Source organism: Etheostoma spectabile, chromosome 12 (genome assembly GCF_008692095.1).
Source record: "Etheostoma spectabile isolate EspeVRDwgs_2016 chromosome 12, UIUC_Espe_1.0, whole genome shotgun sequence".
Taxonomy (NCBI): domain Eukaryota; kingdom Metazoa; phylum Chordata; class Actinopteri; order Perciformes; family Percidae; genus Etheostoma; species Etheostoma spectabile.
The window spans coordinates 13,673,574-13,817,752 of NC_045744.1; the positions used below are offsets into that span (position 1 = coordinate 13,673,574).

General features: G+C 39.0%; 2 protein-coding genes and 3 long non-coding RNA genes across 8 annotated transcripts; 1 reads left to right on the forward strand and 4 right to left on the reverse strand.

Annotated features, from left to right (window-relative positions):
• Positions 1–7,379: 7,379 nt before the first annotated feature.
• Positions 7,380–71,087, reverse strand: LOC116698497 (netrin-G1). Of its 4 annotated transcripts, none has more exons than XM_032530438.1 (7): positions 70,900–71,087; positions 64,023–64,667; positions 42,112–42,755; positions 20,272–20,444; positions 15,977–16,003; positions 14,939–14,983; positions 7,380–10,103 (listed from the first exon to the last, which is right to left on the reverse strand). In XM_032530438.1, the coding sequence occupies exons 2-7, from the start codon at positions 64,266–64,268 to the stop codon at positions 9,868–9,870; spliced, it is 1,371 nt and encodes a 456-aa protein (XP_032386329.1). In that variant the 5' UTR covers positions 64,269–64,667; positions 70,900–71,087; the 3' UTR covers positions 7,380–9,867. The 4 variants fall into 4 exon arrangements, with proteins under 4 accessions (XP_032386329.1, XP_032386330.1, XP_032386328.1 ...); XM_032530439.1 differs by lacking the exon at positions 70,900–71,087 and adding an exon at positions 69,438–69,962; XM_032530437.1 differs by lacking the exon at positions 70,900–71,087 and adding an exon at positions 69,427–69,962.
• LOC116698500 (uncharacterized) lies at positions 24,771–31,393 on the reverse strand. The gene is made up of 3 exons (XR_004334224.1): positions 31,383–31,393; positions 27,920–27,922; positions 24,771–24,865 (listed from the first exon to the last, which is right to left on the reverse strand). It is a non-coding gene; the product is annotated as an uncharacterized LOC116698500 (long non-coding RNA).
• Positions 27,918–36,604, forward strand: LOC116698502 (uncharacterized). The gene is made up of 3 exons (XR_004334226.1): positions 27,918–28,416; positions 34,852–34,920; positions 35,912–36,604. It is a non-coding gene; the product is annotated as an uncharacterized LOC116698502 (long non-coding RNA).
• A 13,685-nt stretch (positions 71,088–84,772) lies between the features above and the next one.
• On the reverse strand, positions 84,773–102,384 carry LOC116699719 (uncharacterized). The gene is made up of 3 exons (XR_004334491.1): positions 102,315–102,384; positions 95,204–95,210; positions 84,773–84,782 (listed from the first exon to the last, which is right to left on the reverse strand). It is a non-coding gene; the product is annotated as an uncharacterized LOC116699719 (long non-coding RNA).
• A 29,652-nt stretch (positions 102,385–132,036) lies between these two features.
• amy2a (amylase alpha 2A) lies at positions 132,037–137,367 on the reverse strand. Its single transcript, XM_032532122.1, has 10 exons — positions 137,230–137,367; positions 136,797–136,971; positions 136,121–136,267; positions 135,524–135,721; positions 134,477–134,707; positions 133,990–134,123; positions 133,570–133,792; positions 133,351–133,472; positions 133,100–133,225; positions 132,037–132,275 (listed from the first exon to the last, which is right to left on the reverse strand). Exons 2-10 carry the CDS (start codon positions 136,962–136,964, stop codon positions 132,086–132,088), a joined length of 1,539 nt encoding a protein of 512 aa, XP_032388013.1. The 5' UTR covers positions 136,965–136,971; positions 137,230–137,367; the 3' UTR covers positions 132,037–132,085.
• Positions 137,368–144,179: the final 6,812 nt, after the last annotated feature.

The following is a 144,179-nucleotide window of genomic DNA, read 5'->3' on the forward strand; positions in this document are numbered from 1 at the left end:
GTTGTAGTTGTCATTTACTATGCAATGTCCACTTGATGCTATAAAATCAAGATTTGACTTTGTGAAGGGGGACTCAACCAAATACTACTTCTATGCTATTATCTATACCATTAATGGAAAATTGTATTGATTAAAATCTGCAGAACCCTTGTGATTCTTCTCACCTTTGTAGTACATATTTATGACCTGCTCCTAACAATAATTTATTTCAACCATGCAAGCAGTCTTGTTATAACCATTACCATAACCAGTGTTTATCCAATCCTAAAGCATTTTGAGGAGGGGAGGAGAGATCGTCTAGAAATATATTAATATATATATATATATATATATATATATAAAATATATATATATATATATATATATACAGTATTTCATGAGATGGCAGCAGGACATGTTTTTGGTGATTTAGGCTTCATCAATGTGAAGAACCCTTCCTAAAATGCAGACCCATAAAGATCCCTGAAGAGTGGACACTGGCTGTGGTGGTGGGGGCGATGTGGGTTGAGCAAAGCATCACAAAGATATTTTAAGAGCAGCATCCAATGGTTCATGGAATTTGGGAAGAATGATAATTGGTCAGGTTCAATGATGTAAGAATGTATTAATGAGAGGAGCTCTGAAAAAGCTGGGACATAAGGTTGAGCTGGCAGGAAAAAGCAGAAATTCAATAAAAGAAAAGAGCTTCCTCACTGACCTTCAAAGACTCATTACCTGCCAAATTATAAATGTATCTCAAAAATATGGTCGGTGGCTCAAAAAACATTCATGGGGTGTTTTTCCGGTAGTATAAGTCTCAAAGCTCAAACAATAAACTAAGATGGCTAAACATTACCTGCTAAATATCAACATTTTAGCATGCTAATGTTAGTGTTTTATTCAAAGCACCACTGTGCCAAAATAACTTCCTACAGCTTCCAAAGTGGATGTATACATTTATTCTTCCTAACCTTTAATAAAAATACAATAAAATAAAAATTTGCAGGAATGGAGATGAGTTTATCCAGAGAAAAAAAAGGATTAGGAAAGCAAAGGTATGGAGAAGACCACCCTTCTCCCTCCACCCTTTGCAGATAGTATTGCTAAGTCGCTGTGATGACTCCATCAGTGTTACCCAGCAATTAACATCTCACAGATCAAAGCAGTCTAAATGAGCTAATCCTCAAATAACCGCTGCTCTCTCTTTTTCCATCTATCTCTCTTTCCCTTTCTATCACTCCCTCACCCTGGTTACTTTCTCATGACTCATGGCTTCATGTGCTGACTGGGTTTAGAGTCTTGACAGCGACTGGGTCTGCTTAATGTAAAATAGTGAATTAATTGATAACACTTTCATATCCTTAGTGCCAATTTGCACAGGCTCGGGAGCATGTTTTTAAGGCTCTCAAGACATAATTGGTGATCATGAATCTGTATATCAGCTGCCCACATGCAGTGCAGCTGAGCGCAGAAGCCTAACACAGTCTTGTGAGGACCGTTTTTGCAGTAAGGCATTTTGCACAATGTTTAATAACAATCAATATTCATTCACGCCAAACCTGCATGGTGCAACAACAAGCCCCTTGTGAGTGTGGTGAGTTGGAACCAGTGCTGACGTGAAACCGAGTGACAGCTTTGAGGTCAATAGTTGTTCAAAGGAGCGTGACGCCACTAGCTGCTTAGCAGCTCGGCCATTACCATAGAAAAAGCAGAGCATCTGCCTGTGACTCCTGCGGACAGGTTTAACGAGGTGGCGATGCTCATCATGGGGGCCACTTTGGCAGGGCCTGTCTGTCCCTCTACCCCCTCCTGCTCCTTCTCTCTCCTCCATCTTCCTCCTTTCCTCCAATCCCTTCCTCCAGGTCTGCCAAACGGGTGTTCGTGTTTATACTGCCTCTTTCCATTAGGGAACTATTGTTTCATGGCGGGCTTTTGTGATGAAGGCTTATATTTTCCCTCCTTTAGTTCTCCCCACAGTAACTTGAATCTTTTCTTGTGTCTGTCAGTCTGTCGCTCTGACTATCTTTCTGCATGTCTTTTTCTTCTCTATCTGCCTTTGTAGCAGCTCTTTGTTTTGGGATTTTCTGCCACGACCACCACCTGTGCCTCATTTTCTTCCAAATCGTAAGACAACAGTCCTAGGATTAACCAATACAATCGCCAACACTGGTTTGCAACAAATGTGGAACAAATACTTTTTGTTAAAATATAGACTTGTTAAAATAATAGTAGTGATTCTATAATGTTTTATAATTTTTTTTTTTTACATATATCCATTTCTACTTTCACCCTAAAATACAATGTAGGTGAGTCGTTTAAAAGAAATAGTCCCTGTGAAGACTGAGGTCTGTGACTTGTGAACTGGACATTTTTGCTTTTGAATTTTGTAAGCGTAAAGGGCAACACACTGCATGCGTGCAGTGCATCAAAATTCTGCATCCATTGTTGTAAGCCTGCACAGTGGCTAAATCTTGACCCGTGTGATTGGATGAATCAAGCCAACACAGGATATACCACTGTCCTATTTTCTAGCTCTGATGCATGTTGACTCCTCAGAAAAGCAGCACATTTGTCACATTTACTCCACCAATCCGTGCATTTGGTCTTCTGTACTTATAGCTTTTTTCCACTGCATGGTACCTACTCAACTCACATCAAATCTACTTGCCTTCTTTGGTTTTACCATTACAAAAAAAAGTCCCTGGTAGCTGCTACCAGCTAGTTTTTTTAGTACCACCTCAGTCAAGGTTCCAAGCGAGCTGAGGCGATACCAAAAGGTGACATGAAAACTGTCAGACTACTGATTGGTTGGAGAGAACGCCATTTCATAGCTTACATATATATAACAATGGGTTCAAGGAGGTTGATGTGTTTGGAGCCCTTTACACAATCATTTTATACTCCTGCTTGCAATTTGTGTAGTACTTATTTTTTTATTGTTGTTAGCCCCACTACTGAATTCCATGCATGGTTAGATATGACTAGATACTAGATTTGGTATTTGTTTAAACACACAAATAGTCGTTGAGGTGAGAGGTAAAAAGTTCCAAAAATGGCAAAATAAACACCTATAGTGCAAAATTTATTTAATCATCAGCACTGCATTTGCAAAATGCGCAGGCATTCCACAGCCAAGCTTACAGCTTAACAATGTGTGTATTCATTTTTATCTAGCATTTTTATTGTAGCTTGTAGCGTTAGCTATGTGTATGCCTGTTCCCGACTGTTAACATTTTACTGAAATAAATTACTAATTTGAGCCTAAACACATACTCAATTTATACACTGTTGTTTCTGGAACTCATTGTGCAATCCTGTCAGGAAAACCTAACCTATCTGTTGCCCACTTTTAAGAATGGTAGAGCAAAATACTAGATGTTAAAATTGGCCTAGTTTGATTTTCAGGACTCATTATGGAGAGAACTTGATATCAGTCCTTGTGTGCAATGTGCTTTGGAACAGGTGATAATCTTTTATTCCACAGGTATGTTATTTTTTTGTTTTCCCAGTCAAAGGTGTTTATGATGCAACCCAGGGAGCAAGGCAAACCACACATCCTTTTCAGCACGTGAAAAAAACAAGGATAAAGAGTTTTCTTTCAAGCTCTGGGAACTCTGGAACAGACTGTGAATGGTATCTTTTATTTATGGACGGCGTCGGTGTGATACATAAATAATTTCTTCAGGGTGTCGGGGGCTTCCGGTGCCAACCCCAGCTGTGGCTGATTTGCAATTTAGGTGTGGTACTGAAGGCCAGAAGTGCTGGACTTGGCATTGAGAAAAAAATAGACAAGAATTGTGATCTTGTGTGACACTGAATAGGATTACCATCTGTATCCGAAGAGCCGATTGCTGCCCTAGATTGTATTGAAATGAGGGGACATCAGATTGGTTTGTCGCCGTGACAAGAAAACCGATTTCTTTTATAGCTTTAGCTTGGTGCCCCTTAACACTCCTGCATAAAGCTGCCTATGCATAAAAATCATTCACATTTTTAAATTGTTTGCAATAATTGGTGTGCAGTTTATTAGACACCAACATTAACTCCATCCCATCAAAGCTTAACGTACAAGTCCTCAGCGACACATGATAGTTTAAAAAAAAAATAAGTTACCTGTACCTCATGATAAAAAAAATTGCTTTTTTCATACATCTTTCTTGAGCTAATGGATGGTGGCAGAGTGGAAGCACTGTTTTCTGTTGGTAATTTCTAAGAACTCTGAATGAGCAGTAGGGAGAAAGGTATTTCCATCATGTTCCAGCAGAGGCAGTTTAACTTGCTTTTTGTTCTGTCGGTTGATTCTAGTGTACTCTGGCTCTGTGTGCCAAGCCAGCGAACCACCCACCAGCTGTCCTCGCAATGTCCTGGATGTGAATAAGAGTTTGATAAATCAACAGATGGCATGCTGCTCCTACCCCCCATAACTGCCGTTCCTGATGTGTTGCCACATACTGTAAATGGAGTCAATACAATTTCAAATGCTAGAGCTGACACATTAGTTAGGATGTAGAAAGCGGAAGGTCCTCTAGATGTTGGTGAGTTAGTGTGCCTGTACTGTACACAAAGAAGCACATGAGGAGCACTTTTACGTGCGTGTGTGCTTCAGGCTCTCGTATGATGTTAAACCTTTTTTACTGGTCCAAAGAACACTTGATACAATCTTATAAAATAAGCTGGATCTGCACAAAGGCATCATCATTGCCATTATTTATAGTTCTGTCCTTGTAAATTTGTTTTTAGTTAATGCTTTTAACAAATCATAGTGCATTTAGAACATGATAGATGTGTTTATATGTATAAATGTATAAAATAAAATACATATATTTATATGTATAAAAGGTAAATAGGCCTGTATCATTGATTTCTCCTTGTGGTGGTTCTTTGCCCTTTGCTGCACCTTTTTCATATAAAACCTAAATGACAGGGGAGATTAAACAAACTAGCACAGAGAAAATTAAATGAAAAAGAAGCTTGGAGAGCTATTGTAACTGACTAGCTCTAATATGTACCCGACTGGCTAGCATGCTGAAATTTAACTTGATTGCCACAGCCCTGCAAGTATCTGCAACCAAACCTTTGCAAAGATGAGCAGTTTCATTTTGCAGGCAAGCTGAAGGAGTTCATGTTGCATATACATATAGATTAGAGATTGTTGCATGCATTTTAGCCCAATGGTTAGTGCTGTGGCCTCACAGCAAGAAGGTTTGGGATTCGAATCCAGGGTAGTTATGGGCCTTTCTCTGTAGAGTTTGTATGTTCTCCCCATGATTCCTCTGGGTGCTCCAGCTTCCCTCACCATCTCACTGCCCTCAAAAAACATTCACTAGGTTGGCCCCTGGGTGCTGTAAATGGCTGCCCACTGCTCCCTTGAGGGATTTCATTTTTACCTTTTACAATAGGAAAATGAAAATACAAAGATTTCAATCCAGCATCTCAATCATTTCCGAACTGTCTTAAGTATGTACTGTACAGTAATTAGTTTTGATTTTGTTCATGTAATATTTTTTTTAAGAATAAATGCAACTTTTCTTCAAATGGATACCGTTTGCAACAAAACTTTCTAAACAAACAAACTGAACTGACAATATAAATAAATAAAGTAACTTCCATTGTCAGGCAGCAGACAGCTTTCGCTCTATGAAAATAGCACTGCCGCTCAAAGGAGGAAAAGGTCTTTGTGGAAACTGCAACTCTTCATATGGAGCCACTCGTGTAGTTTCATTTTTTTCTTATTGTTACCGTGACAGTTGGGCCAGCAGTTACAGCTTGCTAAGTGACGGGTCAAGGACGACTTATTGTTAGAAACACAGTACTATAGCCTACTTGAGAAGTATAGGTACGTGAAAACTCTTGGATTCTGTCTATATATTCTAAACATGATAAAACAGAAGCTGTACTCTGTATATAACCCTTTGATTTGAAAGCCATGGGAAGAAATATGAATCAGGCTTTGGGTTCCCATTTTTAGCACAAGCTTCAGTTATACTAAAATGGTTTGGAAAAATGCATGCATTAGTATTGTTTAAATTGGCAGAAAAGTTTAGCTTTCTGTCCCTGAGCAGCACCAGTTTTTGCTTTGAGGTACTGTTGGGCATTTCAAAGACTGTCATTGATGAGTTCAATATGGATATTGGATTGCTATTACGCTGAGCGCTCCAGTGATGTTGCTGAGACACTTCTTTCCTAGATACTGAATACCCCATGTCTTATGTTATGTAACTTTCAGTTGGTGCCACCAATGCTGACAGTGGCAGAACACAAGGACTGTTCACGTCTAAAAATGTCCTCCTTATACCCCCTCCTGAGTCTTAGAAGTGAAAGAAGGAAGGACAAGGTGTTGCTGTGACAAAGAACAGTGGGGAACGTAACTAAATCCTCAGGTCTTTTTATGTGCACTAAATTCTGGCCCCTGGAAAAAAACTCATGCTACACCAAATTGTACCAAAAATCATTAACATAAAATGTTTCAAGGCTGCCAGGTTTGAATATCAGCATTTTTATTAAGCTATTTATGAAAGTATTAGAAGACATATGCATGCACACTGTGTTCAAAAGCAAGTTGGAGTTGACACAACTCTTAATAGCAGTCTCTTAATCTGGTGTAAAAGAATGGATTGCTTTAAATACCTTCATGCCGATACTCCAGCGCAGTAAGTGGGCTATGTAGAAGAATTACAACTCTCATTTTCCCTCCATGGCTAAGAATGCCTATGTTGGCAATGTGTTGAACTTGCTCTAGAAGCAAAGAAATGGTTGTTCAATCAATCTTTTTTGCCATAATCTGCTTTTAATTGCAAGACACTTGGGTTTAACCTTAAAACTTGTTTGTGCCAATAGCTAAATACAGCCCAAAGCCAGGAGCAAGTGTCATAAAACACCAACTTTATTGCACTAACATGTCATTAAGGTAATTGTCTTACGCACGCACACACGCACACACACACGCACACACACACACACACACACACACACACACACACACACACACACACACACACACACACACACACACACCACAGCTCTAAAACTCCCTTTCCTCCAAATGTCACCACAAACCGTCTTAAGAGTGCCACTACACATTCTGCAAAGCCAGTTCAGAGACAGGAACCTTGAACAAAACTATGAAATCATGGGTGGCAATATAGCCTATGTGTAATGGTTTGTATATGTTGTTACTGTATTTGGGGTAAGAACATAGTTATTTGTCAGTTTTAGTCACATCTACAAGCTTAAAAAAGCAATTGACCTTTCACAAATTCCTTGCCCCCCTTTGTTACTGTTAAGGCTATCAAGTTTCCTGCTCTGGCACGTATGCAGTTTACATAATAACCAAGAAAGATTTACCATTGTAATTGTTGGTAATCCTTGAAACAATTGTTCAGTCAGGAACACTATCGTCATAGATTTAACCATTTATTACAACAAATGGAGAAACAGTTATGCTTTGCGCTAATGTCTCTGCTCTTAATAATGCTCGCTGGATTAGCCAAGCAGCATGCTAAACTAAAACAGGGAGCACAATTCAGAAAACCCCAATTGGTGTACAAGAGTGGGCCCAAAAAAAGACATTGGAAATCATTTAACCTTTAGGTCATGTTAGGACTCTAAACTAGGAAGGTGGAGGCTGGGGTGGTGGAGGCAAAGAACAGGACAGAGGCCCATAAGCCCATACTCTGATATAGTATTTGGGACTGGCTTCCACATAGTGAATGTGTTATTGTAAACATATCTTTTGCTTTCCTTTTAAATGCAATATGTATCCCCACAAAGTCTTTTTGGCTTTGGAGCAATGCTAGCCGGACATGCTAATGTTTGCAGCTTAGGTTAGAGCAGAAAAACACAATGTTTAACCCATTTCTTTGACTTTTACTCTTGTATTTTTGGTTTGGAAAGGCTAAATCACTCTTAATACAGCCCATTGCTCACCACTTCAACATGTGGAGAAATTAAAAACACCTGACAGTGCCTATTAGTTACCGTTGCTAACCTATGATTGAACAATCACTGTTTTGGGGAGATGTTTTGCAAATGGTCAATTCTTTAAGGATGATTTTCTTTCTTTGATTTCATGCATCGGCATAATTGATTCTTGTTTTTGGATGACCATGACCTTTCTTCTTCCAAAAATGTCATAATTGCTCTGGTAAATAAATACCATCTATTCTTTTCCAATTATGCACTGTATTAACCCATCTAAAGTACCTCATTTTAGTTTCCAAAAGTTGCTTTATCTGTCAAAAAATGCATTTGCAACTCTTTTCATCGACAGTGTCATTTAATGAGAGGCACTTACAGTAGACTCAAACACAATTAGGTGTTTCATAACGACCTCGGTAAAGAAATTAATCTCTCAAATGAAATTGGTCTCAGTGCTCAGTATGTCACCCAGTGGGATGCGACTTCATTTCTATTCATTGACCCTCCATGAATTAAAGCTCATTTCCGTAGTGTGTCGCTTCTCGGAGGCTCCCGCAGCAGGATGCAGGCTCTTAACCGTACCAGTTCAGAAAACCTTCATCCCCTTCCATTTGATTCAAGGATTAAAATTTGATTACAGATTTGAGAGGGACAACCTCTGTGACTGCCATGCACAGTCTTCTTGTTAAATTTACACATAGCAGATGACATTTTGGCTTGAGATATTTGATGTTTCATGAGCACAACGAGGATGGTTACAACAAACTGGAAAGTTATAGAACTAGAAATTCATTTGTTCTTGATTGTTGATATATTCCTACTAGCAACTGTTGCTTCAGTAAATAGGTCAACGATTGGCATTGATAGCTTTAAAAAATCCTTTAAAATGACATTCAGCTATTGTCATTGGCTTGTACCTATCTACAATCAATACACTGTTTTATTCTACACATGTCTCAAATGTTATGTTACTACTAATAAGATTACTACTGTTTAACAACAAGACAAAGACATGTTTTTTTCTTTTTCCCTTTGGTGGAAGTGTATTGTGTGCATGTAAACATAGTTTTGACAGCAGCTCTCAAATAAAGAGAACCATGTGCCACATACAAACAATAATACAACCAAACTCTGCGCACTCATAGTCCATATCTAGGACAGGTTGGCAGCAATAGAAAACAAGAAATACATCTTTTTGTTTTGCGTAGTCATGAAAATATCTGTTTTATACAAAAATTAAATACAGTTACAGTATGTTACAACCTTTTTCCCCACAAACAGGTGAGCTTAAGCATGACTAGAAAGCCTCTGAAAAAGTAGGTTAAAGGAAATACTAGGAGTACTACATTGGTACTTGTCAAAGGGCTTGATGATAATAATACAACAGACGGGCAAAACAGCAGACAACCTTCAGCAAATTAAAATCACCAGAGTCAACAAAGCGCAGGGAGGAGAAGGTGAAGGAAAAAGGGAAGAGTTAGGAAAGGAGATGAAGAAGGTAGCAAGTAAGGAAAGAGGCAGTGAGGCAAGGTGTTTTAAGATGTCCCCATCCACATAATCATTTTTAATAACTTCAGATGATATAAATCATGTGTCTAGTTTTGTACAGTACAGTCTCTCAGTGTGGGTAGCTCTATCTGAGTCTCCAGTCTGCCTTTAATGAAGTTTCAGCCAAAGACATAATCACAAAGTGAGGGCTCCAACCCCTTCCTCTGTGACAGTATAAGACAATAGTGACTCCAACAAACCTTTCACAAATCCATCTAGCATTCAGTATAAGATCAGTGCACAACCTGCTGCAACAACACTGTCACTCACCACTGTGGCCTTTGATATACAAAAGAGTTGCTTGTATTGTATGCTGAGCACATTGTCACAGCTTTTGTCCTTGATTTCCTTAAGGTTGAGAGTTCCGTCTCAACACATGTGTACTTAGGGTTTTGTTTGAGGATGGGAGGCAGTTCAGGTCTCTCAGCAAAGGGAAACTATCAATAGCAGGAGTACTACAAGGGTGAAAGCGAGCTGGCTGATGGGGGGATGATGGAAGGAGGCCCGTCCAGATAATTGGTCATCACACTCCTCGGGGCCCTGGCAGCGAGCTCTCTCGCACAGGACGCCGGTGAAGCCAGGGGAACAATGGCACCGCTGATGGTGGTGGCAAGTGCCACCGTTCTGACAGCGCAGCATCGCGTTGTCACACACCCGAGCTGCGGAGACAAAGCAAAAAGGGCAGGGGAGACAGGAAGGGGTGATTAATAGATCACTCAGTGATAGGGCGGCACAGAACATCAACAGGCAAGTTCACAGGGCACAAGCTGCCTCTTCTTGTCCTGTCTGTATCACTCTGTGTCCTTAGAGAACAGCTGACACATTAGGGAGGGTGAAGCCAAGGACTTTTGTGGAGAAGTGTGGTGGAGAAAGAGGAGACAGAAAACCAGGGCACATACTGCACCAAAGGAACTTTAGAGCAAGTAATCCTGGCAAAACAAAAGACCAAAGAAACCATGGCAGTGATGAGGTGAAATTAATTATTAGTGAATCAAAGGACGCCAGAGTATGTGAAACAGCCCCCCTGAGCAGGACAGGGAGAATTAAATTTTGCCTCCCTCTGGCACAATGACACTCAACAAACAGAAAGAGCAGAAGACACGGGATGGATACCTGGCTCCACCTGCACCACGACTACCTTTGAAATGCAAATAAGCATTTCTAGTGATTCAGCAATTGCTGTTATTTTCTTCTCTGCCTGCGGTTAACGTTACAACAAACAATACAAACCAGTAAAAGGAAAATAATGTAACATCCAGGACTGCATTGTTCTAGTGGCCACTAAACATTTCTTTGTTTTGATATAGATTGATTAGGACTACGTAAGCTAATATTCACAATTGTAGACAAAAACTCAAGAAGGAATTATCCTAGGAAGCCTCTCTGCTGGCAGAAGTGAAATCTTGGAAGAGGTAATATTTGCCAAGCGATTTCAGTGTAATTGGATATCTCTCCTTGCATAAATAGAAATCACATTTTTGGATTTCTGTAATGTGGCTCATGCATCCAAATAAACTCAACAAATAGCAATTGCTACTGCCAAAACTGATTAGAATGGCATACGTATTGCATTAAACTTAATAGTATTCCCATCCCCGTCACACAGACCCCACTGCTGTTTTATGTTTTATATGTATGATGAACTCTATTGTACCCTCAGCTCTATAGACATTTTTGTGACTTTGCAGCTTATTGTTTTGGTTTTCTGGGCTGCAACTTTTCTGTTTTGGTTCACTTTTACCGCTCTCATGGCGTTTTCGGCAGCGGCAGGCTTTTTTTTTTAAGGCTGTATTTCTTTTTTTTTAACTGTTTTTTTAGCAAAAAGCACTCAAAAAACAAGACAAACATTTCCCTCAGAAGTTGGTGGAGACCAAACACGGAGCTAAAAGAAGAGTGAGTATTGAACACCAAATAAATGCCAACCTTGATTTGTGTCTGCTGGATTTGTAAATACAGTAAACAACTGTTTAATAACTAGTTAGCAATATCAACTTAAAGTGTTATGATATGTCAGCATTGTGTTAACAGCTTGTTTTCACTTTTTTGTTGCAGGTTTGACCATAGTTTAATTGTAATATTCATAACCAAGCCTAACCCTAACCAAAAACTGCCCCACATCACTGCATGCAAAATAAACTTAAGCCCAGCTGAAATATGACTCTGACAGTCTTTCTTCAAGTCTGACAGTCCCACTCATCAATCCACTCATACCCAACTAACACCTTACTGGTGTAAAAGTGTCTTGAACTTTGCTTACTTATGTCTTGAACTTTGTGTCTTGAACTTTGCATGCATGAAAAGAATTATGGAGTGCTGTCCTGTCCTCAGTGGGTTCAAGCATTAATGGCCTTCTGGCTACAACCTAATCAGTCATGTCAAAGCAGCTCATTTTACAGCTAATGGAAAACACCTGCTCTGTGTGTTTTGGTTAAAATTACCGTGGGATCAGCTGAGTCTCCATTGTCTAGTCTACACATTAACTTTGTTTCCTGTGGCCGAAGGATAATCTCTGCGTCTTTCAGCAGACCCTTAGGACCATTGTCTTTCTAAAAGCATCTGTAGCCCAATTAGTTTTCTGATGCCGAGGCTTAAGCTTACGGTGTCTTTGTGGAGCAACAGGGCCCTTCTGTCATGACAAAATTCAGAGAAAAACAAGTCAACTATTCTGTGTTGTTTAAAAAAAAATCTAACATAGGAAGAGGGTATGTGGGGAAAAAATCAAAAGTTGTTATTTTCAGTTAATATCTATTATAGTGATGAACAGGTCGGTAACAGTTTGTGTGTGTGTTGAAACAACACGTTAAACAACTGAGATTGTAGGCTATATTTTGGACTTTGCTCAACAATGTGCATTTACACATGCATAGTAATCTTTAATATAACTAATTCAAAATAATAAAATGTAAACTATCAAATAGAGATATGAAATATTAAATGTTATTATCTCATGAAAACTGTTTTTTATTTGTCATTGTTATGAAATTGTACGGGGTACAATTCCAGTACAAAGCTTCTTCAATTTGTGCATGATTCATCATTAAGCAGAGTGTGGGGGTGATAAAGAGGAAAAAAAAAAAGCTGAATTCAATGTCACATTACCGTGTGTGACTGGAGGCATGATGCAATTGAATGGTGTGTTTTCTAAATATGCTTTTGTCTTGTCGTACTGTACCACATTCTGTAACACACAGCTGATTGGATTGTTTTGTCAATTAGGACACAGTTAATCTACTATGACACTGAAATACTGGATATATTGTTCCTTCTATCGTGACTTTCTTCAGAGAATCTGGCAGTCTATTTATATCCTAAACATACTCAGGCAGTTCTCTAATCCTCTCATCTCAGTGAACTCTTGATGTCCTCAGATACTCTGCGACTGAAGTTTATAAAAAACAACTTTTTGTGAAATTGTATACGACAACCATTTGAATATTACTTTGTGGCAGTAGTAGTAGTAGAGGACACTCGGCCCGGCCTCAAGACACAAATTCAGACAGGCTTCTCAGAGGTTAATGAACATGCTTTATTATGCCTCAATGGTACAAAAATAACTTATGTAATAAAATAAAATCTGTAACAACTTGTAACAAAATAAAAGCCCCCTTTCAAATAAATTTGACATAATATTCTTAATATGACCTCTTCTGTGTCAGCTTCAAAATCCAGCTTCAACTAAATATTTCTTAAAACCTTTTCAATGTTATAAGATAAATATCCAAAAATGTGTGTTGCAATTATCGCCTGTAAATGCAATACATTTTTCAGACAAAATGTTTTTTTTGCCAGTGTCTTAATGAGATATTTTGCAATGGATTGTGCTGTCTCATTAGGTGTGTCTTTAACCTCAATCAATTTTGTTTGCACACCACCCTTCTTCCAGTCAAAATACTGGATTATGATTGGGAAAATTTTCCCTACTCTGTGATTATCCCTGTCTGTAGAAACACCACTGTAGCCCAATGTATTTCTTTGAGTGCTTTATGAGCAAATTCAAAAGAATGGGGCACCACAACACCATTGACAATGGCTTCGGTCTTAGTGCGAGCACTACTAAACCTTTTATGTCAGAGTCTAGAAATGAAAGGTACTGGTGCAATCCATGGACGTATAGCTGTTGTGGTGTTTCACAGTATGAAATGCCATTGCACTTTCCGCAGCATTTACAGCATCCTCCCAGTTTTCCCAGGTCTATTAAATAACTCAGTCAACTTTGCGGAAGAACTCTCACCTCGTATAGCTTTTTTAAATTTTCGGTTTCCATGTGAGCTTTGAGATCTCCAGCTTATTTATCAGACATTGAAACATATGTGCCAGCTTTGCACATGGTGCACTCCGCCTCCTACTTGTCCCAACCGGGATGGTATGTGGAAAAATCGTTTGCAGTTCAACTGTGAAGCTGCACTCACGCTTTGCCATTTTTTGTGCAATGCTGCTCTGCTGTTTGATCTGCTCATAGAGAGTTAAAAAAAATGGACCAACAGATCCCACTGCTCTGGACGGAGACCAGCGAAGGAAATTAGAAGCACGTTTCTGGAGAACTGAGCTTGCCAACGTAGGCGTGACGTGAGCAACCTGTCTGAAAGTTGTAAGTCTTCTGGTAGTTGTGCCAAGAGAAATCTCAATAATTCATAATCAGCAGAGACCGAGAGTGTAGGTATATGTTAGGAAATAACAGGCTATGTATTGCTAACCAAAAAAATAAATGCCAATTTTAAGATTTACTGTATTCTTGTTTTCGGTCAAATGGGCTTTTAAATGAGAGTGCTAAGGGTACTACTATGATCACATCAAAATCACTATTTTTAAAACAGTAGGAAGGCTCGACACAACATAAAACTATTATCACCACCACTAGTATCACCAGGGGCTCTACACATGACCTCATTGAGCATTGAGAACATTGTTTGCAAGCAACTTGTTTGCAGCTTTGTGGGTCCAAAAAGAGAAGGGAAATCATTCTCTTGATCGTGGAAATCCTGAAAGTCCTCTTTCAATTTATTTTCTCTTCTGACTGGGAGAGCAGAGGTGCAGATGCAACTTAACACTCACTACACAGGATATCTGGGCCTGAGGATTATCTGGAGACAGCTGGAGATCTACATAACCCCCCCTCTTATTTCCTTCGATCTCATTCTCCTCATTCCTTTTTTCCTTGTCAATATGGCCGAAAGAGTGCACCCCCAGAGAGCATTCTGGGTAATTTAAAAGAGGGCATGATCAAATGGGTTAGGAGGCTGTGGACTCGGTGATCATGAGACATGTGCTCCATTCCCTACAGTGTTCTCACAACAAAGGGTCTGTCTTGTAAGGACCAGCGTGTTTTTTTTATGCATGCAGGATGGAAGTATCTGGGCTTTGGGAAAACAACCTACTGCATACCTCTATTTGCATATTCTACATTACACTTTTTTCAATTTGCCAATCAATTAACAATCAGTTCTTTCTAGGTTTTGTTAATGTCATGCTGAAGTTACAAAGCCTATAAGCCTACCTTGGTTACGATTTGCAACACCAAGAGATGAAGCATTTGCTCGATCTGTGTAAAAATGGGAAAGGTTATATATTACTCTGAGTTGTCTTATAATTATTAGTTATGTAGTTAAAGCACAGGGACAACATGCACAGGTTTTTTTTTTTAATAAAAACATTTTTACAATAATCTGGGACTTATCTGGGCTGATATGCCTCAGAACTATTAGTGTTTTGGAGTTATAATAATAATAATAATAATAATAATAATAATGGACTGATGTAGAATAGTGTGCATGCAGTTTAATGAGTGAATCTTCCACAAGACGTTGGCAGATACATGTACATATGGAAGCTGCTTTTGTTATCCAGTATGAGGAGTCACCTTCAGGCATCAACATGCTTAAGGATGCATGGTGGGAGCCATGTCTTCATAAAAAATGTTTTTCTATTCTTTGGCTTTGGGCAAATATCTGTCTGTGTGCTTAGAACAAATATTCTAGTTTGGAAGGGATATGATGATTCTCAATAGTGCCTGCTGATGCAATGGCTCAAACATGCAGGACTCCTACAATATTTTATGAACTAGCAAATTATTTAATTTTAAACCATACTAGTGTTTTTACAAGTTTTAGCTTATCTACAAACTTAACAGTAATTGTACTAGAGACCATTTTGCAGTAGGTATTTCCTACCTCATGACAATGGATGCCTGGGAACATAACAAAGACATGTCCGGCTTCCATTGTTTTTAATTGGTGCATTACATTCATTTCTGTGCAACATGAAAATAAGCCATTGGTTTCCAATTATTTCCAAGAAAGGCAAAACAACATTTCCAAATTATGAAACAAGACAGCATGGTTTTCAAAACTGTTTGCAGGATTGTGAAGTATATATGGTTTGTAATAAAACATAGCCCTTACAAAAAGATATACATTTTTACAATGGGATGAGAAAATTGTACTTGTTTTAACGGCAGTGTCAGACGAGAGTTTGTTAACACTGAGGGAAGAATCAGTTAGTCAGCATGCCAATTTAAAAGGGTTGATCAACTTACGCACTGGTCCGTGATTACTGGGGATACCTGTGGAAAGAGCAAAGACAATGTTTTCATAAAAGCATGGACTCATGTCATTTTACCAACAAGTTACCACACAACCACATAAGAGCATTTTCCGTCCTCATCCCAAAAGTTAGGGTTTTAAACACATTTTTAAAGTTGTGAAGTGGTTCCAGTTTGGTTAGGTTTAGTCACAAAAAGTACTATGGTCAGGTTTAGAAAGAGATTGTGGTTTGGGTTAAAATCAATACATTCTCAAACAGGACACAAACACAGCTCTCGTGGGTGAAAGTCATGTGTTTGTTTGAACCATCCACCACCCCAACTTTCCTTCTTATGTGGAGTTTTCTATTACTTTGTCATCTTACTTCCTGCTTTGTTTCCATCATAATTACTATAGCTATAAGAGGAGGTCACCGCCACAATAAAGATAAACATCCTCAGTTTATTAGTACTTGCTGCTTGTACAAAGGATGAGAGCGCTTTTCAAGGAAATACAGTTTCCAATTTACTCTTGAAACTTTACTCATGAAACTGCAAGAGAAAACATGATTGTTTGCCTTGAATAATTCCAACCACATCAGCACTTTCAAGTTGGTCTCCACTGTGTCCACTGATTAACAGCGGCCATGGCTCTGCAGAGAACCTAGCCACCGCATAGGCCAACACCCGCCTACTTCTGATGATAATAACAGGTCTGCCAATGACAAAATGTCAACAGAATCAAAACTTTAAAAACATAAACAGAAAAAAGTATTTTCATCAGCGTTTTAATTTATGTTTCAAATAACATGTTGTCGACAGTCTGCTTTCCTTATCTACTATTTGCCTTGAAAGGTAAGTTTTTTTCTATCATTGTTGAATCTCTCAAATCTCTGAATCAAACCAGTCAAACATCATCTTCAAATAATTCATAGTTTATTGTAATGTCCGATTGTCAAAATGGTTGCCAATCAAAGAAACCAAATAATAAGAAAAATGCTTTCAAACATACCTATGATTGATCATAAAGACAAAGACAAAGACTAAGACAAACAAAAACTGAAACAGAGAGTAAAACTCGGCTTGTCTGTGAGCTGGAGCTGACTTTGGCAACCCTGTTGCAGCCTTTATCTGAAATTTGTGTTGTCAGTATCTAGCTGTGGATTCACCCTCTTTGTGTAATCAGCGGGAGAATTTCTACCCCACAATTAGTGTAATTTCTGATAATTTTTTGTCCTAGCAATTTATTCTTCTGTGATTATGTTTCAGTGGGTTTTTCACATTTGTTTGCACCCCATTCCTCACTTCATTACCAGTTTGGAGCTGTCACAACAAGTGCTGGGAAGTGCACAACATTGCAGCAGCAGGGAAAGTACAGATTTTATGCTCCAATTTGCCAAAAAGCAACAAGCCGCAACTCCTACCCAGTAGTTGTTCTGTGTGCAAAATGGAGGGCTAGCAATATTGCCCTTTGAAGCCAAAGTACATTCTACAGTCTGATCAAACTCTCAGCCCCAACCCCACTTAACCTGTGAACCTGCTTTGGAACACAAGATGAGTTGACACGCTCTGCAAAGTGGACTGTCAACATAATTCTCAAAGTAATTCCTCTTCTGCACTGCAGGCAACTAACAACTTACTTTTCTCCTTATTTTAGGGAAGTATTGGATTTGAATCACTCTCAGTCCCTCTCTGCTGCTGACAGCTATGGCACAGAGCAATGCAGGGCTCCATTTCAGGCTTTAATTTATTGGATGAAGGGTCACGTATGTTCATATATCTGCACATGCAGGGATTTGAATATGTAATAGACCTCGCCTTGTTCCTACCTGCAAGATAAATGACTTCTATAATTAAAGAGGAAGACTTGATGACAGATGAAAGCTATTAAACCATAATTACGCTTTGTACGTTCAGCATATTTGTCTTGATACGAGGTCTGTATATTTAAAATCCTCATTGGAAATATGAGCGTCACATCATGTACAGTATTAAGGCATGTTATATGACCTGGGCTATACTTATGAGAGAAATAAGAATAATTCAAGACAAAAGAGTATTCATTCAACACCTAGGGACCAATACGTTTACGTCACTTCCATGTGCTACATTATTGCATGTTATGCCACTGCCAAACAAGTGCTAATATTGCTTTTGATATAACAAGAACTTGGTTTCATCAGTTCAGTGCAGATGCGGCCAAGTGTTGGATTTTTTAATAACGGCCTGTCAATCTGACAATGAGCACCACATTGCAGGGAGACTCATAACACAGAAGAGGTGCAGGGGTAAATCCAGCAATATCTCCTTAGAGTCCACAGACGTTCCAAAAAACGAACTCCCACTCACAATCAAATGTCTTGCGTGTGCATGCAACAAAGACTCATAACACAAATAAGACTTACACAAATGACTGTGTAATCCTTCAATTCATCATCAACAAATAGCCCAAAGAAGAGCAATCAAAAGCACTGTTACTGCACAGATGTACTCACACCAAATCAGTAGCTCAATAGCAATAGCACATCTCTGTACAAATCTAATCAGAGCACAATATCTGAGAATTTAAGTCAGACAATCAAACTAAGCATCTGAAAAACCTGCTGTCAATCCCAGCAGACTGCTGTCATGCTAGTTTCTGACTGCAAGGCTGAATCAGTGTGAATGGAGGACCAGAGGGCTAGATCTTCCACCATCTGGCCTCGCCAGGCCGTCGACCACACATCCCTGTGTGGCTGTATTAGATTTATCGAGGCAATGAGCCCCCTGCCTCAGGCATGGGATTTGATGAATGTGACTCAACTCCCATCCAAGATTATAATGGGGATAATGCAAAAGAGCACCTTCTGCCTCTGAGATACCATGTGAACAGGCAAGAAAATATCCAGCATTGGTTCACATGGAGTTGAGGTAGGAATACTAAATTCATTGTTAAAGTATTGGACAGAAGTATGTTTACTTAATAATGAATGAATGAAACACATCATGACTTCATCATGAATGATCAGTTATAAAATCCCAATAAAACAAACCTAACATGCTCAACAAGTGTGCCTATCTAAACAATAAAACAAAATAGCCCACCAATGTAACTGTTCTAAAAAAGACTTTTTAAAAGGAGTTTTCTGATTGGCCACCACTATGGGTCAAGATTAGGTTATGTTTAGAATACTAAAACTAGTAAAAAATATTCTTAGGTCAATGTCCGCTTGCAAGCCTTTTGAGGAGCTTTCAACTGTACCTTACTGTCTTCTTGAGCAGATGGATGTTGCTTACTTGTCACAGAGATGGCTTGGTTAGCATTATGTGACCTAACCATGGAACTTTAGTCACGCAATAACAGCTGTTCCCATATGGGGAGGGGTGGGGGAAGGACCCTAGGTGTGAAAGTGGCTGTACTTTTCACACAACACAACTTGCTGTGTTGTTTTCACACTACCTGACTGACCGGCACTCACACACACACTACTAGCTCTTTCACCAGGAGGAATCCCAGAATTTCGGTCCCCAAACTCATGTAAACACGCAACAAGTGACATGGGACTGGCGTAATACCAGTCACAAGACAGAATTTTTGTGTGTCCACCAGAAACAAGCACTCTGAGTTGGTGGTGGCTGATTTGCAGCAATATAACAAAAAAGAAAAAGAAAGATGCTTTCAGGGGGTGTTGAAGTTGGCATATCTACGGTACATGTACACGTACGTAAAGTACAGACGACGGAGCCCCAAAAACTATTGATCAGCAAAAATGGCACTTGCCATAACTGGACACGGCAGATGTTTCGTTACACGGAACAGTTTATAATTTCATAAACAATCAACGTAAAGACACAATTATACGCACATTCACAAAGCAAAAATGATTACACTTATCCCAGAGCTTTATGAATCTGCTTCAGTAAAGTACAAAGACAAAAGGAAAAAGGAGAGAAACTAAAGGGAAATGACTGAAAGAAGTGGAGTGGTGAGTGTGAGTTTGGTCAGAGACTAAGCCTTACACACACATACATACATTACTGACACACTCGGGTGCCCAGATAGCTCAGTTGGTAGAGCAGGCGCCCATAGAAGTTTACTCCTCGACGCAGTGGGCCCGGGTTTGACTCTGACCTGTTGCCCTTTGATGCATGTCATTCCCTTCTCTCTACCCTTTCATGTCTTCAGCCGTCCTATATAAATAAAGGCCTAAAATGCCCACACTGACACACTTCAACAGACACAAAATGTTGTGTTACTACCAGCACCATCATACTAGTAAAGCTGCATGGATACTATATCTACTGAACATTATAAATACTGATATACTTACATATATTTGCTGTTCCTTTGGGTATGGGGAGGTAGGAGCCCACACTCCAGGCTCTTCCGTGGTAGTGCCTCTTACAGCGGCTGCAGTCTGGTCCTGTGGTGTTGTGTTCACACTCACAGCCCAGCTTCCCCTTGTCAAACACACAGCTGTTGGCATGCAGGTTACACTTGCACCTGAGACAGAAAGATAACAACAAAAGACGGACACAAGAATAGGCATTATTCTGCAGCCATGGAATCAATACCCACTGGAGGGAACAAAGTCTGCCCTTGCTGCGACTTGATTTGTGGGTTTAAAATTTTTTGACTGGGTTAAATTGAAATCCTGGTGGGTTATCTGACTTGGATCGTGCCGCCACAAAGCTTCATTATACTCTCCTTTAAAAAAAAACAAGGCCTCATTTGTCGCTGCCTCTGTGGAGAGAACAGCAATGCAAATAAGGTCACTTTTGCCACTCTGCGAGCTAAATGAAAGGCACTTTGTAAGATTCACTAATTGAGGACAAAACAGGGATCTGATAGAGAGATGACAGCATAAAGAGAAGCCGTGTAGCTTGAGAATTCTCTTTTTACTTACTCTTCAAAGTTACTGTGTAATTTGCCGAAGGAGCCTTCAGGCAGGAAACCCTACTGGTCCACTGAGCTAGTTTATTAGACAGGACTCTAGTAGAGCTGGCAGACAATCGTGAACGGAGAGGAGAGAAGGCCTGACGGCTTTCAACACTCAATCAAATCCTTCTTTTGACCACATGGAACAAGCGAGCTTGTTTTTTCAAGCTTGTGAAAAAAACAAAAACAGGTGAGTTTCAGTCTCACTTTTGTGTTTCTATCACCTTGAATGAGTATTATAAATTATGTATTATGTTCTCAGAATATAACCTTTTTTATTGTAGTGAGACTGTTGTTTACTCTCAGTGAAGAGCCCCATCAGAGGCAGACCAGGCTGTTTGTTGTCTCAAAGGATTTTACAGTTTCATATTCCACGTGTGTTCCAAATATAATACTCTGTTTGATTTTACTCCTTAGAGGGTAAAAGGTTACAACTAGTGACCTCAGCTTCTTGGGAGACCAGGGAGTGATACAGAAACAGTGGGGGGGAGGAAGAACATTGGGTGGATCGGACATACTACCCGTCTACAGGGGTTTGGGCGGCTCATGGTTTCACATCATGACTGTTTGTTTTTACGAAGTGCTTCCGAGGGAAGATTTCTCCTGTTTGAGACTGAGGAACCGGGTAACCGTTGCCTACTATCAGCAGTGAATATGAGACAGAGAAATGACAACAGCAGTCAGAAATACATCCATTCTAATTGACTTCCTGGCCTTACTATGACAACATTAATGATAGATAACTGCAGGAAAGCCTGTAGCCTGTTCTGTATAGCTGATAAGCATCAGTAAACCGTCAGTGAATATAGTCTAAAGTAAGATGGATATCTGGTAACATCTACCATGGGTGACACTTTATTGTAACACTATTTAGCATTTAGAAGCATAATCATACAAACAAATACTAGATATTAATAAAATTACAACATGACTATTGTATTGTAAAAGTGTATGCATAAAAAGAAATGTATTTAAATAAATGATATCCTTATAACAGCTCACTGCAATTTGATGGTGTGTAATCATCATTTACTAAGTTAGTATGCACACGTATTTTTATGTAAACAGTGTTTTATAAAAAGAGTAACAATATATTCAGATACAGTACATTACAATGTTTTAAAGCATGTATTACCTGTTTGTGTACATACAACTGTAAATGTATTTAATGTACAACATTATATATGTATATGTTAAATGTTAAACTGTTATTCAATAATTGCTCAGTTATATAAAATCCTTCTGTTTACAACTATGTAACATAGTGCATTACAAAAATACATTACCTGTCAAATACTGATTAGGAATGCTAGGTAGGGGGGTTTAAAAGGTGTTTCTCCAAAAGGCAAAATTTGGATAATTAAAGTTAATTGAGTAAATTAAGTAAAAAATGTTTGTTTTAATTACTCAAAGTACACACTCACTAAAATCTTCCGCGACCGTGCAGGAATTTCCATAAACCTTAGATGACCATGCAAACCTTTCAGTTCAAACCATTTTGCAGTTTGCACCATCATTTGCAGTTACATGGATTTCCACAGCTACAACAACATCAATGTTGAAAACAACTTCTATCTGTAAAAGAATATCACCATACTGTGTTTCCTTGGGTTAAATGCTGTCTGACAACAGCCATAATGGATGCGACTGAACACCAGCTCGTAGTCACAGAAACTAAATGCTAGTGCCTCTCACCCCGCATTCCCTATAGTCCTTATCTTTTTAATCAATTAAAGTCCCTCCTTCATAAAATTAATGACTGGGTGTAGCTCTTCTGCCATGCAGACAGCAGCAGCTCCCCGAAGTCAAGAGCATTGCAATTTGACCTTCCACTTAATTAAAAACCAGCAAAATCTGGATCATCGAGTCCAACCGGTGCGCGTAGCACGCTGATAGAGTAGAAGATGTGCACTCAGTGGAGCTCTGGGATGTGATGCTTTTGCCGCTGGCATTGTCATATTGAAATCAGAGAGTTTTTATGTCCCCAGTTTGGGCCACATGAGGAAAGAGATCCCCTGTACTTCCAGCCTTTTCAACCAGCACCATTATGAATACTCATGAACTTTTATCCATTGTACAGCCCAATAAAAAATGTTGTTATCCATTATACAAACAAGTGACCCTCCCTTAGGAGACATTAGAGATCATCAAGCGTCTTTGTCCCTCCTTCATCAATTGTATTTTTTCAGCTGGGGGGGTCAAATTATCTCAGAAAGGATGCAAAGAACACTGTTATGAATGAATTTTTTTTTTAGTGTATGTGTGATGTGTGTGCAAGAAATGGGTAGTAGGAATCATCACTAGACACAATTCAAAGGTTCAGCTCGTTAAATCACAAAAAGCACATTTTCATATCGCTATAGCTAACTATAAAAACACTTTAGATTTTAACAATATCTTCGTCCAAAGAAAAATCCCAACTATTATCAATGTGTTGTCAACAGTTGTTATTGGGGCAATAGAAACAAGGACATCAACCAATCAATCAATTTTTATTTGTCAAATGAAATCTTACGAGGTACAAATCCAGTGAAATGTAATCCCATTGGCACCTTAAACCATGATTCATCATAAAGCAGAATGTGGCCATGAGATCAGCACACAGAAAAAGAGTCACCCGGTTGAATGGCACATCTAGGATCCAGCCAAGTCTCGGCAGAAGGACACCACTGATCCTGACATCTCGCTGGAAACGAATGCAGGCACGGAGGCTTAACCACATTGCCTCTGATAAATTGTATACATTAAATCTCTCAATGCTGTGAACACTACAAATGAAATTCCCTTTTCCTTCTTTTAACTGGTGTGGAGGTACCTTCAAACATGGCCAAATAAAATCTGAACTATCTGCAACGATTAATCCCATTTCAGTAAGTAAGAAAATAAAAATTACATAAATAATCATTTTTGTTTTGTATTTTTTATGGACCATAGCTTTTACATTTAACAGGGTAGACTTGAAGCTTTAATGAATGTTGTCACGACCGTCTTAGTTCTAAATTACCTTCTTTAATCCTCACATTAAAAAAAGTAGACACTATAATGTTCTGCATTTTATTCATGCTGCACTTGGAGAATAATGTGATACTAAATTGTGGCCTGCGAATGGGCACGCTAAATGCAACAAAGGACAAATCTCTACAGTAAGGTGAAGGTGAGGCGAGGGGCTAGTTTATGTTGATATTCTGGAGTAGACAGCAGCAGTGCCGTGTGTCCTGCCCAACCTTGACTTTTCCTGGCTGCTTGACACTTTGTTGACAAACTCACTATGTCTAACATAGCTTTTCTTCCTTATGACAGCTTCTACTGTAGCATCTCAGATTCAAGACTAGAGAGGAGAACATAACTCATTAAATAGGAGAAGAAGAACAGCCTCATTTGACAAATTACGACAACTTCGGACCCTATTTTAACGATCCAAGCGCACGGTGTGAAGCGCCTGGTGCAGATGCGTTTAGGGGGTGTACGAATCCCCTTTCGCTAGTTTGACGGTAGAAAAAAGGTCCGTGCGTTTGAAAGAGTTGTACTCAGTGTCTTAATGAAACATAGGTGTCTTTTGGGCGTAACATACTGTAAACCAATCAGTGTCATCTCCCATTACTTTCAAAAGCCTGGCGGGTTTGTACCATGGCACATTGCCATTATGATGGTGGATTTGCTGAGAAGGAAGGAGAGATTTTTAGGAAAAGAAACTGATCTGCTCGTGCGTGATAAACCATTAGCAATCCATATGCACAACTATGGCACCAAACTCACTGCCACCAAAATCTCGACTGACGGTGAAGCCACTTGCTGTAAACATAAAATTCCTGTTCTGTATGACCAGCACGCCCATGGGTGCACAGAAGGACGCACAGATGGGCGCAGGTGCATTCACTGTTCAAACAAATCAAGCCCTGGACGGAAAATTGACAACTGCGTTGGTCTTTAACTAGCAAAGACGCTTGTGTTGGGCTTTGCGCTGCACCGGGTACAAGATAGGACCCCTAATTTTTTGCTAATTTTTAAAGTTAAACCCTACAGGGACTTCCAAGAATAATCACACTGTTTCATAAAGTGTACGTTTTGCTCATTCCTGTAAAATATGTGTTCTGGTCTTGGCCACATTTACAGTTATCAAACTTTTAATGGAATAAACTGCAATTTTTGCCAAAGTATACTAATCTTTGTCATACAGGTAAAGGATACAGCCCCGAGGTAATTGTTGATGACCAAGGATGTGATGGACTTCCATTTGTCGCATTACCTGTCAGACAAATTAACAGCTGATACATTAAACTAAACTCAGTGTCAGGCCATACAAATGTTTGAAAAGGGAGAAATAAAAGTTATGAAAGCCATAATACGAGTCTAATAGTCTAAAAAAGAACATTAAGAATGTGGCAGAATTAAATTTAGAAGATATACGTTATGTCCTGTTACTTGGTGCCTTCAAGTAGACATCATTGTTAAATATGCATACAAAATATACTGATTAATATGGATTTGAACCCTGTATCAAGGTGGGCTGATTTTAGCCGATATCTTCCTTTTTCTTACATGTCCTATTAGTCCATCCACACAAATGTTAGTATTAGTATAAGTAACATAATTATTTTCTTAGCTAAACCTCTAAAGGTCCTGTAGTAGGCCTACCTGTAAAGGTTTGTATTTGTACAGGACTTTTTCACAGAAGACATTTTTGACATGTAACAATAGGAAAAGCACAGGTGCAAATAGCAAACTGTGCTGAATATTATTTTGCTGTGTTGGTTTGAATGTCCTTGTATTATAAGACAAATGAATAGAAAAGAGCCATAATTGATGTCATTAGCAACACCTGGGCTTTTCCTACTTTAACAAGATAAAGTAACTGCTGTAAAAAAGGCCTGTTTGTGGATTAAGTTTGGTGACCTTTTATAATTCCTAGCATAGCTCTGCCAACGTAGGCCTGAGGTCCAATTAATAACTGAAAATACCTGTGTGTTGTTATTAATACATGTGTGCAGACCATTGGAACTAAAGAAGAATATAAGCATTGATTGATGTTTTGATTATAACTGGGATACGTTTAAATAAGAAGTTGCTTGACACCTTGGTTTTTGTAACCATCGCTTCAACAGCATTTCAGTGTTGGTCCTAACTCCACATAGATATTATGTTTATAGATATGCTTATAGTAATAAAGTCTACACTCTCTATTTTTCACAATTAAATTCATGGCTTCCTTTCTGCCATAAATCTGAGAATATGATTTAATTTGTTTAGGCATTTTAGGCCTTTATTTGTGACAGGACAGCTTAGACATGAGAAAGGAGAGAGAAGGGCAATGACATGCAGCAAAGAGCTGCAGGTCAGAATCAAACCCACGGCCGCTGCGTCAAGGACTGAGCCTCTGTATATGGATGCATGCTCTACAGGTAAGCTACCCAGGCGCCCAATCTGAGAATATTTTATGTGAATAGTTGCTGACAGACAACTAACTATCAATACTATACGTGCCTGGTATTTCGTCCAATAGTTCAACTTGGATTCTCTTTCACTTTGTGGAGGCAATGGTGTGGGTGACCTTATAGATTGTTTGCACCTGTGATAGGGTATACATCCGAAGGCTCACAAGGCCAGGTAACAAATTGACAAAGGGCTGATAGTTAAATGTCTTTTCATACATTGTTCTCCACTGCTATGAAGATAAGGAAAATAAAGACAATAAGAATTGCATATTATTAGCATATTATCAGTATCATCCTACAAAATGTTTTCTCAAAAACAAATTCTCCTAAACCATTGCTTAAAGCCTGCAAATGTGTACTGCATGCAGACATTAGTTATTGAGAATTTTCAAAAATGTCTAGGAAGAATCTTAGACTGGAAAACCCCTTTTCCATTCTATTTCCATCCCATGACCGCTACTCGGACTGTTAAGACTGATTGAGCAAGACCAGCTCTATATCTCACCTGTTCCCTCATACAATTTGCCCATGGTCAGAACCTGTAATGTGCCTCCATGCTGTATAAATACATACTGAGGTTTCATGAAACTTTACTCGACAAGACACGTTGAGAGTCTCACCTGTGCTGACCACCGATAGCTCTTAGATGTGGAGTTGCTGAAAGTTTTAGAGAATACTCTGCCAACATCTAACATGAAAAAGAGGCGGTTTGATGTATTTAAGATGAGAGGAATGAACACTGTGATACATTTGAGTAACACAAGGACCAAGATAGGAGAATTTATTTAAAGGTCCTATGGCATGAACGTTTCACTTTATGAGGTTTTTTAACATTAATATACATTCCTCTGACTAGTTACACGGTACGTTAGTATACAAGGTGAGAGACCACAACGACGCTGCATCATTATGAATCCCACTGCTTTTCTTAAGCACATCAACAGTGTTTGTGTAATTACTCTCCCTACCAAAGATGGAAGACAAAAGTTCCACACTCCTGATTAAAGGTACAATATGTAACATTTCTGCATTAAAATGTCTAAAAATTACTGTACCTATGGTTTACATTTCAATGAGTTGTGTACTTAAACTATCCCAAATGTTTTCAACAATTTTCCAACCCAAAGAAATCTTTAGTTTTATTTCTGACACGGGACGTTTTGTTTAGTTGCTTGTTGCGTCGTATAACTTTTGACCCCTCTAGTTACCCTAACTTCTGAAATTAAAAATTATTCTCAGTAACTGTTATACTGTTATATATGCCACACAGCATCATTTTGTCATTGATTACATGTGTAACCAGGTTAAAAATACCAGGCATTGTCCATGATGTTGATCTAAAGGTATTTGATAAAATATGTGATAGTCAAAAACCAACATTACACTAGGTATACATATGGTTAAAAAAAGTTATTTCATGAAAGGGTTAAAAAGTACAGTGTAATAAATAAGTTTAAAAGACACAGATGTGTAGTTACATACATCTTGTCTCATTCTGAAGAGTTCATGGTTGTAAGAGATAGTGGCATTTGTGAATTAGAGTAATACTGCTCGTCCATTGGTTAAGGCGGGTGGGATCCCGGGCATAGAGGAAGTGAATGTGACAACTAGCTAAGTTTGACGGACAACGTCGGAACAAGAGATGTAAAAGTTTGCACAAAAAAGTATGTAGTTGTTGTCTGAGACTATCTATTCGACAGTCTTCGCCCAGACATTCAGTATACATATCTTCTGCGAGCAACTAGAGATATTTCTACTCGAAGTTTATCGGACAGTTATTCACGTGTGTTGCTAGCTCATTAGCCACTGAGTGTATGTTGTTAGCGTTAGCAACGGAAATGGACCTTTAGCCACCATTGCTAACCCACCTAACGCTCAAGTCCAGTGCAGCGTTTTCAAGAGGAAACTTAAAGATTCATCAGATACGTTTTTCCTGCGAGCTGCAACATCGATGGTTAAAGACGTTGGAATAGAGAGAGCACACCAGCTTATCCCATTCTTCACCAGAGACCGGGAGACGGGTAAAAAGCTTCTGACAACTTCTTGCCATCCCATTCTTCACCAGAGAGTACAAGTGCAGACTGGACTCTGACCTTTTAACCAAGGTAGGCCTACCATATTATTTTAGTTGCCTTTTTTGATTAAGGTGAACGAAAATACAGTGAACTTCTCTATTCATTCTAAGCATCGCATCAGGCCTGCAACGGTTTGTTATTTTCACCCTCATGTTGTCCTTGGATCAAATTGACCCGTTTTCCTATATCAATGTTCTTTTAATTACCCAAAATAACATGATTGATTTCACACAACACTCTTTGGCAAGTATAAATCTCTACTTTCATTAATCTTGTGGTGTCTTACTCAATTTTATAGCATTTGAAAAAAACTGTTGAAGTGGTTTTGAAATAGTGAGTAAAAGTTGACATATTCCAGTCTGTGATTATCCATCAACATACATTGTTTTAAGTTTAGTCTAAATACTTCCTAATTTCTGCTTTTCTAACTCAAACATTAGGTATAATTTCCTATAAATGAGGTTTATTGACCATAAATTCCCAAAATAACTTTAAAACTAAAGTTAGTGTTATGTAGTGTTGAAAACGTCAAAAAAAGTGTTAACAAAAGTGTTGATTTTTTTGGGAAGACAACACCCGGGTTAAACCATACTGTTTAAACCCCACCCACTGTCACCTGCGAGAGAAACACCTACTTCATATGTCTTATTTAATTTCCCTAGATCAATACAGTGTAGAGACTTACTTTTTTTTCCATCCAGAAGCTTTTTTTTTAATCCATCATGGAATTAGTGTCTTCGTATCAAATAAATCTAAATTATGAATCCAAAAATCAAATCACAAATCTGTTTCGCTCCAAAATCCTTTTAACCCAGTGTTACTTCTTGTTTTTAGCTGTGTGATGTTTTTTTGTTTGGTGTCTTTGAAGCCCTTCCAGAAGCTCAGTAATCTGGCTTGGAAGACAATGTTTTTCTGGAGACTTTGCTCAAGTATTTAACTTAACAAGTGTATATATAACTTGACTGTCCATAACAGGGTTGAGATTACACAAGCATTATTACACAAGGAGACCAGGCAAACCAAATATGAGAAAAATTTGCTTAGACCTCTATGGGTTTAGTACATGATTTTGTGTGTATGTGTGTGCGTGTGTGTTTGGAGTTTAGTGTGAACTTGAACTTAAGGTAACCTGATTTAAGGTGTGTGTTTACAGTTAAAGGGAATATCTATTGTGATTATACAGTAATTGTGTTTCCAATGAAGGGACTTATTTTTTTGTGCTGTACCTCAAGTTCTTGAAGGGAAAGAGAAAAACAGTTTAAAGGAGACTAATGTAATTTCATTATATTTATTTTGTCATTTTCAAAAGTAAATTTTGGACTATTAACTATCTCTAAAAGTGAATGAAGTGTGATGTTTGGTCATTTCCTTTACTAGAGGTTTTTAAACTAAGGTGCTAAAGGTTAGTGAATGTGTTATTTCAGCTATATCTCATTGCCATATGCTAATTCTTTAAAAGCCATTTCAGTGCATTCATTTAAGTGTGTTAAGTAAACTAAGTCTAATAGTTTTTACAGATGATTTAAGATGGTTAAAGGAACTCAAGATATTTCAAATGTAAATAGGTAAAAGAGAAATAGTACAACATTGCTTTATTGTGAACTACGTTAACTGATACGAACTCAGGGCCCTCCAGTGACTACACTGGGGATAGGTGGGTTACACATGCCACTTTGCAAAACAGGAATACAGCAGAAACCTAACAATACAACAGTGTGCTGGTTGAGAAGCCCACGAATATGTTCACCAGTAACATTCACCGTATAGATTGGTCTGCGTCAGTGAGACTTATATAATGCTAATTAAGCCAGCTAGCATGCCCTGGTCTGTCTGCCTCACTCCGCTGAGACTTGTCAGGATGAGAGCAGATGACAGCCCCGGGGACACATCCACAGTCAGCCCCCAGCCAGCTAGCAGCTGGCCACTATCATTACAGCAATCCAGGCCTGGCCAGCACTCAACTCCACGCTAACGGCAGTTTAATGAACCTGGGTCGGGTTCTGACCCAGGCACCCAAGTCAGAACAGCGGCCATCCGTAACGTTCCGTCTCCGTTAACGTTACTGGTGTTCATGCCGAAAATCTCCTCTCTGCCAATTTCTGACTCCCTTTGCGTTTAGCTGTCTTCACATTTAAATTTCCCAACAACAGGTGGGTGAGGCACCAAACCAACTAGTTAAGATTACAAAAGAAGTCAAGGTAGAGAATTCCAGGCAGGTGCATCTCCTGCACATCAACGTCCGTCGGACGTCCTCACCGCCCCGGAGATTACGCCAGCCAGCCCCACCCACACCTGTTTCTCAGCGTCGTTGAGTAACGTTACAACAAACCCCTTTCACCCCTGTGTTGAAAACATCCAAAAGGTGGCAATGACATGTGAAATATATTGGGATTATAGTGGTTTTAGCTGCTTGCTAATGTTAGCTAGCTTGCTCACTAACTGGTCAGCCACTAATATATAAATCGAATCATGAAAAATGTACTTATGTTGGGGAAACTGTAACTATTTTATTAGAATGACATGAATAAACGTTACTAAACGTAACTTGAAAAACCTTGAATGGGTAATGTTAAACTCACCCGTGAACAGATGCACTCTTTTTGGCAATGGTGTTTAACAATAAAAACTACAACTCCCAGAATTCCACGCATCAACTTCCAGAATTCCACGCATCAAAAGTCTGTGTTTACCATTCATTGTTTTGACTGAGAGTCCCAGACAGAAAATGACATATTGTACGTTTAAGTTTGGATATGGTTTAGAAACAACATTTATCCCTTTTTATAAAATATTTACAGGCAAATACAATATAACAATTAACTGAATAAATAAAATATGAAAATGGGATGGAATTTGACTCATGACCTCAGTATTTCTAAAATCCTGTGGTCGATTTATGTTATCTGGTTTACTAAAATGTATTTACACAATTCCTGTGCATTCAAAGAAATAATACAGCTTGCATAATATGATTTGAAAATACATTTGGAGATAACACCGTATATAAAAATGTCCCTAAAGGTAAAAGGTTCAAAACAGTAAATTAAATACAATATTCATCTTAGTTTCATTAACTAGCATAAGGCAAAGCCTTTACAGTAAATTCCATAACACATAGTTGCAGGAATAAGGAAAGAAAAGACTTAAGGCCCTAACATCAACAACAATAATTTGAGCAGGCACAAGGCATATCCAGCTAACATAATGAATTTGATGTGTTACTTTACATAGACTCTTTTTTCATTTCGGATGGCATCGAACTCTTTCTTGAGGGGAGGAGGGGAGTCACAGAGTTACCTCATTACACCAGGCTATGTCACCGTGAAATTGAAGAGTCCGATTAGGCTTGTTTTCATCGCTTTGTGCTGTGGCCAATTTTGTCATTCTTCAGGGTGTAATGTTATACATCTCAAGCAAATTGTTTGCGTCCTCCATCCAAATATTAAGTAGCCACGCCAGGGCTGCCCAAATTGTTGGAGAAATATTAGGAACGGATCACAAGTTAATTCCCCCTGCTCCAATTTTCTGCCGAGGCGAAATGAAATTTAAATTTACGTGGCTTGGGCCATTGCCACTAAAAGACTGTGATTTGTTAAAATGACAGGGTCTATTACAGTATTGAGGTTGTGCATTGATGTAGGCATACAGTATGGTAATGTCTACCCACCCAAGCCCTAGTGTGTGTGGTGTGTTGTGTGTGTGTGTGGTGTGTGTGTGTGTGTGGTGTGTGTGTGTGTGGTGTGTGTGTGTGTGTGTGGTGTGTGTGTGTGTGTGTGTGGTGTGTGGGTGTGTGTGTGTGTGTGTGTGTGTGTGTGTGTGTGTTGTGTGTGTGTTGTGTGTGGTGTGTGTACTCATTGCTTAACCTATTACTGTGTAAAGGGTGAAAGTACACATTAACGGGTATACACCATTTGAACTCATGAAGCCACTGCTACCTTGTCTGTAGCACTGCTTGTAAAGCTTGATCATACAATAAGTGTAGCAAAAGGACATGATGATTTTACTATTCATGGCTTCCAGCCCACCAGAGACAGCTTATGTTGATGTACTTTCTCTCTATATATTATTTACAAAGAAAGCCTGGGCCTTAATGAGCACTAATTAAACGCTGGAGACTAGGAGATGACTGGCAGAAAACATGGCAGCATGTGACAGACATCTGGTGGAAGATAAGTTAGAAGGCGTTGGCAGAGCCGGAGAGAGCCTTACGGTGGTAGTGGAGTAACGCTGGGGGTCGTGTGAACCTGCACTTGGAACCTGACTTTCAAACTCTGTCAATCAAGCTGGCTACAGCTGTCATGGTTCAAAGGGCACGGACTTGGAGGATAGGAGGCATGTACGTGTGAGTATATACTATGTGAGAGGCTGGATAACAGCCAGTGAGTTTTTGTGTGCATGTGTGAGTGTGTGCAGTTTGTGTTGGCTGATTATGTTATGTTACGTTATGTTACGTGAAAGGGCGACCGCAATGTAGCCATTTCAAGGTAGATTCCAGTCCAGTACTAAAAACTGTGTTTATTCCGGCTGTCAGCTATATAAATTCATCTCATCCCAACTAGTCTTATTTTTATTTTTTGAAATAATGAACAATGCAAGATATCCTCTTTAGTAAACAATTTCGATAGCCATATTTAAAAATGCAAATGTCATGAACCGCACCCATAAAGGAAACACCAAAAAGTTTGTATTATTTGTATTACTGTATGTAATTTTGTTTTTTTCTTCACATTGTTTACAATTGCATTTTCCATTAATCATGTTGCACTAAATGGTCTAAATACTGTTCACAACTTCAGCCAGGGCCATGTTCAGCCCCTACAAAACGTAGCAACACGTTTAAAAAAAAAAAAAAAAAAAAAAACTGAAGCGGGGGTGCGTTGAACACCCTGTTGTATCACCTGTGACACAGCCAGTAAACAAAAAAACACCCACCAAACGAGAAAAACGTTTCATACCTTTCTGAGGAAACATGCCGTTCAACTTGGATACTGTAGCAAAACGTTGCACATTGTTTTGCAATTGAACGTGCTCCAGAATTTAGGTTTTCACTGTCTGTTTCCTGTTTTTGCCACGCGTCATTTCAATCTCTTGTCCCGTCCCAACCCCATACTCACCTGCTCCTCATCAGCTAACTATGTTTGCTATGAAGATTGACCACCTGGGTTGACCTTGTTTTTTGTGTCATGCTATTGGGTTCTTGCCCGCCTCTTGTGAAACCTGAGGCCTGTACTAAAAGGCAGGTTAACAAGGTAACTACAGCTTCAACCCAGGGTTTTGTGTATCACGACGTTGGATCACTTGTTACCAGGCTAAATTGCCGTGGAAACTTATGCTGAACACAACATGGTTGGGAGCAGGTTATTTTGGAGATTAGAAATCAACCATTGTAAAGCACCGCACTGCCAGGATTGCAACTGAAAATAATAGGCCAAAGCAATGGCAGTATATGGAAAGCACAAGTGTAATTATGGTCAGATCTTGTGCCTGACTGATTTACGCATTCTAGTTGTTAACCAGCGTCGTGACACAGCTTATGCGGGACCGCCTTTGTTAGGTTAGGTGAAGCCGGGTAACTGAAATTAAAACTTGACCCTTATTTGTACAGCTGTTTTAAATACCAAAATTCTTGTGGGAAAACACAAAATCCTTTTTTAAAGGTAAATTACAGAAATTTTTATTTTAAAATTTAGAGAGATCAAAGCAGCCTTAAAATTGTTAGTTCGTATTTGTAAATGTATTAAATTGCTAAATGTAAACTCCTTTGGCCTTTTAAAACCCCCACATTTCCATAAACTGCCTTAATAATTGCTACGACTTGCTCTTCAGCTATTTAAAAGTCTGTGAAATTCAAAACTTGTACTGCTTACTGTTCTGCTCGACCTAACCATGAAATCAATATGGTAACTGTCAGGGAATGATTTAAAATGCAAATAGTGGATCAACAATTTAACATAAACAGCAGGCTTTAACACAGTGTTCACCAGGCATCAAAACAAAAAGAATCCATCTGAGGCAGCAAAGGGACACAGAAACCGCTCAAAGATGAGGGTGAATCTATTGGTCCTTTGTCGTGTCTTTGTGTGTCTGCTGTTTTGTCTCCCTCCCGGCTTTCCTCTCTGTTTTTTTGGCTCTGGGACGTGTTCCATGTCTCAGTGTATTGTTTGTATCTGTTAATTTATGAATATGTAAAAAAAATTTTGATCACAAAAAAAGATGAGCGTGAATCTGGGTTCAAAAACATTTTGAATGTGAAAATACTAAGGGAGGAAAAACATGAAACATGGCTGGGTTAAAACCCAGCTACACGCTGTGCAACTGTGGGCGCTCTGCAATATTTGCCGTAGTCTACTTTGCAAAAGTAAAGAAGAAAAGAAATTTCCACCCACTGAGCTAAATATCAACAACAAATTTCATCAAGCTACTCAACAACATCCTTTATGGCGAAATATCAATTTATTTCCTCAGGCTGTGTCCTGTCGTGCCATTCATAAGTGGTAAGCTCAAGAAAGAAAGAAGGAGAGAGACACACAAATGGTAAGGAAGGCTACTTTTTCAGAATACAAGTGTATTTAAATGTCAGTTTAAATGAGCGAGGACAATGTCCTGGAACATGATACAGTCCATCATATGGTGTAATATCATTACACTTCTTTACTTGAATTTTCATTTGCAACAGTTGAAAGGCAAATTGTAGATATCTTCAGGGATTAAAGTGATCATATTATGCTAGTTTTCAGGTTCTTAATTGTATTTAGAGGTTATATCAGAAGAGGTTTACATGGTTTGCTGCTGCTCCTCTTTTCACCCTGTGTGTTGAGCTCTCTGTTTTAGCTACAGAGTGAGGCATCTCACTTCTGTACCCTCTTTGTTGGGAATCGCACATGGGCAGTAAGGGCTACTAGCCATTTAGAAGCAGAGTATGAGGGAGTGCCATGCTAGCAGCTAGGCGAGCATTATTAAGCATGTTACAAAGAGACGCACGTTTGTCATGGAAGAAAGGCTGAACTACAATAGAGTTGTTTGGAGCAGTTTGTGAACAGTGTTTTCTGTTGGCGATGGTAAGTCCCTTTGGGGTGGACTTTGGGCCTTTTCACTTTGTAAACTTATAACGTGCACAAAAAAGACATACAGTATAACACAATAAAGGAAATGGAAAAGCCCAAAAGCATAATATGAGTACTTTAAGATCTTTTAAATGTGGTCCAGCACATCCTATGCACTGTGCAGGAGCTACATTTACATTGTAGATAGACTGTAAGATACAGTTGAAGTGTGTGAGATGGTACTTTTATGAGCTCAGGATTCCCATCGGGAGAGGGGGATGCAGAGTTTATAGCTCAAGAGGAACATTGGGGGGGAGTAGGGCATATAATATTAGTAAAAAATATATCATATCTTTTCTAAAACTATTTGGTATCTAAATTGCCTTTGAATATCTCTAATGTATACCTCAGCGGAAAGATTCAGGATATTTGGAGAAAAATAGCACATTAGCACTTATGGATTAACTGCCTCTCATTCCCAGGCCCCACTGCAGACCTGCAGATGTGCAGCTCTGACCGCACAGCCAGCCGGCAGCGGTCATGTCTTAATTAACCAGCAGACATCTGATCAATAATTGAGGAACGATGGAGAGGGAGACGTGAAAGGTGGGACAGCCTGCACGGTTCAAGGGTTTTGTTTTCCGTTGATGTGGAATAACATTAGAGATCTATAGCACGACTTGCCCCACAACAAACGACTCCCTACTCAGGAGAGGTGGAAAAAATAACCCCCCTTTCTTTCTTTTCTTCATGTCTTCCTTTACTCAAATCTTTTCTATCATAAAGGATCATTGTGCAGGAAGGTTTTTACCCAGTTGTTTCAGTGCAATGTGATTTTAAGCCTTGTAAAGCCAGTTTTATAAGCTTGTGCTCTGTAATACTTATTAGCTTATTTAAGGAGACATCTACTAAGGTCTGTTGTGGTCATGCGTGGCATCTAAAGCTTCCCAGGATTTATTTCTGCATGAAATGTTTACTTTTATTGGTGTGCGTACTTTGATTTGTACCTGCCTTGGGCACTTAAGTCTAAGGTTTAATTACGTTTTTCTCAATGGCTTCTCAGAGTCCGCAGGTTATGAGCCTCATTCTTTAAGAGACAGAGGAGGGGGGAAGAGTAAGTTGTGTCTACATGCGTGTTGACTAGCAGGGATATCACTAAATGAGAAAAGTTTATCTTCAGGACAATAAATATTTAAATGCAATAGATATTTTAAATTGTCACCTAGTGCCCTTTTTGTTTTTCCTTAGATGTTTCCATAAATTGAAGCAGAAAAGGCACAAATTAGTGCATAAAAGCTCCGTGTTCAAGTGGTTAATGCTCAAAATTTCCTAAGGGAGGTAAGAACTTTGCTTGAGGAAAAGTTCTCTATTTTGACCATGCCATATGAATTTTTCTCTGAATTGCTTATTTCTCAGTATCTTGTCCCTGGTCTTGTCTTTCCCCTGTGTGTTAATATCTCCCTCAATGATTTGAGTTGCAATTCTTATCAGAATGCACAGATTAATTGGCTTTGTAGTGTGACGTGAAATGATTTACAATGCACGCAATTGATCTGCGAGTTTCCTTGGTTGCTAAACCTGTGCCATAAAGACTAGAATAAAACTAAGCCTGTTCAAATAGAAATGTTAATAATTCTGTGTTTTATCGGTCATAAATCCAGGTCAGGACGGTTTCTGGGTTCGAAAGGGATGGATTCTGGTAATTTTGCTACCTGTAATGGCATCCCCGCCCCCTCAAATTGCCTAAGTTTTTATTGTTCAGGGTCGGCTTTCTACACTAGATGGATGTAACGTGATCAATCATTGCTTCATTCACTGTGAAAGAGAGTGGGGGGTCGCAGCAAGCAGAAAGTTTGCAGTGGAAATGGCTTAGATGTGTCTTACTGAAAAGGAGAAGAAAAAGGTATGGCTTTTTGGCTGCAACTCTTCCATGAAAACCACTTCTGGCCAGACTTCTCCAGACAGTAGATGGGTGCAATACCTGGTTCCCACTGGTTTCTGCCAGTTCTGAGCTGATGTCACTGCTGGACATCTTCCGATTTCGAAGGGAAATAAGCTTGATGTGTTTTTCATCGGCTGCCCTAAGTTTCCTTGGACGACCACTGCGTATTCAATCCTCAACGTTGCCCGACATTTTGCAAGTCTGCCTATGAGAACTGAGGCTGTTTGAAGATAAGGATACACCAAAAATTGATGTGATTTAGATTTTTCTTTTGTTTGTTCACTTTGCATTTTATAAGCTGCCTAAGACTTTTGCACAGTACTGTATATTTGCAGTTTGAAGTTTCTCATGAACCTTACACAAACAAATTCTATTTTGTCATTTCTGAAATATATAAATATATAGATAAGATGAAGTATAAGTGTAAAATGAGGCAAAACCATTCACAGATTGTGGAAATATAATTTGATGTTTCTACAGCATGCCAGTCTCCATCCATTCAGAGCTGTGACATTCAAGAACATATCCGCAGGTTACCTGACACTACAAATGTTCAGCATATGAGTGAAAGTTAATCAGTGTTTGTGGAGTATTCTGGGAATTCTCGGACAGGATGGTCATTCTGTGATAAGGCTTTCACATTTGGTTGTAGCCAGAAGGCTGCTGAGGCTGGTGGGAACTCTAATCAGTCTCTCCCCACCCGTCTCCATCACCCTCTTTCAAGTGAGTTACTGATCCACCTCTGGACAAAAATTGCATGTTTATTTTCTTTTCTTTCTCACTGCAAACTTTTGGTGGAAAATTGAATTTGATGCCCAGGGGCAGGATGGGAAATTGAGCAAAATAGCTTATTTTCCTCCCACCCAACCTGTTCCCACTTTTTTTCTAATGAATGGTAAAATAAGATATCTGTGAGAGATGCTATTCTGTTCTGGGTAGCAAGCATTGCAATTTACAACTCATCAATTCATGTTTACAGTATGAGTGTGAATATTGGAAGAGTGTGTTTGACTGCAGAACGTGTATCTCTCTGATAGGTCTCAATTGCAAATATTACTTGCTACCACTATGAATGGCATGTGTTCATGGCATGTGATCAAAGACATCTAACATCATTCCCATATTCAGTGACTTGCAACAAGCAGTCAAGGATTATTAAAACATACTAGAGATGCATGAAAGTGTGTGTTGTTTAAAGCATAAATTGTAGCATAAATAGCTTGCTCAAAAAAGGAAACTTCATAGATTAAACCATCAATCTACTTACTATTAAACAGGGCAAGGCTATATTTGGAACCATGGCCTGGCAATTCTGAATGTCTCCACGTTTCACTGATGTGTCTCTGATGATTACCATTTAATCAGCTGCAAATGCTCTTAATTACAAGATTAGTCTCCTACCAATTAGCCAACATGCTAATGGTTCTAATCTGCCATTGAAGTCGACTGAATTCTAATTAGGGACTAACTGTTTCAATTCACCGAGGGCCCATCTGATGGGTCATTACCAACCAAGTTATCCTCATATAAACCAACTGCAGCAAGCAGCACAGGTCCCATTTGGAGAGCAGCTGTAGAGGCTTTATGACTACCATGTGGGCCATTTCCATGCATCATGAAACGACAATGTTTCCATTCCCTGAAAATCACAGAGGCATTTTGATGACTCACTGATGAATATATTAGACGCTGCAAAATTGCAAGCTGTGTTAATCACATCGTTCGCAAAGGAAGTCTTCTTAATCTGAAAATGTAGGTTTTTAAATTGGAAAATTAGGAAAACTTTTACCTTAAGTGGAGATGGAGTATCCAAATTCAAAGAGATTATACCTTTAATTAAAGCTGCACTAATATTTATCTTATATATTACCACTGAATCAAATTAGAATGTGTAATGTGAAAGAGCAGTAACAAACCAACAGAAATCACCTACCACTGCAGTCCCCATCAGCTCTACAATGCAGTTTGGGATTTTTTTTTCTGACCTGCAAATGCATGATTCCATCATCCTCATTTACCAGCTATGAAATCTGATACACTGTACTCACTCAACATGAAATAGCCAACAGACAAAATATAAACTAGTTGAACATATTAGAACAATTAGCAACAAAAAAGTTGGATTTTCCCTCTAGCTAAAAGGAGAGTGCAAATTTGACTAAATTAATAAGAAACATGAATTTTGCTACGTGTCTGGAATACAACTGTTAGCTCTAAATTTACTACATACAGTACACATAAGCTTATCCATGCTGTGCTTGTACTGCTGCCCCCAAGTGGCCAAAAATCACTTAGCTACTTAGCTTGGGTGCAGACAATTGTTTTTTTTTTTAGGCATTGAGGAACACTTATATACGGGCACGTGAGCTACCCAGGTGCCCCCCCACTTAGTGCAGCTTTAATAAAGTTGAAGCAATATCATGTGCTTTCAGTTAATCATACAGTTATTAATGTGTTTATTTTTACGTGAGCATAACTTTACAATGAACATAACATTTGCAAAAAAACCTTACCCTCCTTACCCAGGCTATGGAAATAAATTAGGCACATAAAAGGTTCCCTTCTTATCGCACAGCTCACGTTTCTTATAATCATTCATCCAGAAGAACTAAAAAATAAGGACATTTCTCTAAAAAGAGCCCTTAAATCATCATAATGAGCAATACAAGTTCAAAATGACTTTTTCAGTCTCACCTAAATCAAGTCTCTTGTCTTCAGGGAGACCGTTAAACGTGTGTGCGTGTGTGCTGTGTGCGTGTGTGTGTGTGTGTGTGTGTGTGTGTGTGTGTGTGTGTGTGTGTGTGTGTGTGTGGTGTGTCGATACTGTATACACACCTATGCCCAAAGACTAAAACTTTGCTTCACATAAGGTTACACGCTAGTTGTTTTAAATCCGAAAAAATAAAAACTATAAAAACACTTTAAATTTATTTTATTTTATGCCCATGCATTGTGTTCTTATAGCTTTTTTTCTCTGCTGTCTTGTGTCCCCCATGTCCCCTGTATTGTTTGAAGGCAAATAAACTAAACTGAACTGGTTCCATTGGACTACACATTATTAAACATTGTATCACATATGATTCTGTTAATCTTAGCAGCTGACTTCTGCTTGTGATTTAGGGGGCCACTGTTTTAATGCAGAAATGTGTGTTTTGAATTGTGGATTGTGATATCTGTGGGTGTAATACATTTTGAAAGAGTTAATTACAATAACAATCTTTGTGCAATTATACAAAATTTAGTAGTGATGTAAACATATTCATCAAAAGTCAAAGTAATCAAAAGAAAACATTTTTATTTAAACTGAAAATGTAACAAAAGTTACCTGACCCAATAATCATATATTATGGAATTATGAATTGTCTCTTAAATCTTAATGTGTGTCTGAAATAAAAAATGCAAAGCGACATGTATTAAAACTCTTCTCTTCACCACACCTCACAGGAGGCCATCTCAGCCCTCTGTCCTTGTCAAGTTAGGGTTATAATAAGTAATTTAGGAGAGTAGTAGTTCAGTATCTGCTCAGGCTGCTCCTTTTTCGCCTGATTCAGGCTAATTTTAAAAACAGAATTTTGAGCTGTGTTGAACTTACTCTTGGTCTTAAACACTTGCTGATTTTCTTAGGAATTCTCCTTATCAAAATGCATTTCTAGAATTCCATTCACGTTTCGACTGTGACAGTTTTCTGGTCAGTTGATGGCGCTTTCTAAAATCATATTCCTTAACATTTTTGATGTCCCTTTGTGGAAATGGGAAAACACATTTGTGCAAAAACTGGACCATTAGAACAACACCAAGAAAAGGCAACTTTTACTTAAGAGAAAGGATAGTTTGCTTTATACTAGAGGTGGTGACATGTACCACGGAGAAGCCCCTGTCTTCAGGTTTTATTTCCTGCCGATTACCTCAGCAGGTGATTGTAATTATCAGCTCTTCCCTGCTACTTGGAGTAGTGTAATTAGTGTGTGGTGTTTTTATTTGAAATGAAAACAACTGTTGGCACTCAATAGCACAAGGTTGGCCACCCTCCGTTAATACTGATATTATATATTATTCACGTCGGCCCTGATCACCCGTTGTATTTGCTGTAACAAGTGCTTCCCTACATTATCTACATTATCCTTACAGAAATTCTGTAATCCATCCATATCATCTGTCTGTATTGATAAACTTTATCTGATGCTGAGGACTACAGGAATCTGAGAAGTATTGATACAGATCTTCATCACATAATTCTTGCTATTTGAAAAAGTATTTTTCCCTAACAAAAGGACAAAATATTTGAGGCTCTTTTTAAAAGGAAAAAGGAAAAAAGAAAAAAAACGACCTACAATTAGGTGTTCAGGTTTTGTCAACAACTGTACATAAAAGTGCAGCATGCACCAGCAAAGGTAACAAAGATGGCAAACGGGTAAACATGGATATGATAACCGATGCACAATTTAAAGATTGAAATATCAGCTCTGTAAATGTTTCATGAGGAAGGATTTGAACTCATGTTCGTTTTTTCGACTTTAAGGATACACAGCGGTTTTTGGTGAGAAATTCTGCAAACATACAAACATCATTTTAGTTTGTTTACCAGCAAACTCAACAACTTTTAAATAGGTTACAAATGTATAGAAAGTAACTACAAACTGAAGCTGCTGTAAAATACAGCTTAAGCTTTTGAGGCAACCAAACTTCAAGACTTGATTTTATTCAATACAAAAAAACCGTAAGAAACATAAATAGATTTACCTGCCCTGGACCTTGATGTCAGAGATGGCATAGAAGTATCTGGACAGGTTATTCTCATCCACCATGGTGGCTCCAGTTGCTGGCTTCAGCAGCTTAATCCTCAGATCAGTGATGGTGAAGAAGTCCCTTAGGTTCTTGGTGGTATCCAGCTGGCCGTAAAGTGAGGCCATGTTGTGTAGCCGAGGCCCGGCAAAGAGGGCAAAGCGGTCCTTTATCTCAAAACGTACTGTCTTGTCATTCTTCCACACGTAGCCTCGGGAGTAGTCCTCAGTGCAGATGATATCCAGCAGGGTGCGCTGGGTGAGGTCGTTGACTGTCTTGGGTTCCATGGTGAAGGCGTCCAGGCAGTCGGTGGCATAGAACTGGTACGGGCTCCAGGTCCGGCCATAGTCGAGTGACTTTTCCAAGACCATCTGCTCCGGTCGGCCTGATTCAAAGGTCAGTATGATGTCGTCCGTCAGCTCGATGGTTTTGTTCCACGACAGCGTTATGTTAACTTGGAGGGGCTTTGGGTATTTCTTCCATGAGGTGGACTGCCAAAATGTTGTGGGATTGCGACCCTCAAAGTCAAACATCAACTCTGGAGGATGAGCCAGCTCCTCAGTGACAGCATCACATTCATTGTTGCACATATATGGATTCTCCTACAAAGAAACAAATAGATACGCCCATGTAAGTACACAAATATGTATGCTGCAACGCGGAGGTATTGTATAGTTACATTTGACTAATTTGAATGAGTTTTTAAAAGAGATAATTTCACACTGCCGTGCCCAAGATAAAAAAAATGCATCTGGGCTTAAATTCAGGGACACTAGCCTATACAATACAGAGAGAAATATGAAATCCAGTGAGTACATTTTTTCAACTTTATAACACTGCAATGCATTTTGATTTTATTTTTATTTTTATTTTTTTTCACGAAAAATGCAAAAACTTTCTTTTTCTCTCCTTTTGGTTGTATGAATGGCGGAAACTGTCAATTGTGGATTTAGTATTTATTTTATGCAGATTGTATGTGTATACTGTTATTTATGTCTGTGCTTTCAAAAGAAATGCAAAAACAAATAGGTTACATCTACAGTTATACCTGATAGCCAGGTCATAAAATGTATGTTTCCCTATTAGCTAACAAGTTGTGTAGGGCGTGATTTATTTGAATTTTGTGTTAGACTGTGGAGTAATTAAGTCTAAAACATCTGGAATTTTAAACAGTACACCATTATACAAAAAACTAGGAACAAACTAAGCTTTGTAGTTTAAGGAAAGGAAATTATGCAATTCAAATGTCAAAAAGGTATTTAGTTTTGCATAAAATATTTTGAGTGAAATGCTGGGAACACTTGGTTGGTTATAAAGCAACTTGCTGTAATAGCCCTCACCCTCACAATTACAAACCCTAAAGCATCTCCCAGGTCAGATCTTTCTCTTTTCCCTCAAAAGGTTATTTGCTTTTCCAGTGCCTCGTTGGCTCAACATCCAATCGTGATTCACCCACCGTACTCAATAGCACTACTATCACATTCAGGCAAACGTGTATTTTATAATCTGCGCAAGCAATGTTGGCCCTAGAGCTGCATGAGACAGTGACCCTCTCATTATCATGACGCTGTGGATCCCATATTATCGTTCAGTGCCATTCCTGCCTACACTGTCACCCAAATTGCCAGTGTAATTGATATTCCTGTGTGGTGTTTCAGCAGAGATGGGAATGGAATCCCAATGAGTGTTTCTTATGAAACACGCAAAGGGACATGCATTTTTCATGGGCCTGTGTCTGCTCTGTACCATTGACATGCACTGAGTCTGGATGTTTGTGTGAGCATGTTAGTTGGGGAGAAAGAGGAGCTCTTGATGTGTTTGTGTTTGTTTGTGAGAGGGATAGAGAGCTCTGAATGTATTTGCTTATGTGTGCACATGCAGTATGAATCTGTGTGTGTGGGTATGTGTGAGTGAACGGCAAAGAGGGAAAGAGAGTGAGAGAGAGCTGAAACAGAGCCAGAAAGCACAAGACACACTTCAATTGACATTCCTCTCACCTCTGCTCCAGGAACAATAAGGTTAAGTGCAGATGAGATTCAGATCAACTTTAAAGCGGTTCGATAATCAGCAATCATCTGACACTCGCACACTCAAAATTATCTAAAGGTGAGAACAGTGCTATCTGCAACATTACTCGCTCATCTCTCCCATATTGCAGTGCATTCATTGGAGACTACAACTTTGAGTGAGGATCACTGGCAGGAATACTGATAAGCAGACGCCATTATATTTTATTTGAAAAGACCAATGGCTGCTTTTAATCTTTGAGTAAGGACCCTAAATTTATCTCACCCAATGGAAAAATATATTTAATATTTTATCGTCTTCACAGTAAGACCTATGTATGACTACCCTGTTTTTAGATACTGATCTTGTCAGTCCATTTTATTTCCTTTAGGACTGTGACATGCTATCATATCCTCAGCCACAGTAGAAGCGATAACTACAGTATGGGATGAGGTAGAACAAGATTTAAGGAATTGTGGGTCACTAGGCCTAATCAGCTGACTCAAAGGAGCATTGCATGATCCAATTAGGAGGGTAATAAGGGTTATGCTGCTAAGACAGAGCATAAGAGAGAGTGGGAGGTAGAGAGAATGTAGAACAAGTACACCTTTTTTTGTTGCTGAAAGTATTCTCTCACGCCCCTGCACACCCACACATGCAAAGCCAACATGTAGCTTGAAAGGCCATACTGAAAGCAGAAATACAGAGAAAGAGAGACAGTAATCTGAAAGAGAGAGAGAGTTAAGGGGTAATAGGGAGAACGTTGGCTTCTTGAGTTTGACCACAGGGAAAATAAATTGTACTAGTCAACTGTTTGCCAATAACGTGTGCCAAGGCTTGTTATATTCCTTACGTCTGCTTGAACTGCCTTGGAGGTCTGTTCAGACCTTGATTGTACATGTAGAGTGAGGGAGGAAGAGTAACACAGACGTGTAAGAGAGTGTGATTTCTCTGTTGAAGAGCATGAATTTTCACTTATTTTTTTCTATTTGTTGTCACGATTAGGTTCGGGAGAGCAGTGGGGTGCCTGCCTGCATCTTCTGAAACAGGAGCCTTATTCACAGTTGATATAAAGAATTCAGACTGCAGCATCGGTGGCTAATGAGAAAAACAAATTTCCTGACTAAACAGTAACAAGCAGAATAGATATAAAAACAACTTTAAAAACAGAGAAATTAGCTTCACCATGCCAGCAAAGTGGTTAGAGACTAGTAGAAAGCAAATATAAATTCAATCCAATCCATCATTCTCTCAATGCCTGCCTCAACTTCAGGCCCTCAGGGAAGTGATCATTCTAACCATTCACATATTGGAGCTGGCTGTGGACAAACTTTTCATAAAAACCTTTTCCGTCATTAATAGCACTAAATAATGTGAAGGCACTTTTCCAATCTAACGAAAAGTGCATGTAAAGTATTTACTTTCTCCTATTAAGGCCCACCATATTGGAATGCCTTTATACAGCCCAGTGGAGGTGGAATGATAGAAGCTTAGACAAAGGTCAGGACCTTTCAATGGTTTGTTATTTAACAACAAAAACCGTGCGTTATGAACATCAATGCCTTCTGTGGTCATTTAAGACCCAGGGCTTCAGTACTCTGCTGCAGGGCAGCTATTGAAAAACAATAAACCCTCTAAGCTTGATCCTTTACCTGTGATCATGGCTGTGGGAGAGGGATATAGTCTGCAGAGAGTTAGAAAGAAACAAGAGTTTTGTACCAAAATGAGATATCGACCAACTGAAAAATGTTGCCCACCCTTACTAAAGAATAACTGCCATGAAAGTATAACTTAGCATGGATTACTATTGAAGTTAATGGTTATCGTAATGGCACTTTTAATCAAAATGTAATATTTTGATGATGTAATTAGATTATTGAAAAATACATTAATGCATTTGCAATACTATAAATGTGTTTTGGTGTTAGGATGAAAGCCACTTGCAGATATGCACACACTTATATATTATATTATAGTTGGTAATGATAGTTAATAGTAGAATATCATATCACATGCTGTATGGCATAATTATGTGATCCTTATGCAATTCTGCATTATTCAGTTATTATGTTAGTTATCCCCTACAGCATGTTTAAAATGTTACGCATTAAAACATATTTGTTCTAGGTTTGTAAGTTTTAAGGATCCTTATGAGGTCATGTCATAGAGGTCAGACAGTCTTCCTTAGTCCACACCTATAGACATTACATACAGCACTGCAAGGGCTTCTAATGGCCTGTCTCTTCTTTGTATTGCTGACATCTCTATTGCCACCATGGCTGCTGTGTAACTGAGCCCAGCTGGTTTCTATCAGTGCTATATGATCTGTCCGGGGGCAGTGGCTTAGTGCAGCAGGCCTGAGCAGCAAATCTGTGGCGGTCGCAGCTAATGATGTCCCGATCTCTGCAGCCTGTAAGGTTAATTCAATATCAGGGTGTCATACAGCAAAAGAACAAGGAAGAGCGAGAGAGAGACAGGGACTAGAGCTATTGCACATTCAAATATCATTGTCAATGGAATATAATAACAATAAATTGTTTTTATTATATTAGAGGAGTCAATGAACAGTGACAGATCAAACAACAGCACAGAATATATCTGTTGCAAGCTGATTATATCCTAAAAGGTTTTACATTTTGACACAAAAATGTACTAAAAGTACAGCAATTTGTTTTCTCTCCTAAATGGACTACACGGACAGGACCCACGCAGAAAACACCCAAGACAAATGCAATGCAATTGGAGTGCAAATGCACACATTATACAAAACTCCATGCAAACACTTAACACACTAACACAGACACACAATGATGTGATGTGAGGAAGATGTTCAAATGAGGGACATATAGCCTGTGAGACTGACAAAGCGTGACCCCTTGTTGATGTGATAAATGATAAATTATCTGGCCAACGACAGCTCCAGTTGAAAGATGGGTGCAGGCAATCCAACCAATCAGTTCGGTTGACAGATTTCTGGACTTGAAGCTAAGATCACAGATTGAATTCACCACAGTGTTTTACTCTAGCCATCTCCTTTTAAGCTTGTTATTTTACCATTGTGACATGTTTAAGTTTGATAAGAGCTCACTGTTTTGTTCCTCTATAAATCACTCAGGCAATTTTTGCTTAGTAAATGCTTTTTTAAATTAATTTGGCTTGACTTTTTTGACTGATGCAACCCTTTTCAGGAAAAAAAACAAACAGGAAATATTGTGCTATCAGTAACCAAACAGTCCTGGGGAAAATTTATTTTGGGCATAATCAGAAGCCCACGGCATATAAGAAGTTCTCTCAGTACATGAATTGAAAAGCAATTCAGTCAGAAGCCACATCACTGGAATGGTATAATAATGATAATATTTAACACAGTTGGTCAGCTATTATAACTTCAAATTGAAGGTCAATCCAATAAATACTGATTACATTTTTATTAGTTCTGTATTTGCAATTTTAGGAATCTGAAGTTGAGGATGATAAAAATGAAGTTGATCGAATGTACATCCTCTCTCCCTCTTCTTCCTCTGTTCATTCTTACATGACAAGGCATATACTGTACAACCCTGTAGCTTTGCATACATTGCATTTTCTTACTAACGTAATGCTCTTATAATATTTTTTTGATTAAAAAGCAGTACATTACTTTAACACAGTAGATGAGTAGATGGAAAATGAGAAGTACGATTTGAACTATTACAGACCTTATACTCCGAAGGATAATCCCCTTTTAGTACTTGAGTATGGTCATTTTGACACCGTACAGTATACTCTTTAGAACAATTGCTGAGCTAGAGGAACACATTGGTACATTTATACAACCAAGTTTGAAAGGGGCATCAAACACAATGTATGATTTGACGTAAAGATACAATGTGAAACATACGGTAATATAACAATAAGTCTTTATTTTCCTGGTTTGTTTCTGAGCCCTCTACTGTAACTTCCTCGCTACAGAGCCTCTGTGGCTGCGGGAGAAGTCTGTCCCACTGGACCTGAGGTGTTACTGGATTAATCAGCACATCCCGCTCGGCCTTACACCTCCTAACCTGTCGCATGCCACCTGCAGACCAGTCGCTGGCCCAAACCCCCTCTATCACACCTCTTGAAGCCCATCTTTATTCATGGGGTTCACCAGAATTTGACAAATGACAGCTTGGCGATATCACTTGTCTGTGGTTCAGTGTTTAGGAAGTTGATCCACATCAACAAAAATGGCGATTATTTGAGCTGAAACACCACTTGGCAAAATCACAATAAAATCTCAACTTTCAATCAGTGCATAAAGGCAAGCTCTCTATGCCCTGCACTAACATGGAACTTCAATATACAGTAATTGAGGATGATATGTTTGTAGTGATACACAGAAGCCAGACATGGGCGGCAGTTTGGTTTGAAATGTGCTAGGTACAATGACACATTCATTTTTTTTTTCTCTTTCGCGCAGGCCATGTTTTGAAAGACGCTGTCCTGTAGCTTACTAATGTAAATTAAAAAAAATGCATACAAAAATGTGATGTCTGACACGTTTTAGGAAAAAGGAAGCCTTAAGTTTGAAAAAGTATTAGACATATGACCCACTCAGTTATTTTTTATGTATCCATGTACCATGTTGACAATGTGACATGACGTAACATCAGACTTTTAGAGAGGAGCTACGAAAGGTGTTGTGAACAGAGAAGCATGTTGCCAGCACTGCAGCAGAACGGCTGTGCCTGTGCCTTTCCTGTGGGGATAGAATTTTTTTTGTGGATTTGTTGGCATCTGTTGCCCAATAATTATTCGTTCTGAACTTGATTTTTTTTAACCTGAGCTTGAGGTTTTCAAAAAAAAAGTGGTGGGTACAAAATGACTCATGACGAAATCTGATTGGTACCCACCGTTCCCACCAAAATCGACGCCTGAAGCCAAGCCAAAAAGGATGATATCAAGGTAGATTTCTGTGTTTTTTTTTTGCTCAAGTGTATGGCAAACACAGGGACTGGATGTTGATCCTTTCAGGGCTTGGTATAAGCCCTGACGGAAGAGACAGCTCAGATGAGCCATGGTGAGATATTGGGAGAGTCAGAGTTTTGGCAGAAACTCAATAGAGCTTTAATGACCTGCAGTCAGGGCCAGCAGTGGCTCACAACAGATCCAGGCTTTTCATTCTTCTGACCTTCAGAAGAATGAAGGACAGGAGGATTGCTCATCTGACCTGAGTGCACCATCCTATCACATCTAAGGTTGGATGGTTATGAACATCTGAGACCTGACAACAGATAATGGCCATTCAATATCATGCATGTACAGCACAAAAGCACTATTCCAGCCCACCATTGGCTTACATTCATTTTTGTGTAGAATGAAAATCAATTAGCCCAAACTTTATTAAGTGTTGTAATCCAGTGATGGCCAACCTATGGGTCTTAAGATAATTTTGAAGGGTCACAAGCAGGATTGTTCTTGTGAGATACTGTATTTGATACATTAAGCTCTTTAGGCCTTAAACAATTTAAACAATCAGAGAAGGAACAACTGTTCAACTGCTCATAAATGGCTGTAACCTGCGATGATGTTTCACATGAATCAAGAATGGTCAAAGTTGGTGCTATAGAGATTAGTTTATCTTGACTTTTATTTTCATGTATGAGGTTAAAGGTTGATCCTGTCGGGAAAGATCACAGTACCAATATTTATAGGGTTTTGTTGACTTAAATTAGGTTCCTCCAAGTGTCATGTGTGAGGCTGCACACAGCTAACAAAATGAAAACATATGCATCAGGTTGTTCAGTAAACAGCACATCAGAGGGTGCAGAAGTGATGGCTGTAACGGTGCCATTGTCTGATCAAAACAAAACACAAACTTCTACTGGTGCTCATGTTTCAATTTCTCATATGCCAAGCACTCGGCCCTTTGGAACATAGCCCTTGCCAAAGCAGTCCTTTTGAAAACTGCAATACAGCCAGTCTGGGCTTTTGAAGTAGACTGCTTGGCAAATAAACTGCACCCAGTGTTGATTGGAATTCACGGGGAGGCGGTAGACAAGGGGAAACGCACGCTACATTAATTAACACCTGGCCTCATTATCTGTCCCATGTGGCAGAGTCCCATTGGGATAAATTTAACACGGCCTTATTATCATGGGGGATGGTGGTGGGCTTTCATGTGTGCAAATCTGTCTACATACAGAGAAGTGAAGCAAAGTAATTTGGACATGTTTATTTGTTCTGTGTGTATTTTTTTTTTATCTGTATGAGGTTTCAGGTATCTTCCTATGTATTAGTTTGTGAGTAGCTACATGATTCTCCATGTTTAAGCTTGGTTGTGTGTAGGATTAGATTCCCTCTGATGTCAGAATTAAATAAAAAAGCTTTAACATTGCTATAATGAAAGGGTGTTTAAGTCTCTTTGCTGGATCTTTTCCTCTCTTTGCGGCGCTCTGTATTCTAAATTAGTTTTTGGATGGAACACTGCCTGCTTGTGTGGTAAAAATTGATATCACTCTTGTCAAGATACTTTAGAGGGAATACTTAACAAGTGCAGATATTCGTGTCGAAAATAAACACATCAGATGAGTTTTACAAGCCTCTTTTTTGATCCTGTAGAGATAGAGCATGGCACTCACATTCAGGGGCAATCTTTATCTTTGGATAAAACCCATTTGACAAGTTTCATGTTATAATACCTATAACAAATATAACTTCCTTTAGAACAATTGTTTACATTATGGTTTGTGCATGACCATATACACATGTTAATTAGCGCTTTAGAGCTGTTGGTAGGCATATAGCGAGAGCTCTGCTAGCTGGTGTCCTGCTTTTAGTGTTTAGCTAATTAAGGTAATCACCCCATCCAGCTCTAGCTCCATATGTGATGCACAGAGATGACGGTTGTAACAATCCTCTTCTAGGACTCTTGTTGTGAAAAAAGAAAATGTAAGTTAATGTACAGTAAATATAAAATGTTGAACACCTTTAAGCTCCATTAAGATGATTTGCAATTGGTCATCGCTCCAAATTTGTGTGTCAGTGTTTCAAACTATTTTAATCCCAGACAAAAGCACCATATTAAATTACCATTGTTGCCACAAGTGACTAAAGTGATAGTTGCAAGGTTAGCTGTCCTTTGCTAAGCTACCAGACTTCTGTGTATTTCAAATCTTAATTGTCATTCATCACATAATTAACAATTTACTTTGTAACCCAGAAGTGTTCACACAAACCCACATTTCGTGATCTGCTCTAATTCACTCCTATTCAGCCTTATAGTGTGATAAAATTTAAAACAAAATGGAAATGAAAGTATAATCCATTTGTTACCCCAGAACACCTCCGCCCTAACAATACACTGATATTCTAAAATCATTGCATTATTGATTTAGACTCTTGCTGGTTTCATATAAGCAGCTTTAAAAAACGCCAATCTGCCACAGAGGGATTCTGAGTGCTCTCTCATTGGGAAGAAAATCAGAGGACACAGACTCGGTTCTCAGCCTTTTACAATGAGAAGCAGGGGTCATAGCAGAGAAATTGATAGAAACTGGGATGAAATTGAGAGAGCGAAAAAAAAAAAAAAACAAGAGACAGTGAGAGTGAAATTGCTGCATTGTTCATCAGTGTGTTAGCTCATTGTGTGTCAACTCATCCTCCGTCTTTTCAATCTGCATAGTTATTAGAGGCTTTTATTAATTTGAAATGCCAACGCGACGAATAAAGCATTACTGAAATGTCAACCCTTTCACTGTTCATGATAAAATCACATCAGCCACTTTTGGAAACGGACATTATTCCATTCTGCACTTTTATCCTTATATCTCCCTCTCTACAGCACAGGGTCTTCCACTCTTCCTCAGAGATCGATATGGCCTGACAACATGATGGCTGGGTTTCCTAAGGGGTGCTGGGTCGCAACAGTCATCTCACCATTATTTCTCTCTTTCAAGTCTTACCTCTTACCTCGCAAACAAAATTACAAAAATATAAAATTCTGCCATGTGATGCTTGACCTTATCTAGGGGATGTTAGAGGGAACACAATGCAAAGTTAATGTGCTGCACGTATTAACAGCTGTAAGGTGTAGTTTGAAAATTTGGGAAATACACTTATTTGCTTTCTTTCCAAGAGTTGGATAAGAATATCAACATCAATGTCATGTACTGTATGTGTGTTTAAGTATAGAGCTGCAGCTTAGTTGTCTTTAGCCCAGCTTAGCATAAAGACTGGAAACAGTGAGAAATAGCTAACTTGTTTCTGTCTAAAGACATTTATCCATTGAGTATTTTTTTTCATAGGCCTTTCCAAAATAATTAGTTCATATATAATATATATATATATATATATATATATATATATATATATATATATATAATATAATATATATTTACTCTAATAGTAGAGTAAATATAAAACTACTTAAACTACTTACCTATAGATTCCTATATTTATAAAGTAAACCACACAACATGTTCCAAGGCTGGATTCCTACTGTAGTTATTTATTTATTTATTTATAATACCGGATATGTCAATGTGAATTTGAAGGAGTTTTTAGCATATCACCGAACATGTTGAATCTTTTTAAGCATTAAGCCATTGCAAAAGATACTACAAATTTGTGTTATCCTTCAATATCTTAATGATTATCACATTCTAGCTAATCTATTACATTCAGGAATAGGTTATCTGCTGTGTTTTCATGTTAAAAAGGCAAGAGTGGCCTTTTAAAAAAAAAAAAAAAAAGCTGTCTTGTAACACAGCTACATTCCCACCAACACAGACTTTTAAGGTTAGAGCTTTTAAAGAGTTCCTCTCCCATGAGATAAATGCTTGATTGCTTGACACTTCACAGTCTGGCCAAAATTAAAGACTGTCCTGAGGGAGGGGATGTCCTTTACATTCACATGCGCTTCACTGCTAAGAAGAAAAAACCTTTGGCAGATGGGTGAGCCAAGTTGGGTTTTTTGGGCAGCAACAGAGCTAGACTGCCAAAAAGCTTTGGAGTAATGCAATTACTGTATCGTTTACAGTATCCCATTCAGCTTGTCAGACATAAAATGATTCTGAATGTGTGTACAAGCACTGAAAGCTGGGAGAGCGCAAATAATTCAATTTAATGGTGAAGGGATTCTTTTATATTTCAAAATTACAGTGTGGACAGTCCTGTTACCCTGTTATTTCTTAAGTGAAAAGGTAGAGCTGAGGTGGACATGGCAAAACAGGAGGAACAGGAAACTCCCTGAGGGGTGTGAGTCAACATCAAGCTAGCAGAGGCCCAAGGGTCACCACAACACCGTCATCAATAGGAAAGTACTTCATTCAAAGCTCTGAATTACTCTTGCTCTCTGAGTACTGCTGTCTCCTTTGTTTTGACAGGCACCACACATGCTGAAATAACAAACTGTTGAGGTGTAAGAAAAACATGGTCATTTACCAGTGAAACTTTCATACTTGTATTACAGTATGTCTTTGCCAGGCAAGTGGAAAAGATGCTTTGGCATGTGAGTCTAAAGCAACTAGAGGTTGAACTACTGGAAGGAAGCTGAGTCATTGTGAAGTAAAAGAAGTTCCTCTGAATCATTTAAAAATACTATCTAATCTCCTGCTATGTGGGTCCCATAGAAGTAAATGCTAATGAGATTTGTCTTTGCCATTGTGCTTTAAAATTCAGACCTAAAAGGAATAGAAAATATTGAATCCCTTATGTCCGTTGAGCTAGAATAAGACTTAGTGATCCAGTCAATTCACTTTTAGTTGGCTGATTTTCTCATGTAAAATTAAAACTGCAATTGGCAAACTTGTGTAGAAATACACTGTCCAAATCACACAGAGGGTTCCAGTTTTGGCATTGTATGATTTAACCTAGAAGACTCCTCTAAAAACTAATAGTATATGACCTTTACTTTGGTATGAGCAATCCCAGACGGTGTGGTTTGGTGAACTGAGCACACTGTTTGTTTATTGATGACCAATGTTGGGGAGTAACGGAATACATGTACCGGCGTTACGTATTCAAAATACAAATTATGAGTAACTGTGTTCTGTTACAGTTACATTTAAATAGGTAGTATTTAGAATACAGTTACACTGCTGAAATCAATGGATTACATGACGATGCTTCTCTGTTTCACTAAATAACAGTTTACAGTATCTCTACTTTTCCCTACTTGTAAAAAATCAAGTTTTCGTGATTCCCGACTGCTGTTAAGAAAAGCACACAGTTGAACTACTGTAACAGTGGGCAAACAACATTGAAAGTCCATAATTCCTTGGCCATGCATCAGGGTTTCATCAATACTCAGTTTAAAGTCACAGAAAAAATTCTGAGACGTAAGTTGTTTCCAAAGCTTAATAAAAAATCAAAAAAAATGTTTATAAATTATAATTTATTTAAAGAACTTGAAGGAGACGAATGTAAAATTGGGAAAGTTATATTAGGGTTGGATGGTACCATTGGTAAAGAGTGAACCCGTGTACAGAGGTTCCTAAAGAACAGGCCGGTTGACCCGAGCTGCTTAGTAAGCCATCCACACTCTCTCCATTCAATCCGTGTGCAACAAAATAAAGCCATAAATATAGGCAATGTCCATCCAATAAAGATTGGTTTATCAAATCATCAGTTAATGAAGTTAAGTTAAACAGACGTAAACTGTGCATTCTTCAGATGTAGGAGCCAAAAACAATGTAATAAATAAATTATCTAACGGCTTGAATAAGTGAGAGAATGTATAAATCTGACAAAGTGTGATTAGCGGGTGTATGGATAGCTCAGTTGGTAGAGAGGGCACCCGTGTACAGAGGTTTACTCCTCAACACAGCAGGCCTGGGTTTGACTCCGAGCTGCGGCCCTTTGCTGCATGCCATTCCCCACTCTCTCTCCCTTCTCATGTCTTCAGCTGTTCTATCAAAATAAAGGCCTAAAATGGCCAATAAAATAATCTTTAAAATAAATGATTGTATTAGTAATAGTCTGATGTTAATGTAAGTTAAGTTCACGGCAACACGTAAACCTGCTATTATCCTTCGTGCTGAGAAAGCAAAAGTCCTGACACCTACAAAAAAATATTCTAACCTGGCTTTTCAAGTATTGTGTCTTCTTAAATATTTAGTTTTTAAAGAATAAATGGATATGGTTATAGGCCCTAATTTCAGCCAGCAAACATGCATTAAAATGTTAAACTGTTCAGACAGACTCTGTCAAGTTGAACCACAATGCCCATCACTTTCTTTTATATCTTCATGCATAATTCATCTGTTTGTATTTACAACTCTCTAAGAATTAACCTGTCACAGATCCCAGGGAATAATGCCGACATATCTCTATTTGTCAAGTGCTCATCTCATATGGAGCATCCAACCTCCACATGTTCAAACAAGGCATGGATATTATGCATAATCAGCTGACAGAAAACAAGGGACAGGGAAATTAAAAAGCCAGGAGACAAAAGAGGTGGCAGGCGAGAGAAAAAATAAATGATGAAACCCCCCTCTCATGGAGTCAGGGGACATGTTGCATGTCATCTTGGTGTCTTGGTACGCAGTGGTGCGATGATGATGTGCTGGGCAGGGCCAGTTCAGAACAGAGTCAAGGGCACGGGGTTGACAGGAAGCTAAACGCTCCAACTGTTTCCTGTCCCCAAACAAATAAATGGATGAATGACATGGGGCAAGCAATTACATATCCTCCACAATGTAACTGGCAAAGCAGGTTAGTAGTATATAAACATATTTTGTAGGAGAGTTGAGGTTTTAACCACTCTTCAGATTTATTACTCATGTCAACGACCTCACAGCCTATGTAGCAAAGGCTTTCCTTTCTCTTGTCCATAATCAATTTCTCATACTAACGTCTATTAAATCAATTCTTATGGGCATGTAAGACACAGATTGAAAGTTCACAATGACTCCTGTCATCTGCTGCATTGACTGTCAATAACGTGGCAGTCTCCGAGCAGCTTAGTGGGAGCTCTCATCTTGTCTTTCCTTCCTAAGCCTCCGAGGGGGCCGTGTGGTGAACTGGCAGCAGCAACTCCTTTTATCCATTCTGAGAACTGAATAAAGTTCAGAGGAATTACAAGAATCTTCCCAGTTAGATTCAGAAAAGCTGGAATACCAGTCAGTCACACCAATGTTTATACAATTGCCAACGTGACGCTGATGAATCAGCATGGCTGCAAATATTGTGGAGCATGTGGGCAACTGACACCTAACTCAAAGCTCATGTTCATTCATTTAGATCTACTGCCCGATCACTTTAGATGTTGTTGGAGAAAAGCGTGCCTCACAACTTCTTCCACCAAGATATTTCCCTGCCAGGTTTCAAACCACCAAACCACTGTGTGAAAGGTTCTCTAATCAGCAGGGTACTAATCCAAACACTTCTCCACCATGGCAGTCTCAGTTAGAAATGCTTAACGGGGTTGTCTATTTAACAAAACAGAATATATATACCCAGCAGATTCAGATTGGGAAAATTTTAAGACCATGTGGCAGCCATCTGCCAAACGTTTATTTTTGTTTTGTGTATAAACACTTCCATGCCCATTACATGGCAACTACAAATGATTCAGTTTTAACTCTGATTTGCATGAAAATAAAGCCTCCTCTCTAAACGAAGTCTACGTAATGGCCTGCCACTTTTGAGAATTGCCATTAAATCCACCAGAGCAAACTTGATTTAGACTTAAGAGAGAGAGAAAAGTGCTGTAATTAAAAATATTCTCATGTCTGTTAACCATATCCAAAATGATTATGAGAGGTTCTAGAGACAGATGACATTCAACAGGCGTTCTTCTGCATTAACAGCCATTGTACATTAGGGCCCATATGGTGCAATAGTGTAATAATTGTCTCGCCTAAGACAATTCAAATGGATCTAATTGGATAATTTGTATTAATCTATAAAAATGCTGAATATCAAAAATTTCTTTTTTGCTTTGAACAGAATGCATGACTTAGAAATAATAGACATACTTTGTATATTAGAAAAGTAATGGTAACTAATCCAACCTTCCTCTTAAATGACATGTTTTTTTTTTTTTTTTTTTTTTTTTTAATTGAAGGAATTGCACATACAGGTTATATGTCAAACAATACATTTCCCTTCGTTTGTTTTAATAAACAGAACAAACTCTCCCTCACCCACCCTGCCCATACCACTGTGGGCAGTGCGTTCACACCGCCACCAAAAGAAAAATAGATAAAAAAAAAAAAATAAATGTACAAAAAATAAAATAAAATAAATAGTATAAATTAAACAAAATAAAATAATGTACATACTCACAGCTCTGCATCAAACATCAAACACACTTACAAAACAAGTACAAGTAAAATAACAATAAAAACAATGTCTCATACTTCAGGCAGTACTTTAAGATTCTCAAAATATGTCACAAAGGGTTCCACTTTAGGTAAAATTTCTGGACCGAACCTTTCAGTGTGAATTGACTTTTTCTAGTTTAAGAAAAATAAACATCCTTAACCACAGGGTCACTGCTGGTGGGTAGCGGATGTCCAAACCAATAAAATCCTACGACGGGCAAGAAGTGATGTAAAGGCAACAATGTCCGATGGACCCGAGTTAAATTTAAGCTCTCATTTGAAATACCAAATATTGCAATCAACGGGCAAGGCTTAATTTGAATTTGTAGACTTCAGATAAAGTTTGGAAAACAGATGACCAAAATTGATTTTAGACGGGGGCACAACCAGAAGGTGTGTGTTAAATCGGCAGGAGAGAGGGAACATCTATTACAACTCCCGTCCGTTCCCGGATATATATCTGCCAACCTAGCCTTACTGAAATGAGCCCTATGCACTACTTTAAACTGAATGAGCCCCAAGCGTGCACATGATGAGGATGAGTTAATCCTTTGTAGCGCATCCTCCCAAAGTCTGCCCGACAACTCAACCAACAACTCCCCTTCCCACTCGATCTTAATTTTGAAAGGTCATGGTTTTCCGAGACAGTAATTGAAATATAACCTTGATATCAGTCCTTCTTTTGGATAGAGGAGGGTCCATTCCTTCCCATGCTACCTCAGTGGGGAGGACTGGAAAGAAGGGAACAGGCTTTAACACAGTGACGGATCTGGAGATATCTAAAAAAAGTTACTGTGTGAAAGATATATTTCTGGCATATATTATCAAAACTATCAAACCCTCCTTCACAGTACAAGTTTTTAAAACAGGAGAGCTGCTTTCTGCTCCACTGCGTAAATATCAAGTCAAGAGAGGAGCTGGAAATAAATGATTTTACAGATAGGCTTAGTGGGGAGGAGAGGTAATTTGTAATGATTTCGGAACTGGGCCCAGATTCTAAGAGTGGACAGTACTATGGATTGGAGGTAAACCTAGACCATTTAATGGGCAGGGAAGAGTAGACCAAAGCAGGGAGGGATGAAGAGTGGCAAGAGTGCGCCTCAAGTCTACACCAGTCAGTGTCTGGCACGTGGAGCCAAATAGATTTTCTGAAAGTTTGCTGCCCAATAGTAGTGGAAAAACTGGGGAGAGCTAGTCCCCCAACATCTGTCCCCTCTGAAGTAAGCCTCGTTTAACTCTTGGAACTTTATTCTTCCAGATGAAGGAGGTAATAGATGTTTAACCGATTTAAAAATGATTTAGTCAGGAATAATGGTAGACACTGAAACAGATACAAATACTTTGGAAGTACGTTCATCTTCACCGATTGTACCCTCCCTGCTATAGTCAGAGGTAGACTGCTCCACCTATGAAAGTCAGCTTTGGTTTGTTAACTAGAGGTGTAAAAATTAGCCCCAAGGAGAAGGTAAGGAACGCGTAATGTTTATTCCAAGATATTGTGAAACCGGAATGTGATAAGTTGAATGGGACTGCTTCTTGTTTAATTTGCATTGCCAAATAATTCATGGGAAGCATTCGCTTTTCTGATAATTAAGTTTGTAGCCAGAAAACAACCCAAATTGTCAATATTGAAACAATTACGGGGGCGCTAGTTTCTGGATTGCTTACATAAATCAAGAGATCGTCCGCATACAGAGAGACTCGATATTCCTCAGTCCCACGCCTAACCCCCCGCAATAACGACGACGACTTTAACGCGATCGAAAGAGGCTCGATTGCCACTGCAAACAGGAGGGGGGATAAAGGACAACCTTGACGTGTCCCACGTGATAGAGGGAAAAATTTTGAATGAGACTGATTAGTTTGAATACATGCTTGCGGGGACAATACAGGAGACGAATCCATGCGAGAAACGTGTCACCAAACCCAAACTCTCCAATACTGCAACAAATTTCCACTCCACCCGATCAAAGGCCTTCTCCGCGTCTAGAGAGATTACAGCTTCTGGAGTCAATGAGGGACCAGGGGAATAGATAACGTTAGTAAGTCGGCGAATATTTGAAAAAGAGTGGCGACCCTTTATAAAACCAGTCTGGTCTTCAGAGATAACTTTAGGGAGAACGGATTCTAAACGATGTGCCAACACCTTGGCTAAAATTTTTATATCAACATTTAGGAGGGAGATAGGACGATAAGAGCCACAGTAAGTAGGGTCCTTGTCCTTTTTGAGTAGTAGTATAATCTTAGCTTGTGTGAGGGTTGGGGGCAAATAACCATTTCCCAATGATTCGTTAAATACTTCCAGCATAATAGGCGCAAGTTTATCTTTAAATTTCTTAAAAAATTCAGGGGGGTAACCGTCAGGTCCTGGAGATTTACCAGTTCGCACATCTCCGATGGCTGCAACGATTTCTGACTGTGTAAGAGGTCGATCTAACCCTTCCCTGTCTCCTGGCTCAATAGTAGGTAACTCTAAACTATCCAAGAAACTGTTCATATTCGTAACATTGATGGGAATTCGAGCTGTAAAGTGTAGAGTAAAATGTTGCAAAAGTATATTGATTTCTTTGGGTTGGGACTATATTTTGATCCTGATCTCTCACTTGGGGTATGAGCCGTGAAGCAGCCTGACGTTTCAGCTGGTGAGCCAGCAATCGACTAGCTTTTTCTCCGTACTCATAGTAAGTGCTCCGGTCCGCATAGTAGTAAGTATTCAGCTTGGTTGGTTGTTAGAAGATTGAGCTTAGACTGCAAAGCTATCCGTTCTTATATAATTCTGGGGAGGGGCTTTCAGAGTATTTGCGGTCTAAATTAACAACTGATCTGTCAGGTCTTGTGCTTGTTTGCGGCGTTCCTTATTGTCATGTGCTACATAGGAGATAATTTGTCCTCTTAAGTATGCTTTAAGGTTTCCCAGAGCAGAGAATATGATATACCTTCCTTTTGTTACTTCCAGGAAAGTATCTATATTGGTTGCCACATGTTCACAAATTTCTCATTTGAAAGCACAGGGAATTAAGTCTCCAGAAGGATTGCTCGCTAACGTTTAAAGTGAAAGAAAGGTCTAAGATGAGTGGTGCATATCTGAAATTATGATGGCCAAGTATCAACTGATACCACTGGCGGGATGAAAGAGCTATCTATAAAAAATATCTATCCTTGAAAAAGAATGGTGGACATGAGAAAAGAAAGAGAATTGTTTGGAGTTTGGATTTTGAAACCTCCAGGGTTTACACAGCCATTTTGTCTCATAAAGTCTGAAAAGACCCTTGACATTGCGGAAGGTGAAACAAAATTTAGGCTAGATTTATCGAGCAATGGGTCAATTGTACAATTAAGATCTCCTGCAAGGATCAGTCTATGTGTATCTAAATTAGGGAGAGACGACAGAAGCTGTTGGCAAATTCAGTATCGTCCCAGTTAGGGAGCGTAGACATTCACCAAAAGAACGGGTGTTTGGAATAGGAGGCCCGAGACAATGACATATCGACCATTGGGATCTGCAATAATTGTATTTGGTGAAAACTGAATTCGTTTATTATCAAAATTGCCACCCCTCGAGATCTGTTATTAAATTTGGAATGGAAAATATTATTAACCCATGCTTTATGGAGTCTGGTGTGATCTTTTAGCCTTAAATGTGTCTCCTGCAAAACAAAACATCAGATTCAATCGTTTAAGATGGAAAAAATCCTAGAACGTTTCACAGGACCATTCATCCCCTTAACATTCGACATGTTTTTTAATGTATGAGTTTGCATACTGTGTCTGAGTTAAAAAAGACCTTAAACCGGTGTTGAATGCCACAGTGCACCACAGGAGAACAGCTTTAATACCAACACATTTTGAAGACACCCTGAAGGTCTGCAGCTAAAAATAAAAACAGGGCTAACTCCCTGATGTAGAACATCTGTCCTGGTTATCTTGGACTCTTTTATTACTTGTCCTAAACATTCAAGAGAAAGTAGGCTTAATATTTTAACCAAAACCAAAAGGGTATCTTTACCATTTCATCCAAAAAGTAAACAACCTCAAAACTTTACTTATAAAAGATCCACTCTTGAATGATTAATGCCCTTTTCATGAGCAAAGGCTGTCATAACTATATTCAGCAGAGCTTAGTTTGGACAAAAAAAACATCCTTGAGCGACAGAGATGGGAATCATAAGCACAAGAAAGAGTGAAGGGAGGGGTGACGAGCCATCCAAGATTCTTTGACCATCCGTGATGAAGGAAACCAACTCCTGGGGAAAGTGATTTGACTAGGCTTACCGCAGGCAACTTGGTGATTGGCTAAAAGAGCTAATTTGCATGCTGCTTTCATCTCGAACAAACTCCCAGGGAGCACCGGTGGATAAGGTCACCAGTGTCAGTCTGCCAGTGTGCCAGCCGAGAACGTAAATAGATCAAATGCACACGCCGTTTGAGCGAGTGCAGGAGGAACCGGTGTTCTTGATCATCTGGACAATGATGACCTCAAATTCATGTCAGAGGGGATCCTAGCAGCCTGACAATCAGGTGTAGGGACATCTGAACAATCCCATAACAAAATCTTTTAGTCAAGTCAAGGGACAGCTTGAATATACAGGTTAAGCTGTGTAGAATGTTATATTCTATCCATGAGGTGAACAGGATCTTTTAAGTCTAGTTCCTATTCGCGATGATACTAGTTGAAACTTTCAACTTCTTGCAACGAGCCGGTCTATAGCTTTCACACCAATGTGACTAGACGAGACAGGGTATCATCTCCATAGCAACCGCTTGTTGTAGTTCCGTTCTATCTTCCGTATATTAGTTTTTTTTTGTAGCTGGATATGTCATTTGTTTTGTCGAAATATGAATATGGATAATGTTAGTGATATTGACACGCTTGCTACAGTTGCTTTTCTAGTGGTTGATGACCATTTTATTTCTCTGATTGACCAGATGACGTTACCATCCTTTCAAGCAGTCGTTGAGGCTTCATCTAAAACTCTGCCATTTCAACCAGCTGTTTGAAACATAAAAATAAAACAGTGAACTGGGCTTTATCTATTATGTCAATAATCTTAGTTTTCATTGACCTGCAGTGTTTCCATCAACATCTAAAACACAAAAAGTGCATTAATTTAATATGGGGATTGAACCGTGTCTACTTATGATTGGAATTTGACATTTTAGTTGAAAATTAAATTTAAATATTAATAATGACCATTAAACTATATGAGTTAGTTAAGTGTTCTTTCATTCATGACTATTTTTATTTCATTGCCTCTCGTTAGAACTTACCTATAAAATTGTAACTTTTTTGTTTAGTGTTTTACAGTAGATTCAAAAACTCTATCTGGTCATATTTTGCTCTTTATACTCTCTGTTATGTTAATGTTGCATAAGGTAATCTAGTGGACTAATAAAGGTTTCACCGTTTGTTTTGATATAAAGCTTCACAGAACGTCACACACGACTGGCAACCGGCTCCTTTTCATCCTACAGCGGCATGAAATGTCTCAATGCCATCTGGAGCTGAGAAAAATAAAAACTCTTTTTTTTAAAGATGCCCATTTTAATTGGTAAATATTTACTTGCAGGAGCTCTCGGGGGGCACGCATGCACACGACTTCTAATAAAGCACTTTAAAGCCTATGGGCTCTTGCTGCTTTCTTTTAGTGTGATTCTAAACAAATGCAACCTGGGGTTGAACTGTGGATAATGGTTGATAAGGGCCCCAAATGAACCCAATGCAAAACATGTGGAGGCATGCAGAGATAATCGAGCCAGTAAAATTCCCTTTTCTGTGTTGGTGCTTTTGTGGGTTTTGTGAGTGAAATCATTTTTAAGGTTGTGTGTGCTAATAAATATGGGGGCTTTTTGGCAAAATCCATCACAAATTTTCCCCAAAATACTTTCAAATAAAAATTTTTGGGAAAAATAAAGTAACTTTTAATTCTACATTTTCAGCAAGGTGCAGAGGGGCACGACATATACTCCAATATATAAGTGAACCCAAAGAGATTGACATTAAGGTTTTTCTCCAATTGATAAAAGTGTCCCTTTTATGGCTTTTAAATTAAAAAATATATACACAAGACATTGGTCAACATCATAAGTGTCAGAAAACATTTAATACAACTTAGCTAGACCAGACAAATGAGCTCAGAAATGTTTGTAATTGCATTGTTATTCATGCTCCATGACTTATATGCTTGTGCATGTAAGTGTGAATGTGTACTTGTGCCTGTCCATATTATACGGTTTGTGTGTGTGAGTCCATAGATGCCTGTGTGTCCTGCCTTTAAGTGCAGTACATGTTTTAGTGTATATGCGTGTACTCATCTTCTGTATCTTTATATCTACGTCTCCAAGATTGTGTGTGTGTGTGTGTGTGTGTGTGTGTGTGTGTCTGTCTAGCTTGTGACTGATGCATGTTAGAACTTGTATTCTTACTTGCACACCGGGTCTTTGTGCACATTAATCTCTGCTGCAGCATGTTGCCTTGTATACACTGCTCTCTCTCCCTGACCCAGTATGCTGTGTGATCCTGTCTGCTACCTCATTTGTCTCCATCATAGGACAGGCAAGGTTTCCACTCACCAAAGCGCAGTATGTTTCTGGCGGATCTCCACACGTGATATTTGGGGGGTCGAGGGCCACTCGCAGGTACTTTGTCATGTCGGTGGCTTCTGGCTGACAGGCCATGTAGTCCCACGTCAGGCCCTCCTCTGTATAGATCTGGGACTTGCACACATCATAGTGTCCCCAGGCCGCTGGGTAATGTTGCATGGCATGTGCCACACTGGTGCACACAGCTTGCAGAGTGAACAATGCGGGCCAAATCATCTCTGATCTAGTTCTGTATGGTGTCTGTGGACCTTTTTTTGTCTTTACAGCTGATTCTTCGTCACAGAAATGACAATATTGCTGAGCATTTTCTAAATTAACTGCAGCTTTGAATGGTGCAATGGTGCTTTTGGGAACTGTGGTAGCATGTTGCTACTTTTGTTTGAGCAGCTCCAGGCAATGGTTAGCACTCATTCAGTTATTTTGTCTTCGATTGCTGCCACTTCTGACCCGGGGATGAGGTGTGTCCACAAGGAAGCTTCTTCACATGTGTTGGGCGTTGATGAAAGGGTCAACAAACGGTCAGATGTGATGTGCAGAGAGTAGTGATAAGTCAGGGGCTGCTAGATGTCTTAGCTAGATCTCCTGTCAATTGTGGTTTTAGCAGCAGTCAGCTTCCTAAAAGACAGAAGAACATGACAGTTTGGTGAATTAGACAGATGGCATAAACAGTTATCGCTGTTAATAGAGGTTCGACATGGTTTAAGGGAATGAGGTGGCTATGTAGTGCATCTTACACACACATACATAATATATACACAAACACAATGCAGGGCTCTGCTGATTATATTCATCCCTCTATAATAGCCTTGCCAAAATCACTGTATACATCTCAAATTGAGCTTGTTCTGCAAAGCCTAATCTCAATTTTTTGTATACAAAAACGCTTATTTTGATGTGTCAAGTTACTGCATTTAAGTCATTGCTTTTCCGATTTTCTTGTATGGCCGAATGCAGAGTTGCGTTTGTCCCAATGCCTTCAGAGGCATTTTGGAAATATTAAAGTAAAATTGGGAGACAGAAATGGTCTATTTGAGGGATTGCATGTTTCTCAGAGCTATCACAAGCCATCAGTCAGATGGCCTAACTCATCAAGTAATAGTGCCTGGCAGCAGTCAGAGGAGACCCACGCAATGTCTCAGGTTCAACGTGTGTGCAGTAGTGTAGAAAATATAACTGAGCAGCTATATACAGCTGCCTGCAACGGAGTAATGACAGAGTAAATAGGAGTTAAGTTACTGTTGACTGTCAGTGTGCTCAGGTGGCCTGAGGTTTTGCCATAGAGAAAGGAAGTCCATATTCCTGCGAGTGGCAAATTCACTTACATTTCAATTGGACCTCTGCCTACTTAGGGCACCTTTTCAACAAGCATGTATGGGCTATGCTCTTAAAAAGCCCATTACAAGTTTGCCGTGTCACGTCACATTTATTCGTACGCAGATTCAGACTTGAAAAATGCCTGACACAAGCAGCTGGTACATGCAGTTGAACCAGTAAGTTTCCGGTCAGCAGCTTTCCTCTCTACCCTTCAGGCTGCAGCCGCGTCCCTCTGACTGACAGATACTGGTGGAATAAAATGTTTCAGGTAAAATGGGGTTTGAAGCATTTGGAGAATATTTAATGTTCTAAGGAAAGAGCTGTGTCAAGAGATTAAAGTTTTTATCCAGAGATTACCAAGTCAATTCAAATTAATTAACAAAGGGATTTTAATAAAAAGGTTTGACTTGTGAAAGGAGAAAGACAGATCAGATTTGAGAAACAGCAACTTAATGAGTTGCTGTGGCTCGCATATGCAGGCTGGTTCCTGGGCTCCCTGCTTACACCTAGAGGCATTAGAATTCAGTATTTTAATTTGGCCAGCTTGTCTTGGAATAAAAATTGTGCAAATTCGAATGAGTTTTGATCACATCTAAAGTAATTACTGCTTTCCTTCTTCCAACCTAATGCCCCTTTAACAATTTGACTACAGGCTTGAATGCATTTCAACTGTAATGTCAGTTCATCTGAGGCAGAAAGATCAGCTACACTACAGACCCTTCAAAGTGAGCCATGTCAGGAGGTATAAATGCCAGACTTCTGGTGGGAAATTTTGGCTCTTTAAATATGTGCTCATGTCAATCAACAAGACTCCCAAGAAGAGGCCAATTACAAATTTGATAACACAGCTGGAACTCTCAGTTATAAATAAGCCATTTCTTTAAGGGGATGCATGCATCAAAATTCATGAATATAAATGTCAGTGATCAGAGATGCAGCACGGAATGGACCACTCTCAACTTACATGACCATGCACGCACGCACGCACGCTAGCACGCATGCACGCAATGCTAGCACGCACGCACGCACGCACGCACGCACAGGTTTACCACCTTTCATAATGAAGCAGAATTTCATTATAAAGAGAGTTAAGCAGCTGCTCAGTAGCCAGTGGATCAGACTGTGGTTGTAGTGGGCAGCTTCCAGGTATGAATATGTAACTGTTTAAATGTGATCAGGGTGTCCCTGAAAAAGAGAGGCTTCCTCTCACTGAACCTTCCCTGAATAAAGAAAGGTAAAAAAGGTTGCTTATTATTGTATTCAATAATTCAAAGCTAATAAGCAAATGGAGCTAACCACGGGAATACTGGATTTAATTCCTCGACACTTGGAGCAATGAAAACCATACAGATGAAAGGAAGGTCTCCGTAGACAGACACTATTCAATATTAGAGCACTACTAAGTGACAGGAAAGGGGATAAAACATACAATATCAAATGTTTAACATCTGTGTGATGCTGAATAAACATTTTCACTCAAAAATCTTTGCTATAGAGGTCCAAACATAAAAAAAGTCACAATCTTCAGTTAAAATATATATAGTAAAGAAATGAATACATTAAACCCCAACATAGAATGATCTACCTTTGTTTCCTCCACCTTTGCATTTATCAAAATGCAAGGAAAAGCTCAGGAATGTCATAATTTCACTGAGAAAAATATGAGGTCAGATTCTATATTAAAAGTCATCAATATTTGAGCATCTCTCCTACGCAGGGGGAGAGAGAGCTTAGGTTGACTCCCCCCCCACCCCCCCACCCTCTTTTCCTTTACTTGTTTTTGAAGCCTCTGAAACACCCCCTTGTGTCCGCTTGCATTTCATCCCCTGGGCAACTCAAGCATGGCAGAGTGTTTTAAAAGTCAGCAGGCAGCCATGCCCTGTGGCTTATATTGGTTACAAACTCCCAGCCAGACTCTTCAAAACCATGGCAGGATGTATTCCTTTCATTTTATAGTAATCTGGCTAAAGTGTGGGCATGCTCTCTGTTTCTAGTGTGTTATAAAGACGCATACTTGTTTTTTAGCATGTACTGTATATCAATGCCATTTGAGCTCCATTGACTAACATTACCTTGTGATTGCATGTGCGAGTACTATGAAAGGGGGAAAATCCGTGTAGGGAGGTTTGTCGGGGTGGTGGATGGGTAAAACACAAGACTTTTGTCCAAGAGACCGAGGATTGCGTCCTGCGTGTGACGTTTCCTTGTCCGGCTTTTGACACACCTCAACCATCGCGTTCTTCTTTCACTAAAGCCAAACACGTTTTTTATTTCCTAAACCCAACCCTGTTGTTCTTTTCCTAAACTCAACCAAAATGTTCTTCTTTTAATAAAAGCCAACCCCGTTCTTCTTTTCCTAAACTCTAAACCATAGCTTTCTTCTTGCAATAAGACGTTCTTATCGTGATAACATGGCAAATGGTGTGAATGTGTACGCCCAGTCTATACAGCGTAGACATACCTGTACATGCGGATAGCTAAAAAAAGGGTACAGATAACATGCCACTTGGCTCAAGGAAGTTGGCGTGTACATTTACGCGAAGTCATGATGCCATGTTGGACTGTGGCTTTCTGTTCACCTCTTGGCACCCCTACAGGGAAAAGTGATGGGGAGCTGTTTATGGCGCTGAAAAACAGGACATCATATCTGCTCCTGTGCTCCACAGTGTCTTTAACATTGACATCAGTATTTTCAAGATGACACCTTTATTGATTTTAGAATTAAAAACTAAAAAAATCTCCGACAGCCTAAACTGATGCTCACTCTGTGGTTCATCATGCAACATTTTGCTATTTTGTTGTTTTGATTTTTTGTATCGAGCACCTGCATGGTCAGGATTTTGGATGTTCACAGGTACAATACTGCCTTGTTGTGTGTATTGATTTTGCTGACTTCCAACCAATAACTTCTGATCCATTGCCAGTTTGAGCAGACTGATGCTTTGTGGCTGGCTGATGAGCGCAACAATAAACGGTTAATGCTTCCAACTTTTTCCGTGCCAAGAACAAACCCTTCCATATGAGTCACAGTGGGATCTACTGGCAAGCAAGAGCATGTGTGTACACATTTGTTTTCTTATTGTTTTTCACTCCACTCTCTGCTCCTTCAATTTCAGTCATGCTCTCTCTCTTCAAACCATTCTCCATGTTTTTGTCTCTCAACAGCATTCTTGCTGCACTATCCCCAAGCACATACAATATTACAATTAATGTCCAAGAGCTGCTCCTTTATCCTCTGTAATTAGAATGCCTTTTTATTTACAACAAGGACTGACTGTGCGTTTCTGCAAATAGTTTTCCTGAGAGGATGTGGTTGATGTGGTGACAATGTGAGGGTTCCTCACTGTGGAGCCCAGCTAGAGAACCAGCCTGCCTACACCACTGCCACACATGAAATATGATGCCATATATTATTCAAAGTTCCTCTCCTGAACCACTAACATGCAAAAACACAGAATATGTTGCTCACATATTAAATCCAGGACATGTAACATGCATGCAATAAGAAACAGAGGAAAAAGATCAAGAAAAAAGTCAAATAATTTTTATATTTTCACAGTTCATATACCCAGGTTAAATAAAGATGCAAAGAAAGCAACCATTTATCAGAACTTAGACGTAACATAAGCTGTGCTCGGTATGTTCTGGGTCAGATTTTGCGCAGAGGCGAGGCACACCTAGATCTGATTTTACTGACCTCCTGCGCAACAGGTTAAAGTCCATTTTATTGAATTTAGGCTGTTCGAATGAGGATAATGGGGGTACATTTAGACTAACAACAGCTTTAGATAAAGTAATGCAAATCTATTTTTATAAGCTCCCACATCTTGCAAAACAAAGACAATTTCCTTAATACAGTAAAACCTCTTAAAAAGGAAATTGAAGAAACGCTGTTGAATGTTTGTATTCTATTACATGTGCGCCGCTCATTCCTTTTTCATTTAACCCTCTTGAAACCTGATTACAGTTAATGTTCCGCCCATGAAACAGCCCACTATAATTACCCCATAATTGCCCATTTAGTTACGATTGTGTGACGGTATGCAAAAACAATACTCACTTTTAACTTACACTCCTGGGACGAGCTGCTCATTCAACAAGTTACTTACAGCCAAGACTACTTGCAGAAAGATTTCCATACGCCTTTTACTGATTCTTCTATAACCAATGTATTCAAATTTCACCCGATGGACCAATAAAAGCGATGTATGCGCAGAAGGCGCTCAACGTTTTCTCTTTCTCACAACTTTTCTTTAAACTTTTGCTCCTCATTAAAGCTGCCTTTCCTTCCAAATAGCATTCCAGGACTCGCTCACGTTTAGACCTTTTCTTTCGCGCTTAACGCCGCCGAATATTGACTGGTCTGGTGTCCACACAGGCTATTTGGCTTTGCGCAGCGCTGCTCTTGGCTCAGCGTTCATCGGAATGGTGCACGAAAGACACTTCAAGTATAGCCTTCAAGGGAATTCACAGTGGTCACAAATTAACTCCATAAACGCGTATTAAAACACATCCCAATGGAGAGCAACTCTTGGAGTCGTTTGGATAGATTTCTCTGTCCAGCCGAGTTGTGGACGGGAGATGAGGAAATAGATAAGCAATCTTTCTAAAATGGAGCCATTATGTCCAGTTACATATAGCGCTCCGCCGGGTCCTAAAGATAATACTGACTTGCTTGTAAATCTCAACTTCAACCGTTGTTTTTACGCGGTTGTTAATTTCGAGCAACTGCGCCAAGTATTCAGCCTTCCCTAGAGCAATTTATTGTGATAGGCGGTACAGTTGTTTGCCATAAGGGCTGATACTGTGTTTAAAATGCAACTCGTCGCTAAAATTCAACAAAGCCAGTGACTTTATCTCGCTGTGATGTTTGTAGAAAATCATGGAAAATGATATTCTCACTTTTATTCATATGAAGGAAATCCTAAACCCTTAACACGAATCGATTTGTAAACGTAAACATAGCTGCAGGGGCACTAGTGGAATCTTCTATATTAAGTGTTCCGATAATTACTCTGCCACGAGCTGCATCGCTTTCTACAGCTGCCCAAACAGCCCAAACAACTGCAAGCCTAAACGCACCGATGTCATTCGGAAAACACAACAGTTCAAACAGGTTGACTACAGTATACAGTAATAGGCATTGCAATCCTCACCTCTAATAAAGAATAGGCCTATCACACACACATATATATCTAAAGGCAAATCAAACCTAGAGTAAACTGACTGAGTTTTTATTATCACGTCTCAGGAGCATGACGGGGGATGCATGTGGAGAGTAAATCCACCGAAACTTAACAGAGGCAAGTCCTCAAGGCAGGCATTCAAAGTAGGTTGCAACGCAATCAGAATGCAGTCTAAGTTGCAAGAATTGGATCGCCGAAGGAAAAAAAAAAACTAAATCTTAAAATACAATATAATTCGTTTGTTTGTCTATAAACTGAGAACCAGAGGTCACAGACACAGACTATTACCAGATCAACACCGCTTCAGCCGCACTCGATGCTTCCGGAAAAACAAAAGAAGAGCTTACCTTCCATCTAAGAATGTTTGGGATTTGAGGCTTTGCTGCAAAAAAAATAAATAAATAAGGAAAAGGAGAAAAACTCCTCTGGCTGGACTTGTTGGTGTAATTATTTGGCGAATTTTGAAGGCAGAGCTGAAAGAATAACTACAGTTAGGTGCGTCTACCAGGCTCCCTTGGCGAGGAGTCATAGATGTCACCCCCTCCTCTACAGGGTGCCAAGCAGCACGGCAAACAGCCGCGGTGACAGGTCGTTTTGAACACGCATTTTAATTGTGCTGTATTGCCAACTGGCGGAGATTGCACGATAAGAACAACCGCGCCCATCTGAAGGTCACCACAGTAATTGAGTGGACCGTGTCGGTGCATAAAGGCTTAATGCTCCTGAGTTTTAGCATCAGGAACTCTAGCCCTCATATTCTCCATTCGCATTTTTAGAGGTGTGTAAAATGATTTTGTTCCTTCGAAGACACAGAGCTCAGTTCTGGTTTCTAAATCGTTTAACAAGAAATGCAAAGGTTCTGCTCTGGAAAGCTTTTCAGTTTTCTTACATTATGCTGTCTTTACTGTCTGCTAATCTACTTAACCCTGCATGTTCAGCACCCTGGACAGCTCCTGCGCCCTGTAGGAAACTTCACAGCATGCTGGAGTGGATTTTTAATGACGAAAGTGACATATTATCAATTGAAATTATGCTTGAAAGCTCTTTATAACCGTTTAGAAATAAATTTTTATGAATCCAGTTTATTATAGTAAGAAATTTAGGGCTCCCATTGGGTTACTTCCTCCCTCAATCTTTTTTTTCTAATCTTTAGTCATTCACTTGTCCTTCTCTCCTCCCCTCCTTAGATCTATTCATCAATTGTATTTTATTATTTAAGAATAAAACCATTGTAATGAACCATGTTGTTTTCAAGGTGTCCATTTAGCTGTTTTTGTTATTTTCATGTCATCTCTTTCTTTTAGATACAGTATCAGAAAGTACTAGTGTACATCAAAACGTTTTTGTCTTGCTCTTCAATACTCTTTATTTGGAGCATATACGCTAAGCAGTTAAGTGTTCAAAATGCCCCCTAAATAGAACCATAGCCCGTATTGATTAATATGCACTCGAAAAATGGAATGAAAGACCTGCAATCCCATTAAAAAGTGACAATGCCATTTCTGTTCTGATAAAGACAGATTTTGGTTGGGACCGGAGCTGAATGACAACAAGTGTCTCTTCCCCACTGAGGTAAAGTGGCTCACATTGTATCTGAGGGCTCAGCCTTTGCTTAGAGCGACTGCTGCTCTTGACATTTCCATTAAATCATTCCTCTAGGAAATGCTACCATCCCGCCCTGACAGTCACATTTCCATGACTGTGCTCTGTCATTTTGATTATAAGCAGTATGGATGGATGGATGGATGGATGGATGGATGGATGGATAGATAGAACAAGCTAAGATGTTCACAGTGAAAATGCTAACACGCTGAGTTTAAGTTTAGTGTTTTAGCATGCTAATATTTGTGTTATATTCATTCATTATGTTCAACACAAAGTACATTCAACACAAAGTACATCTAAGGCTGATAGGAGCGTATTTTTGGTTTAGATTTGTTTTCCAGTCATTTAATCATAAACCAAATATTTGACAAATAAAAACATTCTGACCTGATGATTCAATTTTCAATTCAATTTTATTTATAGTATCAAATCATAACAAGCGTTATCTTGAGACACTTTACAAAGACCCAACAATTCCACTAATTCACACAAGAGCAAGCATTTAGTGTGACAGTGGCGAGGAAACTAGGATGGCACTAGGTAAAAAGTCAGAGGATCACTAAAGTGATTACAACTACTCTGTACTAAATGTCATGGTAACTCCTCCACTCCTTCAAACAGTTTTCGATCATTTAACTCAAAATCAGAAATGTCACCCTCCTAGTGGTGCTAGAAGAAGAAGTCAGAGGATCACCAACATCATTAGGAGTCGTTCTCTGGGGACTATAATTGCCTGGAAAAAAGTGCATGGCAATCCATATATTAGTTGTTAAATTATTTCAGTCTTATCCAAAGTGGTGGACTGACTGACCGCCCTTGCCGTTGCTACAGCAATGCCACTAGATTGGCTAAAAAGATAAATGTCCAAAGCCACAATGTAAAAAAAATATTCCACAATCACAATCATTTTTGGGGTTTCTGTTTTTGCTTTACCAATTTTTATTCCATAAACAGTAGTAAAGGAACAACTATTAGACCACAGTTTATTGAATTTCAATGTTTGCACACTACAGTAGTTTGACGTAGTAGGAATACAAATTGCTGCAATATATGGCTCCCTCACAGCCCCCATGGGTCAAAGGCTGCAGGGTCATCTGAATGAATCAACAATGCCTGCTTGAAATCACATCATAGAGTAAGGAATTCCTCCGTAGCTGCTCCACGGTTTTTTCAGCAGCATGCTACGTTGTACAATGAGGATACAGAGGTGGAGTCTGCCCTCTCACCCTCTCACCCTCTGCATGTCCTCTCCCTCGGTGCCACCCAGAGCTTACGCTGACAGAGATGGAGGGTTTGCTGTTTGATTCAACTCTCAGGGGTCTATTGATAGTTTCAAAGTGGAGTCCACCTGCCACTGCTTTAATCATCCGTGACCCCAGCTGCATGTTGGAAGACTGCAGAGGGGGACGGGATCAGCAGCCCTTTACGTGTGTGTGTGGTGTGTGTGTGTGTGTGTGTGTGTGTGGTTTGTGTGGTGTGTGTGCAGTCAAGGGAGAGAAAAATAGAAGAAATATGCACAGATAAAGATAGAGAGAGGATGAAGAAACATTCAGACCTAAAGAGATATGATGAGGAGAATGAATGAGTCTGTCCAGCCATTCTTTTAACCTCGTCATTATGTGTGGGTTGAGAGTCTATGCAAGAGAGAATAACACTTGTTTTGATTCCACTCAGCTCCAAACTTCTGTTTTTTCTTCTCATGAAGCATTTCTTTCTGGTTTAAATGTATTATTAGTGTATCTAATCAGATTTTTTTCCAGAGTTGGAGCAGAGTAAATCAGCATGCAGGCACAACTTATGGCTGCCAATTAATTCAATTTATTCCTAAGCCTTTCTTAAGGCCAAGGTTATAATTATGGCATGCAATTAGAAGGGGTATAAATATTAGATAACTTCCAAATTCCCAATGAAAGTTAACCCAAAAGTTGTTTTTTCAGGTATTGGTGATTTACATAAAGAGCTCAGAGTGCTTCTGGCTTTAATTAAAGTAAAATTTACATACTGCTGACAAACATTGCTCATCTATTGTAGAGTTTGGGTGAGAAGGTTGTTATATCTGTTTACCTTTGCTGATTGCGTCACCAGAAGTCTACTGATAATTGGTGAAACTTTACCTTTAAAGTGACAAGTTGAGCAACCGTGTGGTGGCATATGATGTGACAGTGTAGCTTTTCACCAAGTAAAATTTGAGTAGGTTGTTGCCACACATAAAAGTGTCAGTGTACAAGAAATATGTGACTTTTCGGGAGATTATGCCAAAGCCACTGCAGTGCAGCTTAGAACAGGAAGTGATCATGGCAAGGAAGGAGATGGGAGAGTCAGAAACCTCTCTTTGGAATTAGTTCAAGCATTGCTGGTGTGTGTGTGTGTGTGTGTGTGTGTGTGTGTGTGTGTGTGTGTGTGTGTGTGTGTGTGTGTGTGTGCGTGTGTGCGTGTGCGTGTGCGTGCGCGTGTGCGTGCCAGGGAAAGTAATGCTGATTTGAGACACTAAGCATAAAATGTATTCATTAAGTTTGTAAACATCCTTATTACTTTTATGGTAAACATGTAAAAGATAAATCAAACTGCAATTACTTCTATGTCTTAATAACCTCTGTTAGTTACCAGTACAATTAGTTTACTAAGTTACCACAAGACAATGATCAAAAACAAATCAAACCATAGGGATTGTCTTGTCCCATTTCTGATTTGTCCATCGATTAAAATTTGTTGGGTGTTGCTCTCATTGATGGCAGTTTTCGCAGCTTGAAGAAGCAATTTACCCATTAGAGCTTTGTACATAACATTAAAAATTGTGACGCCACCTGCCTACAAAGCTAGCTGGCTCTCTATCTACTTCTGTAAAAAAATAGCAACAGAAAAATGGCCACAAAATAGGTAACAAGTATGAATGGGATTGACACAGCTGTACGGAAATAACAACTTTTAAATCAGCATGTTTCTTTCGACTTGACAACATTAAAGGGGATTGTTTTTCACACTTTTTCAATGTGTTCACACACATTTAGTTATCAGGAGTGCCTAACAATCCACACACTGTGAAATAACACAACCCAATCAGTTTAACTGGGCTTTCTAGATCAAAAAACAAGGGATTCAACACATTCAGATTTAGCTCCCCTTTCTATGTCACATGCAGGCTCATTAGAATATACTGCCCCCCCATCTGTATCTCCACCTACAGCTTCAGAACCACCTTGCATCCTATTTTTTCTTGCAAGCCAATGAGAGCAGGCTTAGCTTTTTGAGAGGGGAACTTACAGAGAGGTGCTAAAATGGAGCGTTTTAGACAAAGGTTAAATACAGGTATATTCAGAAAGACAGTATGAGAAAAATTTGTGTTTTTTGCATATCCATGTTCTAGTAGAAACCCAAAATATGAACCTGAAAATGACTTTATGTCACCTTTAAATTAACTCCTCCTAGCAGTTCCTGCCGCAAGTGATGACAGCAAGACAGATTCCTTACTTACTAATAATTGTTTGGGGCGAAACAAAGCAACATGTTTTTCTCAATTGTTCTCCCCAGTAAAATTGCTGCCATCATAACTTCTGTATCCAAAGATAAAAAGACCTAATTTGGCCACGAAACTTACTGGAAATTAAGGGTAGTGTGTGCCTCTATGGCTCACATAACTGGCCAAGAGAGTGAAGTCACACTCTCCATTTAAAATAATTTTCTTAACCTGTACAGCAATGCACTTGCAGTTTTGATATGAAAGCCCAGAAACATGAACAAAAGTACAATGCAATACATTTTTGATTATTGGGTTAACACAAGTGGTACTGTTGGAGCAACTGTTTCTCAAAGTATAGACCACATTACAGATGGCGAGCATGTCACTGTCCCCCCCCCCCCCTTTCATAACCATCATCATCATCCTTCTGGATTCTGTATCTTTTCAAAAGTGATTGTCGTTTCTAGTCTATGCACACCAAGCACCAATAGGATGCTCTGGCTGGAGCTGGACTTGGCGTTGTTGCAAAGAAGGAAAAGGAAAACATTTGATAGAACCAAATCCAATTTGAAGTTAAATAGAATATTAAGTAAGGTGTTCACTACTGAAACCTTTTAAATGACGCATTGGGTTGAATTGTTGGTAACCATCATAATTATCTATTACATGACAGACAGAAGGACAGACAGACAGACAGACTACTCTTTGCACTCTGGAATCAAAAGTTTTGTTGAGTGGGTGGCACACTTCCCTGCCAGGTATGAGAGGAAAGCGGGTGGCACCTCAGCTGCACCAGAACCAGGGCATATGAGCAGCTGGAGCCCAGATTCTCTGTGCTACATTTCACAACATGATAGATGGCACGAACAAACCAGTTCATTAACAGCCCTTCTTAATTTTTGAAAGGAGATAAAAGTGTTCTTTTAGGATGAAATTGATAATCTAATGAGGTGATAACTGTGAACTTTTCCCATCTGAACTATAGGCCCATTGACACATGCAGATTTTTTTCTGCCCTTTTGCTTCAATAGACAAATGAGATGATGCTATTAAGTGTTTAATTGTGGCTGTATGTACTTATGATGGCTTATACTGTACTTGCCACAGGCTTATTCAAATTTTCAAGATGATATCAAGCTATCAAGATGACTTTAAATTAAAAATTGATGAAATCAAAGTGCTTAACGTGTCATAAAACAATCACTGCTAGTTTTGGAGGTGAAAAAGAACATCCCATTAGGTAATAGGCTGCTGGTGGCTTTGTACGTTTTTTTCTTTCTTTTGCGGTACAGCGTTGATTCCAAAAGCTCTAAGTTTTGATTCACATGTCTACAAACCAAAGTGAGCCTCTTGACATTTATTAGGTGCGGCATGCCAAAAAGTCCACATATTCCCCGAGGTTCTTTTGATTTGTCTTGACAATGTTTAGACTTTTATGTGTTGCAGAGGAGAGTAGATATTTCCTTGCAAGATTTCTGGTGGATTGAGAGTACAGTGGTGTTATATTGCAGATAAGAAAAATGGAATAGTTGACCACAATGTTTTAATTGTTTTGCTCCTTGATCTTTGCTAATAAATTATTTGGTGGATTTTAAAGGCTCATTTACTGGGAAACTGGTGTCAGTTGTTGGAGCAAATTGTGAAGTTTATTAAATTTTGTCATAAGGAATAAAAAAACAAACATTAGAATCAGACCAAGACAGTATTTCTTGGCTCAACATTTTATGTCTTGTAGCTTTTTTAGTAGTTCAGTAGTTTGTTTCTACTTCAAGAAAGATGATGTTCACATCCATGTAGTTGCTGGTGCAGCACACATAAGTATTCAAAACAAGTGTAGTCTACACAACAACTGGATCATTGTGTGTGCCTTATTTGCACAATTAACGTATTTTTCCGGAGCATCCAGCTGTTGTGCGGACTTCACTCACCACTAGTCTGCTTCCCAGAAGGCAGCCTTAGATGAAATATATCCCAGAATCTATTATCTATAAATTGGATTATATTACAGATAACATAGGTCTGGTAGAGGCACTCAAAAGACAGTAATCAGAGTCTAACCAACCAACACTGGACGCATGGTAACACGGTTCAGCACAGACAAATGTTGCCATTGTCATTAATTAAAATTCCAAGCAGCCATTCATTTTTCTTTGTCGCTACTACATGCATCTCTCTATTCAACATGCAGTACCATCTTATCCTACAAACATGAAACTATTAATGGATTGGACTTTTCTTGGGTTCTGCCTTATTAATCACCTGACTATAAATTAAGCCTGCACAGCCTGTGCTGAGCTTGTTACTCTCATATATCACGCTATTTGCGTCTGTCATGTTCGGAGCAGTTCATTATTTCCAACATGGACCACTGGCACCCGACAAGGTAGTCATTGACCTCCATTGATGTGGAGACTGCCTGCTAATGTTTAGGTCCACTTAGAGAATATTGACTCAGAAGGTTAGAATATACAGCAAAATAAATATGTTGATTTGTTTGTCTGTAAGTGCTTGACTAAGAATCCACTCACACATGCTTTCATTGAGGTTAACCTGTTAGGATGTTTAAAAACCACAGGGACGTCAAAAAATAAACTCAACTGCTAAAGCTGCTGTAGTATCAGGAGGAAAGAGATCACATCTTCAAAAACTCTTGCGAGCTCAACAAATAACAACTGTGCTCCCACTGGCTCTCCTACACTGCACTGCATCTCACTTTGAAATTACAATAGTAATTATTAGTTATATTATTACCTGGCTTTTCTTTAGCCACTAAACATGCCTACTGCATGTTATATAATAGTTACAAATTACCCAGCATGGTGTATGTAGCCTGTGGGAGTCCAGACAACCTTAGTTGTCAAGTCAATTTTCAGACAAATCCAGTTGAGTTTGAGGTGAGACAAGGACCAGAAGTGATTAGTAGGCTTGCCACGGTAGTCGTTTTTACACATCGGGGGGGGTTGGACATACACCGATTACATTTCTGTTCAGAAAGAAAACCAATTCATTTAATTTTTTCCTATTAGCGGCCCCGTGAAACTGCTCTGCTCTGTACAGCGTCGCAGCACAGAGTACGAGTCAAATTTCACTCATCACCTGACAAAATACGTTAGCATCAACGGGCCGCTGACCAAACACCCCAATTAGTTCAAATATAAATATTTCAGGACATAAGATGAATACCTGGTCCATAATACTACCTTCAATTATTGGTAGTATAATATTTGGATGTGGAGTATACACATATGTTAAGTATAATCACAATTTAAAGGATAAGTTCACTTTTTTTTTTCATGTCTTGAAACAATGCACAGTTTGTTTTGTGTAAAACATGTATTTGAAGTTCAGCCAAAGTTTATATAAGGCTTTACCAGTCCGAGTTAGTCAAATCAAGTTGAAGAGTGCCCTTTCAAAGTTACAGTTATGACGTTCCCTTTCCTTTAAGGCATTTTCTAGTCCCACACAAGTATCTACTACAGGTCTATCTGTCTGCCTTGTATTCTTCCACTTCCAAGTAATTAGTACAGAGGAACTGACAAATCAATTCAATGTATTTGGATGTCAATTATATCTAAATGTTTCTATAAGTGAATGTTTGTATCTTAGGAAACAAGATAAAATGAACTGCAGTTTTTATTTAATGTGTTTTAGACAAGTCAGCTGTCATCCGTGTGTGGGACAGAAAATGCAAGAAAGAAGCTGTTTTCAAGTTACATATGAGTCAATACCAGATGCTAAGTAGAATAATACTGTATTCATATGAGTTTTATGTTTGAGCAGGTCTTCTTTATGGCAATATGCTTTTTATATGATTTTGCCATCAATGTGATTAAGGATTTTGATTTGCTAGGTGTTTATTCTGCTAGATTATTTTATCTGTAAAAAGTCTTTCAAATATGATTTTTTTATATTGTATTATATCAATATTTCAATATAAAATAAGATTACGTGCTAAATGATGTTTCTCCTATGGCGCACTCTTACCTTGACATATACTTTATTTATCCATACCAGTTTTCAGTAAATGATGCCTAATGTTTACTCATGCCTTATTAGAAAGTAAGAAGCATACAAGCCTTAATGCATGAGTCTAATAACATGTATACCTGCTGAATCAATGGTTTATTAGATGGCCCTCTGATAAGGAGTTACTAACTTTTATACCTGCAATCCATAAATATTAAAAATGGATTTCCAACATTTTTAACTGCATGTGTTTATTAATTCAGCCATTCATTGTTATGCTGCAGTTAGAGAACAGTTGGTTTGTCTTTACTCGAACTATTAACAGGCTTTGACATGCCTCCAGCTAAGGTATTTCATCAGAAACTCAGGTGATTAAAAGTAGAGGGGAAGCAGATTTTGCATAGTTGGAATGTCTTAGCCACAAGTTTTCTGGAGCGTTCCTTGAGCAGACTTTTATGTGGAAGATAACTGTCATCACATATTTTTTTCTGCCAATCTCATCTCCCCCAAAAACATGATATTTTTGGAGATAGAGTTACTGTATTTTACAGGCTCACGTATCTACCCATAGTGTTCTCTGTTCTCCCTCTATACTACCCCTGATATGTATGGTGCCTTTATTTATTCCACCCACACAAACAGATACCTGGGCACACAAGCACCTTGACACACACACACACACACACACACACACAAAACACACACACACACACACACACACAACACACACACACACACCACACACACATCATTCCAACAAGAATACACATATTTGAAAACACCGCCCTCAAATGGAGGCATCTTTGTGAAACGTTTCTTGTTGTTTTCTTATTCGGGTTTGCCATGCTCCTTGAAGTAACCTTCTCATTCTGAGAATCTGCAATGCAGGCTGTCTTCATTTAGGTGTTTGTTGGGTGGGCAGGGTGGAGACTGCATTATTTATGATGAGGCAAACCAGCAGCAAGTGTTAGGCACCAAACAGACATGAGAACAGCCCCTCATACCAGAGCGAAGCAATCAAACACAGTCCCTGTGCATTTAGTGACGCCTCATGACACCTCTTTTCATTTTACACATAAAACATTGCATCCTCTCCTGCTGAGTGCCTCGGAGAGGACAAGAATGAAAAGCTTCAGAATTGGGAGTCCTGAGAAAGCGTGTCAGCATATCTTCCCCAAATGTTGGTATAAAAGTGTTGCATCTGATTTGTCAGAAAATAAAGGAGTGCGTCGGAATCATGATAAACATTTCTCCAGATGAAAAAGGACACCTCTATCTCCACCCCTCATCTGGAGGAAGCATTGTTTTTTCAGCGCTGAAATAGGCAGCCGTCTCCTTGATATAGACAGATCTAATGAATTCATATTGCAATGCAAATAGCACCTATCCATTATCATCCACCACAGAATCCTCTTTGTTTGTCGGGATTTACATTAATCTCAGAATCTGAAGAGTGGCCGACAGAGACTTACTTGTTATGTTCATGTTATGGAAAATGAATAAAGCATGAAGGCGAAGTGTTTGGGTGCAGAACAGGCTTTGCGGTGAATACAGGGATGGGTTGAGAGATGTAGTGGGTGGATAGGTGTGAAGGAGATGTTGTGGGATGGAGGGTGGTGTGGAGGCCACAGGGTTCGCAGTTCAGGTCATTTGAGAAATCCTCAGTATTTCTTCAGTATGCAAGGCAGGTGCTGTAATCCAGCAAAACCTCCTTAAATATTAAACACCAACCACCTGCAGTTTCTCTCTCTCTCTTTCTATTCAATAATAGAACCCATCCATCGAAGCTGTGATATGAGTGATGGTTGCATAACAGAGAATGGTACGAGGCATGTTTGCAACAAAACCAACACATAACCATCCAATTTGTCCATGTAGTTATCGGGACATAGATTCTGTTGGATAAATAATAAACTTAAATTGCACTTCTACTTAATCAACAGATTTCCCGAATATCATGAATGCCTCTTAAGGAACTGGCTGGCAGGTTGTTGTTTTCAACAAAATTAGAATTACTAAAAATTCCTTATGGTTACAACACATGAATAACAGTTGTGTTCAGTTGTGTATATTTTACCTAATTAGATAACTGCAGGCTTAACATTTGACAAATAGATAGTTTGTTGATCTTTTCATTCCTAAAATTGACTTCAATCCCCGAAATGGATTTTGGTATTTCTCTGGAGGCCCAGCGTTGGCCTCATTTCCTGATCAAAAGAGTTGTCTCTTTCTGTCTGGGACAGATCTGGGATTAAATGGCTACCTTTGATGATTCACTTAGCAAAATTACAACCCTGTCTCCAAAGATTACACTCTCCGCATACTCCCCCATTTCTGAGGTTCTGTCAGTTAAAATACTTAATTTTAGATGTCAATTTAAAATCAGCTTTATTGGTGCACTCGATAAATTCTTTTTTCAATACTATGTACTGCATGCACAGACATATGTTGGTAAATCAAACATGTACAAACCGAATTCCCCCATGGTGGCAGTCTCAAATGAAGGCAAGGGTTAGTTTAAATATTTAAGACTCCAATACCCAGAGGTCCAAAGGAAGATTATTTCCCAACACAAAGGCTTTCAAGCGGGGGAGCAGAGTTCATGACCAGTAAAAACAAGACTTTCACCCAGGAAATGGGGGTCCGTGTCCTGGGAGTACTACTTAAGCGGACCGGTGTTTTAACCATAACCACAATCTTTATTCCAGACCCCAAAACATAACTGTCATGTGGCCGATTGTCATGTGAAAGTCACCGTAATTTCGTATGATATCTTACAAATTGTTTTCGCGCAATATCATAGGTCCATCACATATTCTTAATGAGAATATGTGACATTTAAATGCAGTCCGAGAATAGGCTACCATCTCAGTAATGGTTTGCGTGTTCAATTTATTCAAAACAATAATTTATACTTAAATTCATACTTATAGGTGTCTATCGACATTTGAAACAAACACAGTGAAACAAGAATGGGATTGACAAGTGGCAAGTGAAATAGACAGCAAATAAGTGTATTTCCCAAAATGTTAAACTGTTCCTTTAATTTGGGCAAATATGTTGCTTTAGTGTTTCCTCGGGGGAATTTGGTTTGCTTCTGCAGTTTTTTCTATAACTTAAACACTTCAACACGTGGAAGTTCAAACACTTAAACATGGAAGGCACAATGGCATTGTGTGGAATGGCAGAAGCCTGCAGGTTAGAGAAGTAGTTGTGTTGCTTTCATGTCACCAGTTTGAATCTAATCTCTGCACTCCCTCGATGTCTGTTACTTGAATGCTTTAAAGCAAGGTGCGGTATTACTCTGGACAAGTACCTTGTGCTGTTTTTGTTTTAGGTTGCACTCATTCAAAAATGGTGTTGAATAATTTTCAAAGGATGATATATGAACTGTTGTGTATTAACATTTTTGTAGATTTGTTTTCTGTTAAGATAAAACCTTAACAGATGTAAAGCATAGCTGTTGTTTTTTGTGGGAATGTTCTTAGAAACAGGACATGCTTACAAAAGCCTGGATTAACACCCATTGAAGCTAAAACCACCCTTTCTCATCAGTACATTAAATCTCAATAAAAGGAAAATCAACAACATCCCCTATAACAGAGCAATCTGTATATTTCTGCTCTAAGGATGTTATTTCAGATGTGTAATTAAAAGGGAATCCCTTTTAAGGGGCAATTGGGAACGTGTCACCTGTGAAAGTCCACGTGGCCTTTTCTTGGTTAGGGTTGATAGTGGTAACAAGATCCAACAGGGCACTTTTAGGGTCCATTTCAAATGTCGCCATCATGTCATTGTGTTGCCTGACAGCTGTGAATGACAGAGACAGAGAGGTCATAAGAGGAAATTTCATCCACTCTACGGCGAGGGGCGAGACGAGACGTGCACCTCTGTCAAGGCAATCCAGAGCTCGGCTGACAGATAACTGATACCTGGGCTTTAAAAGAAATGAGAAACGAGAGCAAGTCTAGGGCATCATAATCCCTTTGGAAAGGTTTTCCATCTGTCACAAACGTTAGTGACCGGGCTTGGGTAATTTCCCCACAGGATTTACAGAGAACATAAAAAAAGAGCCATGTAATGTTCCCCCTACCTCAAAGAGCCTAGCGGGTAGACAGTTGCAGCGGTGCCAGGTATGGAGAGATATATGGATTCACTCTTTTCATTTCATATGAAAAGCCAAGGTTTGCATGGCTTGATAGGCTTCTGTGGATAGCCATTGTTTGGGAGGATTAGAAATTACATCACTTATATCCAGACCTTATTGTGCTATAGCAAAGTTATGATGCCACAATATTGTGTTGATTTTAACAAGCTGTCACCACATACATGTATCACTCACTAGTTACTTTCACAATAATGGACACAATAATGGAACACAATGATGGCAACATCTTCTGAAAATAGCCATATAAGCACAACAAATCTGATTGGTCTAAAATAGATAAAATAATTAAATGTTGTTTGTTCTTGTCAGACCCTGTTGCTCATAGTGAGAATCTGGTAGAGCCTGTGTGATCTGGTCTTGAATAGGGGTGTGTTCTTTTTACTTCCCCTCATCCCACCCTGTTTCCTACAAATTACGTTTATACACACCAAATTTGCAACACCAAAGATGTAATGCAGAAAGGATTACGTTTTCTGTTAACATAGTAAGGATGTTTTGAATAATAATAGACGATGAGGCTAGGGATTCTCTGGAAAAGTCTGTGGTGGGTTTTCAGGGAGTTACTGCCTTTCTCCTTTTCACCGCAGCCAAAACACTCTGAGTCTGGTAGGTCCTCCATGCCGGTGGTGATGGGCTGAGCACAAAGTCAGATGGGGCAGATTGGGTGGAGTGGTGGTTTAAAAAGAGGTGCGTGGGTGTATATTTGAAGAAGGCATCCTGGACTTTTAAGATCTTTGTATGTCACTGAATATATAAAAAGGCTATTTTGGCAGAAGACAAAGGAATGATGTTGTTAGTGAACATTTTACTGATATGATAATTAATGGGCAGAATGATCAATTATTATTAAAATATGAAGTAACTAGTTGGATATTACACAAAATACCAAGTAAATATTTGAAATTGAAATCTAAATGTGGAGTGCAAAAATGTAAATTTGATGCCTGACAAAAGTCCATGACCAAAACATTGTTTCTCTAATAAAGTCTTTGTTGACAGTGTGCGTGAAATCAACCTTTGTGAGTGAGAGAGAACTAGTTGAATGACAGAATGTCACAACAGCAGTGATCTGCAGCAGCATTCTGGATTTTAAGATGTAGGCATGGACAAATCGGCTGTGGGGTCAGGGGTCACTAGGGCTCATTACCTTCTATAATTGGAGATTGCATCGTAAATGGTGTTGTTCCACAGAAGGAAGGGGATACAGATCTGGTAAAGGATTTTCCTGCATGTAATAGTAATGGGCCATTGCTTTCTTTTGTGTAAAGAGAGCTCCACACAGTTCATAGGCAGTTTTAATCATTTGAGGTGCAACAAAAAAAATAGTGTTCATGTCTGTATATTCTCTATGGCATGGTATGTATTTATTAGAAGACTGTGTAATTTGCTATACTCTGAAACCAGCAATATCAACTTTGTATGGCCAGTCATTGCATGGAAGTGTACACATTAGTTCACTCTTTTTATGATACAAAGTTTGCATGTACATATTGTAAGTATGTTTACAAATGACACTCAAGGTCTCTCCCTGTTGCTTTACTTAGCACCAGGAGGAGACCTTTACGTCTTGAGACTGTGGTTTGTGTTTGAGATGTTGTTGCATTTCATATGCCTGCTATTTGGCTTCCCACCACCTACTGTTTGGCATCCGTGATAGCTGGTGGGTGGCATTTGCTGCTAGAGTGCTTTTGATGTGGAAGAGACCTGTGGACCAAGAAGAGACCTGTGGGTGTGAGAGGCAGATGCCTGGGCCTACAGTGTTGCGCTCTGATTCAATGTTGTGTGATACAATGTATGTTTTCACCACCTTGTGTCACTAAACTATGTGGGAGTGACATATTTCACGCATGTTTGATGTGTGTCAGGTACAGTACAGTCTGCCCCAGGGAGAGACCTGTGGTTCTTAGGTACAAACTAAATCTGCAAACACAGTCAATAATAAGACTATGATGAAAATGTATAAAGCCTATGGAACAAGCAGACAAAGCCAGGGAAAATTTACGCATCTGAGCCACGCAACATGAAAGTAAACCCAATTTAAAAAAAATACTAAAAAATTAGGCATATAAAAAAGTAACTTTCATTAGAATGAATTGGTGCTGTTCTGTTGTCCAGTGTTCACTTCTCATACATCTAAGTATATTTTACAGACTATCCAATAATAGGAGCTGTAGCATTTACTGTGCTCATATCTAAATGGAAGAGTCACAGTTTTAAACACTTTTAGGCACAAACACTACTTTTTCGTCTGTATTCACATAAAAAATAAATAAAAAATGAGAGTTTGCCTCTCTTCTCCTGCATCACCTTACTTTCTGTTTTGCTCCCATCATAATTACTATGGCTACTAGAGGGTGCCGCCACATAGAAATGTAAATATAAGTTGTAATTACTGCTTGAATAAACCCCTTATGGGGTCATTTTTGGGGGGAGGACAGTCTTGTCACAATCAATAAATATACTGAAAAGCGTTGACAAGTAGACTCAGCTTTTGTATAGGGGTCACAAGTGTAAAAGGTAGGGAAACCAGAGGACTATAGTGCCATTCTCATGTGACCACTCATATAGTGGGTCTCTGTGGCATTATTATGGCATGATGTACAATAACAGCACGTGTGTAAAAAAAAAAAAAGATTATTGTGCACTTGAATGCAAATTCTAGAGGCAGACCCCCTTACACACCCCTAGCTTTCATGTCCTCCCACTTTTTTTTCTAGTTCAAGACAAAGTTCCATATTTTTATTTAAGCATTGGCTGAACAGGCAACATTATATGACTCCACCTGAGGTCATGTTTTTAAGTGTATTTGAATGTGTTTTCACTTTCTACTTGTTTTTCCATATTCTAAAGATATACATGATGCCCATTCATGTGGAGACTCATAGGTGTGTAAAAACCAGATTACAGATCACATTACATAACAGATCACTAAAACATTTCCACACATTCTGAGTGGCTGTCGTGATTACAAGGGAATGTACATAGCACGTCATGACAGAATAGTGGATCTAATCCTGAAAGACATATCAAACCATTTCTCACCTTCAGTAAGAATGTACAAAAATGATTGTGTAAAACCATCAATGTTTGAACACTGCAATAGTATGTCTGATACCTTCTCACACATGCTTGCTAATACACCAGATGTTGTTGTGATCAATGAAGAGTCCAGTGAGGTGTTCATTTTAGAGGTTCCATGCACCTTTGATCCTAGCATGGAGGAAGCTTTTTTTTTACCAAGGTCATTAAATACCAACCACTCCTAAACACACACAGGCTGGTTGTAAAAAGGCTTCATGAGATTGGTCATCAGATGCCCAAAAAGAAGGCTAAACGACTAGCAAAGTACTGTGCTCTCTCTGCTATCTTAGGAAGCTGCCATACTGCCTTACTTATACTCATAAGAACGGAGGGGCATGCTTAATAGTATGAATACCTGCTGTATGCCAATGGCCTATGATTTTGTACATGTATTTAACCGCATCTATAATATTTATGTCTGTAAATTATTCTTTTCAAGTGGACTTAAATAAATTGTTAAAATGTGTGCGTGTATGTATGTGTGTGTGTGTGTGTGTGTGTGTGTGTGTGTGTGTGTGCGTGTGTGTGTTTTAGCACTCACAACACACACATTACGCTACTCAATCAATTTTTCTGCCCAATGTATCCTAGCATATGCTCGGGCCTCTGGACTCTACAAGGTTGAGTGGTTCTAAAATAGATGTTCTCCATAAAATATATAGTTTGCTGTCAAAAATTACCGATCATGATTTCAAGTCCCCATTGTTAAAATTGCTAAAACTGAAAGACTAAAATAATTTCAGGCTTACCTGTTCACTCTTTTTATCCTCTGCTCAACAGGTAAATGTGGCTCAGAATGGTAATGAGAGCAACAGTGCATGGCCTTGAAATTATGCCTGTCTGATGCGCACCCTTGAGACACAGTTGAACAGTTCAGCACTGAACCAGAGGGGAGCAGCGTGAATGAATATGCACTTTGACTGGGTGAGTGGAAACCATAACCCCCTCAGCCGGGCTGTCTGACAGCCTCCTGCTGTTCAGCACTTGACTTGTGGCAGCTTACAAAGTTTTTTGTTTTTATTATGTATAGTATGTTTTGGTGGATCACAAGCTAAGCCATTCTGAAATGAGATAAGCAAAACCTTCTTGATTAGGTTGTTAAAAGGGCTCAGAAATTGATAAGGAGTGAAATCTTGTGTGACTGCACCTTGAGTCTTCCATTTTTCAAAATGTATTTAATGTTTTACTGCAGGAGAAAAGAAAAGGATCTTGATATATAAATATTCCAAAATGTATCTGGACATACTTGAGATATAAAATAATATACTTTATGTGAATAATAAATGTAGAGACACAGAATAAAAACCTAATATAACGCTTCCTCAAAATTGTGCTCACATTTGGTCACATTTTGCATAGATAATAAAACATGCAAATGTTGTGAAGTGGTGCTTTGGCTGTATTCATTTATTCAAAGCAGCACTTTTATCACTTTTTCAGAAGTAAAACCCTTACAGTAGGGAGGAAGTTTACTCACTGTAATGCACAGCATTGTACAGCCTGTCACAATGAACAGAAGCTCAGTCGAGCGAGGAGAGAGGACCATGCAGAGACAGGCAGTGACCTCGTGGGAAGGTACACACCATCTCGGTTCATGAAATGGCTCCAGATGGGAACTGGCAAGTGGCAAAACAGAAGAGAATTGTATCGACAAGTTATGCCTGGGCAGGCCCTGAGCAAGGCCATTAGCCATGTCACTGAGTCACCAGGGAAAGCTCCGTCAGTCGGAGATTTCACTTCACCTGAGTGTTGATGGAAGCTCTCTATGGCCATTCCGCCCAGCAGCCAAACACTCAGGCAGAATCCCAATCAAGACACTGATGAGAAAAACACTGCAAAACTAAAGTAATAACTACCTCTAATGAAGGGAATGGATTGGGATAATGTTCTTGTCCCTGTGCACATCTCCCTCTTTTAATGAGATTATTACAAGGCTCAGTTACCCAAATGAGTTGTTCTGTCCTGCTCTAACTTTTACCAATTCAAACCATCTATGGTTAGTACCTAAAAGTTGAGAGACTATTATCGCCAACGGGCCTAGCACGAACACAGCATGTACTTTTTGAGTTTCCTCCTAGCTATTTTTAATGAAAGGAGACTTAAATGGCCGAAGAAAAGGTTATCAGAACTCATGTGAGTTTTAGTAGTTAGTTAACTAAATCAAACAAAACAAAAGATTAAGTGACCAAAAAAGCAGATAAATGAAGCTCATATGCAAAGATACTACACATGCTTCAAGCCAAGTAATATCACCTTTGTTTCCTGGTTTTAGTTGAAAGTTTAGCAGTAGCATTATGTTCTAGTTAGAGTCTGTTGAGTATTTGGTTTATACCATTATAATAGGCATTGACTGGCCATCTGGAGGGCGGTCTACTTGTGTGGGCTGCATGTGCTTTACACTGGTCCAAAGGTTGTTTTTTATGATCAACCCTAAGAGAGAAGAGAGATCATATGATTGGCCCACTTGTGTGTCTTCCATGTGAGCACTGGCCATTAACATCTTTGGCCTTTGGCTGACTGTCCCAAAGAGAGGAGAAAGATCACATGATTTGCCCAATGTTTTGTCTCTCATCTGAACACTGGCCAATTACATCCTACTACAGCCCACCTACATCCAACTATAGAGACAAAGCACGTTTAAGCTGTGCCCCCTACCGGCAGGTACAACAACGCCACAAAATGTCTATAACCTAGGGCTGCACAATTAACAGCTTAGTTTCTATATATAGACAGTCACAGAGGACAGAGTAACGTGAGGAAAATAGCAGTTGGTTATACGTTGGTCACAAGGTTTACCAGTTTACTAGTAAACGCAACATTTTTCCCGTCTGTGTTGTTTTTCAGACAACAGCAGTGACCAGTGCTAGTCGGTGATAGTTGCTGTCTGTTAGCTCACAGGGCTCTAGGGTGCGACTAACATTTTTTCCTCTTGGTCGCATCTGTAGCCCCTCCACAAACGAAGCAAAGTTGTTTATATCAATATAGTTTATTATATTATTATTATTATTATTAGTATAGTCTATAGTTTGTGTTACATGATCCATTTCTTCTGTAAAGCCGTGCCTGTGTTTTGGATCTCCCGATTAACTCAAACTGGCTCCCCACCAACAGAGACAGAGCGGCGACAGCGCCGGTGTTCACCCAAACACCGGTCCACACTTCTGACATTAGTCCACAGTTTTAATTGTTATTAACACAGCCGTATATTGTTAAGCATTAGAGGCAAACCTGTTTTTGTACCAGTGTTTCCGCTGGTAACTCTGCTATCGCGTGCGGCCACGGCGAAGAACACACAAGAAGTTATTGAATGTAACTAACTTCAGTTTGTAGAGTAATAGCATGTGAGACGGAGCCTGCTGGACCCATTCATAATGAGTCAGCCGTCACTCTGTGAGTACGTCCATCGCACTCCCCCTCTCTCCCTAGCTCTTTTAATCAGTTATTGTTATTGTTAAAAACAAGTGAAGGAGCTTTCACCGAGATACATTTAAAAAAAAAAGATATCCAAGGCGTTTATTTCAGATAATTTTCATTTACATGTGTTGCAGCTGTATGTATGTACAACATACAACTTAAACATAAGAGAAATGTAGCACAATATGGATGTGAAAGCAGTTATAAATAGCCATGTGACTATAAAATTTGTTTTGGTTAAAATCAACAAATAATCGTGATAATTAATCGTAATCTCAATATTGATCAAAATAATTGTGATTATCATTTTGGCCGTAATCGTGAGATACACACGGAGATACATACGTTGTGTGTATGAAATGTCTGTATCGTCACTGCGCTGCATTTTTATGAACTATGATATTCTGGCCATGGGGCACATCTCTTGCAGGTCCAGCCGGCTCCGTCTCACACGCTGTTACTCTACAAACGGAAGTTAGTTGCATTCAATAACTTCTGTGTTCTTCGCCGTGGCAGCCGCAATAGCAGGGTTACCAGCGGAAACACTGGTACAAATACAGGTTTGCCCCTCATACTTAACAATATACAGCTGTGTTGATAAAAAATAAAACTGTGGACAAATGTCAGAAGTGTGGACCGGGCCGCTGTGTGGCAGGGCTGTGCGGAGAGTAAGAGGAGAGAGAGTAGAGGAGAGATCCAACACAGGCACACCTGTTACGCAAAATTACACCATATAAACATAAACAACATTGCAGCGGATGCGAGGACATCAGGTGCACCAGTGCAACCTAGAGGAAAACTATTACACCCTAGAGCCCTGTAAGCTAACAGACACTAGCACTGGTCACTGCTGAAAAACAACACAGACGGGACAAAATGTTACGTTTACTGGTAAACTGGTAAACCTTGAGACCGATGTATGAGCGACTGCTATCTGTTGAATTTTTTGCACGTTACTCTGTCCTCTGGAACTGTCTACGTCTAGAAAATAAACTGCACATGCAGGGAACAACTCTGACTGGCACATGATCAGACAGTGGTTTACAGAGCGGTAGATTAGCTTTGCAAAAAAAACAGGAGTGTTCTATGAAATGACGCATTTAAAAAAATCGCTTGATTACGCATATTTGATCGTGGGAAGTCAAAATCGTGATTGTGATTAAAATTTGATTAACTGTGCAGCCCTAGTTCAGGGGAATTTATAACTATACATTTTTTACTTCACATAAATACAACTCTTTTCTAATATTTGTCTAGATGATTCACTAATGAACACAAGTGTTCATGTTCCAGTTTGCTTCTGATGAAAAGATATTTTGTACCTGAAATGAAGAAGAAGTTTTCTTAGAGATCAAGTCAAACAGAATTGACTGCATTTGTTGATTTAATTTTGGCAATTTGCAATCCACTTACTATTTTCTTTAGTGTATAACAAGTCCACACCTATGCTGAATGCATGGACCTAAAAACTGACATATTTGAGAGTGTCCTTTGCCATGTTGTAAAGTGAGCATCCAACAGCAGTCCCCACTTTTTGACAGACTGTGATGTGGAGCTCACTTAGCAATGCTGAGAGAGGCGTCTATTCTGATCAGCTTTACTTGGGTAGGGTATTTGGAGTGAACACTGTCAAAACCCTCTACAGTCCTCATCTCAGCTGAAGACAACTTGTGCCATAGCACATCAGTCAAAGACAGGCCTCAATACCTCTGTTGCCACGAGATCAAAAATTGGTGAGAGTGTGAATACATAAAAAAGTTTGCAGATGGCATTTTTATTTAACGCAGAGAGCAAACACACCTGGGTAGACAAGCCTCAATCAATTTTGAATAAATCCCACTATGCTAGAAGTTGTGAATTGAATAACAGCAAATGGGTATAAAACATTTCTTAGGAGAACGTTGAAAATATTCATAGCATTTTTAAATGGTACCAAGATGTTTGGCACATTGACAGAGATGCATTTTTTAAAGATAATAGGATTGTTTGATTAATAACAAAGAGTAAGATGTGAATTGCACTTACAGCACATTTGTCTGTGTCTTGTTACCTTCCTATCCATCCGTCTGCCAGCATCTCTATGCATGTGTGCTTGTCTCTCACCACCGACAGTATGTGTTAGCCTGTGCCTCCGTGTATGCATGTGTTCGCCCTTTGACTTTATAAGCCAGGGGAGTTGAGGGAGTTGTCAGGAGGTTGTTTCCCTGGTTTCCTTAGCAAGAAAGATGAGCATCTCCTGCACAACCCAAGAGGCTTGTGCAGGAGATTCAACCTGCTTGCTTGATGTAGCAGAGAAGAACATAACCATCAAAACAAGCTTCCAAACCGGTGAAATTCACCACCAAAACTAAACAAAATAGATCTGACAGTAGCGGTACTAATCAACACCACCACCTTTTATTTTCATGTTATACACCTTACTTATTAGTTCCTATCTGATGAGTAACAGCTATTGTGACAGAGGATTAAAAATCTTCCTCCCACTTATCTCAGCTTCTTGGAGGCAGCTTGTTTGGTGTGCTCCCGCCTGAACTCTTTCCACCAGCTGATGGATTTTGCATATCCCTAGCGCAGCCTCCTTGGGCTTCGCTAAATGAATTAGGTAGGCCTGAGTAGCTACATTTTTAGCTTCATGCACTAGATGCACATTATCCTGAGCCGTTGAAAGCCTAAATACCTGCTGGGCCTTGCTATGACCGTTCAGCTGCCATCAAGAGCCCGCAGAGAGGTCGGAGAAGAAGCGAATCTACAGAGCATAGAGAGAGCACGCAGGAGAGAGTGGCTGATGACAGCAAAATCAATTAATTGAATGAGTGGACAACTCTTGCACGGATTGAGTTGCACTGCTGTGATAAAACAAAGTGCACATTATGTTTTAAAATGAGTAAAAAAATGAGTTAAGCACCCAGAGGCCCATCAATGATAGGCAACTGCGTTCACTACTTCACATCTTTTATAGCTGCAGAAGCTCCCTGTGCTTCGCTGCAGCTCAGACAGACGCAGAGGCACCAGAAGACGCCTTTACTTTTCCTCCCCGGAGATTCACGTCCTCCATCAATATTGAAGTTTGTTTATGTTTAGCTGTTTCACTTCATTGACCATGGTCAGGCTACTTTCATATTTTCTTTACTTATCCTTGTTTTCATAATGCAGCAGTCTGATTTGTGTGTTATGTACAGAACTCTAATGCTAAAGTATATACAGTAGTTATCTTCATCTCTAGTAAAGTGATTTTTATAACAGCACTTGTTTACCTTGAATTTTTGTTGCTTTCCTAAAAGCGTCACATTCACTGCACGCTTAGCATGATTGTAGCCATTATCAGAAGAATAATCAAACTCTCCCACACAACGTTATCCCTAATAACATCCAGTTTATTGCTTATTTAGCTGAACATTAGTTAACGATCCACAACAACCCTATAACTTTCACAATAACCTCACTGGTTTGCTGCCAGCTTTATCTGCGATTGAGATAGAGCAAGATAACCAGATTACAGGTGTACTACATCAGTCTTTGCTCGTGTCAATGGGATTACATGTCCTCTGTAGCCCAAGATGTACAGAGGGAGGGATGGAGCAAAGAAGCTGGGGAAATAGGTCAAGCACACTGATAAGGGCAGGTGTTCTTTTGAAGATGTCTTTACAGTCTCTGGGGGACCAAGTACAGCAAAAACATTTCTACTTCAATGAAAAAGAGAAAGCTTCTGTTAAAGTCAGTGCAGCGGTTCAAGGGGTTCTTTCAACAGATTTTTTGGTAAAATCTAACGCAAACATTAGTCTGCTGCATGTCTGAGCCTTGTAATTAAGGAATTTAGGATGATGCACCCAGCACCATCGTCGTCCTCTTTTTTCCTAAAGTGACTATATGTAACTTTTAAATGTTTCTGAAATGGTGTAATTTTTCATTTGATGATCATAAATGACCAACAGCAAACGTGACAGTGAAACAGTGAAAAGAACGCTATTTTTATATAGTTTATTATTAATGCCTTTGACTCGCTCCGATTTTTCCTGCAACGTTACAGAATGATTTTCGGCACGTAGACGGCGCTACAGAGCACACAGCTTTTGGCGTAACACCGGAAAAGCCTTTGTTAGTGAGTATGCGGGTAAATGGTACCAGGAGATTTCTTTATATAGGCTTAACTGCATTTTTATGTTATTTTAGAAGTTATCCCTTGTAGTGATTGCTGATACTGGGGCAGGGCCATCACAGAGAAAAAAGAAACAAACGAAAAAAAACTAAAAGCGGAAATGGAAAGACGTCAAACGTTTTATTCCTTTTAGTTTGTGTTTGAGTTGGATTACTATTTTCTTTTCCTTTGTCCCAATGTAGCCTAATTGTGCAAAGTATCAAGGGGTTTCAACCTCCTAAGGCTTTGGTTGATGATACAGTAACAGTGATACCTGGTTTGGCTCACGACACATCCAAAGTAGGCTAAGTTACCTTATGCAACACTTGAAATGCAATGCATGCATCTATAAGGTATTCTCTTATTGTAAATAATTTTCTGTCTGAGAAAAACAGTCATCGCAACTATATAACCTCTTGGTAACACTAACCCGTAATCTACAGAGGGCAATATAGCACCATAAAGAAAAGACCACACAACAGCAATACAAATAACCCACAGATTTTTTGTTGTGCATCAGAGAGGCCCTTTCCCCTGAAGTACACTGAAGACCATTACAAACAGACAGATTGTAAAGGTCTTATCAGTTCCCAGATAAGAAGACTGCAAAATTGGATAACGATCTTGTAAAAAAACTGCATGCTTGGTAATGAAACTGATCCTGAGAACAGCTGGGAAGCTGCCATCAACACTCACAACAAAACATTAAAAAGGCTCTTAAAGTTGATAACTGTCAACCATACTGTAGTCTCGAGTCTTGCCAAAGTCTGCAGGCAGCCATGAATAGTAGCCACGGGCTAACAAGCAATGAGTTTACTGTCAGACTCTGGTACTTGAACAAATCAAGTAGTCTTTTCTGTATTCTTTTATGGGAAGCATTGAGGGCTGCAAGTTTGTTCAAGAGCCGGTATCAGCAGCTGTTGAGTTGAGTTGAATTGAGTATGTGGGTTTTTTAGCACCATTGCTAAAAATTTAAACTCAGGGGCAGGAAACACAAGCAGTCAGGCGATGTTTTAAAAAAAAAAACCTTGAGGTTGGTCAAATTTTCCTTCCTTGGTAAAATGACCTAATGGTCTGTTGTAAAACATCACAAACACAACAGTTTACAGACCAACTTCCTGGTTTATCATTGGCCTGTGTACCACAGTGCATGCAGTTTTTCTGTACAATGAGGCATTGTTATTTTTCTCTCCAAATAAAGTGTTTTAGATAATCTTGCTAAACTGTCTCATCATCGGATCACTTGTGTTCCGTGCCTCCGGGAGTACAATGTTATCCTAATCAACAGGAATTATGACCAAAAACATGAAAAGACCCAAGATGTATTAAACAACAATATTCATTTAAGATTCAATCTGATGATGTCATCATTAGAAAATTAAGAAAATGAAGTCAAGTGAAGTCTTTTATATTTATATAGCTCTAAATCACAATCTGAATAGCAAGCCCTAAGACCTTTGAATTGGATAAAATTTAGACAAATACGTTAAAAAAAACAACTTTTCCAGTAGTAAAATTACAATATGCAAAAACAGAACCACAATAATATCGACAGATTGCAAACATATATGAAGCATACAGCAAGAAAAGTAGTTATTAACTGGGTAAAAAATTGATGATCTGGTGTCTGGATAAAAAACAAACTAAATATTATATAATAAATCTTAGTTTAAAAGCTAATTACATTTAATTTGGGAATAAAGACACACACCTGTCTCCCATTCACTCTCAATGCAGAGGCTCAGACCCCCTGATGATATCCCAAACCCTTATGTCCAAGCAGGGTTTTTGATTAAACTCTCCTCAACAACAAGAGTGATATTTTGGATTCTTTTTTAATATACAGCATTCAATTTTAATGAGACATGTTCTCAGGTGTAGCCAGAGGGATGATGTCATTGTGATGAAAGGCAAAGTGATCATGTCTTTCATGTTGGCAATCCCTCCATTAACTAACAGATGAAAGAGCACTAAAGAAAAAAAGAGAGCTGGCCACGCCGGATAGAAAAGACAAAAGCTAATGCTTAGAAGAGGATTTCAAGGACAGGTGGCATTGTATCTCTGCACTGACAATGAATCTGTCGACCCTTCTGTCATCTTGGGAAGTAGCTCTGACCTTGGTGATGGATTTTGCATTTTGCATTTGGCATCCTTTTGACTTTCCTCCAATGCCGACATGAAATAGAATCCAGATACTTTGAAGTGAGGTGTCAAAACACGGGTCCTAGCTTGCTGGTGAATAAGTTATGACAGTAGCTGTTGTGGTCAAAGTGCTATTCTTCTTCTTTGTTTGGAAGTCCAAAACATATACTGAACTGTTCAGTTGGCTTTCACATGAGAAATTATATGATAACATACAATTAAAGAAAATAAAGAAAGAAAAGATAAATGTTTTCTCTTCCTTTTTACTCTTTTAATCACCTTACAACCCCTTAGATTTATTTTGTGACCCTTTGACTAAACTAAATGTATATTAGAGGAAGGGTTGGAAACTATTTACAATATACTGTACTCTTTACACCCTGACAGCAATAAATAACTCATGTGCTCTATAAAAGGAGTAAAAAAAGATCTGTCATCTGCAGCTGCTGTAATCCTGGAAAAACACGGTCTGCTTGAAAAGAACAAATGAAATGCCTCCTTGCCCCGCTGCGTGTGCTCTACCCCTCCCATCCAGTTAGCTGCATTGCTATCTGTAGTCATATTTGTTTTAAACATTGGGTATGATAATATTAGGTGTTTGCTTACTGGTGAATGAGACATGAAGTAAAATTGTGGCCCTTCCTCCTCTCTGCTCTGAAGCAGCAATGCAGCAGTACTCATGCATGTCTGTGTGTGGGTGGGAGCAGTGAGGGCAGGGCAAGGGGTTAGACGGAGCCCCGAGGAGCTCTACCTTGACAAGCTACAGCATTAAAATGCTGCTACCCATAATTATATTATGGTGTATTCTGTTAACATTCGTAAAATGTTTTGCAGAACAAGTATTTTTTCCTTTAGATTATTTAAGAACATTTTCTACTTATACTTCTGTAAATGTACCTATTGTATGTAGAGTTTTGATGCAGTAATTGAGTATTCTTTGTTCTCAAGTAAAGGATCTGACTTCTTCCTCCACTGACAGTTATTCTAACTATGTATTTTGTGTTGCTGATCTACAATTGCAGGGTTGTGAGTGGGGGAAACAATCATAAATGAGGGGCATATGCTACACAGAAATTATTCCACTCACACACCTACTGTTTAGCCTTCTGGAGGCGTCGTGAACTAACTTCAACAAAACGTCAGTGACAGGAAGATGCACAGTTAACATCACCAGTGAGATACAGTGTGCTCTCCGTCTCAGTGTTTTGCTTAAAATCACACTCATCTTTTTATACAAGCACTTGTGTAAGGGAGGGGTTATTTAGAACACTTTACATAAAGCTCATTACATTGTCTTTAAACAAGTGATCATGTATAGAAATCTAGCTTGCCAAGATCTAATTGTCTATTCCCCCAATGTCACATGATGGTGCATATTTGCTACAACCTCCCATCTCATCATCGCAACACTCCCATTCCGCCCCCTCATTAAGTGAATAATTTCTTCAGATGCTCTAACGGCTCCTACACATTGTTATGGGGGCAATTTAATTTGTGTGTAAAAAATCCTAATACACACTCTTGGCACACAGATGAGTAATTATATGTTTGGCTAAATAGATTATTGGATAGGCTTGAAAACAGATTAGTGCATTTGTGGAACATTGGTATTTTTTGGGAAATACAGGAGCATTAAAAAAATGCAAGCAATTGAATTTACAAAAATATTACAATGTTACATATTTACACTATAAAAATAATTGAAATGTAACAAGTTAATGAAACCAGAAGAAATTGCCTTCTTTGGACTAATTAACGGGTACATTTTCAGGTTTATTCAAATAGTTGTTGTGTTTACAATATTACCTGCAGCAGTACTATTATATATCTTCATTCAATAAGACGAATTCTCTCTGGAATTCTCACATATTGTTTCAGTTCATACAGAACTACTAACCTCTGATAGACACGTTAGTGTATTGATTCACAATATTTAATTTTAAATGATAATGACCAGATTAATAATATCCTAAAGTAAGATGCATGAATGTTTACATTTGTAAAATCCCATGGTGTGGTCAAGTCTGTACACATTGGCATCCCATCATTGTTGGTCTTAAGATGATATAGAGTTAAGGCTTAAACAACAACCCTGACCATTTTAGCACATCAGTGGAAGTTTTTTTTCAGTGGAGCATCCAACATCCTGAGACTGTGTCAATCTGAAATCTTCACGCAGCAGAGCCTGAATGATTTATGCATTTGTCATTTCTCATTTGTTGAAACAAGGTGTCAACATTTTCGTTCCATTGCACCAGTCAAGCCTGCAGAGACAAAGAGGTAAGGATAGAGCAAATGCCCTTGAAGGGAAGAGCAATGTCAACTTGTCAATTTGTCTCTATTCTCAAGTATGTTGTTGTGAAGGTGCAACATTAGTAGACAATCACATTGCGACTCATCTGTCCTTCCAATATTTGATCCCACAGTGCAAACCAAAGCAATTGCTGTTTTAAGGGAAATTATTTCACGAGCTTTTGAAAATACCCACTTATAGCAGAAACTGATGTCAACTACTTTAATCCACTTTGACTTTGATAAAGAATTAATTGAATATCTGCATTATTCTTTTTTTGACTACAACATTCAAATGAAATTGCAGAGTGAATATTTTTGTCCATATTTACTTGTATTACAAACCCACCACGGCCAATCTTCTTACTGACTTAAAGAAGATTAAATAAGGTAGAAAACTTCAAAGTCAAGCTGCTGTAAAGGGAAAAAACAATCCAAAAATGAAAGCTCCAAGGAGAGATGAACGGGCCCTTGCCCCTCCCAGCACGTCAGAGGTTCTGGCGGACGCTGCTCCTTGCGCCCTGCATTTGCGTGGCACTCAGACACTGCAAATTGTCACCAATGAAAAGTTCAATGATAATGTAAGTCCAGGTGTGTATGTATGTTTGTATATGTACTGTATGTATTTATGTATTGTTCTCTCTGCCCTATTTCCTCCTCCCCCCATTTGAGGAGTTGTAGAGTCTGATGGCATGAGGGACAAAGGAGTCCTTGAGTCTGTTGGTCCAACACTTGGGAAGGAGTAGCCTTCCACTGAACAGGCTCCTCTGGGTGCTGATGACGGTGTGCAGGGGGTGGCTGGCATTTTCAGTAATGTCCAGCAGTTTGTCCAGTGTCCTCCTCTTTGCCACCATCACCAGTGAGTCCAGCTTCATGCCAACCACAGAGCCGGCCCACCTGATCAGTTTATCCAGCCTGGAGGTGTCCTTCTTTGATATGCTGCCCCCCCCAGCACACCACAGTGTAGAAGAGGACACTGGTGACCACAGACTGGTAAAACATCCACAGCAGTTTGTTACAGATGTTAAAGGACTGCAGTCTCCTCAGGAAGTACAGGCTGCTCTGTGTCTTCCTGTACAGGTGGCTGGTGTTGTCCAGTCCAGTTTGCTGTCCAGCCACAGCCCGAGGTATTTGTATGATTTAACTGCCTCCACCTCAACTCTGAAAGAATGTAAAACAAATGAAAAATAAATAAATTAAAAATGGCTACCAAATTGTTTCTGGTTGGGCTGAGTTAATAAAAGTAAATAGGAAATATTTCTGCAATGATTACAACGATATGTGTAGTAAATCTGTTGAATATTGGAGCCACAATGTCCAAGTTAAGGCTTTCCACGTATTAGGGGGCGCTATTGAGCCCGCTTACAGGTCTAGGCCAAATCGCTGTTCAGTCTTGCAATGTTCCAAGGTGTTAACGTGGGTGCCAATTTTTGTGAGTTTTCGTATATATGTAGGCCATCAAAAATGTGCCCAAGGGCTAAAACCAATTAGGGGGCACTATGGTCAACCATCTCAAGCTTAAATGTGAATTCAGACTAAATAATTTCCTATTTTGCACATGGCTGTACAACTTAGAGAGTTTTTGTGCATCCTAAAGTCTTTAAACACCTATTTGTAAAATGAAAAATGTTGCACAAAAAACAAGATTGCCAACTTCCTGTCAGCTGGAAAAAAGATGAGACATATGTTCCTTCAAAATTTGGTATATTAACTTCTCAATTTTTTCAGAATTCCAAAGCTTGTTAGGGGGTGCTGTGGAGTCCTCTGGCAAAGCTCGAGCCCAATCACTACAGAACTTTGTAGTTTTTGCCAGATCTGAAATGTGTGCACATTTTTGTGAGTTTTCCAGTATGCTATACCCCTCAAAAATGTGAGTGACGTCGCAAAATAATAATCCTTCCAAAAACAATAGGTGACTTTGCACTTTCAGTGCAAGGCAACATTGGGGCACCATTGGGGACTTGCACTTTCGTGCTCGGCGCCCTAACAAAATTAACTCCAACTGAGAGGGATGACTTCAGTTAAAGTCAATACAAACATTGTAAAGTCAAATATGACACAGGATGTCATCATTGCTTCTCCTTCCCAGTCATACAGTTGTGATACATGTTGTGATGGTCCTGCATCATGGCTAGTTTTACCCCAATACATTGTAGTGCAGTGAAATGGAAAAGCAAGAGAGAAGCCGCACTACCAGTGGTGATATTTTAGATTACTTGTCCAAAATGTGGCTAGTTCATATGCACATGGCATCAAATGCATGCAAAAGTGTGCAAGGAAGTACTGTATTCATAGAGCTCAATCTTGCATATACTCACGTACACCCACACAACTTTTGGGGAAGCTTGGCCTCATCCTGTCAGTGCAGGGGCTGACAGACAGGCTTTTTCTGTGTGTCAAAGGAAGTGGTCCGGTATAGACTTGAGGGATTCACTAACTGAACACTGAACAGGGGAAGAAAGAATGTGTGTAAGAGAGAGAGAAGGAGAGACAGATAAAGAGAGAGAGAGAGAGAATGACACAGACAGAAAAAGAGAGTCCGAAAGGGAGAGGAGAAGAGGTGTTGTGTGGTGTGTGTGTGTGTGTGTGTGTTGTGTGTGGTGTGTGTGTGTGTGTGTGTTGTGTGTGTGTGTGTGTGTGTGTGTGTGTGTGTGTGTGTGTGTGTGGTGTGCACTAACCACATGTGAAGATGGCAGGGCCTGAGAACTCCCTGCTGCTGGGGAACAAGACAAAACAACAATCCCAAATGTATAAACTTTAACACCATGTCCTTCCTTGTAAATACATGAGCAATACTCAAAGCTCACTTTGACATTTCACTAACTCAGTTTGGGATATAGCAAAAATTTTGGTTCACATGCAAGTAGTGCTGAATTGAGAAACACTAGGCTAAACTGAAAGGTCTTGCTAAATGAGTAATGTCTAAAAGCACAAGGTGAGTGCACTTGAATTTGTTGCTAACAACCTACAATTATGTGTAGCAGGTTAATTTTGATGGCTGAATACAATTAATTAGGTTTTGATTGCTTTTCCTATGGATTTCTCTCCACAGGCTGAAGCAGTGTAAATGGGGGCTGTTGTAATAAACCAAAACAAGCTAACAATTTAGCTGAAATCGTTAGCAGCTGGTGTTGTATGACGCATTACAGTAACGTAACTACTTTTTTGGGGTAAAAAGTAGTGTAACGCGCTACTACTGAAAATTTGGTAACGAAACGTAGTTCCTTTTTCAATTCGGCGCAACGTTACTTTTCCCAAGGACAGATTTGACAGCAACACTGCCTTCTCAGCTGCGCGCTTGTGCAGTAGTCACAAGCTCCACATGGTACATGCCAGAGGCTGGTAGCAGAGCAATCATGGCAAGAGAGAAGCACCCAAAGCTAACTTTTGAGAACGTTTTAAGCTTAGTGGCTTTTTGATGAACTGCACTCTGAGCGGGAGCTCCTTGACACGTGCCACTACAACCCTGAGGACTGCCGGTTAAATTGTCCGTCCTACAAACAGAGCATGCCAGGACACAAAGCTGACAACTTCACAGATGGATGCTGTGGAGATGGGCTCATAAATACACGCAGTCTCCTTCATATGCTGTATCGGATGCTGGTAACTTTAATTTCCTTGCGGGAGTCATCCCAAAGGGATTAATAAAGCTAAGTCTAAGTGGACCGCTGTGGACTTGTGTCGGTTGCAAGGATAAGGATTTCCAGAAAAGAGGCTGTGTGTGTCTACGTCAATGCACGGACCACCGTGGCTGCGCGGTCTAAGTTGATAAACACAATACATACACTAGCTAACACGTGTAACGCCAATGACCTGCTGATGTGCGTTCAACCCACGCTGGACTCGTTCATAATGAGTCAGGCGTCACTCTGTGAGTAGAGAATCCAGTCTGCAGTGTAGTTCAGACACTTCACTGGTAAACTATAGATTGGCTTTATGCAACGATAGTTTTTGCATGATTAACTTCAGTCTCTGCAAGAGACGCCTGCTTTTAAAAGTAATGTAACAGTAACGAGTAACGTAAAAGTTACTTTTCATAGGGGGTAACTAAGTAAAGTATCAATTACTTTTTTAAGAAGTAATGAGTAACGAGCAAACGCTACTTTTTAAAAGTAAGCTTACTATCTACAGTAGTTACTGACCGTAGCCAAGGAGTACATCATCAACTAAATGCATTAGTTTATGGGGTTACAAGTTTCATTAATTATCACAATCACATCATCAGTTTAGGTTAATGTTTGCAGCTCTTTCCTGTTTTTTTTGAGAAAGTTACACTACAGCAACCCAAACCACCATTTCCCAATATAGCATTACATTTGCCACACCCATGTACTGTAAGTCCTCATCCTAAAAGCCTTTATTCTTGCCAAGTCAAAAGTAAAAACATACCAATTGAAAACATGATCCATGTAAGCAGCCAACATTTAATGTATAAAGGAAATAACAATCACACAATTTTTCTTTATCATACTCGTAATACTAGGACTAACTAACTCTACGTGCGTTACAAGAACATATGCGTCTTTATTTCTATGTATTCTACATGGATCATCAGCTGATGAGGATGGTGACTTTTTGCCAGCAACATGCGCTTCAACCTTAGTCTTGATGTTTGATTAATTAGCTAGCTACAACTAATGAAATCTGAAAGCGAAAGTCATGATTTTAGATGTCAAAATTGAATGTAAGCAGCAATAAGATGTTTGCTTTTGTCTTTCTCTGTCTGGAATACAGAACCCACTGAAAATCTTGAGTGGTAAACCCTCAACAGTAACAGTAACTAAGGGCCGGTGCAGGGCTTAGTGAATTGTCAGCTAACCAAGTCATTATTTCATATGTGGACCGTACAAATGCAAGCTATATCCTGTAGCACTGTAAGGAAATCACTCAACATACAGTATCACATCACCTACGGACATTTTCAAAATCTGAGACAGGACAGACACGAAATACTTTGAAAGTCAAAAGGTTAAGGGCATAGAAAATGATCACAGCACAATGGTTGTCTGCTCAGTGTTCAATTATTGCTGATGAAAGGGACATTTAGTGGGGCGGACATCAGAGAGTGGGATTAGTGAAAGTGATTTCCTTGTCCTGGGTTGTTTGACAAAGTCTGCCTGTAATCCTCTTGAAAACTTTGCCGTTGGCTTTGCTCTGAGCTAAGGATGGCACACAGAGCAGAAAAAAAGATGTCTACTTATGTCTTGAGGAAAAGTAATCCAAGCTATAGACTACACACTAAAAGTGTAGAGGGTATATCATTTTTAATACTAATGTATTTTTAGTATCAGCTGAAAATTAAATGTGACCTAAATTCTAAAGCTTCTGTCTGATTTGTCAGCCAGTTCACTGTTGCCTACTGGCCTTACTTCTATAATGATTTATTGGTTAACGACTGGTTGAATTGATTAAGTATATATGAAGCATAATAAAATACTCAAGCATGGATGAACTGTCATCTCTATTGTCCACCTGATGACAAATCATTAAGTTAAATAGAAAAGGCAGCTTAATTTATTTTAGGTTTTGTTATTCTTAAAAGTAATGATTACGGCAACAATCTATACAGATGCACAACTGCCGAGGGTTATTTTGTATGTTGTGGCCATTAAACAATGCAAAAATATTCCAATGAGCTGATGATCATTACTAAATGAATATTTAATGCAAAAATGAATAGGACATTGCTTAAAGCACTGATGCTTTCCTTTTCAGAATCATTAATGTATTAATGTTTTAGTAAAAGACATTTTTTTGTAATTCTTCCCAAATACTACTTTGACTATTAACAATATGTTGAGATGCATTAAATCGTATATTCTGTAAATCAAAATTAGATTAGGTTAAATTGGTTTGGGTCAAATTTAAGTTTAATTTCAATATGTTTCTTAAAATGTGATTGTTATTTTGTGGCAGTGTCTTATCCAGTTCAATGACCCAGCTAAGTGGATTCAAACACGTGGATTTACGTAATCAAACTTAACAGAAAACAGTATGTGAATGAGGCAGGAATGTTGGAGCATGCTCACAGCAGTGAGATCCAGACTGCCTGAGGCTATCACAGAGCTACAAATTACCCCATAGTGTCCTTTCTTACCGGAATAATAATAATTTCCTTTTCACATTTGCATTGTAGATAGATAGATAGATAGTAGATAGATAGATAGATAGTAGACCTTACTGTGGTAAGGACAAGTCAAAAGACAATTTCCTTACAGTGATCAATACAGTATTGATAAAAGTAAAAAAAGGATACCTGCCAGCCATGCTAACCCACGTTATTTATTTTGGATAGCAAAACTATAGTTGGGTATATCTTTCGTGAACCAACAGTGGGTCCCTTTGAGGGTATATGGTGTATTTGTTCTTGTTTTTTTAAGAAGCTGTAACCATTTGAAAATGTGTGTGACTTATTTAGAGTTAGATGAGAAGAGGATCAACAGATATTACAGTTTTAGATCATAGGCTGGATTCTTTATGTTTTAATTAATAGAACACGAAGAGTAAATGGAATTCTTTCTGACCAAGTTTCCTCCTCAAATCGCTCCCCACAAGGATTTGTGCTTTTGCTCCTATTATTTATTTATATATTTTAGCAGATGGGAAAATAGGACTATCTTAAAGTATGTAGATGACCATGTTATTGTTTAGCTATTGCCTGGTCATCGACGACTTTGCCAGGTGCTGTGAAGCGTCCTTGCATCAATTAAACATGTCCAAAACCAAAGACATGATCATTTATTTCAGTAGACATGCCTACTCACATGAGGAAATTGTTCTATTTCCACATTGGCAACCATGATGACCTTATTCAATCAAGCTTGTATTGAATCGATTCGATCTTTTTCTTGTGTTTCTGTCTTTAAAGATTGGAAACTCTCTAAATCAAATTGTCAAATGGTCTAGTAGGCTGATTGGTGTTCAGTGTCCCTGTGTTACTTTGCGCTATGTTGATTATTTTTGCAGTTGTTCTTCAGCGATTTACTTTTTTTAAAGTATTTTTGCGATCTCACAGGTGTTTATTTTCTTACCAGACTTCACTTCACTTCTTGCATCTTACTTGTCTAACGGGTGACATCATAAGATGGAGACAACTCAGATGAAGCGCTACCCTTGGCGTGGCACACTGCTCAAAAATTGCTGCTGAACGCTGCATTCAAAGTTAAAATTATTTCAACGTTGACCTCATTGTTGCTGACCTTTCAAGGCGCAACCATGAAATGAGGTAGCCAGAAGGAATGAGGACTTATTTTTGCAGCACACAGGGTCCAGTGTATACACTCGTTTGATGCCTTCAAAAAGAGTGGAAAACTATGAAGACAGCAACAGCAACACAGCCCACTAGACAGTTTCAAAACATTTAGTTCAGTAGCTATCTGTGTCACAAGTTGTGTAGCAGTTATAAACATTTGAAGCAACATCTGAAAGACAGGTCTATGTTTTACCCTTAGGGACTAAACATAGGAGCTCAAAGATCCAAATTGCTTCACTCCAAAACCTTTGGTGTCATCCTGTGTCGCTGAAAATTTTGTGTTGAATCTGAACTTGGCCACAACAACAGCACCAGTAAAACAAACTCCCATGACTTAAAAAGACATGTTAGCATTTATAGATCATTAGTACAAACGATCTCTGATTAAATTCTGATAAGATCATGTCGAAAGCAAATCAAGGCTACTTCTTTTAATCATAAACATACCACGCAAACCCACTTCCCTCACTAAAATTGCATTAACAATCATGTTACTTGGAAATAGAAATTGTGTTGTGTACATTGCATGTGTGCTTTGTTAGAAATATATCTACACAATATTTAATAAAACTCGCCAAATGATATTAAGACCACACCTGCAATGGCAAGGTCCTGGTGTACAGTATGTGTCAAGTTATTTGAAATGAAGGTGCATTACTGCTTTAATCTCCACACTGGATTAAAATGCCAAAGACAGAGTCTGGGCAAATCCATAGCTCTCTATTCATAGAGGAGTGCTGGCCCCTACTCATACGTTTAATCTGTTTAGTATGCCCAGCCAGGTCTAGTGCCTTTTCTTCAGATGCTCATCCCTTTTCTCTCCATCTAGTTAATTGTAATAGGATATTTAAATTTAGAGAATGATGTTACACATTAGGGGGTGAAGAAACAATTCCCTGTGGTGGCCATTACTCTGCAGACTGATGGGGGAACACCATGCTGAGATATACCGCGTAGAGTTATCTGGTGACAAATGTTTGTTTTATGCATTGCAGTTTCACATTGTGAAATGCAAATTGTTATTTTGGGGATTAACTCTTCCATGACTCTAAACGGTAATGTAACAAATCCTTGAATTCTTTTGTTTGATATTATAGATGCATTTCCACATTTATATACACTACTGTATATAAATCATTTAGGAGGATCAAACCAGCAAAGAGATCAATAAACCTAAAATACAAATATTTTAAATCCATTTACAGACATATAAAAGCCTGGTACAATATGCTGAAATGGTATAGTAATTATTTATATGTGTGCTGAAATGATTCTTGTAAAGAAAAAATATCAATTTAAAAAATGCTTTAGGCTGATTTTCTATTTTCATATTCAATGCCATTGCTCTTCCAATTATCTTCCCTTAAGGAACACCTCCAATTATTCACGTTATGTTGTTAGTTGTAGGGGCATGTCTTTAGTTCTATGTCACAACCACTGTTAAAAAGAGGGCAAAAAAGGATCCTGCACACTGAGAATGAAAAAAGGAAAGGAAAAAAGAGGAAATATACTGATAAGAAAGAGTACTGATCCTTCCGCTGAATATACAGACAAAAATGTTGTTTTCATTAAATTGTTGCACAATTTTTTCGCAATTTTCTAAAACCTTTGTCCCAATAAAATGTGAATCAGTGAATATAATATTTAGGTGGACAGTCTGATCTGAATATGAAAAGGCGTCAATGCCAATTTCATATGCCATTCTTGGCATGTTATCAAGACGCATACTCGCTGTTTAGCGTGTTCATCAATGCCGTTTGGCCTCCATTGACTTACATTACCTAGCGATTGTGTTATGCCGTGGCGAGTAGTATGAAAGGTTGAAAATCCACATAGGGAGGTTGGTTGAAGAAGTTGATGATTACTCAAGTGTCTGAGTGTGTGAACAAAAAGCTTATAATTCTAACTTCAAGAGAGTAGAGCAAAGGTACAGGAAATTTGTAAAGACATGCATACAGCAGCGGAAGGTATGTCAGTAGTGTATGTGTAATGTGGTGTGTCACTTACAAAAATAAAACTCCAAATAGATGCTAATAATGCTCTGTCTTGTGATGTGTAAATGCGTCTGCCTTATAACGGTGAAACTTGTCATGTTGTTATAGCTTTGCTGCTACAAACATGAACAATAACGTATCGTAACAAACTGTATTCATTACATGTGGAGTTCCCCAAGGCTCAGTTCTTGGACCTCTTCTGTTTAACATCTACATGCTTCCTCTAGCTTGTAGTAAGGTAAACAATAAAATAAGTCACCATAGTTGTGCCGATGATACACAAATTTATATAACTTCAACACCAGGAGACTATAGCCCAATACCGAAACTAACTGGGTGCATTGAACATATCGACAACTGGTTGTGCCAACATTTTCTTTTAATTAAATGAAGGAAAAACGGAGGTGGTGGTTTTTTGGAGCAAAGGACGACCAATTAAAGGTCAACACTGAGCTTAAGTGGCATTGTTGAAAACAACAGACAAAGCAAGCAAAAATCTTGGTGTTGTCATGGACCCAGACCTGAATTTCAACAACCACATTAAGACAACAAAATCAGCCTATTACCATTTTAAGAATATGTCCAGGATTAGGGGACTCATTTCTCAGCAGGACTTAAAAAAACTACCATGCTTTTATCTTTAGTAGACTTGACTATTGTAACAGTGTCCTTACAGGTCTCCCTAAAATATCAAGTAGACAGCTGTAGCTGACTGAGCTACCCAATTTCTAATTAAGACCAAAAAAGTGGATCACATTACTCCAGTTCTCAAGTCTTTACATTGACTTCCTGTGCCTCAAAGAATACACTTAAAAAATGCTTCTGCTGGTATAAAAATCTCTAAATGGTTTAGAGCCAATATATATTTCTGATCTGTTATTGCACTATGAACCACCCAGACCTCTCAGGTCCCCTGGGACAGGTCTGTTTGTTGTCCCCAGAGTCAGAACTAAACAGGCTGAAGACCTTTTTTTATGTTATCTATTCTTGATTTTTATATTAAACTGTTAATTTTATTCTTGTAATTTATCTTGTATTAATTTTATACTGAACTGTGAATTTTATTTTTGTATTTTAAGTTGTTATATTTGCATTTGTCAATATTTTTATTAGTGCTGTCAAACAATTAAACTATTTAATTGTGTTAATGTCATAGTTAATTCGCAATTAATCACGATTAATCACATATTTTTATCTATTCTAAATGGTATGGCTGTATATTCAACAACAACAAAATGCATGCGTGAGATAATTCACTTGTTCATTGCCAAAAGTTCAAATAATTTTAAAGTTAATGTGCAACCTTGCCCCTATTTTCACCTGTTGCTGAGTAACGTACATTAACATCCCATGGTCTCTCAAATGTAGTATACCTGTAGCAAGCTCCTTTGTAGTAACTAACGGTAAAAACAAATGCTCCGTGCTACATAATTGCAATTGCTAGTTGTTTAAGCCGCTACAGATCTCAGTCACAACCCGGTTGTATCAGCAACATTTAGTAGATGTGTTGAGCAGCAAGAGTCCCCACACCGCCTCTGGTGCCCCGCATGGTGCTCCTTCAGGTCAGCGGTAGTTGGTGGTTTAGTTATCCAAAAATACTGTAGGTGACTCTCAGCCGGGGAAAGAGCATCGCAAGCTGTCATTTCTTCAGAGATTACGGTTAAGTAAGTAATGAAACGTCCAGTGTGCGGCGTGCCTGTTGTTTTGTTTCCGGTCTAGCTAGATCCAGTGTTGTGTTGTAGTTTTTATTCGGTCACACCTTTACAGATAGTTTGTTAAGTTTGGACATAATTTCTGCTTTTTCTGTACAAAGCATGTATTTCTGATGCAAAATAGTCAGATATAAAAACATTTTACTTATTTGCACAAGATTAGTAGGAGATAATTTTGCAACTTGTGAATCAAAGTGATATCATAGTGTTATATTTGTGGGACTATTTAAAAGCAGCAATGATACACAGAGTAAACCCACAGAAACTAGTTATACAAATGAGTAATAACAATGTTTGGGGAGAAACGCTTCCTGGATTCAAAATTAGTTTTTCAAACAATTAAAATGTCTTTGTCAGGGAAAACTCTAACATGTATAACATGAGTGTGCCATTACAATGAAGGCATTTCAGTTGTTTGTTTAAAAGAGTGTGTATTGGAGTTTTCTTTTAAGTTATGATACAAGTGAGTATTTATCCTCTCAGTGTATCTTCAGGGCTTAAGAGGGGCTAGGTACTCTATGCAATATGTGCCCTTCAATCCTGTGGGGAGAACTCAAAGCAAGTGCAAAACAACAGCAATGAAAGCTCTGTCTAAGGGGCCTCAGAGGTGGTCACAGACAATGAAATCCTGTATATACAGGCAAACGTGCCCACGTGTCTCATAACCCGCTCATGAATACAATACACACAATGCATAGTATGCTATAATTTTCACTGGAGATAAAGAGCTGATAAATGGACATTAAGCATTAACACACCAAAACCATGTATGTCTTCCCTGGGTCAACTGTAGACAGTCTTTATTTGCAGAACTACTTTACTTAGAATTATTACATTGTATTTTTTTTTTTAGATTCTGTATTTTTAACCATACACACAAACCCCCCAAATAACTGTAACCTCAACCTCATGATCGACATCACAAATAAATATTACTTTGTTATTCAAGTTTAAGAATTAGCAGTACTTGCTATTTGACTGTGTGACCTAAACAGTTGATTTGTTTTGAGTTGATAAGTTCATTGTCAGGATGTTAAAATATATAAATTCAGAGTTCACCAATCTCCACATCTCTCAACATATTTGTGCTCCAAATATGTCAAAACCAAAACATCAGGGAGCATCAATCACATCCATCTCTCACACAGGAGTCACCCAAACTGCAGGGAAACTTTGCACATTTGTCAGTGTGTGAGAGACAGAAACATAGTTTTTTCCTTGAAGCATAATAAACGATTGTATGGAAGAAAAACCATCATACATGAAATTATCTAAAAGGTTTCTGTAGAAAAAGAGAGCCATAAAAAACAATGACACTTAAAAATGTTTGACGGAACAAGACTGAGATTGTAAATTAGATTTTAAATTAACTATGTAACTGCTATTTTTCAGTATGTCAATGTGAGAACAACTACACGTTGTATTTAAATGTACAGTATGTCTGCATATGGAAGTGTTATGTCCTCTCTATTCTCAATATCCTAGAAGATTTTATATTTTATGAGTTCATGTTCAACTAATTTACAACAAAAATGAAGTTTAAATTGTTAAAAACAGCATCTAGCAATAAAATGTGGCTGTTTGGGATTGCATGACTGTGCTTTTTAACTTAAGCTAAGATTTCTGACATATGCCCAAAACCTGAATGATACATTACTAAATCACCCTTCTTTACGGTTTAAAGAAGTATTTTCCAATATTCAATGTTGGTTGTCAGCTATTCTGTGACATACAGTAGATACTGAGACAATTGCTATAACGAGGCTGGTCTTATTATTTTTCCTCTTTATAACTAGTCTCATTTAAAGAAATAAAGAACAAAGAACAAAGCCAACCTTCCATTTGTGGCTGTTTAGACCAAACACAGCCCTGCTTTTTAAAAATAATAAATAAAATAAGCAAGCGGCGGCGATGGTGTTTAGCTACAGCTTCAGTTACTGGTGAGAAAATGAAATACAATCCAGGATGTCCAGTTTGACTAATAGTGTCTTGCCTCATCAGTTAAATTTTAGTCCAAAGCTTTTATTAGTAAAAGAAATTCCATAATGACAAACAAGATTGTGTTCGACTTCTGTGAGCAGTTCAACGTTTGGAACCATTTGCACAAATCTACTAATCCTAATATTTAGCCAGGTTTAAAGGAAATATGGCAAAATCTTTCTACAGCATTGCAGCATCCAAACAACAGAAGGTGACTAGAAATGAGAAAAATGTGTGCACTATTTGCTAGACTCTCAAAATCTTAATGGTGACTGACAGCCATAAACACCTACATACATAAAGTGGAGTTCAAAGGTGTTCATTTGCATCCACAACAAGATGGTTTTTGACAATTTCCCAGCTGCTCACTGTGGGAATCTTTCTAGAGATAATGATCCACCCTGACAGATTTGGTGCAATCAAACTTCTTTCTGCAGGTTATTTTAATTGTGCATACTCTACCCTAACTAGGAGAATGCTTGTGTGTCCAAGATAACGTTTAAAAAGACTGTGGGATTGCCATGAGTTTGTAAAATCAGTGAACAGATTCTGAGCGAGGCAGTGTCTAGCCATGTCACAAGTTACCCAGTTAATAACATTGTGAGTCATTTTTAGAATAAGTTTTGTTTTCATGTTTTTCCAATGACCAGCCCTTAAAGACAGATGTAGCTGTTGACAGGAGTTGGTATGTTTAAAGCTGTCCAAAGGAAGAGAGAAACCCAGGCAGGGAGAGATAGAAACAGAGACAGATTGGCAGATGGAATGAGAGGCGCCAGTGATTCATAGCATGTCAAAGAGCCTTGTGATGGTGAGGGGAAAAAATAACCTCAATCTCACCCTAAGAACAGTGGCATTGTTGTTCTCTTGTTCATTATTCCAACCACATGTGGTCTGCATGTAGATGCGATGTGGTGTTAATGTTTGAACTAGTGCACCTTACATCTCAATTTGTGGCAACAAAGGGTAGACGTAGGAGTTACACTGGATAGATTCACTGTTGAGCAAATAACTGAGTGCATGTTGAGGTTATTGTGGCATTGTATTGTACTGACGACAATCTAAAAATACAATGGGCTTATTAGTATTTTATCTACTGTGTGGTGAAAATAAATACTGAGAAACACACAATTGATAATCATTCTAAACAAAGGCATGTAGATTATCTTTTTTTCTTCTTCTAATAGCTAAGCAATTTTTTTTACAAAGTGGTTTGCTATAGAGTTTATTGTACATACACCAGTAAATAGTGCATTTCTTAAGGACAATTTTCAGCCACGGATGGATATGCATTTGGTGCTCTAGTGAGTACTTACAGCAGCAAGATGGTTCATATGAGATTGTCTCAAAATAAAATAAATTATGTCAACTAGCCATGTATCTCACTAATGTGTTTTAATTTGTGGACAACATGGTAAGCTATGTCAGTCTTTGGCCGCACAGGCAACCCTTGTTTGTTCAAAAATTAATTTGTTTTTTTGACGATTTGTTGATGGCAAGAAGAATATGAATTATAGTTTGTTTACCCATAAAAAAGTGAAACCATACACTACAAAAACCCAATAGTTGCCGTTTAACAGATAATGACCAAGGATTCTACATTCCAGTGCTGTGATATACTGTAAATAGAAATATATTAGCCAACAAAGCAGTTTAGCACTTAAAAAATTGTAATATTGCTGTGTAAGTGCAGTATATAAGTAGCTTCTTATTCCAATCCGACTGAGTCCTCAGATTGCAATGCGTTTCCCAACACAGTCAGGCCAATCGACAGCACAATTGATTTCCTGATTAATGTCCCGGCCCACCTACTAGCATCGCAGCCTACAGACATAATTTCCTTGTGAGCATGATCAATAGCTGCATCTACATAAATAAAGGCTGAACGAAAATACATTTTAATAAAAAATAAGACATTCAAGGTTTGTAAGTTATGCTTATTGCTCTCTTGCATTATGTTGTGTGTTGAGAAGCACATACAGAAACTGATTTAACCTCATGTAACATTTGCTGGTGACTACAGTGCTACATGGTGTTGCGGATGTTGCCTCAGTGCTGGACTGCTGACCTCTCCCTAGCGTGCCTTTACACGACGAGCAGAGATAAAATATGTAGCAAGCAGTCATCTAAATTTAGCGTCCAGCTCTTCCATCATCACTTTCTAAGTTTTGTGCTTAAAAAAGGTTCCTTGGACTCATCATCATCTCCTAAGTATATTACAGGGTAATGTGTACAGTGTGAGAAAAGGGGTGAGCGGCTTTGACCTAAAAAGGTTACGTTTGAGTTCATAAAACAAGAAAGAGAATATACATATTTTGTAACAGAGTAGATATCTATCTGAACATGTTATTTAATTTAATTTGGACCTAGACATGGTTTTCATCTTTAAAGGTTGTTTTCTCGAATGCACAATGTTTTTCAAATGTTAAATAAACATTCCAACGTAGAAACCTCGACAGTGGCTATCATTTATTGTCGCTGTCCCTGGCGTCGCAAAACGACCCTAAACAAAAACTGTGATTCATTTGTAGTATGCCCAAGACCAGTGTTGTTTCCAGCCACTGATGACTTTGAGAGAATAATTAAAGTGTGGGCTGAGTGTTGCTTGGGGATATTTTACATGCAGTAGAAGGGATGGGACAGGGAAGCGGCCAGAGATATTGATTACTGCTGGGATTACAGCACCATGAGCATCGCTCTCAGTCCAACAATGTAATCATCAGCCTTCTACTTGTAATGCACAGGTCGCCACAGCCTCACCAGGGGAGGGAAAGAGAGAGGCAGAGGGAGAAGTGCAAGTGGACATGGAACAGATGGATAATGTTTCATCTGCCATTGTCCTTCAACTCATGATGAATTTAAGGTTGAAATTTGCAGACTGGGAATTGTTTTTTAATGTTTTTAAAGAAAGTTTAAAAGAGCTTTGCCACACAGTAATTACTTGGATATCAGTGTCTGGTGTGTATTTAAGGTAAAAAATATCTTGAGGAAATAATTGTTTTGTCTAACACCTGCTCTGTTAAACACATTTCATCCATTTCTGTGGAATAGGACTGTATTTTTCTCAGAGTTTAAGCCGATTGTTTCTCCTTTGCTCAGTGACTGTCACCATGGCTGCTAGTTCTTAATTGGATTCAGAGAAGGCATTGATGTAAGTTGTCAGATTCTTGAAAAAAGAGCTCCTCTTTGCAAGTTTACTCTTCATAATGTATGACAGTGCTGATCCAGTAGTTTCCGTACTTTATACATATATTTTTTTACATATCTGTCAAAACTATCAACTTCCTAAATAAGAGCTGCATTTCATTCATCCCATATATATTTATATACACCAAATATCATTCAAACATTGATTTTAAAATGTTCTTGTGTCACCTCCTACTCCTCCCTCTCCACATTCAGCATTGAATTGGTGGCTTTATTTTTCAATACTGTGATGCACTTGTTGTGGAACTTGTTGTGTAGGAAGAGTCAGGAAGACGCTTTGTCGCAATGGGACTTTTTCATGTTAATAGAGCTTGTAGTACACAAAAACAAAAAAAACAAAAGCAGTAGTAAAGATGTTATCACACTGCCCCTACAAATGTAATGTTTATGAAATACGTATTTGTATTCATGAATATAAAAAAAAGAAAATCCATGTTATTGCCAAATATTGGAACACTTAGTGATGCAATCAAATGCTTGCTTTGTGATCTGATCTCAGCCATGTGTAGAAGCGATCCATACAGCATTACCACATTTGTAAGTGGGTTCATCAGAATGACCCCTTTCACGCTATGGCTGTAAAGATGTGCAGTATGAAACCAAAATTGTTACTCTCAGATCTACAAACCTGTGTCGCAGAGTGAGAAGGCACAATAGCAACACTCCCAGAGTTATCTTTCCCATCCAGATCCAGTGCTACCACATCTTTAAATTAGTATTAGTCCTTTTTGTGCCTTGTCCCCATCTTGTCGGGTAAATTTAGCTAACTGCAAAGGCAGCTAAAAGCGAAGGGGGGGGCACCGGGGGGGCACCGGTAACGCTAACGGAGGTGTAATGTTATGAATGGCCGCTGTTCTGACTCGAGTGCCTGGGTCTCCCGACGGTTCAGTAAGCTGCCGTTAGCGTCCTTTGCACTAGAGTTAAGTGCTGACCGGGATGGTTGCTAGCTGGCTGGGGGCTGACTGTGGATGTGTCCTCGGGGCTGTTGTCAGCTCTCATCTGACTGAAGCCTCGCAGCGCCAGGACAGTGAGGCAGACAGGGGTGTGCTAGCTGGCTAAAATACCATTAGATTAGTTATTTATCTATACAGTTAACGTTACCATTTTTCTCATTCGAACGAGTTAATGAACCACTGAAACAATGTTGGAAAGATTATTTTAAGGTACAAAACAATCTTTGGTGTTGGATCAATCAATATTGAAATCATTCAATATCAACAAATAAGGTCTGTGCTGTGTGTTGAAAAGTGGCATGTAATCAATGATAATATGATGCCTGGTGGCATAAAAATACTAACTCTCCTCCAACCTCCAGTTATGCACTAAAGCTTTAAAGTCCCATTTGTCAATGTATGGCCATACAATTCCTATATAAATAATTTACATTATTGTGGACACTGCACAGTCAGCTAAGTAACTGTTCTTTGTTTGAATGCACTTGCACTTTGAAGAGGAAGTGCTCTCGAGGCGGTCAAGGGTATTTTTTTGGAGTTCTTTGAGGCGCTTAAGCCCTGGGGCGTCCCTTGAAACAACTCCCCATCTGAGACAGAGAAGCCGGGACATCTGAAGTAAGCGGGCCAGGTGACATCACGGTGTTCCTGTCTTCTCTTTGCAAAGTGTCACACTTGCAAAATGTCTGGCAAACTTTCCTTCAACTTCTTGACATAGATTCTTATATAAATGTTACTTCTAAGGTTAAAGTGTGCTAGAGTGGAAGGTTTAGCTGTAGCACTTCTTAGTATATGGTTTTATAATATCCGCCCATATAAAAGGCCCCTCTTGGTGCATTTACTATGTATAACCCACAAAGCAGTAAATTCTGTCTGTGTCAACCCAGACAAGTTATTAGAAATTACCACAGTTTTAATTTGTACAGGGCAAATTGATAAAAAAACAAAAGAAACAGAGTGTATGTCTTCTCTTAAGGTTTGTATGTTTGTTGCATGCGGGGACATGTTTATATTAATGATCTATCACCAGATGGTTCCAGTTGGTTTATCATCATAGAGGACAGACAGCAGTCAAGGCTGTCAATACTCAATCGAGTCATGCCTGGTGGTGGTGGTTGGGATGTGGACCTGATCCTGGATAATGACATCATCCAGCCTCACATGGGGAAAAGTGGAGCTACTCGTCCTCGGGGCAGTGGAAAAGAAGGTAGATAAGCATCCTCTCTGTGGCTTCCATCTGACTAAATTGGATGACCAAGGAAACTGTAGGAGTTACTAAGGTTGTTTTTAAATACACCAAAGAGAGAGACACCAAAACCTGCAAATGCTATTTTCGTGCAAAGACAGATGTGCAGAAGTGTTCAAACTTTACTCTATGTGCCTGTAAATGTAAAATGTATTCACAAATTTGGCTTGCAAAAAGTGTCTCTCTCAACTTTCTCAACAAAACAAAACAACAGAGAACAAAAAAGTCTCCTCAAAACACAACACTAATTCTAGCTGAAGTACAGCTGGCATGTAAGCACCAGTAATTGTGTTGGGTCACCCCTTACTGATGCCAGTCAGTGAGATTACACCATTTGTTTAAATACAGCCTGGTCAAAAGGATAAACTCAAATCAAACGGAACTGAATTGCCACCTCAGTTTCCACCGTTTGTGTGTTTGCGCTGGCAGCAGAAAACAAGGACAACTGGCACAATATTGACAATCATCAAATACAGATGTTCAAACCCATGCAAAGGTATTGCTGCTTATTTGGTTGCCGTCCAATGTGCAGAATTAGATAAGAAAACTAAAAATGAAAATATTGATTATCAGTCATCTAGTCAGAACAAAAGAGTGGAATTTCCATCAGGCTCTCAGTTGCAAAAGATTCCCATTTAGGTAAGGGTTGAATAAACTCTGTGTTAACAACCAGGTTGCATTGCAATTTGCGATCAATTAATGCTCTCCCTAATACAAGAAAACGAATGTGTCGGTTGTGAAATTGAGCAAAACATCCGTTTCATGCTTGACTGGCATCACAAAAGACAGATAAAGCAGGAGTGTGAATTCCTTTGTTTAGGGAAAAGAGCATCTGCAGGGCTTCTCTGAGGTGGCACTTGTCATTGAAGGAGTAGAGAGAGATAACCTGGGGGGCTGCAGATAAGTGAATCTAAAGACCTCAATAAAGCCCAAGCTAGGACAGGAGAGAGACGCAGGCAGGTATTACTTCATCCATCATTTCCTTCACCCGATCAGAGAGTACAAAAATATACCACTCTCATCTAATCTGCCTAGTTCTTTCTATCTTTGTCATCGGTGGCTTCAGATAATCGGCAGAGGCTAATCCCTGGATCAGTGATGACTAGAGGTGATGGGCGATGTGGGTTTACTACTGAAGGAAGGGTCTTATTCTGTAGTTTTAAAGGAAAAATAAAATAAAACCTGACCCTCATTTTTTGTACTATTCCAAGCTTACCCCAAGTTTATTATTTTATCTAAACCACGTATTTGTTACTATTTGGTTACCACTATCCTACTACGAGCCCTAACACGGAATTGATAAGCAACAATCACAAATTATGTGCAGAAAAAACCTTGTATTTTATATATATGTATGGTGCTGTCAATTTAAACGCAAACCCATTTTAACGGCGTCAATTTTTGTTATTGCAAGATTAACGTTCTTTTTTGTCTTGCAAAGTTTTTACACATGCTGTTACAACTAGTAACGTTACAAAAACTACAGCACTGCACCGGATCTAGCTAGACCGGAAACCAAACAACATGGTTGCCACACACACTTGTTTGGGCTTGTGCGCCGGCCAAAGAGTAGTAGTGTTACGTTTTGAGTGGATGGCGCGAGATGCTGAAATGGACACCAATAAGATTCTGAATGAAACGTTTACTTTTTAAAAGTTGCCAAATGGTTCCATTGACAAGACCAAAGTGATCTGTGCGTCTGGTCATTGGAAACTGAGTTATCATCGCAGCACGTCCAGTCTGAAATACAGCTTGATGGCCAAGCAAACAGCTGATGCGAATTCACCGTCCCCTCGTCAAAGTATTTTTTTTCACCCTTTTATTGATGGACAGTGTTACACTGTGTGAGAAATTATTTGCTCCATGTGAGAATGTTACATGTGAAATTGAATGTTGTTTTCAGTAAAAAGACATTTGCACAAAGCGAGCCGATCTGCCTGAAGTGTTCAAGATTTCTTCATGTTGTTAACGTAAAATTTTGACCCCACCATCTGAATGACGCAGCAGAAATGAACTCTCATCAGACCACGCAATGTTTTTCTAACCTTCTATTATCCTATTTTCAAGAGTCCGTGTCAATTGTAGCCTCTGATTTTTGTTCTTAGCTGACAGGAGGGGCATTAACAACCATGCCACATTAAAAATAGCTTAAATCACCTTTCTTCCCCATTCTGATGCCTGGTTTGAGCTTTCGCAGATTGTCTTGATCATGTAAAGGTGGTGAATTGTAGCCTAATGATTCTTACAACACTGAAATACCTTTTTCTAACATATTAAGCAGACACATAAAGTTGCACAAAATATTATAATTCAGATGTGCTATCAACATGGTTTTAACTTCAATGCATCCTGCTCCAACTCCAACTCATGATGTACTGAAAAACCTCAAGATGACACAAAAATATTTTTACAGTTGCTTTCTGTTTGATGTGTCTAACAGTTGATGGTTTGATAGATTTGTTCAGAGATCATCCCTTCATTTTCTGATTGGGAATTTTGATGTTAAGAACAAGTAACAAATTTAAATCTTTAATGGGGCTAATGACGTTTTGAAACAGCAAACAATCAGTCATGAAACAGAGGTGACAACTTATGTATGAATCATTCATTTGATAAAATAATTTTGATTGAACAAGTGCAACAAGTCTGACTTGTGCTTACATCAACATGCTGTGACATGATGTCAGCTGCTTTGCGCCAAAGTGGCACTGGAAATATTGTAATTACAAATGGAGCCCAAACAAATTACTGAACATGTCTGACAAACATTGTGTGATGGTATTTAATGGTGGGTGAGTCAGACTCACTCAAAGTTGTAGGAAAGGGACATTCATGGATGGACAGATGTGGTAGTATTAAGTAAATCAGATTTGTTTTAATGTGGTGTTCTTAAAATCTTTTGCAAACTTATGATGTTTATGACGTTAAATAACTAATTTGAAAATTAAAACTTCTGTTATTCAGTCCATTTTGGGATTAGGATTATGGAATGCAGAATTATTCATCAATAGTATACTTGTATAAATTGTCAACCACATTTTAAACTTGGCAGAACAAATATTCTATTTTGCAGTATTGATCGGCCATTCTGTGTGACGTATGTGTTTTTACTTGCCCGCCTTTGATGGACTGTATAAGTATACCGTTGCTATGGTATGCTATTAAAAAATCCCCCCAAAGGCCTACATTGCCACCCGTCAAAGCATAACAGGAAATGTTGCTGAGACTTGCTGCGGAAAGAATCAATAGCAAACTGACCTTTGTTACAACCTACACAACATTTAGCGCCTTACTTTAAGGTCATTGTGATAGATCCTGGTTGTTCCTGCCCCATTTGATCTTTTATTGTGGGCTTTAATGAGGAGTATTAAAACAGGTCATTTGCGTAATGTCCATCTCTGTCCCATCAGCAGGCCGATGATGTTGGCTTCACTAAAACTCAAGCCAGAGGTCGAAATCAGTGAATTAATTGTGGAGCGTGAGAGACGCTTTTTCCGACAACATATTGATCCTGGGGTGTTGAATATGCTAAACATTTTTCTGACAGAGGTGCTTTGAAAATCAGTGATACTACCTCCCCTCAATACCAGGAGTGAATCTGTAGGGGACTGCGGTAAATTATACTATTAATAAAGGATGTGGTTTGAGTATTTAATCGTGTGGTCTTTTGCTTTTGTCACCAGCAATTATCATGTTAAATAAGTCCTTGATTAAAATTCTTAATACCTTTATTATTGATGTTTGCTTTGGTACTGAACAGGTTTCAAAATGGCTTTACCAGCTAAGACATGTAATCTCCTCATAGGGAAGATGTGTGTGCATGCATTCTTCTGTTCTTGAATGCTTGTATGCACAAACCCTTGTAGGATTACAAATTTCTGCCTTTTCTTTCTCTATAACTTTCTTAAAAAACTAGAAATCTTGTAATTAAGTGGACTTTAATATTTGAAACTGATCTTGTTGACTTTACCAGTTTTTCAAACATAAGTTCCTTCTCCTTAACTCATTTTTCCTCTAGTCCCCTCTGGGGAAAGACTTTTGCTTCTGGTGACATCTGACTGCTGGTGTTGAGTTTGGAGAAAACTCACAAAGTAAAGGAGGGTGACTTGAGGTACAGGTTATCCCATTTTGCAAAAGTTTGGTCCCTGCCAAATCCCAGCTGGTTTTTACCCAACTTTCCATCCTGTCATACATACCATATCAAAGTGCCTTGAGCATCCAAAAAAACATAAAACATTTGACAGTCAATATTTGAGCTCCTTTCAGTTTTAGACAACCAGACTTGTATTTCAACAAACCAGACTGTTTTCACCAGCCCTGCAGGATACATTGTCCATATTTGATGTTGAACTTTATCCTGTTGACCTGAGTGCCCATGAGTCTACGGTCTGTCATTAGTCTGAAGTCTGAGGGACAATGTTCCTCAGGTTCCAGCAGTGTAAAATAGAATGACTGTAAAACCTGTTTAATTATCTCTATTTCCATCCAAGGCCCATCTCAGGACTTTTGTACTACTGCAGAGTGAGACGCCCCCACACTGTGCCGCCTTCTGTGATTCAGAAGACGTGTTTGATAACCAATCATACTGTAGCAATGCTGTGGGAGGGAGAGATTTGGAAGTTTCCTTTTGATTATTGGAATTAGAGTATCACAAAGGTTTATAGATATTTTTAAATTGTATTCATTAACTCCCCACTGTTTGCTTCAATGTCAAAGTTACTTTCAGAATTATTGATTAATGGTGCTCATTATGACACCAAACAAACACCCTTCAGCAAACTATAATTGATTACTTATCACTTGTAAACTTTCCAGTACATTGTTGTGATTTATTTGACTGTATATATTATTAGATATTGTACATTTACTGTGATTAAAAAGGTGCTCTAGTCACTTTGGACAGATTAAAAAAATAATAGCTGAATAATAGTTGTCTCAGATGAGCCAGGAACTTTCTGTCTTAAAGTCCCTACTGAATTACAGTATGGGTCAAATTACAAAAGCTCTGGATCCTAACCCACACTTCTATCAAACTCCCCATTGTTGGTTTTTCACATAGGCTTTCTGTCAAAGGTCTGTGTTGTCCAAGCCTAAACACAGGTCAGAGCTAACGAGAGAATAAACCCAGTAGCATTCAGCTAATTATGCTTTTCTTACCAGACTGGGTCAGAATCAAAGGTCCATTGGGGGGAGGGTGCTAACTATCTGCATGGAAGTGGCCAGAACACTTTTTAGGCTTAGAGAGAACTCATTAGCTGCATACAATTGAACTCAGATCTGCGACATGTAGTAAACTTTAAATTCAAAAATACTCATTGCTGACACTTGACTGATAATTTATGGTTAATGTGCTTTTATGTATTTTTATAGCCAAAGGTTCTTATTGTTATTATTATCATTATTATTGCTGGAATGGATGCAGGAAATTTCAATCCCAATAGGATTAATAAAGAGAAGTCTAAGTCTACAATCATGCACATATATTGTACTTCGAACCAAATTCTGAAGAAACACACCTACACACTTATTTACGGTACAAGCCATTGCCCTCTTGTTGGTAGAAGTATTCTCATGTACACTAAGATACAAATGCTAAAAGAATGAAAATGTACAATACAACAAAATGAAAACTCATATTACTAAAGTTTAAATATTGTTAAAATACATTTTTAATACGTGCTATTATTTCTTTATCATCTTTACTCCTATTTCATTATACATTGTGTGTTCAAGCTGCTAAACAATACAAACCAGCCATTCTTCAAACTAACATCATTGTCATGCAGCAGCTCTCAATTCAGTCATATCATCCCCTCACATCTCTAAACCAAAGCCCCCTCACAAAGCCTTATAAAAATCTGTGCCGTGGGAGAGAGCAAACTGTGGAATACCAAAGTGTGCCAGGTGCTGCGTTTAAAGAAGCAAGACTGCTTAACCAGAGATGCATTATTTAAAAGACAACTGAGAGGCATAAATAGAGTGAATGCATGACAAGGCCCTACAATTTGTAGCCCCTAATAGGCCCCCAGTGGTCTTGGTGTGGTCTTCTTGTGTAAGATCAGTCGACTCGGACACCCTCTGGCTCACGATAGCATGATGTTTGTCTTAGTTTAACCTTGAGCAGCTATTTTCCAGTCAAACCACGATAATTTAGCCCAGTCGGGCTGCAATATGAAATAATGACCTGTGTTGAATGGCAATAAATACTATTGTATTGTGCACTGTTGGTCATGCCACATAGGAACTTTGATAGATTTCTTTCAAGACGCCAAGTCAAAAAAAAATCTAGATACATTACTGTGCTGTGTGTGTGTGCTCGTACCTACTGATTGGATGAATTATTCCCTTTAATCGGACAAAGATGACTTCAGTAACATTTACAGGACAGATTAAACTTCTGTCCAAACTGTTGTGCAGCATCCTTGTAGGTCCTTGCAGTACCTGAAATCTGGCTATCATCACCACTTGCTCACCCTCACAATCACATCATTGTCATGTGACACAAACGCTGCAGTACAAAGTTAGCTACACCAAGCTGTGAGCACATGGCAGAAGTGAATCACTCAGAGTCAGCCAGTCAGTGTGCCAGGCCAACAACCATCTAGCTGCTACAGAGTGAGATAACATAAGGCGAGTCACAGACTTTGTGAGTCAATATCCACTTCCATATCCATTCTGTACGGCAGCCTACAGAGAGCCAAATAAGCATCAAACAAATGCTAAAACAATTCAAAAGTAATATCTGATTAGCTTTTGGTCTTGGTCATTGACAAGGTAAAGCAGCAGTGTTGCAAATCAGCAATAATCTTGTTTTACTGTAATCAGACAGGCTAATGCTTTTAATTCAGTTGTTGATGAAGTCAGTGCGTCATTTTAGGCACTCCGAGGCTCTTCACATTGCACTTTACTCGGGTCTTATACCTCTCTAGGCTCGAGTAAGCAATCCTCACAGATTGCTGGAGTGCAGGTGTGTAACAGAGACTCACATCTCATTAAAACGTGCATTACCCCCTTCCTGTCTCCCTATCTCTGCTCCTACCCAACCCTTCTGTAACCATATGGACCCCATACCGACTCTCATTATACAGCATGAAGTGAATTCATTCCCAGGAAGACAAGAAAGGCCCAGAAGTGTTTACGTGTTCAAGGTGGCATGTAATAATCAGATCTGGGGGTGGAAAAAGGCTGTTATGCTGACTCATCAATCAAGTCTTAGAAGGGGATGATATGGCTTATTTGAGATGTGAGAAGGGGTCTATTATCTGACACTGGAGCCACATACAATAACTAATATAATGTTATCCAAGGATTAAAATGTTTACTGAATATGTTACAATGTTTTTAGTGGGTGTTTTTATGGTGAAAATTTGAGCAAAATATCATCATTTAAAAAAACAAATGCATTTTATCTTCATTTAGACAAAGGACATTTGAATCTAGACGGGACAACAAAACAACACATAAGCCAATCACACATGTACACTGCAGGAAAAGCAGAAGGCAATGATGCAAATATAAGGCTATAAAAAAGACTTCCTACGTTTAGATAAATCTGGGTTACGGCTTAAACCAAATAGCCATTATACTATGTTAGCTGGCTGAGGCAAATGTGTCACTAAAAACATTCTAATCAACCAATAATTTACTGTTGGGCTAACGTACTGCCATTTATTATTATTTTACTTTTGCTCGGGAAATTGTTCACTAACTTGGCATGATGGACAATTACTAATTTGAATTAGGTAATGTGTTAATTTAGCCTTTGTCTTGATTGTAACAATCTTTATTGAATTGATTGGATTTACTTGTTGATTTCATCTGATTTGTCAACTCTTTTTCTTTTTCATTTGAATCATAATGAATAAATGGTCTAATAATGTTTTCCCAGTTTCCCAGTTGCTTTCAGTAAAAACTTTTATTGGGATTGTGTTTAGCTTGCGGCATTCAGTGGCTGGGCTCCTATACATGCGTGGTAGGAGCAGAAGACATATTGTATTATTGTTTTATATATTATGTTGTACACCATAAGTTCAGTTTGAGACTGAATATTTAATAAATTACATTATCAACAATTCCACTATTAAAAAGGATTTTTAATAAGTCACATTGACTCAAAATATATTTTAATACGCTTAAAAAATACATTTCAATGCATGATTTGAATGCATTACCTCTATATGTACAAATGCATAAATATTTTAGATTTGTTTTTCATACATTTGCAATTTGTCCATTTTTGAGACATAATCCAAGCATTCAATTTTCTGAAGGAAAGAAGATACAGAAAACATGCATGTAGACTGTTTGAAGAGTCTGCAAAAAGCTTTTTAAAGTCACACATGCACAGACATGTACCACTTACTCCATCCCTCTTCCTTTAATCCATTAGATACTCTGAAGTTACATGTCCTGCAAGGCGGGGGTGTACAGAAGCACTCTCAGCCCCCAGTCATTAACCCCCTCTCCATCTGCTGACACAACAAAGTGAACAGACGCAAAATCAGATGACAAGTGATAGAAAAAAATTAAGCATGACCAACAGGGAGGGTGGTGGAAAAGATGTCTTAAGCTTTCCTTAAAAAGACAGCGCACAGCAGGCAGCTCATCAGGAAATTGGGGTGTCAGCTAGCTGTCAGGGTGCATTGGCCTAACAGGGTTAGTTTGCCGGGCAGCTGTCATTGACATGTCAATCTTGCTCTCAGCCAATCAATCCAAAAGGGGAGCAGCTTTCAGAAAGAAGGGGAAGAGAAGACATTTTACTTATCCTATAATATATATATATATTTTTAGAACATACTTTATATACCTTCACCCTTCACTTTTGAAGTACAAAGAATAACCATAATTATCAACGTGAACTACTGTATATGAACTTCAAAACGGCTTTTGCCTGACCCTTAATCTCTCCAATAAAAAGTTGACTTATTTCTCAGTCGATACTCGCCTACCAAACCCTCTTGTTGTCTCTGAAGGTCAAGCTAGTGCTCGGAGAAAGTCTGTGTTGGCGCAGAAGTGGAGAACTGCTGTATGTGTTCAGTGCTGGCTCTGTCTGGGTGACCATGAAGCTGCCTATCTCCCCCCATTGCTCCCGCCCCCTTCAGCCTGGGCACGTCAGCTTTCTGGGGCACAGCGGCCTGGCTCCCCAGGGAGAGGAGACAAAGAAGGAGAAGAGTGGGAGATGGGTAGGGCATAAATAAAATAACACTTGTGTTTCACCTTGGAGAGGCCGGTTGCCTGTTGTTGATTACCTCTATGCAGATTTAAATCCAGAGAAGCTCATTAATATCCCTGGGAAATGTGACATCTTCCCCTGGGTTTACATGTCTTTAGCCCATGGATTGGTCATTGTATGGGAGTGCTGCATCATGAATGAAGAGTTATCAACGATAGATAGATAGATAGATAGATAGATTCACTAACAGTGAAATAGATTAATTATCAGTGAACTAAGCTGGCAAGGAAGCTATCTGCTAATTCATTTTTCATGGCATCAGTATACCATACATAAAAAGGACAGTTTTACAGTAAAAAACAGTCATAAGAAATATGGCAACCAATCACAAAATGCTGCATCCTGCACATAGAAAGGTGGAGAAAACAAAGATTTTCGGAAATACATAAGATGGCGTGGGAGAATTTACAGAAAAGGCGAAGTTTAGTGTGAGCCTGAGATTGTTAAAGGGATAGTTTAAAATGTTTTGCTTTTTAGCCGAGAGTTAGATAAGAAGATATTACTGTAGATAGTTTAACATAGTTCAGGACTGAGGTGTTCAAGACATCATTCAGATTGCCACAGGCAACCCATCATACAAGGTACCTTCGACCTGAACTATCGTTACAGAAATTGTACAACGCTGAAAAAGAGAGGCAGTTGGCAGTAAGAGATTTTATTGCACTTACTAGAGCAGCAGGTGTACATGGTCCATATTGCAAAAAGGTACTTGGCTACACCTGCGTCAACAGTGCCATGTGAGAGACTGTTTTCTTTGGCAGGCAACATTCTGCAGAAGAAGAGGTTGGCTCTATCATCAGCAGAATGTGCAGATGAAGTGGTGGATATGCTGCACAGACAATATTTGTTATAAACTGACTGTTAATTGGCTTGACTGTTCAATGATCCTGAAATCCATGTTATAATTGATTTCAGTATCATTATTTCCAATTGGTTTCAACAGAAAAATGCTCAACTTCATCTTTATTTATTTATTTTTTTAAATTAATTAAACTGGGAATACCGTGGCAAAGCACTGGACTAGCTGGGTCACAAAACAGATTTTGAAATATTCTGTCTAAATCAAGCCATGCAAGTTTAATGTCATGTGTTGCCCAAGGCTGCCATGTATAATTAAAGTGTTTCTGTGACCCAGCCCCTTACCTACAATGTAGGTAAACAATATAAAGTATAACCTCCAGCTTCTATAGCAGAGCATACATACAGAACATACAAAGGGACAGACAAATTCTGAATGTGTATAGTAGTCTCCAAGAAGTCCGCTCCTCTTAAAGACGTTCTAGACCCCGCATTATACTGTAGATAGTGTGTCAAAGTAGCAGTAATGACCTTGATGATTCTGCCACTCTGCAAAATCCAGATATGATGGGGCCATTCCAAGACATCAATTATGAGAAGCGTTTGTTGAGGTAATGTGCTGCACGCAAAGCCATGGACGGGGGTGAACAGGACCTGCTGCACTATTCATGTCACCATCTGCTCCCTTTCAGAAAGTCTTGCTCCACAGGCCTGTGGGCTCTGGAACCAGGCTGCGGGCTGCGTCCCTGGTCCAATTCCTCCAGCAGTGCTTGTAGTCACTGCACAAACATATGATTCAGACCATCCAGATCTGCTGCCATCACTGTTTTGGTCTCATATATACCACCATGTGCAATACAAACAGCCAGGCAGAGCACCTGTGCAACTGGAATCTGCTGGAATGGGGAGAGAATGTAAGGGAGCAAACATAAGCAGCGGGGGACTTCCACAGCTATAACAGGGATCAATAAAGAAAGCACAAGGGCGACACCTGAAAGGGGTCCTCACGTAAGATCACAAAGCCAACCCATAAAATATAAATGCTGCTGAAATAGACAGGATTTCATCTTGGAACACATTTCCAAAGACCAAATGTGCTGTGTGTTTCCAATCTTTTCAATCTGTGTTAAACCACGTATCTAAGGCACTTCTATTGGCAACATGACTGAAGCTGCCCAATTTGTCTTTACGGTGATTAAGACCTGGCAATGGCCTAATTGAAAGCCTTGGTTTGCACTGCTCTGAGTGTGTTTGTAAAGTAAATCCGTGCTCTGGTAAATGTAACATCCACAGTGAATATCTGTGAGAGGGGGTTATATATCCTGATGGAGGCATCTTATCAGTATGCAAATTGAACAGCTCATTTTGCTCATTATATTAAATGAGCCGCGACTGAATGAGTTTGTCTCAATTATCAATTTCACAGTTGTGCTCGGCACCCCTTTCACAAAATGGTATTTAGATACATATTGAGTCTGGGTATAAGATTCAAGGCTAAGTAGGGTTTGTCACGTAGGATGCCTGGGGTACAGACACAACACACACACACACACACACACACACACAACACACACACACACACACACACACACACACACACACACACACACCACACACACCACACACACACCACACACACACACAGACTAAATATTGGCCACCCTGTGGGGTGTCAGCTATAAAAGATGACTTAGCCAGGCAATGATATCATTAAAGACTAAAGCAGAGAAATGTGTGAGGACACAAAGGCCAACCTTCACGTTGCTCTGTGTGCTGCTGTATAATCTGTTGGTGGGGGGTATGAATAAGCTCACTGCAAGGACAGCAAAGGTGTTGGAAAAGGGTAACTGTGACAGACCAATGTACTAATGTATCAACATAATGTCATGCTATTTTCTATTCTCTTTCATAGGATTAAATGGAAAGTGTGTGTTTCTTTTTCCAATTCAGGCTCAGAGCAGTGTACTGAATGTGTAGGAATATGCTTATTACATACAATTTTCCGCACAATGTACAGATGATTGTTGGCCAATGTGACACATGAAATAATGCTTCTTGTGGTGTATTATTTCCTACTTATGCATGGAAACTAGTCATTACATCCTCATTCAATTAATATTGGTTCCCCTTATATAAATAAATTACAATAATTGATTCAAATCTCTTTTTTAAGAGAGACCTGGCCAAAAGGTCAACATAGAATAAGATTATACCTACAATAAAACAACATAAACAGGCTGAGACCATGCTCACATGCTATAAAATACTATGGATAATAGCCAGTCAAGATGCAGGTATGAACAGGCCTATACTGTAGAGTTTAAGTTGGGCCACTAAACAGAGATATGGAGTGACAGCTATAGGGTGAGGTGGCTGAAAGCTTGACAGGACTTGCCAATGACCAGAAAATTGATGAAGATTCCTGTTAAGAGCTGGGGATCAATACCTCTTTGCACTTTGTCAAAATGATTAGTTCAAAAATATGATGCTAATATCATACAAATGGACAATGAAGGCAGGGTCTGTATCAGCTGGGAGCAAACACTGACAGCTAAACACTATGGAGTTTTGCATGGATTAAGTTTGTATGAGCAATATAGTCATACATCATTCACCTGTTTTGTACTTTCATTGACAATATATATAATTAATGCTCAATTCGTAGAATCAAACATCAATCATGAATTCTTTTTGCATCTTGAATAATTCTGCCGTGAATTTCAAGCAGTTAGGAAATACATTTCAAAGTGAGGAAAATGTCTTGTGGACTTTTTGGAAAACCTTGCGTTTCATAGTTCTTGCTTCAATACTGCCCCCATGTGATATGAAGCTGGATGTTACCCAGGTACCTCATAGAATCATGATATGTTATGTTCATTATAACTACAAAAATATCAGCACCAATCAGTCATCATGCCATCTAAATTCAGCAATTTTTCTTAGTTCAAACTATGTTCAAAGCGCAATGTAACTATTTAGGAATGAAAATGAATTTGTCATTCTGTAATTTAAAATATTTGACAGTTGTTGCCCCTGTTCCCTGAACCTCACCTACACTGTCTTTTTGATTTTCTCGGAGCAGAGTGAGAGACAACTGAATAGATCCAAAAACTCACTTGCTTCGTCTGGCAGTCATCAACTTAAGATGACTGTCTTTCTCCTTGGGTGATGTGACAGGCAGGTCTGGTGCACCATATGAAATATGAAACAGGATGAGGACATCGTTGACAGCCATGTCACAAAGTATCATGTAGGATGACAGGACCAAAGACCCCAGTCTGCTACACTGACATCTCTGCAGCTAATCGGAAGGTACAGGCCCTCACAGCTGCCGGACCAAAAGTTGGAGAGAGGGTCAATTATTTAGCAGTGGCAATATGTTGAGGCTAGTCCAACGTTAAGGTCTCCTGCCATCCTTCTACTGTACTCTCTGTCACTTTGACTTCCTAGCTGGCACATTTTGTGAACAAAGATTCATCACTTGCCATAGTGCTTTAAATGAAAAAGAAATTCACAACAGGACTGCAACATTTAATGGACTTTCAGTGAGGAGAATGCATGTGTATAACCAATATGTTACTATTGCTTTCTGTTATAATCTGAGTGACCTGATTGACACTCTAAAGTGGTTTAAGACATCTATTGTGAGCACACATTACAAACCGGATGACTCATCTGGGTTTACAATGAGTACGTAAGACTCTTTTTCATTCATTGCTATGTCTTGTTCTTTCTATGAGACATTTAAGATTTTCCCAGGTTTTCTCTGCTCATGGGTCACGTTGCCATGACAACCAAGATGAGCTGAATGTTCTGGCATGCATCACCTTGGGTGACATCTGGTAGCTGGCACTCCAGTGTCACCGGGCCAGAGCTGCTGACGGTGGAGACGCAGTAGGTGGGCTGGGAAAGTGGAGACAGGAAGAAAGTGAGGGTGACGGCGCAGGAAGACGGGCAGAGGAAGGGAGGAAGTAAGGAGTGAGAGTTGGCTCATTGGCCCTCTGGGCCCCAACGCTGCAGTACTGACCGATGCCAGCATTGCACTTCACACTCAAACTGAAGTGGCTGCAGTGTGATGGCAAGTGTCATCCCTGTGGAGGAGAAGAATACAAAATGCAGGAAGGACATTCACAGGCATCCCAGGTCTTGTTCAGAACAGTCACTGACCGTATAACTGTCAGATTAAAAGCAATTGTAAAAATTGTTCCTGCTCTAGTGTAAGCTGCAAACATTAGCATGTCCTCCCAACTAGTTTACTACTTATAGTGGTATTGCTGAAACAAGCAAATTATGTAATTTGCAAACATTACATTTGTAGGATAACATTAAAAGTAAATTTGAAACAGCATCTTCACTCAACCATTAACTTATATTAGCTACAGCTGATAAAATCTAGCGGCAGTTGTCTTTTGAGCAGACAACATCTGTGGTTGTTAGAAATAAGCAGCATTTGCTCACGTCTGTTTGAAATCGTAGAATTTTGAGTGGTAAATCCGGCGCCATTGTCATTATAAATTGCATATGTGAAAACTGAACTGGTTAATCTAAAAGCTGATAGCAACAGTAACTAACAGAACAGGGCTCAGCAAACAGTCAGTTTATTTTAGAGTCTTTCCATTTCAATTTATCGGTCCAACTTCACCTTGAGGTTTACTAATGTTGTATGAGAAGCAAATTACTGTTCTGGTCATTATTAGAGTTTACTCTCTAACTCTGTGATCTCCACATAAACTTATGTGATGTGCATACCATCAATAGAAAAGTAAATTGTATGTTACAGATGCAACATTGCACATTTTCTATAAAACATTATAAAGTAAACAAACATACATACATTGTATCACTAAAAAAGTTCATTTAAGTTCAAAAATGTGAAAGATTTATTTAAAGTTGCACATGATGGTTTTACAACTTGGAGTCAGCATGAATGGCAACATAGGGGTCCTCATCTCTGTTGCTTATCTTGAAGTGGGCCTGGCCATCACCACCAACATTGATCTGCTTCCCTGTGCACCTGCTTTCATTCTTCTGGCCAGAAATTATGTCACAGTAGGTGCCACCAGGCATGCCAGTTTGCAGGGTCACATCCAGGTCCCTGAAGATCAAGATAAAGTACAGTTTTGTAAAACCCCCACAATATCAAAATAAAACTGTTCATATTTTGCTGAATTTTCTATTAAAAGTCCCATGGCGTGAAAATTTCACTTTGAGATTATTAATCAATAATAAACGTTTCGAGTATAATAGCCGAATATCACGGCCATGATGTTTTAATTGTTTTGCACAAAATGTATCACTTCACGTCTGAAAAGAAAATATTAGACAAACAAACATGATACAAAATAGAAACATCTAAGGTCAACTTTGACGTCTTGAGTGGCCTAACTATGGACGAGTGGCTTGAGCAGTACCCTTTCCATAAGTACGGAGCGGCGTGCTCCGATTGGCAGGGAGCTCCTTCCGCTGGTGCCACGGTGGAAAGCCTTGAACACCATTTATCTGCACACACTGCCATGACACAGCTAGAGCTGGTTTATAAATCAGCAAAGTATCCCTTTAAGTGTACGCTATATTTGCCATTATACCTTGCCGTCAGATAGCTCTTCAACAGGGAACTGAAGCCGTTCTTATATTCTCGCATCTAAGCTACTAGTGCAGCCAGCCAGCCCAGGAGGGCCTATTTTATGGTGAACCTTATTATTCACGTCAGACTGAACTACTCCCCTTCGCTTTGGTATAATTATAACATAATACAGCCTGTTGTGAGCTATTGCTTAATTTGTCTTAAAGTCTGTAAGATGCTGACATGTATCTGCATTCAGTCCTATACATTTGGTTAATCTGGCTATTGCGTGATTTAAGTAGGTGCAATTAGTATTTTGTCATTAGCAGTTAGAGTACTTAAAAAATACTCTTTACCAGTCATCATTGTTGAAGACAATGAATCCACGATTACCACGTCCAAAGGCAACCTGGTTGCTCTGGTTGTCCCACCAGTTGGAATGAGGCTGCCCATTGACCACGTTGCGGAAAATAACCATGTTCCTAAAGGGGTGGTATGACAAAACACAAACATCATGTATAATGTACATATTTTTCACATCCATATTACCAAGCCAAAGTTTCTAATTTTCTGTTAGGTAACAGTCTCTTGATTTTTGGGGACTCACTTGATCTGACGCCATCTGTGTTCACACACCCATCCGTCTCCACAAGTCTGGTCAGCATTGATAGGAACAGATTTGGTGGATCCATCTGCATGGCTGGGAGGGCCTATCCAGTCATTCTCATCCTACAACATAATGGATTAATGAGTTTAATAAAAAATAGTTCCAAATGAACACTATACATTGCATGTTATCATTGCTCCTGCTTAAAGGAAAATCTACCTTTCCATTGACAATGTGGCGGTTCCAGCGGAAGCTGGACATCACCCTGGTTACTCCGTAAGGGTGGGCCAGCATGTAGCTGACAGCCATCTTGTGGAGCCTGGAGTCCCAGAACGTAACAATGGCTGCACCACCGGCACCATGGCCTCTCTGGTTGTCGTGGTTGTCAATGAAGACAAGAGCATTGCCATTGGGCATGAAACCCCATCCCTCCCCCCAGTTCCTACACACAATTTTATAATTTTACAAATCAGGAGTTCACTTCTAAAACATCAAAGTTTGGACACATCATTTTCTCTCAAAAACTAGTAAGTAAGACATTTGGTACAATCCAAAAATGTTTGCAGCAAAGCGAATAATAACCATCTAATGGTTATATACATATTCTAATTATAATTCTTTGATTCTAAAGACACATACCTGGTGTAAAACAGCTTCTCGCCATTCCACTTTCTGAAGACAGTTCCTAGTTTGGCACCATATTTGAACTCAGTCACTCTTCCCAGATGGAAGTATTCTCTGGATGTGATGGGCTCACCTCCCAAATCAATAACCTAGCGGGACATCAGCACATAATCCTCATCCTCGATTGTATTCAAAGCAGATTAACGGCACCATAGTGTTTATTTATGATTGACAAAAACTAATCATTCGTTTTTGATTCTGCAGTAACAAGAAACATATTTCTGCTGATAAACATTCATGTAGTTAGTGAAGAGAGGGGTTTTGGAGATCTTAGGCTGTTTTAACGGCTAATACCTTTGCTTTTTTGAACACCTTCAGATTCATCCTTTTATACTATAGGATCAGGAGTACCTGTATTTTTACAAGTGCTTGTCAACTAGTAATGTCTTCTTGGACCCTTTATGCATGTGTTTGTGATCTTGATTTCTGTGCTCAAAATTACTTCCTGGAAGATGAAGGGTTTGGAGCCACCAGGGAACCACGTGGTGTTGAGGTTTCTCAGACGACCGTAGACAGCAGACAGGTCACCGGGCCACATGTGCTTGCAGGCATCCACTCTGAATCCAGCCACACCCATGTCAACCAGCTTGTTCATATAGTCAGCCACCTTTCCCCTGACGTAATCTTTCTCCAGGGCGAGGTCCAACAGACCAACCAGACGACAGTCACGCACCTGGAGTGGCAAATACACTTTAACAATGCAATTATAATTTTTCTTGTTTTAAAACTCCTCAAAGTCACATAATTAGTCAATAAGTGAGTTGACATGGACATGAATAACCATTTTATGGTGTTTACATGTGCACAGGGAAATCAGGTTATTCATGTTCCCTGTATAAATGAATAAATAGTAAATTAGTTACTGATTACTACATGCTCTTTTTGAAGGTGTTACGTGGGAGCTTCTGACTTAGATGCAGGGTTGGTAATGTTAAAAAGCAAGCAAGATTTGAAAGTAGCATCTTCTCTGGGCTCCGTCCAACCCCTTGCCCTGCCCTCGGGGCTCTGGCCCACACATAGACGTGCACGAGGACTGCTGCATTGCTGCTTCAGAGCCGAGAAAGGACCGCAATTATACTTCATGCCGCATTCACTGGTATGCAAACACCTAATATTATCATACCCAATGTTTAGAACAAATATGATACAGTTAGCAATGCTGCAATGACACCTTGAGCTCAAGCTCGCACATGTGAGTGGTAGAGTACACTCAGCGGGGCAAGGAGGCATTTCATTGTTTTTTTCCAAGCAGACCGCGAGACAGTGATTTGTGGAAATTTTTACAGGATTACAGAATTTATTCATTGTTGTTTAAAAAAAAAGGTTTCACTCTGACAACAACAGTATATAAAAGGGAATATTGGAATAGTTTCAAACCCTGCCTTTAACACTCCCTTTTATGAATCTTTGAATGGAGTGAAAAAGTGCTGTGAAACATATGACAGTAATAAGATGAAATTACATCAGTGTTTCTAGTGACATTTATTACCTGATTGACATCACCATAGTTCTCGATCTCACCACTGCCAGTCTTGCATTTGTGGTCATTGAAGTCAGCTTGGCTAAATGGGACACTGGGGAAATCCTTCTTGCTAGCACTGAACCAGCTTCCACATGAGGAGTGGGTTCCCTCTCCACCGCCGGCGCCACACATGTGGTTGATGACAACGTCCACATAGATATTGACCTAGATACAAGATGTAGGTGCGACACAATTGATCAACATCTCCTTTTTATCCCTCTTCACTTTCACTTCTTTTCTTAGCACATTTATTCTCAGGTGACAGTAGTATGTTAAAGCTGCACTGCTCACTATTAGTCAACTGTGTTCTAGGAACTAAAGCATAAGACTCTAAACAAAAAAGTGAACAATACATTTCTTAAGACATTCAGTTGATGCTCGCTCTTCAAAAATAAATTTTGTTCTAAAACGACAGGAACCTGTTGTTGATGTTTATGCATTAAGCGTCAAAAAATGTATCTGGTAAGAATTAGTTGTGTTGTACAAGGCAATAGTTTTATGAGGTGCTGTCAAACACAAAAGGCCATTGTTCCTAATGCCTTTCACTAAATCATTGTAGTTTACCCCAACGTTGTTGCATCTGGTGATCATGTCTCTCAACTCGCTCTCATTGCCGGATCTGGAGCACAGTTTGAAGCCGATTGGTTGGTATCTCTGATACCAGGGCCTCCAGGGATTGTCTAGCACAATGTGTTCATTTGGAGGGGAGATCTGGGAAACACACAGCAATCACTTTTAACACAGGAATTGTCTACAGACTGAAGATCACTGTAAATAGGGTTCAATTTAATATTCTAACGACAGCGAAACACATGGACTTCAGTTTAATCTTTATAAGGAGTACCACTCAGCCTTTGTAAACAGGATGACATCATCAGGCTTATATTCAGGCTAATAAAAAGCCACTGTACATGTGCATTATGGTAAATGTAGTGTTTGGAGCTTAATCCATGATAAAAGTCAGAATATATCTATTTCTGATACTTTGATTTATCTTTCTTTCCCTCTTGTGAGTCCCCCAACTTTATGGCAGTGAAATACTACATCACTGGAGTACACCTTTACATTTCAATGATTGAGTTTACGACACAATGGATAATATGAATGTAAATGTCTTTGAACAGTTTTTTTGTACTGCCTTACATGCATCGTGATTATAGACATCCTCAAAATAGAAAAATTAACTAAGTATCCTCCTCCAGATTAGAACCTATCTTATGTTTAGCCATACTGTACATACCTGAACTCCACCAAAGCCATTGGGACCCAAGAAACGCTCACACTCTGCAGCGATGTCCGCCCAGCGCCACTCAAACAGGTGGACGATTGCCGTTCTGCCATGCCTGAAGTTGGAGTTGTGCTGGGCAAGGCCGAGCCCGAACAGAGCCACCAGAATAAACAACTTCATGCTTTTCCTAGATGAGCAAGAGAGCCACTCTCACAAGCTGCCTCACAGCATTTATAGTCATTTCTCTCTCTCCAAGACCAATGAGAGAGCGACAAATATCAGCAGGTGCTTCTTTCTCACAGCTTTTTACCTTGTTTTCCCAAACTGGTTGAAGAATAAATATGTTCAAGGCACTTACAGCATGGTAACATGAGGTGTGCATAATGTCTTTACAGAAATACAGAAAAAAAAATACAATTACATATTTTATTGTTTAAGCTCTTACCAGTTAGAACAGAACAGGTTAGATTCATCCTCCTTCAGTATTTGTTCATGCAGTTCAATAACCAGATGATGTTGCAACAGTTTAAACTTTTCCTGAGTTGCAACATGTTGATTTGAAAAAAATCTATCTTGGGCAAAGCAAATAAAAGGCTGAGGCAGATAGAGTGGCAGATGAGTGTGGAAATAAATACAGTCAGCAACATTTACTTTTCCACATTTGGTTTAAATGTATACCTTAATAAAAACCAAATATTAAATAATACTGATACTAGTAAGTTTAGTACTGTCCAGGAGGAAACTAGCAGTATTTAATGTCAATGCTGAATTTGAAGTATACTTTGGATATATTAAAAGATAATAAAATGTAACGTTATGCTGTATCATCATTTTGAAAGCTAAATATCTTCATTCAAGTACCCATCACAATGTTTAAAAAGATTAACAAATTAAGGTTCATTGGTCATATTAAATTCACACACACACACACACACGCACACACGCACGCACGCACGCACCCGTTACAAAACATGACATCCTTATTTGACTTCACCCTGTTATTATCCACTTTTTATCAGAGAAAACCAACATAGTAGATAAGCTGGGTGAAATATTGTAGAAGGTCAAATATGTAAAACAAGTTAACAAACAACTTTGAGAGATAATCATTAAACCTTTTACTTTTGATATTTAAAGTACATTTTACTCGCTACTCTGCTTATACTAAAAGTAACTATGTAAGTTTGTATTTCTGAAACGGTGTAATTTTTCATATGATGATCAAATGAACTGTAAGAGCAAATGAAACTAACAGTGCAAAGAACACTGATTTTGTGTAGTTTTTAATTAATGCCCTGATTTTTCCTGCAACGTCACTGAATGATTTAGGGCAGGTGGCGCTATAGTAACATATTCTGATGGTTCACAGATTTTGGCGTAACACTAGAAAGGCCTATTCAGCCAGCTAAAAAGGTAGGAGAATTTTTTTTTTTACATAGGCTTAATTGTACTTTAATTTACTTTTAGAAGTTATGTGTTGTAATTATGCCTGATACTGGAGCCATCACAGAGGAAAATGAAATTAAACAAAAAACAACTAAAAGTTCAAATGGAGTGTGACGGATGAAGGGTGAAACCCAAGTCAATCTCAGTCTGCCTTTTCAACATCTTATATGCTTAATAGATGCAGATTTTGTCATCTTCATCAAATGTACAATAGTACTGTTAATAGTAATACTTAACTTGGGTTTCTGTAAGGTCAGAAATGAAAAGAAATATAATACTATTATGTATAGTCAATGTAAACTAAATGCAAGGGTTAAAATGAGGCTCAAAATGTGTCATATTAACTGAAATACTACACCTCATGGCACTTTTACATTCTAAACTGCCCTTCTAATGTCATTTATAGCCCTGGTGGTTATAGTGGAATGTACTTTCATATAGCAATAGCTCCCCCAATGGTTCTTAAGAGAAACTGCTTCATTTGAATCATACAGTATACAGTACACACAATGTATACCACTTTGTGGTAACCTCATGTCCTCTTACCCTCAAGCAAGTATAATAAAAATTTGTATATACACTGGTAGTTCATTTGTTTATGCTATACAATTAATTAATTGTTGATTAATCCTAAAAAAGGGAGAAAATTATGATTAATTTAAGTTAAGTTTTCGAAACAATATATGCAGTATTATTGATTGTATTGGATTGATTCCCACACTGTTGTTCAACAACGATAATATTACAGCAGCAAAACGACATCATTACCCAAAACTAACAATACAAAAGGTGCCTGTTTCACTGCGGGTGATACATAATGAGCAGAAAATGCCTTTCCGAGTGTGTGTGTGTGTGTGTGTGTGTGTGTGTGTTGAAGCTTTTGTAAATAAACTCTGGTGTGCCTCATCATGCCTCATCCAACTTGCTTACTATCTGACCCAGCTCCTGCCCCTCCCGTCCCCCCTGCAGAGAGTGTGTCAAATGGACATCTGACCTGCCTTACTAGGTTTTGTTCCGGGTCACTTCTCCCAGTGAGTCTGTGGGTCACAGGCAGGCATGTAATAGTAAAAGGGCCCTGACACGTTTGTGGTGAAAACATTCACTTATACCTCACCTCAGTGCTGACTGTGACACATGAGGACTAAAGAGATAAAGATATAATTTTACATTGCAGGTTTTGCTCCCAGTTCACATTAACAGCATTGTTCTTTGTAGTAAAAGTCCAGCCAAAAGTACACCAACATTTTATATTTGTGAATCTTTATCTAAACAGCTAAATCTACATAGCTTCATTATAAGTCAGCTCACAGTCTATATCCTAGATGTTTCACTTCCAGGATTGCTCCGGTGCCACAGGAAATTCCGCCTGATGCATGTATTTTTGTTGTTTCCTTCCACTTTCTTTGTGTTAGAATGTTAAACTCCTGTTGGTTTATGAGGTCTATGGTTGACTGCTCCTCAGATCTCTGCAGGGTAAATTGAGACAGCTAGCTAAACTCTGTCCAATTTGAGTTCTCTCGCACAACTATTTTACACGGCTCCATGCGGAGCTTAGCACCACCCATCCATTGTGATTGGTTTAAAGAAATGCCAATAAACCAGAGCAAGTTCTTCTCCCATCCCCGAATGCTATAGGGACTAGCCAGACCCTCCTCCGCTCTGCAACGTATGGATGGTCTGGCAAAATGAGACTAGGTCATATGCAATTTTTTTTGTATGTTTTTAGGGTCAAAATAAAATATTTTGAACCTGCAGTTACTGATTTTTGTCTTGACAAACTCCTGCACAAAATGTGTGGCCCTGAACAAGTCCTCCAAACCATGTGACAATATACGTCGTTTTTTTCCCTTCCCATCAAATACAATCCGAGCGTTTCAGAAATTAGGGCCTGTAGCGGTGGCAGGATATAAAACCCACAGACATGCGTTCTGTCCTTACATCCTAACCAGAGAATGTAACGGCCACAGTTCATAACACATCTGTTACTTCACTCCTGTTTATGCACATGACCCAGACAGTGACTTGGTTCCGTTAAGTAGATAAATCTCACAGGTAACTTTTATTTTCAAACAGGACACAAACCCGATCGCCTGGGTATGAGTTCTGTGTTTAATTGATCCATCTACCACCCTAACCTACCTCCTTGCAAGGAATTTGCTGTTCTTATACTTCGTCACCTTACTTCCTGCTTTGCTCCTGTCATAATTACCATGTCCACTAGAGGCTGCCGCTACTGTAACCATAAATATGAATCGTAATTGCTGCTTGAACAAAAGACTTATGGGGCCATTTTTTTCGGGGGAGCACAGTCTCTTAGCTTTTTAGCTGTTAAATGCTCCACTATGTTCATCAGGTAAAAAGCTGTCTGCTGTGGACAAAAACAACAAAATAGGAGAGCAGTGATAGTGAACCAAAGTGATACATCAGCAGGCTGAACAGCTAAACAATGAGCTGAAACTACAAAGTTTTGTAAAGCTGAAGGTGGCTGCAGATTCAGGTTTTTTTTCCACCCTAATGACGCATCATGCTCTGTGGGAGGAGATGTCAACGAGAGTTAAAGCCGTAACTCCCGCACATTTTCCCATGGGCCCCAAAAATTCCAGTCAGACCAAAGTCCTTTCCTGTATGGACAACACAGGACATACCTCCGGAGGCGATGAAGGGTTTTGGGGACAAAGCTTTCTTTCACAGCTCAAGCTCTGAGACCAGGTGAAGGGAGAGAAGCTGGTCATTTGATTCCCACCCCTAGTTCTTCTGTCATGGGAAAGTGGAAGAGTCATAGCGAAGGGGGGTAGAGGGTTGACTGGAGACAGGGGGAAGAGAAAGTGAGGAGGAATGAGAGACAGATGAAAAGAAAAAGGAAGGAATGTGGGTCAGCAGGTTAAGAGAGAGAAGGAAGAAAAGAGAACAGAATGAGAGGTGAGTGTGGGGTGTTAAAAATGAGAGAAGAGAATGCATGTAAAGAGGGGTGCTGCTGTAGTTTATGGCAAATAAGGAACAAAACAGAGGGAGTAAGTTGAAAAAGAGAAGGTGGAGTAAAACCATGAACAAGAAAAAAAAGGGGAGTTGGGGAAGGATAGGAAGCTCTAATGACCATGTCTTCTTATACCTTAGGATGCTCTTTCAGTCAGACAGCTCGAGTTTGAGAGCTGTTGTTGAACAGGTAGCAAATGGCATGCTGAATAAAAACAATGACTGTGTGCAGAGTTTAAATATTCTAGCCAGTATGCATGGTATTGTAGACACTAAGCAACCAGATTTATATTTAACTCAACACTCAATGGGCAAAGCTACATCACTCACAACGTTTTGGAACCCACTACATTGGATTAAGAGGTGTCAAATAAAAACTCCAACCACATTTATGATCCGGTAACAGTCTGATCTAAAGGATTTGTCGCTTCACTGGGTACTACAAAGATTTACTGCCCATAACTTTGCATGGTATTTTAAATGATCCCAGTAATGCCATCAAGTGGACCCACAAGTGTTTCTTGCTCTGACGAGAAATGTGTCACCACATTAACAATTCTTTTTTTTTTTTTTTTTTTTTTTAAATCAATCTCATTTTGGGAACTTTCAGATTTCCTCAGCTAAACCAGGATACCATGGAGAGAAAAAAAAGATCTATAAAGTGAAATCCACAGGCTCTCCAAAAGGAAAGTTTCAGCCCAGTATCCTCCTCTTTCTTTTTTTGCCATGATGATATGTTGTGCAGATGTTGGGAAAAGCTTTCCATTTCACTGCAAAAAATAACAGCAGTAGCGGAAGTCCCTGAGGAGAGGTTCATGCTCTGAAATTGGCTAATACACACAGACCGGCACATAAAACACACACACACAAATTCAAATAACTTTACATTTTTAGACAAGTCATGGATTCAAATAATTGCTCACCATCTATTTCTCTTACACACATGCTCTCCATCCAGCTTGAGAAGACACCAAACAGACATCAAGACATTAAAGAGACCCACGAGACAGTAATCATAATCTTGTTTCCCAAATTATTCATGTCAGCGGTTTTACCACTTTAAGCGGGGCAACAGTAGCCTTAACCAATTATTTTACTAGGCTATGTTTAGACGGAAACAATCTAAAGAGGAAACGCAAAAGTGTCCGTAGCGTTCTCACTTTTTATTCTGCGTTTAGACGAGCGTTGGAGGGGGGGGGGGGGGGGGGGGGGGGGGGTGGGGGGAATCTACGTGCATATGGTGACGCAAAAGTGTGTTAAATTCAATGTTAGTATGCACACCAGGCAGCTAGGGGGTAGTGTGAAGCGCTATGGCAACCCCTTTTAACATTTAAAAGCTAAGTTCGATATCCGGAATTAACATTGTAGATAGCAATAACGTCTTTATGACTAGTCGTAATTACATTTCGGATAGTTGCAATTGTCATTCAAGATATCTGTATCGTGATTGTGACTAGTCAAAACGACAGATAGAGATACCCTGTAATTCAGTTTGACTAGGAAAAATGAATTACAGATATCTACAATTACGTCATGAAAACGTTAATCAACGCGTCACACATCTTAAATGACAATTGCAGATATCTGTAATTCATTTTTGACTAGGCAAAATGAAAGTTATAGATATCTCAAACGTCATTATGACTAGTGCAAATTACTGGGCATGACGTGCTCTATTTAGATACGTGATTTCCCCTCCCGCCATAATAAAAGAAGTGGTAGATTAGTAGAAGTAATTTCCTTATTTCAGAGAACGGAAGAAGGGAAAGAGTCATGGCGTTGGCTTAATAAAAAAAAAAGAAAGAAAAGAAAATGGCAGCAATTGAACGAGCCTCACAGAGGGGATTTGTGGAGAGAGAGAAACGTCGTTCTATTGAAAACTGTGAAACAAATCTCGGAAGAATGAACATATGCGGAAAGTAACGCTGAATCCTCATTTCTTGCTGCCAGCTCCGTCTTGCACGGGCTGCAGCATTAAAAAGACGATTAAAAACGCCTTCGCCCTCTGGCTGCTCCGACATTTAATGTGTAATGTTAATTACACAACTAACAGGTGCTAGCTATGTGATTTGATGATTTGAACAATGCGCTCTGCTCCCGCCTGTGGGATGCGGGCCCAATTTGCATAAAGATATCGCAAGTCTTTTGCTAGTCAAAAACTCTAATTCAAGTATCTAATTTACATTTTGACTAGGCAGAAAAAAGTTAAAGATATCTAAAAATTTCAGATATCTTAAAAAAATTTTATTAAAGATTTTATCTTGAAAATAGATATTATTTAAATTCGAAATCCCTAACTCCATTTACAGTATCAAACGTCTTTGACTAGCAAAATTTCCCTTTACGATACTACAAGCTTTTGCTAGTCAAAACCAATTAAGAATCTAAAAAGGGGCCTTTATAGATATTTTGAATTTGAAAAAATTAAAGATTCTTGAACTGGAGTTAGACGCAGTATAACATTGTGATTTTAAAAAGGGAATTACAGTATCTCAACCAGTTGTGAATATCCGAAATTCACATAGGGGATATCTGAACTAAATTTAGATTTGGCTGAAACCAAACAAATAAAATGGAAACGGAGAAATTTTGTCTAGGGAATGTTTTTGTGGATATCGAAATTCAATTGTGGATAGAAAGAATGTATTTGCGGATATCCAAAATGTTTTTTGACGGGCAAAACTGAATTAAAAGAATCGCAAAAACCAGTTGTTTTTAAATGTTAAATGGTTTCCATAGAAGCGTGCCACACAACAAAAAACAAGTTGACCCCTGAGGGGAACCTTCGTTTACTTTTTCCCCCAGTGTAGTAAAACCCAAAAATAGCGAAAGCAACCAACAAAAAGCTGAAGGTTTTTTTGGAGAGACAAGGAGGTGGGTCACACAAACCGACATAACCACACGCACAGCACGCGCACGCCCCAGGAACGTGGGGGTTGGGAAATTTCAGAGTTTCATCTGGAGGGTGGTTTAACT

What these genes read in the sequence shown, in the direction of transcription:
- LOC116698497 (XM_032530438.1), bottom strand. Translation starts at nt 64,268, where the DNA reads ATGATTTGGCCCGCATTGTTCACTCTGCAAGCTGTGTGCACCAGTGTG. An exon ending in CAGAAACATACTGCGCTTTG is followed by an intron (nt 42,756 to 64,022) that starts GTGAGTGGAAAC and finishes GTTTCTTTGTAG; the next exon opens with GAGAATCCATATATGTGCAA. An exon ending in CAGTAATCACGGACCAGTGC is followed by an intron (nt 14,984 to 15,976) that starts GTAAGTTGATCA and finishes ATTTTTACACAG; the next exon opens with ATCGAGCAAATGCTTCATCT.
- amy2a (XM_032532122.1), bottom strand. Translation starts at nt 136,964, where the DNA reads ATGAAGTTGTTTATTCTGGTGGCTCTGTTCGGGCTCGGCCTTGCCCAG. An exon ending in AACCCTTCATCTTCCAGGAA is followed by an intron (nt 134,124 to 134,476) that starts GTAATTTTGAGC and finishes ATGTCCCGCTAG; the next exon opens with GTTATTGATTTGGGAGGTGA. An exon ending in GTCTTCAACAATGATGACTG is followed by an intron (nt 132,276 to 133,099) that starts GTAAAGAGTATT and finishes CTTGATCTTCAG; the next exon opens with GGACCTGGATGTGACCCTGC.